The following is a 144,179-nucleotide window of genomic DNA, read 5'->3' on the forward strand; positions in this document are numbered from 1 at the left end:
TGTAACTGGACTGTATGGTCCCTGGGGTATGTTATACACACACACAGACACACACACACAAACACACATATACACACAAATGGACTCAAGCACGTACGCACACACACAGAAAAACACTCAGACACGTGCACGCACGTACGTAAGCACACACACACGCACCACACATGTCACACGCATGCGCACACACAAACACCGTCTGACCTGTAGGTTGGGTCCTTAAAAGCACATTACTGTAAGACTGGATTATTCAACTGTATGGACATTCCTGGAACCCAAGGTATCTTGGCTGTTTATATAGCCGTCATTCAGAGGAGAGAAAGAGGAGGAAAACAGAAACTAAAGAAAATAATCCTCCTCTATTCTCTCCGTCTCTCTGTCTTACAGTTTTTTACAATCACTTTGGCACTAATTTCAGAACCTTGACGTCATTTTTCAAAACTCTAGACACAAAACGGTCATCACTTGTAACACAGGCTGTCCAATGTTCAAAACTTTGCATTGTGCATTCATATCTTTAAAGAAATCTTGCACTTGCACAATCATTGGTTCAAAAAACAAATGTATTGTGAAATACCAATGAAACGTTAATTTACATCACCCACACACAAGCAACCGATAGTTTCACTGTGTCATTGTTCGTACAATCATTAAATATTGTAGTACAAAATAGGTGATACATGTTTCATTATAGTACTACATGTAAATACATCCCTGTAAAAGTACTGCAGTAGTAGAGAGAATACTACAGACACAGTGGAATCATTGAACAAAATCTGAAATATATTGATGAAAAACAATACAGTACTGTAAAACATCAAATGCAGTGTTCCTCAACTTGCTTGATTGTACTGTAAAAAGCAAAACATAGGAGTGATTACTGTACTTCTAAATTTTCATCAACTCTGTCTTGTAGATTTGGCCACAGGTTCTCATCTACATCACAATGGATGTTTTCATTAGCCAAACATCTTGGAAAAAACCTTCGGGCATGGCGAATCCAGGCCTGACACTGGTCTGCCGTGATGTCATTGCATGCATCATCCTTGGCCTGGAGAAGAGTGACTTGTTCATGAGGGCGCCTATCATAAACCTTCCATCTCCATGTGGAGAAAGATTCCTCAATCGGGTTAAGGAAAGGAGAGTATGGGAGTAAATACAGGGTGGTAAATTGTGCATGGGCCTGAAACCATGCTTGAACCATATGAGCATGGTGGAACCTGACATTATCCCACACAATGACATAGGTCACGCCATCAGCTCTACAGACCTGATCGAGCTCATCAAGGAAGGTTACAAGGAGAGCTGCATTATATGATCCAATACGAGGTCTGCGTCCCACCACACCATCTTCTGATATAGCCGCACACATGGTAATGTTGGCCCTACGTTGTCCAGGTACTTGGATGGTTGCCCGCTGGCCAATGAAATTCCGACCTCTCCTCCTTGTCTTGGCCAGGTTAAAGCCTACCTCATCCAAATATATGAATGTGTGATGGTTGTCATCAGCATCCAGCTCCATCACCCTCTAAAAATACATTTTGGAAAGAGATTTACTGATTACTGTACAATGTAGAATTACTAGGGAATTTTATTACAACAGCCATCTTGAAACTGAACATACCTGAACATACTCAGTCCTCATTTGCTTCACTCTGTCTGCATTTCTTTCAAAAGGCACATTGTATAGTTGTTTTAAAGACACCTGGTGCCTTTTCAGCATGCGTGCAATAGTCGGCAAACTTATGGATTCCACATTGTTAAACATGTCTTCATTGTCCAAGATATGCTGGCGAATTTCTGTAAGGCGAATATCATTTCTGGCCCGAACCAAATCGACCACAGCCTGCTCTTGTTGGTCAGTCAGAATTTTGCCTCTGCCTCCCCTATTTGGTCTAGTCTCAATTATACAGGGAACATTACAGTAAGAAGACACTTGGTCACATCACCTACTCTGTGATACACATTGGTATGCAGTCATTTGACAATTGAGAGTAGCATAATGTTTAGTGCATGCTGACGACTTACCGGTTCTCATTGCGGAAGGTTCTGATTATTGAGGCCACGGTTGACCTTCTGAGGTTTGGTTGTATCATTGTAGCCGCCTCAGGCATTGTCATGCCATGATTTATGACATGGTCTACAACTATTGCTCGGATTTCATTGGACACTCTTTGCTGTTGCTGCCGCTGTCTTGGTCCGTGGCCTTGTCCTCTACCACGTTCCCCCACTCCTCTCAAACGAGGCCCACGACCACCTCTCAGAAGGGGTGCTTGTCCCCTGCCATTCCTTTGACCAACACGTCTTCTTCTTCTTCCTCCCACCACTGCTTGACCTCTATTGTGACCTGGATCACCTGCCGGCTCTATTGTGACCGTATCGCTATGTTGTTGCAAGTGGATCCCAATCAATTCTTTATATGCTCGTTCCACAATGTGAACTCAATCATCAGTAACGAGTTGGCAGAATTGGACAAGCAATTATGTATGGCCTGCATCCAGTACTGTCAATACTGTAAATAGTCTGAAAAGGTGGTACATGGGACCATAGAAATGGTGTCTGATAAAGAATGATGATGAAATATTACATCCATAGATAATGTAGTCTAATTGGTTCATGCTCCATGCTAATTGGTGACAATGAATCTCGTTATCTTGAAACTTTCATGATCTAAACATGGAATATTGTTTGTCTGTTTCCATACAACTATGCATTAAGAGTAATGCAACAGTTACTTATCATTTTGAGCAGTTGTATCAATTGATAGTTGGATAATTGTAATGAAATGAATAGACACTCATCTGAAATGTAATGTGTGAATTGCCTTTTGAAATAGTAGTACTTTGATGTTAAGTTGTGTCATATAGAACAGGTGATTTTTGTTAAATGAACAAATGATCTTAGTTTTATGTGTATTGTATCCAAGCAATTGAAAAAAGTGTTAGAGTTTTGAAAAATGTGCATTTTCATCATTGGTTGTGAGTTTTGTGTCTAGAGTTTTGAAAAATGACGTCAAGGTTCTGAAATTAGTGCCAAAGTGATTGTAAAAAACTGTAATTCCAGGCACAGCTCCTCAGGCAGGTGGTCTGATGCCAGAGAATATCAAAGACTATCAATACAATTGGTCCAATCAGCAGATGCTCAGATCATCATCACTATTTAAAAAATTGGTTCATAAAGGGTTATTTAGCTGTCCCCATATAACCCTTTTCGATTCCAGATATAACTATTTTTTGTTCCAGTTAGAACCCTTTTGGATTCCATGTAGAACCCTATGTGGAACTTTTTAGGTTCTAGAAAGTACATTTTTTCCTGAGTGTATAGTGAGACTATTTTTACTAAGAGCCAGGTAGGACGTTACCATGTGTGATAGATGAGTGGTGGGTGGATGCACAGTAGCCTAATGTTTAGACACTGGCCCAGCCACTAGGCTTCTGATTATTCGAATGCTTCACTTTTAGAGCCCGCATTGTTTGACATTTCTCTTTCACTGAGTGAACTGTACAGTACTTCAGCAAATTACCCAAACAATCGTCCATAAAAATGACATCTCAATCTCAACTCATTTTATGCTCCAAATGACCCTCGACATGTACACGCACACACGCACACCTTTGGATAGCGGATCTATCAAATAATTGAATTAAAGGGGGATTTTGGGGCCCTGCTCTGTGTGTGTGTGTGTGTGTGTGTGTGTGTGTGTGTGTGTGTATGTGTGTGTGTGTGTGTTAATGAGAAGGAACAGAGAGGAAAGGGGCAGTAAATCTGAGTTGGAGGGCCTACCCGCCCGTGCAGTGAAAGTTACCACAGTGATATGTTGAGTGACACCCTTAAACACCAACCTCCCCACCGGCCTAAACAAAACAGGGCCTGTTCCTCCTACAGTACCTCTGCGTGAGTGAGCGAGACACACATCTCCACACACACATATTCACACACTCTCTCTCTCAAACACACACAATCCTACCTCTGCATAAGTCAAAGAGAAACACACACACTCACTCTCCTCGGCACGGTGCAGCCAAAAGTAACACTGGAGGCTGAAGGTAAATAAATCGTCCTGATCGCCTGACTCCCATAAAAACCTGCTGGTCTGCCCATCACTCCGGGACACTGAGGGACAACCACACAATACCACATTATTCCCACAGAATTCCATCTTTTTCAATTTATCCCAGCCTGGGAGGTTTGGGATTTCCCCTTGGTGTGTTTGGAGTGTGCCTCACCTCACCTAGCTCTGTTAATCACATGTCACACCCTCACTGACAGATTTGGAGGATGAGGGAGGGAGGGAGGGAGGGAGGGAGGGAGGGAGGGAGGGAGAAAGATAGATATGAAAGGGATGGAGAAAGTGAGACGAAAAGAGACGAAAGGAGAGGGACAAAGAGCAAGAAAAGTAAACAGATACTTTGAGATTCTGCCATCCATTGTGTTGAGTGACCTTAAAGGCCCGGTGCAGTCGAAAACTAGATTTTCCTGTGTTTTATATATACAGTATTTCTACACTATGAGGTTGGAATAATACTGTGAAAATGATGATAATGCCCTTTTAGTTTAAGAGCTGTTTGAAAAAGACTGTTTTGGTGGGATGGAGTTTTGGCCTGCCTTGTGACACCACCAGGCAGTAAATTAGTTAATAGACCAATAAGAAAGCAACATTATTGCTTTAGAAATAGCTTCTTAGCAAAGAGCAATTTTTTTTCTTCTTTTTGACCATTTTAATTGAAAACAATTACAGTAAGGTACTTAATTGTTACCCAGAAATGATTTGATATTGAGATTAAAAAATGGCTGTATTGGACCTTTAAAGAACACTAGAAGAAGCTCTTACAGTTACAACCAAAAGTGCTCCATAAACAATCTGCTAGTTCCCATGCTCTCTTCATCCATCTCGGGCCATGCTACCTCTCTCTGTCCCTCCCTCTCATGGCATTCTCTCAACCAGCTTCACCTGGAATGCTTTTCCAACAGTCTTCTTGGAGTTCCCACATATGCTGAGCACTTGTTGGCTGCTTTTCCTTCATGCTGCGGTCCAACTCATCCCAAACCCTCTCAATTGGGTTGAGGTCGGGTGATTGTGGAGGCCAGGTCATCTGATGCAGCACTCCATCACTCTCCTTCTTGGTCAAATAGCCATTACACAGCCTGGAGGTGTGTTGGGTCATTGTCCTGTTGAAAAACAAATTATAGTCCCATTAAGCGCAAACCAGATGGGATGGCGTAGCACTGCAGAATGCTGTGGTAGCCATGCTGGTTATGTGTGCCTTGAATTCTAAATAAATCACAGACAGTGTCCCCAGCAAAGCACCCCCACACCATCACACCTCCTCCTCCATGCTTCATGGTGGAAACCACACATGCGGAGATCATCCGTTCACCTACTCAGCATCTCACGAAGACACGACGGTTGGAACCAAAAATCTCATATTTGGACTCATCAGACCAAAGGACAGATTTCCACCGGTCTAATGTCCATTGCTGGTGTTTCTTGGCCTAAGCAAGTCTCTTCTTCTTATTGGTGTCCTTTAGTAGTGGTTTCGTTGCAGCAATTCGACCATGAAGGCCTGATTCACGCAGTCTCCTCTGAACAGATGATGTTGAGATGTGTCTGTTACTTGAACTCTGTGAAGCATTTATTTGGGCTGCAATTTCTGAGGCTGGTAACTCTAATGAACTTATCCTCTGCAGCAGAGGTAACTCTGAGTCTTCCTTTCCTGTGGCGGTCCTCATGTGAGCCAGTTTCATCGTAGTGCTTGATTGTTTTTGCAACTGCACTTGAAGAAACTTTCAAAGTTCTTGAAATGTTCAGTATTGACTGACCTTTATGTCTTAAAGTAATGATGGACTGTCGTTTCTCTTTGCTTATTTGAGCTGTTCTTGCCATAATATGGACATAGTCTTTTACCAAATAGGGCCATATTCTGTATACCACCCCTACAGATGTGTTTCAGTTTACCACATCCTAAACTCCTGAGTGGCGCAGTGGTCTAAGGCACTGCATCGTAGTGCTAACTGTGCCACTAGAGATCCTGGTTCGAATCCAGGCTCTGTCGCAGCCGGCCGCGACCGGGAGACTCATGGGCGGCGCACAATTGGCCCAGGGTAGGGGAGGGAATGGCCGGCAGGGATGTAGCTCAGTTGATAGAGCATGGCGTTTGCAACGCCAGGGTTGTGGGTTCGATTCCCACGGGGGGCCAGTATAAAAAAATAAATATATGTATTCACTAGCTGTAAGTTGCTCTGGATAAGAGTGTCTGCTAAATGACTAAAATGTACTTTGTCACAACACAACTGATTGGCTCAAACGCATTAAGAAGGAAAGGAATTCCACAAATTAACTTTTAACAAGGCACACCTGTTAATTGAAATGCATTCCAGGTGACTACCTCATGAAGCTGGTTGAGAATGCCAAGAGTGTGCAAAGCTGTCATCAAGGCAAAGGGTGGCTACTTCGAAGAATCTCAAATATAAAATATATTTTGATTTGTTTAACACTTTTTTGGTTACTACATGATTCCATATGTGTTATTTCATAGTTTTGATGTCTACACTATTATTCTACAACGTAGAAAATAGTAAAAATAAAGAAAAACCCTGGAATGAGTGGGTGTGTCCAAACCTTTGACTGTTACTGTATATATCACCACCACCTGCAGGTATGAGTGAAGAAGACAAAGTCAGGGGATCCCAGAGTGAAAATATACAGTACGTAGAACAGATTGATTCAGATTCCCTAGTAAGTGATTACTCATCCCCCCAATGCAGTAGTGGTGATATGGTGTAGTTATGTCACTGTTACATAATGTTTCCCCTACTCCTGGAAGCCCCTTATAGTAGCCCCAGTGTCTAACATGCCCCTAGGTAGGACTACATACAGTGAACTTCAAAAGTATTAGGTTAAAGTGCAGACTGTCAGCTTTAATTGGAGGGTATTTTCATCCATATCGGGTGAGCCGTTTAGAAATTACAGCACTTTTTGTACATAGTCCCCCCATTTTAGGGGACCAAAAGTATTGGGACAAATTCACTTATACAGTGCCTTCGGAAAGTATTCAGACCCCTTTACTTTTCCCACATTTTGTTACGTTACAGCTTTATTTTAAAATGGATTTTAAAAACTCAGCAATCTACACACAATATCCCATAATGACAAAGCGAAAACAGATTTTTAGACATTTTGCTAATGTATTACAAATAAAAAACAGAAATATCTTATTTACATAAGTATTCAGACCTTTTGCTATTAGACCTGAAATTTTGCTCAGGTGCATCCTGTTTACATTGATCATCCTTGAGATGTTTCTACAACTTGATTGGAGTCCACCTGTGGTAAATTCAATTGATTGGACATGATTTGGAAAGGTCCCACAGTTGACAATGCATGTCAGAGCAAAAACCAAGCCATGAGGTCGAAGGAATTGTCCGTAGAGCTCCGAGACAGGATTGTGTCGAGCCACAGATCTGGGGAAGGGTACCAAAACATTTCTGCAGCATTGAAGGTCCCCAAGAACACCGTGGCCTCCATCATTCTTAAATGGAAAAGTTTAGAACCACCAAGACTCTTCCTAGAGCTGGCCTCCTGGCCAAACTGAGCAACCGGGGGAGAAGGGCCTTGGTCAGGGAGGTGACCAAGAACCCGATGGTCACTCTGACAGAGCTCTAGAGTTCCTTTGTGGAGATGGGAGAGCCTTCCAGAAGGACAACCATCTCTGCAGCACTCCACCAATCAGGCGTTTATGGTAGAGTGGCCAGACAGAAGCCACTCCTCAGTAAAAGGCACATGACAGCCCGCTTGGAGTTTGCCAAAAGGCACCTAAAGACTCTCAGACCATGAGAAACAAGATTCTCTGGTCTGATGAAACCAAGATTGAACTATTTGGCCTGAATGCCAAGCGTCACGTCTGGAGGAAACCTGGCCCCATCCCTACGGTGAAGCATGATGGTGGCAGCATCATGCGTGGGGATGTTTTTCAGTGGCAGGGACTGGGAGACTAGTCAGGATCGAGGCAAAGATGAACGGAGCAAAGTACTGAGAGATCCTTCATGAAAACCTGCTCCAGAGCGCTCAGGACCTCAGATTGGGACAAAGGTTCACTTTCCAACAGGACAACAACCCTAAGCACACAGCCAAGACAACGCAGGAGTGGCTTCAGGACAAGTCTCTGAATGTCCTTGAGTGGCCCAGCCAGAGCCCGGACTTGAACCCAATCTAACATCTCTGGAGAGATCTGAAAACATAGAGATCTGAAAATAACTGTGCAGTGACGCTCCCCATCCAGTCTGACAGAGCTTGAGAGGATCTGCAGAAAAGAATGGGAGAAACTCCCCAAAAACAGGTGTGCCAAGCTTGTAGCGTCATACCTAAGAAGACTTGAGGCTGTAATCGCTGCTAAAGGTGCTTCAACAAAGTACTGAGTAAAGGGTCTGAATACTTATGTAAATGTGATATTTCAGTTGTTTATTTTTAATAAATTAGCAGAAATTTCAAGGGGTCTGAAATACTTTCCAAAGGCACTGTATGTGTTTAGTATTTGGTCCCATATTCCTAGCACGCAATGACTACATCAAGCTTGTAACTCTACAAACTTGTTGGATGCATTTGCTGTTTGTTTTGGTTGTTTCAGATTATTTTGTGCCCAATAGAAATGAATGGTAAATAATGTATTGTGTCATTTTGGAGTCACTTTTATTGTAAATAAAAATATAATTGTTTCTAAACACTTCTACATTAATGTGGATGCTACCATGATTACGGATAATCCTGAATTAATCGTGACTAATAGTGAGTGAGAAAGTTACAGAGGCATAAATATCAAATTCCTCATTGCATTCTGACCGATGTGCCATGATGGCAGCAGAAATCCTGAATCAGTCTGACCTCATCCTCATACAGTCCTTCCTTCGTTTTACAGTGTGTGTGCGTGCATGTGTGTGTGTGTGTTTTTCCATCACTCACTCACTCACTCACTCACTCACTCATGGGGGATCAGTGATTTTGTGGTGAGTGACTCTGGTTCTGTTCCAGATGTTTATCAGTTTATCACATCCTAAAGAACACAATCTCCCTGTAAGAACAGAACACAAATGTAGTACAGAACAAATACACACACACACACACACACACACACACACACACACACACACACACAAACACACACACACACACACACACACACACACACTTCAAGGCAGCTGCTGTGCTGGTTCCTGGTGTGTGACCTGCTGATATGAAATCACCTCGGGACCTGAGGCTGGTGCTGTACAGAGAATGAACAGGCCTCAAGTGACCATGAGAAGCTGAGAACATTTATCTAACACTCGAGAAACACTGACTATGGGGTACATTAAGTTACAGGAATTCACAATGTTTCACAATGGTCTCTCCGCAATTGCCCACACCCGCCATACGAAGTGTCCGACCACATTTTCGGATCAAGCATAAATTCGCTTTTACCTACTGCGTCCTGTCTGCGTTCTGTCACTCAGCAAAGCGTCATTTCAGGACCGCGATGTCACAGTCCAGAGGGCGCATCTGCCCGTTTCGAGAAACACCAAGGTAACACAGTATTCATCTATACAGTTGTCGGGGTTAGATTACCATAACATGTCCCTCAACTGCTCAACCAAAGAAGCACTGCCATTAGGCTCCTGATAACACTACTTTGTGTGCGCACACAAATGAGCTGTCTCTTCATTCAACAATTGGAATCAATCAATGTGAATATGTGACAATTTCTCTCTGGCGCAATGTAACCATCTTTATATGAAGAAACATTATCACATGGATTTACTATTGGAAATTAATATAAAAAATATATTTTTTGTACCATCTCAAAATTTGCTCTGTCGCTGGGTCATTAATAAAAAGTCATCCAAGAGGACCCATTGGCCCCGAACCGGGCTACAAGAAAACGATTATGCATTGAGGGGTGGTAACAGTATGCAACAGTAAACTTGCCGTTACACGTCCTCAAAGAGCCGTGTAGCCTACTAATTGTACACGTTGGTAATGTTGCGAAACTCTAGGCTACTCAATAGCGATCAGCACCACCAGAAGATAAGTTCGTTCAATAATAAGTTCTTACCGAGATACTGTCGGATGTCCAGTAGAATGTTGGGAGGTCCTCCGTTCAACTGGTAAAACAGAGACCCAAAACAGAAGAGGAATAGACTAGCCATGCAAAAACCATACCCTCGCAGGGAAAAACGTAACAGAACCGCCGAGAGAAAACCTAACTTTTTGTTGTTCCGATCTCTAATGTGGTTTGGAGTCTGGTTATTGTGAAGGGGACTGTTGCTGAAATTCTTCATCATCTCCTCCTCACAAAGTGCCGCCGAGAGTGATAGTCACCCATCCGCCTGTGGAAAGTGAAACTTCTCTCTTTTTTGATATTATTTGAAACCGACACCTATTAGGAAACGCAGGCACCCGCCGCCGCCACGAGTTATTTGCGCACACGGTTTTCGCCTCCGTTCGGTTCCTCTCGTCTGTTCTCGCCGGACTATTTCAGCGAATGAAGTTGCGGGTTCATCCCAAGGCTGAGATTTTTTGAGCCAGCGGCGGTGTCAGATTACTGAATGTGGAAGAAAATAATTCAGTGGATATTTTCAATGGGTTTAGGTGCAAAACAGCGTCACCGTGTGTACAACAACAGATCACATAGGTCATACTGGCCTTCTCTAGTTCTGTCAAGACCGGTTTTCATCTTACAGAGATTCATTCATAACAATTAGGACATGACATTAAAACACGTTAAGACGAGTTAGGACATATAGCCTACTCTACATAAAATAAGTAGTAGGAGCGCTGCAGGTAGTTTATTCCAAAACAACCACAGGTGCTCTTGTTGGGGAATATTACTGGAAATTCTAAAGGAAAAATTATAACCACAAATTGGTGCTAAGTGGCATAAGAAAATCAAAGTCAAGGCACTAGTGTGGGTTTGAAAGTTAAAAAGTCTTTGGTGTGTGATAAGTACTTATTAAAATACACCAACGCATATTGGCTAACAGCTTCAAGGTATATTCTACATAGTTGGCACAAACAGGCAACACTGACAGGTGTATTATGAAGTTGAATGTAAGGCAGCCTATGATAGAATGCAATACCTATGGTATAGGTACAAGTATAGGCTACATTATGTAAGTGAGGAAAGTGGATGCTATGTTGGCTACAATACAGCCTCAGTCACTTTCCATTGGGATGGTGATAGAAAGGACTACCTCAGCCATGCTCAGAGTCAGGATGGTGATTGAAAGGACTACCTCAGCCATGCTCAGAGTCAGGATGGTGATAGAAAGGACTACCTCAGCCATGCTCAGAGTCAGGATGGTGATTGAAAGGACTACCTCAGCCATGCTCAGAGTCAGGATGGTGATAGAAAGGACTACCTCAGCCATGCTCAGAGTCAGGATGGTCATTGAAAGGACTACCTCAGCCATGCTCACAGTCAGGATGGTCATTTGCTATGGTAAATAAGGAGTAAGTCACTTATTAGGCCTACATGTGAATTACCTAAGGGGATGCAAGCCCACTTTGTCAAAACAACTAGTGAGTGGACCTCCAACCTTCACCGGTCCAAGTGTAGGTGTGTGTGTGTGTGTGTTTGTGTGTGTGTTTGTGTAAACTTTCCCTTTCCAGTGTCTCTCTACTCCCTCTACCCCTCAGGCCTGCAGTAAGGAGACAGGAGGAATGTAAAGCCACAAAAACCTGTCGTAAATCTCTCCCGGTTCTCCGCTCATACAGGAGTAATAAAGGCCTAGTTCACAAATTTTGTGGAAACTTTTTTTGTTGTAATTTTTTATTTAAAAAAATATCCCTCAGCACCCCTAGCACCCTCAGCACCCCTACTTCCCGTGGCTATGGAAACGGGGGGGGGGGGGGGGGGGGGGGGGGGGGTTAAATGTGTTCTGGAACCTGTTTGCTTGGGACAGGCACAGTGTCATTCCAAGCCAGGCACAACTACATACAACAGAATGCATTATATTTCAAACCCCTGGTTGGGAGCTAAATGGGCAAACCTGCTGGATAGGGGATGAATGAATTATGCCAGGCAGACACTGATGGCAGGTGCGCACACGCACATGCACTCCCACCCCCCAAACACACACACACACACCCAAACACACACACATGCTACCCCGCCCCCCACAACACACTTCTGGAGAGGGCATGAACTCATTGCGCCAGGCAGACATCCATGCCAGGCAGCCTCGGGTCAAAAGTAAATAAGATTGTTCTTCCCTCTCCAAACCGCAGAGAAATGAAATCAGCCTCTGCTCTTATTCAGCAGACTGATCCCGTATTGGGATCCAGAGAGTTTTAATCAAATACAGTCTGGTAATGTAATGCCTGTTACTGTATACTGAGACTTGTTATCCGCACATAAAATGAAGTTTAATATAAGAAATTCAGCTATCACAGGATAACATGTGGTGCAGGTTTTAGGTGTTAGCCTCAGTAGTCAAACAGTCCAATAACTCTCACGCCCACACCTCGCATCAGACAGAAGTGGTGAGTTTGTGCGTCGTGTGTGTGCAAACACAAAGGATGGCGATAGCGTTTTTATTATATTTCAGAATGACAAATAGTTAGATGTAATTTTTTGTTTCAAAACACAATAATATCTTTATAGACCATCATTAGCTAGTTGAAACCAAATTAAATCATTTGTACACTTATATTTGACAATAAACACAGTAGCTTTTCACTGGCTAAAGCAATTTGTAGGAAGGTATTGCTATTTGTATAGTACAGCTAATAATTACAGTTGATATGAAAAGCCCCAAAATAAGTTATTTAAATACCAATTGCATATACAGAATGTGCAACTTTTGTTAACCATTTCATATATGTAATTACGTTTTCTGTAAGACTGCAAAAGTAAATTGGAAGTTAAGTCATTGGAACAGGTTAATTCATGAATGATTATTAATTACATTTGTACATTGACTTGGCATTGGGAACTCTACTAAGATAATTCAATACCAGTATAACCCATTCAATCAAACCCTTTACATTACCTGAAAACAAATGTCTGCTTACAGACTTAAAGAACATTTTGCCAATTTTGCTTAAACATTTTTTAATTTACTTTCTAAAGTGCATTTTATAGTGACAGTATTTTTTTACATCTTAACTTTTTTTTGTTTCTTTAAAAACTCCCCCTACAAGTGTCTCCCTAGCTAACCTAGGTCATCACTATCATTGAAGAGAAAAGGCATCAAACTTCTATCGAGTGTCCACTGCAAAAGCACTCCTGTGTTACACCACTCTGTCAAACTTTTATTTTGAAACCCGAGACAAGGGATAAGACTTGAATATTGTTTGCAATATGAAGTACTTCACATAAATAGAATGATATTACATAGGTGGATCCTCTCACACCGATCTTGGACTAGGAATCCACTGCTAGGGACTCACAGGTCTGGTCTGCTGGTCAGTGAATGGAGATTCAGTACATCCCTACAGAGGTGAGGTGACTGTCTCCCATTCTCATCTGTCCTCCCTGACTGTGTCTCTCTCTTCTTCTTCTTCTTCTTCTTCTTCTTCTTCTTCTTCTTCTTCTTCTTCTTCTTCTTCTTCTTCTTCTTCTTCCAAGAGAGGCTCAGACAGACATGATAAACCAGCTGTTAGCTGGGTCTCTGTGGAACAGCTGCAGCCCTCCTCTTTGCCCCTCCTTCTGAGTGGATCATCTACATCATGTCTCTGTGGTCTGCAGTACTGAGCTGGGCTATAGCTGGCTGTTGAACATGGGACACTGTGTTTAAATCAGACTTCATGTGGATCAACATCTGTGCTTAACAAGAAAAGCAAGGACACCAACTACAGAGCTATGTGGCTGCTAGCGTGTGTGTGTGCATGTGTGTGTGTCTTCTACTAACAATCACTGTCATTACAAGCACATTCAAAACATATTGGCCCGGTGAGGCTTTGAGGAATCAAGCCTTAGTCAAAGGGAATGTAGATGGGGGTTGAAATGCCTACTGTATTTATAATGCTGAGTACATGAATAGATATTCATCTAACTGTTTTTTTTTAAACATAATGGTAAGGCAACTTAAAATGAGCTTGGATAGATATATGGAGACGATATTGTCTGCAAAGAAAAGCTGATCTCCCATGGAAGATTATTAGAGCGCTACTGTGTAGATAGTCTTGTTGTAAGGACCTACATATTGGAGGATTACATGCAACCAAGATATGTTTTGAAATCTACAAGATAATCTGAAATACTGTATAAAAACATGTCGGCATCTGTCTGACTGTTTATACTTACAATGACTGACATTCAGACTTTGTCATTCCACAAAGCAGACAAACAATACTTATTGAACACACTTTAAAAACACCTTGAAATTAAAATATATGGTACAGTATATTACAAAAACCCTATAGCATGATAGAAAATAAGGATTTTAAATCTCAATATAACAGCATTGTTTGCCTATTTCATGTTTTGTGTTATTTTTTAGTTGATTAACTGCAATAAACCACATTCTCCAATCTGCTGTAGCATTTAGCAATGGGATTAACAACAAAGGTGAAATCTGCACATTGAAAGAAATTGCTTTGGCCAAGCTACATTCTCTTACTACTCTCCCAGTGCTTTTGTCTTGCACAAGAGTTAAAAATCAAGCACTTCTGAAACACAGAGAAAAACATCAATAAACAGTCTTTAAAAGGAGAGTAAAAAAAATAGTCTAAAAAAAGTGTGCTAATTTCCTCAAAGGCAGTTCTTCTCAGTCTTGTATTTTAAGACTGGGGGGATGTTTCAGAAGGAAACAGTCAGTTTTAAAGGCATCTGATAACTGTTCTCGGCAGTCGGAACAATCTCACCGTAAACATCTGAAAGAGAGGAATAGAAAGCGAGAGAGACAGATTGATAAAGACGGGGGAATAAGAACAGGTTTGCTGCTCATAAGTCTCAAGTGTTAGCTGGGCTGCAACTGCAAGCCACCCGCAATCCGCAGTCCAGTCAAAAGTCTCAATAGGTGCTGGAAGCTGTGCTGTGGTCACTTTCACAGTTATTCAGTTCTGCATTTATTTGCAACTGTGCTTTAGTTTCAACTGTGTCATCTGTGCCGTAGCCGTTCAACTGTCCCAGTTACACCTGCATGGGCTCCACTGTCAAGGTTATGACTGTCCGTCTCTGTGTGCGCTGACCAATCGGGCCTCGCTCACAAGTCTACGAACGTGCCTCTCGTCCCGCACCCCCGCTTCCCACACGCCGCTCTCCGTGAGAGAGGACACACGTCCCAACGTGTCATATCCTGCAGCTGCCATCGGTGAGGCGTACATGGGTAGGCCGATGGACACCAGCCAATCAGAGACGGTGCTCACGTGACCTGCGGAGAGAGGCTTCCTGCACATCTCTGTCAAACCTCCGAACGGGATCTGAGGAATACCGGGAAAAACATTTAGGAATTCTGTGTAATAATTGGAAGTAAAAAATAATTATACATATAACATAGCAATGACACCGTAGTAGCCCTTTCCTGCAGTCCAATGACCATCTCGCCCTCTACTGGCCTCATGGGTGGAATGCTATTAATATTTTTCATAATTTCATAATTGATAAATAAATAAAAAATAAACTCTAAAAATCTGGTGTTTCTATGTCAAACGGTTTTGTTATTTTTCAGTCTTCTGTGGTGTACAGTGCATTCGGAAAGTATTCAGACCACTTGACATTTTCCACATTTTGTTAAGTTACAGCCTTATTCTAATATGGATTAAATAGTCCCCCCCCTCCCCATCAATCTACACACAATACCCCATAATGACAAAGCAAAAACTGGCTTTTAGAATTTTTAGCAAATTTATATAAAAAAAGAAAAAACGGAAATATCACATTTACATAAGTATTCAGACCCTTTACTCAGTACTTTGTTGAAGCGCCTTTGGCAGCGATTACAGCATCGAGTCTTCTTGGGTATGACGCTACAAGCTTGGCAGACCTGTATTTGGGGAGTTTCTCCCATTCTTCTCTGCAGATCCTCTCAAGCTCTGTCAGGTTGGATGGGGAGCGTCGCTGCACAGCTATTTTCAGGTCTCTCCAGAGATGTTAGATCGGGTTCAAGTCCGGGCTCTGGCTGGGTCACTCAAGAACATTCAGAGACTTGTCCCAAAGCCACTCCTGCATTGTCTTGGCTGTGTGCTTAGGGTCGTTGTCCTGTTGGAAGGTGAACTCCAAGTGGGCTGTCATGTGCCTTTTACTGAGGAGTGGCTTCTGTCTGGCCACTACCATAAAGGCCTGATTGGTGGAGTGCTGCACAGATGGTTGTCCTTCTGGAAGGTTCTCCCATCTCCACAGAGGAACTCTGGAGCTCTGTCAGAGTGACCATCGGGTTCTTGGTCACCTCACTGACCAAGGCCCTTCTCCCCCGATTGCTCAGTTTGGCCGGGCGGCCAGCTCTAGGAAGAGTCTTGGTGGTTCTAAACTTCTTCAATTTAAGAATGATGGATGCCACTGTGTTCTTGGGGACTTTCAATGCTGCAGAAATGTTTTGGTACCCTTCCCCAGAGCTGTGCCAGACAATTCCTTCGACCTCATGGCTTGGTTTTTGCTCTGACATACACTGTCAACTGTAGGACCTTATATAGACAGGTGTGTGCCTTTCCAAATCATGTCCAATCAATTGAATTTACCACAGGTGGACTTCAATCAAGTTGTAGAAACATCTCAAGGATGAAAAATGTATGCACTCACTAACTGTAAGTCGCTCTGGATAAGAGCGTCTGCTAAATGACTAAAATGTAAAATGTAAAATGATCAATGTAAACAGGATGCACCTGAGCTCAATTTCGAGTCTCATAGCAAAGGGTCTGAATACTTATGTAAATAAGGTATTTCTGTTTTTTATTTGTAATAAATTAGCAACATTTCTAAAAACCTGTTTTCGCTTTGTCATTATGGGGTATTGTGTGTATATTGATGAGGATTTATATTTATTTAATCCATTTTAGAATAAGGCAAAATGTGGAAAAGGGGAAGGGGTCTGAATACTTTTCGAATGCACTGTATACAAAGTGTAATATTGGGACGCAAACTCAAAATTGAATACATTTAAATCTCTATATCTAATAATGTTTACATACTGTTTTACTCATTTCATATGTATATACTGTATTCTACTGTATTCTAGTCACTACGACATTATTTATATACTGTATGTCTTAATTCCATTATTTTACTTTTAGATTTGTGTGTATTTTTGTGAATTGTTAGATACTACTGCACTGTTGGAGCTAGGAACACAAGCATTTCGTTACACCCGCAATAACATCTGGCTTGCGAAAGTATTCACCCTCCTTAGCATTTTTCCTATTTTGTTGCCTTACAACCTGGAATTAAAATGGATTTTGGGGGGGTGTTTGTATCATTTGATTTACACAACATGCCTACCACTTTGAAGATGCAAAATATTTTTTATTGTTAAACAAACAAGAAATAAGACAAAAAAACAAAAAACTTGAGCGTGCATAACTATTCACCCCCCCCAAAGTCAATACTTGGTAGAGCCACATTTTGCAGCAATTACAGCTGCAAGTCTCTTGGGGTATGTCTCTATAAGCTTGGCACATCTAGCCACTGGGATTTTTTCCCATTCCTCAAGGCAAAACTGCTCCAGCTCCTTCAAGTTGGATGGGTTCCGCTGGTGTAGAGCAATCCACAGATTCTCAATTGGATTGAGGTCTGGGCTTTGACTAGGCCATTCCAAAGATATTTACATGTTTCCCCTTAAACCACTCGAGTGTTGCTTTAGCAGTATGCTTAGGGTCATTGTCCTGCTAGAAGGTGAACCTCCGTCCCAGTCTCAAATCTCTGGAAGACTGAAACAGGTTTCCCTCAAGAATTTCCCTGTATTTAGCACCATCCATCGTTCCTTCAATTCTGACAAATTTCCCAGTCCCTGCCGATGAAAAACATCCCCACAGCATGATGCTGCCACCACCATGCTTCACTGTGGGGATGGTGTTCTCGGGGTGATGAGAGGTGTTGGGTTTGCGCCAGACATTGCTTTTTCCTTGATGGCCAAAAAGCTCAATTTTTGTCTCATATGACCAGAGTACCTTCTTCCATATGTTTGGGGAGTCTCCCACATGCCTTTTGGCAAACACCAAATGTGTTTGCTTATTTCTTTCTTTAAGCAATGGATTTTTTCTGGCCACTCTTCCGTAAAGCCCAGCTCTGTGGAGTGTATGGCTTAAAGTGGTCCAATGGACAGATACTCCAATCTCCGCTGTGGAGCTTTGCAGCTCCTTCAGGGTTATCTTTGGTCTCTTTGTTGCCTCTCTGATGAATGCCCTCCTTGCCTGGTCCGTGAGTTTTGGTGGGCGGCCCTCTCTTGGCAGGTTTGTTGTGGTGCCATATTCTTTCCATTTTTAAATAATGGATTTAATGGTGCTCCGTGGGATTTTCAAAGTTTCTGATATTTTTTTATAACCCAACCCTGATCTTTACTTCTCCACAACTTTGTCCCTGACCTGTTTGGAGAGCTCCTTGGTCTTCATGGTGCCGCTTGCTTGGTGGTGCCCCATGCTTAGTGGTGTTGCAGACTCTGGGGCCTTTCAGAACAGGTGTATATATACTGAGATCATGTGAAACTTAGATTGCACACAGGTGGACTTTATTTAACTAATTATGTGACTTCTGAAGGTAATTGGTTGCACCAGATCTTATTTAGGGGCTTCATAGCAAAGGGGGTGAATACATATGCACGCACCACTTTTCGGTTATTAATTCTTTAGAATTTTTTGAAACAAGTTATTTTTTTCATTTCACTTCACCAATTTGCACTATTTTGTGTATGTCCATTACATGAAATCCAAATAAAAATCCATTTAAATTACAGGTTGTAATGCAACAAAATAGGAAAAACGCCAAGGGGGATGAATACTTTTGCAAGGCACTGTATGTGTATGCGACCAATAAAATGTAATTTGATTGGTACAGGTGTCTTCTTTTTTTTAAGACCATAACCATGTGTGTGAAGTGTAGACTTTTGTTTCAAAGTAGATTTGCTTAAGACTACCAAGAAACACTCTAATTTAGCTCACTGCAGTAAAATGATTTATTAAACGTATCATCATATGAAAATAACAGGTGCAAACTTTACCCTGGTGACCATGTAAATGCTTATTAAATCTGTCCCATAAAGTACTCACAGCCATGCGGTGCTGCTTGCGGAGCTGCTTGACGCGGACCTGGTCCATGTTGGATGCCACATCCTTCACTGGCTGCTCCAGGTCTTCACTGTAGCGCTGCACCAGGGGCTGGGGGATACCACACCGACCATGCTGGAGGGAAAGAGAAATGGAGAGCGAGAGACTGTGGATGAGTGGGGAGAGTAGGAGAGGGACACAGACACACGCATACACACTCGAAACATGTTGGCATGAGAACTCATGCACATTAGGAGAAGTGGTTTCCATTGAGAGATACCCTCTCCCTGGGGGCACAACAACTCAATACTGATACTAAAACCCCAAGCCATGAAAACCCTAAGTAACCATGACCTGAAGTAAATCCGGAATAAATCTGGGTTGCTAGGCAGAGAAAACTTAAGCCCATATTTCAAAGGGCCAGGGGAATTCACTCCCCCACAGCCTACGCCCAGATTAGACAAGCCAATCAGAAACCATAGTGACTTCTCTCTCTCTCCATTTAAATACAAATGTCTGTCGGCTCCAGTCAACACCATAAAGTCATAGATCTAAACACAAAATGCAGACTGTACCGTGCACTTTTATTGACTACGGTCACAGTGTTTTTCAACCTAAGCCTCTACAACACATATGTCAGAGTCAAGGCCCGCGGGCCACATCCGGCCCGCGAGAAGGTTTTTTACGGCCCCTGGGATGATCTTGATTTATTATTAGAACCGGCCCGCAGACCGCAGCAAGCCGGCAGCCCGCAGATCTTTTACACGCACCAATACTACATTTCCCACAATGCAACGGTGACGCACCGAGCAGTAGGCTGCTTCATTTCAATATTTATTGGCACAGCAGTCGTCAGCATCACAGTAAAATTAACTTTCAGATACCCATCAAAAATGGCAAAACGGAAGGTGGACACTGAGAACCGGGGGTTTCAAACAAGGTGGGAGTCGGAGTACGACATTATGAAACGTTATGAAACGAAACACGCGGACAAAAACAAGAATATGGACATGGAACAAAGGCTACAAAAGGCAGAGGAATTAAAACGAGGCCTCAAATCTCGACAGGCTCTGTTCAAAAAAGCCAAATCACAAGGCCAGGCTGCTGTCAAGGCCAGTTTTATTTTGGCAGAAGAGATCGCTAAATCAGCCCGGCCATTTACGGAGGGGGATTTCATCAAAAACTGCATGATTAAAGTTTGTGACGAAGTTTGCCCAGAAAAAAGGCAACTCTTTTTAAATGTGAGTCTGAGCAGAAACACCATTGCCGAGAGAGTAGACCAGTTGTCCATCAATCTAAAAGAGCAGCTTGTGAAAAAGGGAAAAGATTTCATTGCATATTCCTTGGCTGTGGATGAGAGCACCGACATTTCTGACATTGCCCAGTTGTCAATTTTCATCCGCGGAGTGGACTCCAGCCTAAGCGTGACAGAGGAGTTTTTGGCTTTACGTCCTATGCATGGCACAACTACGGGGCATGATTTGTATGAAGAGGTGTCAAGATGTGTAAATGAGATGGAGCTGCCTTGGGAAAAACTCGTGGGTTTGACAACCGACGGAGCACCTGCGATGTGTGGACACAGGAGCGGACTGGTGGCGAAGATACGGGAAAAGATGCAAGAGGAAAACGCGACAGGTGAGCTGACAGCTTATCATTGTATCATACACCAGGAAGCGTTGTGCGGTAAAGCCTTGAAAATGGAGCATGTAATGAGCATCATCACGCGCACAGTTAACTTTATCAGAGCCAAAGGTTTGAATCACCGCCAGTTCAAGGCATTTCTGACGGAGTTAGAAACGGAGCATGGTGATTTGCCTTATCACACAGAGGTGCGATGGCTAAGCCAGGGAAAGGTGCTTCAAAGATGTTTCGAGCTTCGTGAGGAGATTTGTCTGTTCTTGGACAGCAAAGGGAAAGACACAACACAACTCCGAGACGAAATGTTTCTGTGTGAAATGGCTTTTCTGTGTGACATTACGAGTCATCTGAATGCAATGAACTTGCAGCTGCAGGGTCGGGATCATGTCATCTCTGATATGTACAGTACAGTGAAGGCATTTAAAACCAAACTGACTCTGTGGGAGACGCAGATGCGGAAAGAAAATTTGAGCCACTTTCCCAGCTGCCAGACCATGAAAGAGAAGCTCTCTACCAGTGCGTTCCCGAGCGCACAGTTGGCTGATAAAATAGGTATGCTTGCCGCTGACTTTCGACGCCGATTTGCTGACTTTGAAGCACAAAAAAGCAGGTTGGAACTGCTCGGTAACCCATTTGCTGTTGACGTGGAAAGCTCACCACCAAACCTCCAAATGGAGTTGATTGACCTCCAATGCAATGATGCACTGAGGGCAAAATATGCGGCAGTGGGTGCTGCGGAGTTCGCCCGTTTCCTCCCCGACACAATGCCCCAGCTGCGCATCCAGGCTGCTCAAACGTTGTCTATGTTTGGCAGCACATACCTGTGTGAACAACTGTTTTCTTTGATGAACCTGAACAAAACATCACACAGAAGTCGACTTACTGCTGAACACCTCCACTCAATTCTGAGGATTTCCTCAGCTCAGAGCCTTACCCCGAACATTGATGAACTTGTGGAAAAGATGGGACACCACCAAGTATCACCCTCAACCTCAAACAAGTGAACATTACTGTGCAATCACATATTTAGAGTTTTTACTCAGTTCAAGTTTAAAAGTTAAAGTTTAATATTTGTTTTCACTGCATGTTACTTCTCCTTAAACAAAGTGTTGTTTTTGATTAATAGATTTTTGCACTTTATTTTATTGTATTTCAATCCAATTATATTTTAAAAATATTTCAGTTGAGTGGATGATAGAAAATTGCTATTATTGTTTTTTTCTTTGAAGTAAATTTAGCCCACTTTTGCTAAAATAGAAAATATAGGCTACTGATGGTGCCTTGAATACCGGTTTCTTTCATTTAATGTTCATGTTATGGGGATTTTTATATAAAGGAAATGTGTCTTTTGTGTCTGTTGAAAATTAAAGATTACTGACAGAGCCATAAGAAAATATTGCTTTATTTATCTGATCATATTGGAATATATTTGTTAGGTTTTCAGTAGGTTCAATTAGGTTCACTAGACTATATGCGTCATTTAAACATTTTTCAATGAACATTCGAACAGTCCGGCCCTCGGCTTGTAGCTAAATTTTTTATTTGGCCCTCCGTCCATTTGACTTTGACACCCCTGCTCTACAAGAACTGCAGGTTTTAGAACAGCACAGACACTAGGGGCTGACGTAGGAGCTAGCTCTCTCACTTTATTTGCTCATTTAAACATTATGAGTCTGGAGAGGCCCAGTTTCTGTCTGTTCATGAGGGAATGAAGCAGACTAATAATGTGAAATAACGAGTCAAAACACTGGCCAACTGATGAGCCCATTGGCTGGGAGATAAGCTCATAGAGACAGAGACAAGCAAACGACGCGGGAGATCCCATAACATGTCATAGGTGGACTAGACTAGCCAATGGTTGCCATGCATGAAGAGAGAATAAAAGGGAATTCAGTGGGGGAAAATGTTTAAAACATGCACACTCTCTCTCATGCACTCTCTCTCTCTCTCTCTCTCTCTCTCTCTCTCTCTCTCTCTCTCTCTCTCTCTCTCTCTCTCTCTCTCTCTCTCTCTCAAAAGCTCCAGACACCTGGAGTCATGGCCAGTCTCCAGCCAATCCAGGACAACCCAGCCAAACTGGACTGGAGGCCACTCAGGGTGAAGGAATAGAGAGATGGAGGGTGTATGTAGATGTATAGCCACAGCCAAGTGTCTGACCCTAACATAGCCCTACTCCCAACACTGCACTCCTAGTGACTGGACAGTGTCTCTGCACAGCAGCATTATTCCTCATTAATATAAACCCAGCAGTACAGTGCAGTGCTGTAGACTCCGTCTGTCTGTCCGTCTGTCCGTCCGTCCGTCCGTCCGTCCGTCCGTCCGTCCGTCCGTCCGTCCGTCCGTCCGTCCGTCCGTCCGTCTGTCTGTGTGTGTGTGTGTGTGTGTGTGTGTCCCACAGAAGATTTTCCCTTCATCGTCTAGCTCTCACTCGCTCTCTCTCTCTGCTCTTTCTCTCTCTCTCTCTCTCTCTCTGCTCTCTCTCTCTGCTCTCTCTCTGCTCTCTCTCTCTGCTCTTTCTCTCTCTCTCTCTCTCTGCTCTTTCTCTCTCTCTCTCTCTCTCTCTCTCTCTCTGCTCTCTCTGCTCTCTCTCTGCTCTCTCTCTGCTCTCTCTCTCTGCTCTTTCTCTCTCTCTCTCTCTCTCTCTCTCTCTCTCTCTCTCTCTCTTTCTGCTCTCTCTTTCTGCTCTCTCTCTGCTCTCTCTCTATTTCTGCTCTCTCCTTCTGTTCTCTCTTTCTGCTCTCTCTCTATTTCTGCTCTCTCTTTCTGTTCTCTCTCTCTCTCTCTCTCTCTCTGCTCTCTCTCTCTGCTCTCTCTCTCGCTCTCTCTGCTCTCTCTCCACCCTCTTTCTTTTTTTTCTATTTTTCTTTCTATCTTTCTTTCTTTCTTTCTGCTGTATGGATACCAAAGCAACCCACTGCTATTGTTGACAGGAAGCGAGAGCCATATGACAGGATACAGGATCCAGTCTTGTTTTGTCTGAGTGCAGTAATCAAAACGCCAAATCAAAAGGCCTTGACGGCCAGGAGACAAAAACACAACCTTCTAATAATGTATTTATTGACCTGGAGTGTGTCCTTTACTGGATTCCTATGCTGACTTCTAATGTACTCTCTCACAGAGTGGGCCAGTCCTCATCACTTGTGGTCCAATCTGCACTGTCTATTAAAGTGTTTCTTTAACTTCTTTAGTTGTGAGATGATCTTAATGAAGCACACCCACATCTATGTGGGTATTGTATAACCCCTAGCTGTGACAAACTGGCCTGTGTGAGTGAGGATGTGGTGGTTGTGTGTGTGTGTTCTACACAGTAATAACAGGTACATTACCATAGATGCAGGCTGTGGTGGTAACTGACCTTGTCTGAGTAGGGTTCCTCTGTGAGGTCGATGCTCTCGGCTTCCAGTCTCTGCTCCAGCACGCTGTGGAGATCGATGGCCATTTTAGCATAGGACACCTTCCTGGCCACCGCCATCTTGCCACCACCGCCCTGGATCTGAGCCTGAGGGCAGGCCGACTCGGGCAGGTCAGACAGCCAGGGAGGGGGCACGGCTGGGGGGGTGCCTGGTTCGTCTGGCTCTGGACTGCCGGTGGTGGAGGCAGGGGAGGCTGGAGAGGGGCTGGCTGGAGAGGGGGAGGCAGGGGTACTGGAGGCCTTACTGGGGAGGGCTGGAGCACTGGGGCTGCTGATGACAGGGCTGGGGGGATGAGAGTGGGTGGAGGTATATGAATGAGTGGGGGAGGAGAGGACAAGAGAGCGGTGGCGCATCCCATTGGCCAGGCGCTCCTTGGATTTCTTGACTGGAACGGGAGGGGGCACTGGGGGCTTTTTGGGGTGAGTCCGGATGCTCCTCTCCCCCAGCTGGGATTCAGGAGGGCTGGGGAGCAGGCTGGGGAGGGTCACCTGGGGCTGGGGAAGCGGGGCGGTGGGACAGGGGGGTCTGAGGGGCAGCTGGGAGGGCACAGGGGAATGGTCAGAACGCCCTTTAGGGCTCACAGCACTCTCTACATTCTGAGCCGGTGATGAACCCCCATTTCCATGACTTTGGAGGCCCTTCACCGTGCTGCTGTTGCCCGACTTGGAGACACCTTTAGCGGGCTTGAGCTCTAGGCTGTAGTCCTTCTTCTGTTCGAAGGCCTGCTCCCAGTGGAGGTCCCCCAGGGAGTGGGATCTCTTCCAGGCCTGGGGGCCGGTGGCCTCCGGTGGCCCGTCCAGGTCCTCACAGCTGCGGCTGGCCGGCATGGGGGTCCGGGTCCGGCGGTGGCCCTTCCTCAGCCCCAGCAGGCTGAAGCCCCTCAGGGTGGGCTTGAGGAAGAAGTGCTTTGTGAACTTCGCTGCGTGCTCTAGCTTGCTCTGCTGCAGGGCCTCAGTGGACTGGGTCATGGGCAGGGTGGGGTAGTCTGGGGACTGGAGGCCCGCAGAGGAGCGGTTGGAGCGAGATGTCTTCCTGCTCTTGCCTGAAACACAGTAAAACATATCCCTCTTCATTCTAGAGCTGGGAACGGTTGCATAAACATATCCCCAGACTTTGACTTAAAACAGATTTAGGATAGGGACATAACAAAACTGAGAACTGATATTGAGGTGTACTTACTGCATGTATTGGATGTAATGGGTTTCATGTCACTATGGGTTCTGTGCCGTTTGTACTGCAATTTGATTATAACTATCAGCTGTGAATGTGAACTTCCTCTAAGAGGACATGTGAATCTGAAACAACCCCGTTCACACACAGAGCTTTACAGCAGCTTTACAGCAGTGACACTGAAGTGTTCCTTTCTCTGTGGTTAAGCCTCTAACCCACTATGGCCTTTGATCAGATTGTTCATAATGATTAAGAGTACAGTTGGACACATGGTCATGGGTTACCTGTCAGTAGAAAGCATGAAAACATGCATGTTACAGTATAAATCCATGTCATATTGCATATTCTACTTACACCACATGTTTATGTGGGTATGACATAGATAAGACAAAACTAGACTGTGTAACGGTGAACTAGCCAGAGTAATAACAACAACAATAACATTTTATTTTTTGTGATTATAGCCATATCAGTGCAATACTGCCAAATGGGGAAGAGGTGGAGGACTAGAGCTGGGTGATTTGGACAAAAATCCATATCACGATTAAATTGACTGAAATAATATGATAACGATATATAGAATGATACGTTTATAACAATGTGCACCACAGTATTTATTTATATTACCATTAAAACCCTAAGACTTCCAGTCTTTGCGCTAAGCTAGTTAGCATTGGCTGGCGAAACTACCTCTTACTTCCTTCATACTGGACGCAGAGACATAAAAATGGTATCCACGAGTTCATCTGACTCTGGGGAAGTAGATCAAGTGCTTCATTGCCAAAACTCCTTAACTATCCCTTTAACAATCACCCATATTAGCAAACTTATTTCATTTCAAACTTCACATTTCATAACCCGGTAGGTTATTCATCGTTATGAACGATATCAGCAAAATGTCCATGATGGTCAGTGGTCAGTGTAGATCGTTTTCAGTCCCAGCTCTGTGGAGGACTATACTTTCTTATTCCAATCCAGATGTGCTATTATTATAATACGATTTCAGACGCAGAACATCCATATAGTACAATAACAGGAGGTTAGAAGCCAATTTACCATCATGGTTTATTGGAGCAACATGAACATGTGTGTGTAAAAGAGCACTAGATGCCATATGTCAAGCCTCATACAATAATGAATAGTGAAATTACATCATACACAATTTTCATCATACACATCATACACAAATCTGTCATTTATCTCTTTTAATTTGGAGAACATTAAAAGATTGATGCAGATTGAAGTCAGTCTGATGTGCTTGTTATTGCCAATTTCACCCACAAAGATGTCTGAAATTTGGCCCAGCTATCCCCTATATCAGGCTAGCTTCCAATCATTTGTTTAATAAAGATATTTAAGACTTGCTATCAGGGTATAATAAATAAATATTGACCCCAAAGTCAGATGTCTGCTTTTCAAAAGAAATAAATGTTCAAACACTCCAATACACAATACTATTACTCAAAAACAGACACTGAGTAATGCTGATTCTTTTTTAGTTTTTTCTAGGGTGTGGATCAGCTTTAATATTGCAGATAGATTGTAACATCCATCAAGGTAATTGTCTGCATCACTTCCAATCCCCATATGTTTTTTTTTCTTTCTCTCGCATATATATATATATATATATATATATATATATATATATATATATATATACACATACATACATATACACATATATATATATATATATATATATATACATATCCATTAAAAATATATATATTTCCCTTTTATTACTTTCCAACCCCACCATCCCTTCCCTAATTGGAGTAAACTAGTGAACAACAATGCTTAGGCCTCTACTTCATGCTTATACATACTATATACATTTTATGGACACAGTCAATAATTATATTTTGTTTGTTTTTACTCCTGAACATCCTCCGATCATTTTCATGATGTCCATCTGGTATGCTTCTATATGCCATATCTTTCTAACTGTGCTCTTTCACAAAAGCTCACAATATATAACCTATATACTTATTATGGACACAGCATGTCTTACACTAGTTATCGTGTTGTTATTAGTTGTTGTTATTAGTCCCATCCTTCAGCTCCATTCAACACCTCCCATATATCTCTTAACACCATCCATATTGGATTTCTATTTGCCATATATTTTTCAACTGTACTGTGATGTTTTACAAAAGTTCTGAACCTTTCTATTCTCATTGTTTCTACAATTTGTGAATTGAAAATAAACATTTTTTCTAAAAGTATTATTATATTATTGATCGATTGACTATGACTTTTCAGATCACTCAGTAGTGCTATCTGCAGGGTCAGCTCCATGCAAATATTGCAATCCTTCATCCATTCCCGGACCTGTGTCCAGAAACAAGCTACAAATGGACAGTACCAAAACAAATGATCTAATGATTCTGTCTCTTCACAGCCAAATCTGTAGAGCTGGGAAGATTGTATCCCCCATACAAATAACATTCTATTGGTAGTAAGAATTTTATATAATAATTTAAATTGAAAAATTCTAAGTTTTGAATCCGGCGTCGTTTTGCGTATCAGTTCATAAACACTATGCCATGGAATCGGTACGTCAAAAATCTCTTCCCAACTATTTTGCAATCTATATGGGACGGCTGTCAATCTTTTGGTCCTTAAATGAAACTGGTAAACTTTTTATTTATCACAATTTTCTTTAACCAATTATGTTCTTTAATGCAAGGCCGACAGACAGGTTCCTTACTTTTTCCTCCTTCGACTTTCCTCTTCCATTTTTGTGGTAATGCTGCAATTATTTGGTTGTAATTTTGGGTAGAGCAGACATTTCCATATGTTTTTGTTAGCTGCATGTGCGACATAACTCCACCATTCCTACCGATAATATCATTTATGAAGATTATACCTTTTTTTATCAATTAGTATATTTGAGTTTAACCACAATATTTGTTGCATTATTTCTTCTGTCATTTCTGGAGGATTAAATTGAAATTGCAACCAACATTCTATGGCTTGTTTTAGAAATAGTGATATCTGGGAGATGATTTCCTTTTCAAATACCTGAAAGTGAGGGGTTGTAAAAAGTCCCTTCTTGAACATTGGGTGAGACAATCTCACCAGTTTGCTAGAGAACCAGTTCGGATTTAAGTATAATTTTTGTATGACTGAAGCTTTTAGTGATAGGTCTAATGCTTTAATATTTAATAATTTCTGTCCTCAGAATTCATATTCATTATATAAATAGGCCCGTTTAATTTTGTCTGGCTTGCCGTTCCAAATAAAATGGAATATTTTTTTCTCATATAATTTAAAAAACTGTTTGCTAGGCGTAGGCAAGACCATAAGCAAATAGGTAAACTGGGATAATACTAAAGAGTTAATCAGGGTGATTTTTCCACAAATTGACAGGTATTTACCTTTCCATGGTAGCAAGATCTTATCTATTTTTGCTAACTTTCTATTAAAATGTATTGGAGTGAGATCATTTATTTCATTTGGGATATGTATTCCGAGTATATCCACATCACCATCAGACCATTTTATTGGTAAACTACAAGGTAATGTAAAAATTGTATTTTTTAGTGATCCAATACGTAATATAGTACATTTGTCATAATTTGGTTGTAATCCAGAGAGGTTAGAGAATGTATCTAGATCCTCTATGAGGCTGTGGAGGGATTCAAGTTGTGGATTTAAAAGAAAACATGAATCATCAGCATACAATGACACCTTTGTTTTTAAGCCCTGGATTTCTAATCCCTTGATATTATTGTTGGTGCATTTTCCCCCATATTCCATCCAGTTTGCTTTATTTTTAATAATATATTACACTTGATCTTTCTTGAATAAGTTTCTCCATTTCTTTTTGTTTTTCCTCTAATATTATTCTGAGCCTCTATGTTACAGTTTTTATTGCCATCTATCTGTTCTGTTAGATCTTCTATTTCCTTTGTTAGCGTGGACTCTTTTGACCTAAATTGCTTTTGTTTTCGAGATGAGTACTGAATTGCATGGCCTCTAAAGGCACATTTAAAGGTGTCCCATACAATAAGGGGATTTGCTGTACCTATGTTATGTCGTAAAAAATCAGTTATAAATTCCTCTGTCCTAGTTAAAAACAAGTTATTATCCAATAGGCTTGGATTACATGTCCAATATCCTCGCCCACGTGGAAATTCAGTAAGAGTAATGTATATGCCAATTATATGATGGTCCGACCGCATTCTGTCCCCTATCAACACTTTTTAAACTTTTGGTGCCAATGAGAATGACGTAAGAAAGAAGTCAAGACGACTAGCTTGATTGAGTCTCCGCCATGTATATCTCACTAGATCAGGATATTTAAGCCTCCATATATCTACTAGTTCTAATGTATCCATGACATTCACGATTTCCTTAAGAGCATGATGCAGTAATGCTGATTCTTTGTGATAGTGGTACATTTGTAGTTTTCTCTCTGTAGCTCATTGTAATGTCCAGAGAAACAAGTATGGCAATGCAAAGTGGATCACATTTATGTAACAGTTATGCTCTGAAGACCATGGCTATATATATATATCTATATCTATATCTATATCTATATATATATATATATATATATATATATATATATACAGTACCAGTCAAAAGTTTGGACACACCTACTCATTCAAGGGTTTTTCTTTTTTTTTTTTTTTACTATTTTCTACATTGTAGAAAATATATTTTGATTTGTTTAACACTTTTTTGGTTACCATATGATTCCATATGTGTTATTTCATAGTTTTGATGTCTTCACTATTATTCTACAATGTAGAAAATAGTAAAAATAAAGAAAAACCGTTGAATGAGTAGGTGTGTCCAAACTTTTGACTGGTAGTGTATATATATTGCAGGAACGTTTTCCTGGATTGAAGGACAGTTTTCCTGCAACAGGGTGATCAAATTAAGATTCTACATCTGTATGGAGGCAGAATAATGCAGATTGGTTTACCATAGCGAAAGAGTAAAGGCACAGTGAAAGAAGAGTTTATTAATTAAAACAAAACAGAATTAAAATGCAGAATGTACACTGAATGTTATGCAGCTAATGACGAGTGTTAACGACTGAGATGGAGAAAACAGAGACACAAAGAAAGAAGGAGACATGAAATGAAGCAAGCAGGACGGAGTAACTTCAATCACAGAAGTGGTTTATTCCACAACTCAAATCTCTACTGTGGCAGATTGCACATCTTTCAGAACTGTTATAACTCACACATAGGACAGAAGAGAGAGAAAACATAGACAGAGAAGTCAATGATTCAAGCAAAGGTTTATGAGTTATGATTGAACACAACTCAACTCAACTGTAGGCGGAAAGCAAAACACAGTCTTTTAAGGAGGAGTTTGAGTAGTCTCAACTATACACTAAACGTTCTCACAAATATAGATCTCAAATACACGTCCATAATTAGAAAAGCTGCTTTTTTTATATATCCACTATCATTTAAAAATATTTTAATCCAAGATTTTTTGAGGGTTGTTTAGGCACGTACGATCATTGTGTAACATGGTCACTATTACAAATAAACACACAAGAAGTTACAGAAATGTTTTCAAGTGACTTGAAATGGCAGGGAGAACAGAGATTGAGCCGGCATTAGGCTAATGGAACCATAGCTTTCCACTCCAGCACCACCTACAGAGCCATACTACAGTAAATTATTGGGCAGTGACTTCATTCTTTACACGATCTCCGCTTTTACAATAACACCTTTCAAAAGAAACACTCCCTCATCGTGTCATAATTGGTCTGGTCTCCCAGCAACCACTCAACCTCCTGGGGCGGAGGAGGAGGAGTAGGGGTTCTCTGTCCATTGTGAGATGGGAGGAACATGGGCACTGGGCTTGAGTTGAGCAGAGTAGTTGTGTGCATTTGAGATGTGGGGTGTTGTTCCCTTTGTACATAGGGCCCCACTAGCCATCTAGGCCTGGGGGTTAGGGCCTTGTCCCTTAGGATAGGGCTTCTGCAGTGAAGACAGAGACAGCCTGGAGATGGAGAGAGCAGTGGAAAGAGAGAGTGGAGTGACAATGAGAAAAAGAAAGGGGGAAAAAAGAGCGGGGGGGATGCATCTCTCCCCTCACTACGACACTACGCAGATAGGTGGGGCAGGGGTGAGTGGGGGTGTGAAGTGGGTGGAGCCAGGAGACAGACATGGCGGATAAAGAGTGGAGGTTTGATTGGCAGGCCTTGGTCCAATGGAGAGCGATGACGGATGGGTCAGGTTAGAATGCAGAAGCATAGCATGGCAGAGGAGGAGGAAGAGGAAGGGGAGGCCCAGAGTGGAAGAGTAATCATAGGAGCCACAGTCACTGTAGCGCTAGGCTAGGCCCAGGCTAGGCTAACACCAGGCTAATCCCATTAGCGGGAAGCTACGCTAGGCTAGTCATTACCATTCTCCAGGTTCTCATTGCTCTCGTAGCAGCCAGAGTCACGTGGTGAGTCACCCACCAGGATGTGGCCCTCTGATAGCAGCTTCTCCTGAGAGCCTGACAGGCCACTCCGCTCCGGGTCGCTGCTGCCTACAGACACACACAACACACAGAAACCATATAGTCAGATATACAGAAACTTACACAATGATGTAGTGTAGTAATCATAGAGACAATGTAGTCAAACAGACAGAGCGAAAGGTTTGTGCATGCGCACATGAGTTCACGTGTGTATGTACTCACTGTCATACTCCTGCAGTAGCTCCACAGCGGTGAGCAGCACAGCTCTGTGTTGAGGGTCTCTGATGTTGAGCTCATCTAGATCCTCCCCCTCCAGCAGCTTGAAGGTGTCCAGGTCCTCATAGCCGTTAAACAGGAAGGTAGGCATGTGCTCCTGGAGGAGAGGAGAAGAGAAAGAAGAAGAGAAGGGAGGAGACGAGAAGAGAGGAGAAGAGGAGAAGAGAGGAGAGGAGAGGAGATGGGAGGAGTAAGGAGAGAAGAGGCTCTGGTTATCTCATGTTCTGATTCCAGATCGTTTTCTGATTCCCATGCGTGACTAACTATTATTAGCTAAACAGCTAAACTGGCCTAGGACCAGTTTTCAAAGATAAGGGCAAAATGTTTATCTTGCAAAAACACATGCAATGAGGTAAACGAAATTGACCAATGTGGCCACAGAAAAGGAGGAAAGAGTTGGGAAGGGTGGGAAAGAGAGGGATGAAGTAGAGGAGATTCTCTACCACACCTTTCACCACAGCCAACAAGGAGGATACACACACAATTTAACAAGAGCACAAAACTAGTCATTACACCCTGTGGTGCTATCGCTTAGTGGGAGGACACCAGAAATCACCATCTAAAAATATCACAATACACCCTCTGTGTGTTTTGGAACAGGTTCAGTCTAAAGTTTTGTCCAACCCACACATCTAAAGGGTACAATACACACAGACTGCATGTCACCACTGTAACCACGAAGACTTCCGTCCTTAGCTAAAAGTGACTTTCAGCTCTATTTCTGCTAAGATAAAGACGAATGAGACAAAACCAAAGACCACTACTCTACACAACCTTCTCATATGAAAGATCTTGGTCTTTCATGTAACATCCTAGCATATTTGAAGATAAAAGCATGTTTGCTCCAAGATACCTCTACAATCAAGTTGAAATGGAAGATTTCAAAAGATAAAACAGATAAAAATATAGAGAAGATGGCAGATTCGAAGCGCACTCCACTTTGTAGTTGTGTTTTTAGGAACGCCCTGACCACAATGAGCTCTGTTTTATGTAAGATTAGTCAGCAAGGTTATTACGGAGTCTTACTCTTGCTACTTTTGTTACTCAGCTTTTTTTTTGTCACTTTAAGGAGTACATATTCTTGACTCAATCACCAGTAAACCTGCATTAGTAAATGTATCTGAACTCTCTAATTCTAACCAAATCTGGACAAAAAAAGAAACTTGGCCATAGTTCTCATTTAAAATAAACAAAAAAGAAATCTAAATAAATACTTGTCAAAAACACTCATTTATCCAGAGCGCGACATGAAACAGAAACAGAACAAAGGTGGAACACAGTCTCAGCATAATGTCTTTACATGGTCACCAGTTGTTAATGGTGGGTTTAGTCTGCTCTCCCACTCCCACGTATGTGACGACAGAGATGACAGAGTGTACCTTGATGCACATGTACTGTATATAGTAGGATAGCAGTAGACTCATGGGAGGTCTTCAAGCCTGTAATATAGTCTCTGCTCTGCCCTGGCATTGAACATGTACCGTTATGTTACTTATGTCCTTGAGTAGAGGAGAGCCATGGACATAGCCTGGTCTGTAATCTGTCATGTCAGAGCTTCATCAAGCTGGGCTCATTTAGAAACAGTCCACCTACGGTGCTCACTCCCTGGGGAGGCTGAGCTGGCTAGGCTGGGTGGTTGACAGAAGAGGCTGGGTGTTTTCTAGATGGCTGGGATATGAATATGACTGTAGGAGGGAAGTTGCAGGACTACTATTCACCTTGTACAGAACACCTTAGCATTGGTGTGTGAGGTTTGTATGGAGTTGTGTGTATGTGTGTGCAACGGAGAGTGGAAAAGTTGTGTGTGTGTGTTCTTGTGCAATGTACAGGTGTATGTGTGTGAGTGTGTTAAACAAGTTTGTGTGTGTATGTGCGCACGCGTGCATGTGTGTTAAGGTGTGTGTACCTTGAGGTTGATGCGTTCCAGCAGCTCTTCTACAGAGGTGGGTTTGGGAGGTCTGCCCTTCCTCCTCCTCCTGACAGGTCTCTTGGGCTTCTCCTCCTCCTCACTCAGCACGTCCACATATATGAACTTAAAGGTGCCCACCTTGTTGTTGAGCAGGCCCATCCACGTCCCCATGGGAGGCTTACTGATGATGTCGATCACATCCCCTTTCTGGAAGACACAAAACACATTCACATGAGAAAACGCTAAAACTATCAGCCATCAAGTGTGTGTGTGTGTGTGTGTGTGTGTGTGTGTGTGTGTGTGTGTGTGTGTGTGTTGTGTGTGTGTGTGTGTGGAAAGATGAAAACTTGTGAGTTGAGGGCGGTTATGAATTCAGGGTTGTGCATATGAGTCAATAAGTATCTGTGTGTTTCCCTTCATTTGAGAGAGTTAGTACCATAGGGACTGTGTGTTTCTAAGTGTGGAGGTGGAGGTGAGTAAGTGTGCGTTACCTTTAGTTTGAGGGAGTCTGAGTCGTAGGGGCTAGGGGTGAAGTCAGTGTGTACTCGCGCCCTGCCACAGAAGGGCCCTCTGTAGGGAGGCTCCTCGTCATCTCCATCCTCAGACTTCACACTCTCTCTGTTACTGGCAGACGAGTCTGTGGTGCTGACTGTCTGACCACCTGGAACACACATGGTCAAACCTTTCATATCATCCAAATAGATGTATTCAATTCAATGTTTTGAAACTGAGTAAGTGAACATCAATTTATTTTAAATGAGAGTTGGATAAAATGTACTCATCTATTCACACAAAGCCCGAGTATGTATGTGAATACTCATTAATAGCAGCCTTAAAATTTAATAATAACAGCCAAAATCTATCACTTGTAGCCAGTGTGTATAGAACGTGCTGCTGTCTTCCCATAGACGTCTCTCTGGATGTCTGATCTGTAATGATTAGTGTGGGAAGCAGAGAGAAAAGCCTTCCTATCTAATAATTAGCATGTGTCATAGCCCCTCCGGCTCTATGGGCCCAGGCCAACAACAGACTCTCTCTCACTAACTAACTAACAAACATCAACCCAGCCCTCACAGACCTTAGTCAAACTCTAACATCAAGACATGAGAGACAGATAGAAGAGTTGTCTGAACACATGCCAGGGTAAGATCATGGTCAGTCAATGTGGGAGAAGAAGCTCTCACCAGATAGGACCAGATGATGTCACATGTCATCTCTGAACCCTCCAATGGGAGTGGGTGTGATTGTGACATAGAGCTATAACATAGAGTTCAGATCATACAAATGATGATGTGATGTATACTAGCTGACACAGCAGGCTTGATAAAGGGTTAAGTCTGTGTAGAAGAATGTGTGAATGTTGCTAGGTAGATGTGATGGCAGTGCCCTCTTGTGTCGAGCTTTGTGCACTGCCTTAATGTGTACTGTACACACACACATACAAACACACACACACACACACACACACACACACACACACACACACACACACACACACACACAGGGTACTTACTCATGGAGCTTTGTCCACTGAGGGAGCTCCGGAGGCTCTCCACTGATCCTCCAGCCTTCAGCTTGGGTTTCTCCAGAGAGTCTGTGTCTGGCTGAGGGGACTGGGGGGAGCTGGGAGCCCCGTCTGGGCTCGACTAGAGGGAGGGAGGGAGGAGGTTGGATCAGAAAGGTAGAAGTGGAGAGGAGAGGGGTGAGAGAGAGAGATGAAGAAAGAGATGGAGAGGGAGACACAGATGTCAGTATTGGTGATAAGTAGTGGTCACTCATAGAATGTCCGTCAGTCAACGAGATACAGTATCAGTCACATGACAGCAGCTTTACTGAAGGAGAATTCACCACAGCCACTAGATGGCAGCGTTGCATGTAAAATAGCTTCACTAAAGTTGGAGCTCATCAAGTCTCCTGTCTGCTCTTTCCAAGCAACACATTCATGACTAATTCAACCTTTTTCTGGGTCAAAGGACTGACGTTCCAACTATCTCTTCTCTTTATCTCTGAAGGAACCTGTTTGCAGTGAGCATTCAATAGGTTGTGCCACACCCAAGGCTTACTGTACTGTACCCTCTCACAGCCTAGATACCAGGCCAAAACCCCTACTGTACTGTGATATGTGATAATGTGTATGCTCATATGATATGAATGCCAATAGCACACACACAGCACACACACACACACACACACACACACACACACACACACACACACACACACACACACACACACACACACACACACACACAGTCCCAGTGCCAAAGCCCCCTTTGTCTCAGAGCTCTTCTAGCCTGGCCTCTGGGACGCTTGCCTCACTGGATGAGCTCAGACCCTTCCATACACACCCTACCCTACACCCAGAGCCCTATCCTGGATCTGAGAAAGCTGAGACCAGAGTGTGGACAGCGCCAAGAGAGTCCCAGCTGTGTGTGTGTGACATCTGACTGTGTGTATGTGTGTGTGTGTGTCACACATCTGTTTGTGTTGAGAGAAGGTGTTTATTTGTAACCAACACAAACATGTCCACACACACACACACACACACACACACACACACATAAACACACGTAAAGCCCAGAATGATAGCTTGACAACATTGGGGAGCATTCAATCAACTAGAATCAAGCCTTTTTATTCTACTATGAAAGTTGGTATCTTAGCCTGAAACAAAAACGAAAATCTTTGTGAATTATAGGATTGAACGCCTGTATTTGTGTGTGTGTGTGTGTGTGTGTGTGTGTGTGTGTGTGTGTGTGTGTGTGTGTACCTGTTCAGACATTGAGCTGCTGTACTTCTTGGACATGCGTTTTCTCATGGTCTCTTTGACAGACTTCACCTTCTTCCCCAGAGAGATACGAGACGTGTTGGGAGACTTGACTACCTCCCGGTATATAGCCTCTGGATCCTTACTCTGAGAGAAGGAAGGAGGGAAGGAGGGAGAGAGAGAGAGATAGAGAGAGAGTGGAAAGAGAAAACATAGAGACAGAGAGAAGGTGTTTTGAGTCCACTTCTCTAAGCATTGCGCCCCCTCAACCCTGAGTCATCAGTAACATGATAGTACTTACATTGGGCTCTGAGCCTGCACTGACCACATGGAGCGACCGGTTGGACAGGTCAAACCCTCCAAAACTACATGTCCTCTGTTAAAGGGAGAGGAAGGAAAGAGTCAGACAGAGAGAGAGAGAGAGAGTCAGACAGAGAGAGAGAGAGTTAGAATCAATTAGAATCTATTCAAATTACATTAACTCTCATCTGTGCCCAGTAAGAGTCAAATCATAATGATTCATGCTTGGCGGAGTCACAATGGCAGCAGGTTGATTCAGGGCAGTATGTTATATATGGGTTTGCTGAGTGAGCGTTACCGTCCGTCTGTACATGTATGTCATGGTATGGCCTCATATGGGATGGGCAACAGAAGTGACGTGATGTGAAACTCATATGCATTTCTGTTTATTATATACTGTACATTAGTTTTTGGGTGATCAAATTTAAACGAGGTGTTCGATCATCCATGGAGAATTGAATGGGAGTCACTGTTATTCTGCAAGTTTGTTACTTTAATGGGACGCAAGCATAGAATGAAATTAAATGAAATCATTTGGTTAGATGTGGTCACGCTGAAATATAACATACTATGGCCCAACCCAACCATTCCCTTGGGTTTAATTACGAAGGTAGGGTCTCTGGAAACACACACATTGTTTAGAGATATTAATACTTTTACACTGGGTTAGGTTATAGAAAGTGGAGAGTGATAGGCCATTTTATAATTGAACTAGCTTTGACCTCCAGGCCTCTCTTTGGGTTAAAAATGTGCTAAGAAGCATGAGCATGGATGCATTCACACCCTATATATAGTATCTCAGGTAGAGTAGCGTTACTAATTAAATCTGCTCTTCCCGTTACAGGGCATTCCTAATTTACTCTACCAGCTTCCGACAGCAGTCCCAGGTCTCCTTTGATCCTTGAGATGATTTGTTTCATGGTGCGTGTGAGACCACCGTTTCTATCCTGTCCAAATCCGCAGTTCCAAAGTGTGGTGACGAGAAGCGATTGAGAAGGCGTCCAAAAAGAAGTCTGGAGATGGAGTGATGCTGTTGGATATATTCAATGGAATGGTCATGCACTCGGAAAACCATCTTCCACAGGACAGTAAAAAAAGAAAAGAGAGAAAGAAAATTCCACTACATCTGTAACCTTGCCGACGGAGGCACGATCAAAAAGATAAAACCAAAAAACGAGAACTGAATGGATGAATAAAAATGTCTATGGATGAAGAACCACGTCCAATGATTGACAAGTAAAAGCCAGTATTCAGGCTTCTTCAAGGCTGCAGAATAGCTCTGTTTAACTTCGCTGTGTTGATCTAAATTCTCTTTCAGTAGGATTCCTACCATCAACACTAAAACTTCCATGCTAGATTTGTATTGACTTGTGATCAAACTTTCACACACCGACCACACCTTATCATAACATCTGTCTCAATGACGTATGGAGGCTTGTTTGGCCTGGCCAACCCAGACCATCTAGCTGCGCTTATGGCCACTGTCACAGTCCCAGATCTCTCCTCCACCCAGACACACAGAGGTAAGGAGAAAGAACGAGAAGGAACGAATGAGAGGAGAGAGGGATAGAAAAGGAGGGAGAAAGCTAGAAAGAAGAGAGGAGCGAGAATGTGTCTGTCAAAGTGTGTCCGTCAGCTTCTGAGCAGTGACCCATCAGAACTGCGTCTCTGTCTCTTCCACTCAGTCTGTTCTGACTCAGCAGACTCCCTACAGGGTTTGGGCTGGGTGACATTTTTAAATGGCAGTTATAAATCCTCTGCTGTTACACTGGTAACCACTGTTAACTTCCTAAGTGGAACAGCAGATCCCATTACTATTTCATATCACATTAAAATGAACTATGATGCCAAAAGATTTCATATTTAAAGATTGTAGAATGTTCTGTTTCTCTATGGAGGTCTCCTCTGATTAACTACCCTTTCTAAATATTCTAGCTGGATTAAAGCAGAGAAGAAGGAAACATCATCAACCCTGTGTCTGTATCTAAGCCTGAGGGTTATTCTGCAGCCTTGGAGCTAGCCTTAGTCCTCCTGGCCCCCGCCCTGCTGTACAGTAGAACTCACAGACTTCTGCTGGATGCGAAAGAGCACACGCTTGGTGCAGCGGTCCACGCTGGCTGCCCACTTCCTGTCCGCCTCCCTGTCCTCCTCCAACAGGCAGCGGCGCTCGGCACGGCTGAGGGTGACGGGCCGGACTAGCTGGGCCCAGTTGAGGTGGCCGTAGAGGCTGCGCTCCACCACGTACGTGATGTTCAGCTCGCTCACCGCCGTACGGCCGCGGAGCCTGCGAGGGGGGAATGCCCAGCCCCCACACCCTCCTCCACCCAGCGTACCACCCTTAGCCTTGGCCAGGTCACAGCGGGCGGGGGGTGAGGGGGAGGAACAGGAGGAGGGCACCCCTGGTGGTTTGGCGTAGTTCCGGGAGCGCTGGTAGAGCAGGTGTTTGGTGGAGTAGGCGTAATTGGGGTCAGGCTTCCTGAGCCAGCTGGTGTGGTGACGAGCGGGTTTGGGGCTACCCTGGGAGACGTCGTCAAGGGCGACGAGGAGGCGGGGCTGGGGGTGTGGTTTGGGGCGTGGCCGGGTGAGGCCATAGAAACCGTAGAGTGTGTCATTACTTACCCCATGGGAGAGAGAGGTCAGGGCTTTCCGCATCTCGCCCTCCGTCATGGAGTGCGACACCTTCTCTTCGGCCTCTGCACCACAGCCGTCCAGCTCCGAGAAGGAGGATCCACTACCTCCCACCCCGACGGCTCCCAGACCCTCAGACCCAGCAGGGACTCTCCTGGGGGGCCGGATGAGGCCGTGGGTGCTGCTGGACTTAGAGAAGGCCTTGACCAGCTTGTGTCCGGACCAGGTGGTGTCCAGGCTGCTGGAGGAAGGGGAGGTGGTCAGGCTGTCTGTGTCCCCGTCCAGAGAGAGCTGGTCCTGGGTCAGGGAGGACATGGAGGCATCCTGGGGCAGGCTGGACTTCTTCAGGACCCCTGTGTACAGGGCTGTGTTGTCCTCACATGTAGGAGATGCCTCCAGGCTCAGAGAATCTTCAGGGAGGAGAGGAACATCACATCATTTATCCATTACAGAGAGTAACCTCAAAAAGAGCAAAACCAGTTCTACCCCATTCACATTTCCACTGAAGTGTTACGGGATTACGTAATTTCTGTTACGAGATTTCTTAATACACAGTTTGAGTTAGTATGGAGTCCATACTAACTCAAACTGTGTATTCAGAAATCCCTTTGAAATCCCTACGGACATGTGCCGTACCTTCGGAGCCGTGTTTCTTGCCCTCTTCCACCTTGATTAGTTTCTTCCTGACGCGGCGGGTAGAGTTGACCAGCTTGTGGAGCCGCTTGAACTTCATTGAGTCCTCTGTCTGCTCATCATCAGACTGCTCCCGAGACTGAGAGGGAGAGAGGGGACGTCACAGGGGGTCCAAGACACACTGTTGTACAGGGACCCCCAGAACCCTAGCATTAACCCAGTGACCCATATCCACACAAAAGAGGGGTACTAGCCTACAAATCTATTAAGTGTTAAGCTGCTCTTTTCCAACCTTTATGAAACAACATTGTGGTGTAGATGTCATTCACTCAAGTCTTGGGGAAACTCACAACACCATTAATTCACACATGTAAAGCACACCGTTTTGGATGTAGGGTCACGTGTTGGCGGTTGGTGACAGTTTAGGATGATCAAGTTAGTGATATGAGAGTATGAGGCATAGTTGGGGGGTTGGGGGAACATATATAGCATTGTTGCACACATTGTAGGACACATTGTAGTACATTAGCATTGCAGGACATTTCATATTAAAAACATATTCAGGTCACATGAAAAAAACGAGCCAAAGCAACAAAAACACTGAACCAGAGAGGACAATGAGGATATGCCAAAGATATTCACCACAGATATTCACCACAGATATTCACCACAGATATTCAGGGAGCTTGGTATTTGTGGTGTGTGCTGCCTGTTGGAATGAGCCTGGAGCTGTTTACTACCCAATAGACACTAAATGGAGAGCACCGTGGCATTGTGCTGAGGCACACAGAGCTCCATTATGAGGGAGTATGTGAGTGTGTGTGTGTGTGTGGATTGTGGAGAGAGGAGGGTAGTTCAATTGGGCATTAAGACGGCAGTGGAGCAGAAACAGAGGGGAACAATGATGTCACAAAAAGCTTAATTAACTCTCACACAAACACACGTACGCACACACAGAAAACCATCAGAAACTATTCTGACCATCGTATGTGAGCAGGCGTCGTATGGGCACCATGTGATATGAGATGAGTTTGTCACAGAGCTAGTTTGGCAGAGCTGCAGTCATTCTGGGGAAAAATTCCTAATTTGTTGCTTTCTCCTCTGGTTTCCACAGCAACACTGGGTCTGGTCACAGACAGCTGGTCCACTGTTAGAGCCACAGCACACACGCGCACACACACACAAAATCACCCAACATGTGAGAGAGCTTGTGTTAGTGCTAAGGAGAGTCTGACTGGGCTGTGTATAGTAGGCCTGGAGAAACACTTTCACCTCCTCTCCAGCCTCCCCATGTCAAACATTGTGGCCTTGTTTTACATCTGTAACCTAACAAGATGGGAGCTGCTGGCTTAGACCACAGCTTGAGTCTAGGGACACACACACACACACTCACACACACATACACACACATACACACACAGCAGAGGTTAACAGCTAAGGGAGGGATGGCTTTAACAGCTGACTTCTCAGTCAGAATGATGGCTTTCTGCACCATGGGAGCTCCGTGACCTGCGCATTACCCATAAATCACTCTGGCGTCCCATCAGACCCCTCTTCCCACCACTAGTCTCAGGGGTGTGTGCTCCACACTCCATTCCTCTGTCAACAGCAGAACCAGACGACGAGGCCGGGGTTGAACCCTCTCATTTTGTTTTTGACAACCTCTCAGCTTGTAAACCGCAGAATGCCTCCCCCTCACCCCTGCACCCCTTAACCCCACTGTTCTCCCTCTACTCTAACCACACACATCTGGCTGGAATACTATTCTGCTAGTTTCCACCGCTCCAGAGGACATTACAGAGTTGTGTATTCAGAGACTGTGCTGTAATAGCAGGTCTCTCTGTGTTTGTGTGTGTGTGCAGTTTGGAACCAGACCTGACTGAATCCTCCTACAACAAGGCTTATTACTGAGGTACGTATAGAACATTACAGGAGTATGTACGTTATTATACTGAGTTATTCATTATTGCGGTGGGTGTTGGTATTGTTGCAGAGTCATAGTGAGCCATTCATAGGCAAGACAGTCCCGGAGGACAGCAGGGGGCGAAAGCGAGGCAGCATAGATTTGATCATACAGAAGAGAAAGCAGTGCTTCAAAGAGTGGTCAAGGAAGACAGTTGAATGAAATGCATAATGTTGTGTTGTTAGTTTGTATTATAATCTCTGCAGTCGTGCGCCTATGCATATAGGGGAAACGCCGCTCTGGTAGAGTAGGGTCGTTAAGAAGAACGCAAGAGGAGGGAAGACAAAGAAAGACACCGCTACAGCCTGGGGGGGAGGTGAGGAGGAGGGGCTGACAATGACATAGTCCCCTAGACGCATCCCTGAGGGCCACCAATGTCTGGGACACGGCGCAATCCTAACTCAACCAGTGGTGAAAAGCTGCTGCAGTCAGCGACCGCTCAGTGGAACAATGTCAACACACACACACACACCATGCACACACACAGCTATGAGTCTTGCTGCAGAAATCATGGTATGGTCGAGCATACATTGTGCACGTTACAAACTAAACTAGATCTAAAACGGACAGTAAAATCCTTGAAAACTGGTGCAAACCTAGAGTGAATCTCACCTAGAGTGAATCTCACCATTTCTGCAAACACACCAGCGTTTCCCTGCCTCACAAAAATACAGAAAAAACACTGAAATCTAATAGAGCATGCTAAGCAGTTGAGTGTGACTTGTTACTCACCGCTTTAGGCATTTAGGACAGCAAACTTGTGCTCTTTCCATTCCCAGGTCAGCATCAAGAAGCATGCATCACTATGCATCAGGCTTGCCCTGTCCCATCTACTCCCAGGTTAGTCACACTGCACACAGCATAACCAGAGAGAGACACGCACAGTCACACAACATACACACTCACAGCATTGACACACACTCACTCTCACACACTCCCTGCAGCCCGTTGGCAAAGGCAGCTCTGCAGAATCAAAGCGATGGGAGAGTGAGAGCGAGCAGTCTGCCGGTGCCACTGAGCAGCAGAGAGAGAGAAGGCGTGCTGTGCCTGGAGGAGAGAGGAGAACAATCCCAGCGTTTGAGCCCCTCTGACCCTGCCTTGGCCCCCACATCTCTAATGGCCAGCCCTGGAATGTGGGCGCTCTCTCTCTCTCTGCTCTGGGGGGGGGGGATGAGAGAGAAGGAGAGAGAGAGTGAGAGAACAATTGGAGAGGGAGCAGGGCAAGAGGAGGACGGATATTTGGACAGAGTGACCACAGAGCTACACAGACGCACACAGCCATTAGCCATTCGGAAGCTGGGGGGTGACCTAATTCCATTTGAAGGTGGGGGACATTACCCCCGGCACACACCCCCAGGCCCAAAAGAGGGAAGATATTTCCTAAACGGGTCCATTTTAAACTGGTGTTTTATCAAGCAGAGCCCCCCTCCTCCTCCTCCTCCTCCTCCTCCTCCTCCTCCTCCTGCTGTGTTTCAGGGGCCTGAGGGGAGTGAGAGCTCTTTGTCCTCCCTCACTTCCTCTCTTCCTCCCTCCCTCCGGCGGCGCGTACAAACAACCCTGAAGACAGGCCGAGTGTTCCTCCGAACAATACACATCCAGTCATCCACCTATCCTCTCTCCCTCCGTGTATCGGACATCCCATCCATCAATCCAGTTGGACAGGAAGCAGGCCCGTGGCAGCCGAGGGCATGGAGAGGGTTAACAGGGAGATTAGCCTGCTAGGGCCCTGTCCGTCTGCAGCTCCACATCAAAGAGCAGGCAGAGCCAGACTGTACAGCAGACCAGGCCAGACTCAGAGCTGGGGCTGCACAATGCCTTACAACAGGCCTTTCTCATTGAAGGAATCCATTGATTACTAGAAAGGAAAAGTTTCAAGGAAAACTTTGCTTGCATGTGAAAGCTGTTTGAAAGCATGACATGATCTTGTCCAGAATGTTCACAGATCCACATCACAAAGCCAGACTGTAGACTGCAGGCAGCTTGGTGTAGAGGTCTTCACGGATCTACCCGAACCTGATCACCCTTGGATCCCGCTCGGTGGCCACGGGCATCGGATCTGTGTGACTATATGTGAAATACCGACCGGATTTGAAGAGTCTAGTTCCTAAACAACATAAACGCACATTTCACACATTTACATTTTATTATCTTAAATTATTGTCAGGGGGTCGGTCGCCTTTCATCAAACCAAATGTGTCAATATCCTTTTGTGACAAAATGGCATATTCTCTTTATGGAAACCAGCCACTGCACACTGCACGACACATGATGCGGGGTGAAATAGGCTATAGGCCTACCTGTTGTGGGAGAGGAAGAGGACGCAGCGGAAACAAATGATAGCCTAGGCCAGGGTAATTTATTTGTTTCGGTTTGGCCTATTTAGAAGGGTATTTTGCTATTTTATTAACAGTTAACTTATGTTGAATCACTCAAGTCAAGTGTGATCCAGTATTTGTCAGCATAAAGATGAGTGACTCATTCATGCTCTAGTTTCGTGGCTTTTGTTCAAAATAAATAAGTTATACTGCAGAGTTACCGACACATTCTTTCTGATCGTCTTTATTAATTAATAGCCTAACATTTTTGACCAAGTTAATCTGCTCATGTTGTGTGTGTATGTGCGTGTATGGTAGACTGATAGCCATAAGCTTGTCTGCAGAAAATATTGTAGCCTAATGTTCAATCAATCAATTTTATTTTATATAGCCCTTCTTACATCAGCTAATATCTCGAAGTGCTGTACAGAAACCCAGCCTAAAACCCCAAACAGCTAGTAATGCAGGTGTAGAAGCACGGTGGCTAGGAAAAACTCCCTAGAAAGGCGAAAACCTAGGAAGAAACCTAGAGAGGAACCAGGCTATGAGGGGTGGCCAGTCCTCTTCTGGCTGTGCCGGGTGGAGATTATAACAGAACCATGCCAAGATGTTCAAAAATGTTCATAAGTGACAAGCATGGTCAAATAATAATCAGGAATAAATCTCAGTTGGCTTTTCATAGCCGATCATTAAGAGTTTGAAAACAGCAGGTCTGGGACAGGTAGGGGTTCCATAACCGCAGGCAGAACAGTTTAAACTGGAATAGCAGCAAGGCCAGGCGGACTGGGGACAGCAAGGAGTCACCACGGCCGGTAGTCCCGACGTATGGTCCTAGGGCTCAGGTCTCTCAGTTGGCTTTTCATAGCCGATCATTAAGAGTTGAAAACAGCAGGTCTGGGACAGGTAGGGGTTTCGTAGCCGCAGGCAGAACAGTTGAAACTGGAATAGCAGCAAGGCCAGGCGGACTGGGGACAGCAAGGTGTCATCATGCCCGGTAGTCCTGACGTATGGTCCTTGAAAGGCTGCTGATGTATTGATTGTGTAATGCATGGATGGGTATAAGAAATATCAGGACATCTTCTCTCTTCAATCATGAATCTTTAATTAACTCTCTGGACGGTAGTCCTTCACAGCTGTGGCGTGGATTACTTTTTTATCAAACCCGCATCCAAACCAATCTCAGGCTGTATAGGCTAATTCTGTAGGCCTAAAGGATATATCTACATTTTATTTTGAACAAAAAATATTAGCCTATTATAATGACTTAGACCTGAGTTATAGAAATAGCCTACCAAAATATGTCTAACACTGTCTAACACACAGCACTTGCTGACTATTTAGCGTCCTAAAATCACCACATAAAAATCTAAAAAATGTGGTCAACAGAAACAAAATGAACAGACCTCTGAAAACCTACAAATATTCTAAATCCAAGTATAGTGTTGTCAAAGCGGGAATACTAAGCTAGACCTACAAATCCCAATTGTAGGAAATTACAAGGGAATGCAGATGGGAGACTCCATCCTTCTGTAGCCTATGCAAAATGCATTTAGAATTTGAATCTTGCTGGTCAAACAGGCTATAGCCTACCTTTAGTCTAAATCAATGTTTATCAAAACAGTGAAATAGGCTGGATTGTAATGTTGGAAAAGTGAACTATTCGCTGCTCTCTGTCTGGCACGCGATGATCATCCACAAACAATCCTCCTACTCAAATATTTGGTCAACAGAAATAAGGAAAACATTGAGGAAAACCTCATAATGTTCTCCATCTAACTATAAGGATGTCATTATGAAAATACTAACCTGTACACCACAAATTAATAATTTCGTTTTTAACTTTTGGATCCATTTGGGTTGGATACAGACCCGACCCAATTTTGAATCTGATTCTCTCTCAACTCGGACATGTTTTGGGTCAGATCTGGTTTACCTCAGATCCGGATCGGATATTGATTTTCAAGCAAAATGACCGGATCCTGTCGGGGTCGGGTAGGAATTTCACGGATCCAATTCGGTTCAGATCTCAATTTCGGGATCCGAGAAGACCTCTAGCTTGGTGTCAAGGCTGTGGGTCAAACATGCTAGAGCAGACGTCTTCAGACGGTCAGCTTATTAATATGGAATAGGAAGTGTAGCCTGCTAGACAGTACAGTACAGATGTCAAGGCTGCCGATCATTCTGAAGGAAGGGAGCGTTGAGCCCAAGCTATTAGCAGCTGGGTTTCCACGGCAACACATATGTGCATAGAAATATTTGAGCATTCAGTTGGTGTATGTCCACACACACACACACACACACACACACACACACACACACACACACACACACACACACACACACACACAGTCCTCCATTCAGCCTGTCAGCCCACAAAGCTAAACCCAAGATGAAAACAGAGCTTGCTTTGACCCAGCAGGACAGAAGCGTTTGATTTGAACCATCATCAGTACAGTACGACTGGTCCCCATCCAAAAGAACCACTCACATCTGTCCTGAGGATCCATGCAACAACATGCAGTATCCTCCCAGTGAGGCTGTGTTATGTGACCTGTCGCTAAGACACACTAAACCCCATGGTCTGGAAGGACACTACAGGACTGGGAGGTCCAGGGCCTGATCTCTACTGACCCCAGCTGGTCATCTGGACAGATACTTTCAGCACTGACTTAAGGGGAAATGTTACTCAAAAACTATTGTTTGGTATTTTTTTCATTAGTCCACTGTTCATTCAGTCCCAAAATGTTTTGCATGTCAGCAGTCAAGTTGTCAAGATATTGGACTTTTAGAAGAAAAGTGTCTCCAGCCACTTCATCATGATGATGTGGCTGGAGACACTTTTCTTCTTACAATTTTTGCCCATTGCTTACACACTAAAACCGAATGCTTAGACCAAAGCCTCAATACCTAAACGTCTTGTAGCATACCTTAAACACAGTGTAACCATAGCTTAAACACAATGTCAACTTTGCACTTTGTTTGCAATTCTGTAACACACTTATTGCGAAACACTACACACGTTTTCTTACATTAGACACTTTGTTCAAAAACGAAATCACCTGTTATCATTGGGAAAACACTCTGTTCAAAATGCAAAACTCATCTGGCAATTGTATGCACTTACATACACACCTGAAAACACTTGCACAGAAAACAGAACACCAATCAGTCTGAGCCTTAGCACTACAAATAGGCCTCAGGTAAGCCATTTTTAGAACTTTGCAAGCATGGAGGCAATGAGAGTCAGAGTAAGAGGAGGACAAAGAGAGAGAGGAGTCGGATGTGGAAGAGGACGTGGAAGAGGACGAGGACCAGTGCGGAGACGTATATCAGATGACATCAGGGCTACTCTGGTGGACCATGTGATAAATCATGGCATGTCCATGAGGGAGGCTGGGCAAAGAGTCCACCCTAACCTCAGTCGCTACACAGTAGCATCGATAATAAGGACATTCCGACTGGAGAACAGGTAGATCTTCAAGTTTCTACTCCAGACTGTACCTACTGTATGTGTCACATGATTCTGTATCATATTACAGTATTACTGTACTAACTATACTATACAAAAATGGGTAGTGCTGTTAAGTACTGTATATGTAAAGGAATACCATTGTGATGTTGCAGTACTGTGTACAGTTTGAAAGTACAGTATGTGAAAAATAACCTAACCAATGACATCTTGTGGTGGCATTTTCTACAGAATGGTTGGACGACCTCCTCAAGGTGGAAGGGAATGGCTCTTCACTCAACAACAAGAGCTTGCCATCATTGAAATGGTGCGAGAAAATAATGCAATCTGACTTTGTGAGTTGCAACAACGCATAATTGCAAATGGAAATGAATTCAACAATATCAACAGGATCAGCATTTCTACACTAAGTCGCATCCTACAGAAACATACCTTCAGAATGAAGCAGCTGTACAGGGTGCCATTTGAGAGGAACAGTGTCAGGGTCAAGGATCTGCGCCATGATTATGTGCAGGTATGTGTCACTTTACTTTACATACTATATATTGTGATGTGGGAATGAGGTTTTATGCTGCCACCTGCCCTGCCTGTAGCTTGTAATTTTTGTCTATACTCACCCAACCCAGCCCCTACTTGTGTGAAAATATAGACATTGTAGTTACTGTATGTGTTTTCAGTAACACTATTCAATATTTTATGTTACAGACAGTTCTGGAGTTTGATGCCGCCGAACTGCCGCATGAGTTCATCTACGTGGATGAGGCAGGCTTCAATCTGGCCAAAACCAGGTGTCGGGGCCGTAACGTAGTTGGACAAAGGGCTGTTGTAAATGTCCCTGGGCAGCGTGGGGGAAATATCACCTTGTGTGCTGCAATTAGTTTCCAAGGAGTCCTGCATCATCATGCCACTCTAGGTCCCTACAATACAGGACAGATCATTGCATTTCCAGATGCACTACATGCAGTTGTGCAGGACAGACCACAGCAGCCCAGGTTTGTTGTCATCTGGGATAATGTTAGTTTCCACCGGGCTGCTCTGGTCCGAGATTGGTTCAACAAGCATAATCATTTCACAGTTTTATACCTGTCCCCTTACAGCCCCTTTCTAAATGCAATCGAGGAATTCTTTTGCGGGCATGTGGTTGCCGAAAGTATATGATCGGCAACCACATGCCCGCATGACTCTTCTGCAAGCAATGGAAGAGGCATGTTGAGACATTGAGGTGGGATCAATCCAAGGGTGGATTCGGCACACAAGGCGATATTTTCCCCGATGCCTAGCCCGCGAGGACATCGCCTGTGATGTTGACGAGGTCTTGTGGCCAGATCCGAACAGAAGGCGTGATCCATAAGCCCCACCGCCCCCCACCACACACTCGCACACACACACACGCACACGCACACACACACAAAACAAGTATATGTTTTTTCTCCCAATAGCAATTTATCCAGTACATTTTTTTTTTTTTTTACTTTTGTTTTGTTGCTAAATTTGATGTTAAGAATTTCTGTAAGCATGTTTTTTTTTTTTTTTTTTTTTTGTAAATATTGTTTGATTACTGCAGAAATTCTACTTTTGAGTTTTACAGAAGACAATGACAATAAAATGACAATAAAAATAGAAACACAAAGACTGCAGTGTTTTATATAAAGCCCATCAGTGTGTTGCTGCTGATATGAAAGAGTCATTCAAATGTTGCTTGTGTGTATGGTTTTGTTGTAAGAATTTCATTTTTAGAAAGGAGTGTTAAGTTTTGATTGCAGTGTTTCATTTTGGCATAAATGTGAGTTGTTAATCTCCAAGTGCTATGTCTGATTGGCTTGTGTGTTGAGTTTTGACATAATGAGCCAAATTCAGCAAAAACTGTGTAAGCAATAGGCAAAAACTGTAAAAGTCCAATATCTTGACTGCTGACATGCAAAACACCAAATACCAAAATATAGTTTTTTAGTGATATTCCCCTTTAAGATGGAAGAAGGGGGGAAAGTTACAGGGTAAACTTGTGTTTTGTGTGCATGGTGGTATCAGGGCGGGGTTGGATGGAAATCAGTTCTTTGTTCAGAGTTCATCTTTAAGGACTACATTTTAGCTTACTATAACATTAATTATTCATTTCTCCTCTTCACTGCAGAATCTGATAGTTACAACTTACATTCATTATTCTCTCCAAAGTAGCTGAAATAATTAAGTCAGTGGGGGATAGGCACAGTAGAAGGCAGCACCATTCCTCCTTATGAGTGACAATACAACTGCCTGGGAACACCAGGGACCCCACATATGACCACTTCTCCTAGCCAGGAAAGAGTGCCTCAGCCTGGGCAGGCTATAGGAAGATGGGAGGGAGGGAGAGAGAGAGGGGGGGGCATGGAAGGGATGCATGCATGGGCGGCCCTGATCCCCTAATCCCAGCCATACAGGCTTACAGTCTGCACAACAACAGAGTTAGGCGTCAACACACGCAGGATGCTGGGGTATGTCTGGCACACGCGGGATGCTGGGGTATGTCTAGGGTATGCCATCAGTTAATATCCAGGTTAGTTAGGGAAGGGACGTCACTGCCAATGATCTCATACATGTGTTCTCACACACACAAATACCCACTCCAAGGTAACACACACACACAGACATAATTCCAATATGAAACAAAACAAAGACGGCTGCTCGTCTGTGGGGCTTTGATCCTGAGGTGTTTGGGGTCACGGGGTGAGAGGTGAAAGGTCAGTCAAAGGTCAGAAGTACTTACTTTGCAGTTTGAGGACTGGTTTAGATTGGGAGTGGATCCATCAGTCCACTCTGCAGTGTCAGTACTGCTGGACTGTCTGCTATGGTTCTCATACTCCTTCAGCTATAGGAGAACAAGAGTTTAGAGAGAGGGCAGGGCAGGGCAGGGGATAATGGCCCACTCTAACTATAGAAAACAGCTACCCCTCCACACACACACCCAAACCAACACCAAGACACAATGTAGATACAAACGTAGAACACACACACACACACACACACACACAGGTCACAGGCCAACATAAATGAGGTCCACCGAAACAAACACAAGACAACACAAATGTCCACAAAGGCTGCTCATTGATTCCAGAGTCTGATTGGTTTGTTTGAATGTCAATCACAGAGGAGGAGAGTAAAAGTCAGACCAGCACCCAATAATACACCAGAGATACAGGAAGAGGTGGAGGAGAATCAATGTCTGACTTGTGTAGAGAGACCTACAGTAGTTCTACAGGACTGCAATCACCCAAGTCATTCTCTCCTTTAGAGTTACCATAGAGAGGGAGAGGTAGGATGAGAGGAGAGGAGGAAGAAGAGAACAGTGAACAGGACAGCAAACGAGCAGGAAAGACAGGAAGAGATGAGAAAAAGTGAAGAAGAATTTGACAAACAACCAGATGAACATAGATAGAGAGAGGAGAGAAGAGGAGACAAGAGGGACCACTGAATGACACTCCAGCCACCACATCCACCCAGAGAACAAATCCAGAATGCATCTCTCTAACCACCCACCGGTGGGGGGGGAGGGGCTACTGTGCTAACATGTCCAGCTACCCCTACAGCATGAACAGGACCACACACACACACACACACACCCCAGGTGGAAGGCGCCCTCGGCCAGGATCTGGAGTGTGTTTGTGTGTAAAAAAGGGCAATGCAGGGTTATTATAAAAGCCCAATGAATTATTAGTAAGAGTAAGTCGTTTTAGTAAAAGCTGGATATGGAGCTTGGTGGATGAAGCAGGAGAGAGGGCAGGTTTGGAGCCTGGCGAGCCCACGATGCAGTGAGGAAGCTGGGGCTTGGGGTCAGGTTGTGGGTGGGGTGGAAGTCCTCTCCAGGGCCTGGGTGGGGGTCTGTCTGTCTGTCTGCCCCAGGAGCAGCCTGGAGAGGAGAGGGAGTGTGGGGGTAGGGGGTACAGGGGATAGGGTGGGTAAGGGGGTTCCTACCCGAGCTAAAGCCTCTTCCACAGTGATCATTTTCTCCTTCACCATCATCATCAGCTGGATGCGCTCTTCATCACTCATGGTGATCTCACTGGCCACATAGCCTATGTCCTCTCCTAGACAAAGGTCAGAGAAAGGTCATTGGTCAGGGCAAAAGTCAGAGAATGATAAAACAGCTGGAGCATGACATAGAGTATTATGGAATAATATGAAAAATGGGCCAAAATAAGTAATTACCAGATAATAAATATGATATTAGAATTTAACAAAGTCATTTCCATTAAAATAACACACTGTATAGCAAAGTGTAATAATGCCATACCTTTTGACGTCTGCCGCATGACTCCCTTCTGAGACGTCTTGCGGAAATTCTGCCAGAATGATTTGTTCTTCTTCTTATTGTCCCATTTACCTAGGAGGAACAGAGAGATAGAGATTCAGTCAGACAACACTACAACACACACTCACAGACACCCAGACACACACTTGAATGATCCAGTGTTTAAGAGACAGCATTATCTGGTGTGTAAATAAGGAAATGTTTAGAATAAAATTGTCCTTGATTTATTCACTACTGGTAATTCAAATAGAATTGACCCCAACCCTGCTGGATAGCTAGAAACAGTAACAGAAAACATACGTCTTTTTTGTTAAAGTTTGATTGCTACTAACCTCCAGAGCCGTCTTCAGAGCTGGACTTGTGCAGAGACATCCTGGAAAGAACAATGGAGACAGAGAGAAGAGAGAGAGAGAGGGTTAACATCAGAATAATAGATCCTCGGCTCTTCTTAGCATCACACACCATCACTTCTCTAGCACATAGAAGTCTAAACACTGGGGACTTCCAGTCAACCCTGTCCCTCTGAGATAGAACATATGCTGTTGTTTTGACGCGATGCTGCTGATGTCTCTGTGTGTCTGGGTTTTTACTCTGGTTGCTGTTCTGTGTCTTCACCACTAGAGGACAGTGGTGGAGCTCTACAGACACACCCAGGCTGGCTCCTGAGGAGTGCAGGGCAGAGATACACTTAGAGGAGAGGAATGGGGGGATGCGAGGAGGAGTGGAGGGATGAGAGGAGAAGTGAGGGGATGAGAGGAGAAGAGGATAGGGGTTGTAAGAGAGGAGAAGAAGGAGGACAGGGCTGATGGGAAGATGGGGAAAGAGTGGATGAAGAAGGGAAAGGGAGGGGGAAGGAGATGGTAGAAGAGGAAAGGGAGGGGGAAGGAGATGGTAGAAGAGGAAAGGGAGGGGGAAGGAGATGGTAGAAGAGGAAAGGGAGGGGGAAGGAGATGGTAGAAGAGGAAAGGGAGGGGGGAAGGAGGTGGTAGAAGAGGAAAGGGAGGGGGAAGGAGATGGTAGAAGAGGAAAGGGAGGGGGAAGGAGATGGAGATGGTAGAAGAGGAAAGGGAGGGGAAGGAGATGGTAGAAGAGGAAAGGGAGGGGGGAAGGAGATGGTAGAAGAGGAAAGGGAGGGGGAAGGAGATGGTAGAAGAGGAAAGGGAGGGGGAAGGAGATGGTAGAAGAGGAAAGGGAGGGGGAAGGAGATGGTAGAAGAGGAAAGGGAGGGGGAAGGAGATGGTAGAAGAGGAAAGGGAGGGGGGAAGGAGATGGTAGAAGAGGAAAGGGAGGGGGAAGGAGATGGTAGAAGAGGAAAGGGAGGGGGAAGGAGATGGTAGAAGAGGAAAGGGAGGGGGGAAGGAGATGGTAGAAGAGGAAAGGGAGGGGGGAAGGAGATGGTAGAAGAGGAAAGGGAGGGGGGAAGGAGATGGTAGAAAAGGAAAGGGAGGGGGAAGGAGATGGTAGAAGAGGAAAGGGAGGGGGAAGGAGATGGAGATGGTAGAAGAGGAAAGGGAGGGGGAAGGAGATGGTAGAAGAGGAAAGGGAGGGGGAAGGAGATGGTAGAAGAGGAAAGGGAGGGGGAAGGAGATGGTAGAAGAGGAAAGGGAGGGGGGAAGGAGATGGTAGAAGAGGAAAGGGAGGGGGGAAGGAGATGGTAGAAGAGGAAAGGGAGGGGGAAGGAGATGGTAGAAGAGGAAAGGGAGGGGGGAAGGAGATGGTAGAAGAGGAAAGGGAGGGGGAAGGAGATGGTAGAAGAGGAAAGGGAGGGGGAAGGAGATGGTAGAAGAGGAAAGGGAGGGGGGAAGGAGATGGTAGAAGAGGAAAGGGAGGGGGAAGGAGATAGAAGAGGAAAGGGAGGGGGGGAAGGAGATGGTAGAAGATGAAAGGGAAAAATAGGGAAGACGAGAAGAGCAGACAGAGAGAAAACTACAGGGTAGACTGTTTCCACTTCCCTCCTCAGGATAGACAGAGGAGAGAGGAGAGGAGAGAGAGAGAGAGAGAGAGAGAGAGAGAGAGAGAGAGAGAGAGAGAGAGAGAGAGAGAGAGAGAGAGAGAGAGATGGGGAAGAGTGTTAAGAGAGCATGGAAAGTTACTGGAGTGAGGAGGAGTAAGGATGCGAGAGTCTCAAAAGATTCTCACTGCCCTCAAAAGCAAGAACTGACAATGTTGAATAAGAAGACCGGAAAAGCTTCTTTAGATTTCTATGAAACCATATAAATGTTACAGTTCTATACACAAAAATACCTAACGGACACATTGACATATGTTATCCCAAGTAGTTCCAGTCTTGGCCTGATGTTTGAGTCCTGTTTTCTCCTATCCTCTGTTTATCCTCTTCCACCCCCTATTACAGGACAGTGCCCAACACAGAACACATGTTCACTGTGGCTAACTCTTTCTCTTGTTATGGAAGAAAGGGAAACCACATGAATGGCTCTATTTCAGTCTGTTTTCCACAGAGGACTAGGACATGATTAAATCCATTTGTTCTCTTCAGAGCCCAGGAAAAAACAGAGATGTTTGAGAGAGTGTGATTGGTACCATTGAAATGTATTAGTGGTATACTGATAGTATTAAATGTTTATTAAAGTATTTTGTGTTCACCAGTATATGTGTCTATGGCGTAGTGTGTCTATGGCATTGGACAGTCTGTGGCAGTACGTTGTCTGTCAGTGCTCCCTGCTCTGTTGGACGTATGGTTTAAAACATGAATCATGCAGGGGGAGTCAGAGAGGACAGGTTGTCCAGTAGTAGAGGCCCACAGAGACACATGAAGTCTGTCTTCATCAGGCATCCAGTGGCCCAAACACACCCCTCCTGAGAGAGATAACCCCAGGCCCTGGCCTCCATGCTAAACACATCACACACACACACACACACACACACACACACACTCGCTGATGCATGCAGAGAGGTAGAGACAGGTGGTTGTCAGTTCATTGAGGGTGGAGGCATTGTGAGGCTGTGTGTGTGTGTGTGTGTGTGTGTGTGTGTGTGTGTGTGTGTGTGTGTGTGTGTGTGTGTGTGTGTGTGTGTGTGTGTGTGTGTGTGTGTGTGTGTGTGTGTGTGTGTGTGAGTGTGTATATAGTGGACGTGGTGGCCTTCTGGGCTCTATGGGAAAGTTTAGGGCCGTTTAAAGCCTGGCTGCCACGGCAACATAATGAGATGCTAATGGAGGCCTGTATGCTTGCCCCCTCCTCTCCTTCCCTCATCAATCTCTCTATCCCCCTCTTTCTCTTCCTCTCTCTATTCTCTCTATCTCCGGGTTAGACCCCAGTGGGCCCTAACTAATGCTAATAGAACTCACTCAATAGAAGCTCTTTCCCCTGTAGCCTAGCCCCCTGCTCCATGCTCTATCAATGATTACACACAGACCACACGTACGTGCACACACACACACACACACACACACAAACACAAACACACACACACACACACACACACACACAGACACACACAGACACACACACACACACAGACACACACAGACACACTCCAATGTTTCTAGAGTCTGTCAGTCACAGCATTGTGTGGTGTAGCTAAATCTCTGCCTGCTTCTCTATTTCCTACATTTCTCTGCTTGGTTGCACTTTCTTTTCTGCTTTAGCCAACTTTATTGTTGTAAGTTAGTACAGGGAGGCAGACCTGCTGTAGCCCTTTCCTGCAGTCAATGACCAAAAGTGCCCTCTTTAACCTCATGGGTGGAATGTTATTAATATTTTTCATCATTTCATCATTAATAAAGACGTTTTTATTTTTTTTTACGACGAAAATCCAGTGTTTGTATGTCAAACTGTTTTTGTATATTTCTGTGTAATATTGGGATGCAAACTCAAAATTGAATACAACTCTATATCTGACATGGTACAGGTGTCTTCTTCTTTTTAAGCCCATAACCATCTGTGTGAGGTGTATACTTCTGTTTCAAAGTAGATTTGTTTAAGACTACCAAGAATCACTCTGTGTGACCCTGATTTAGCCCACTGCAGTAAAAGGTTAAAACCATTTAGTTTGGTTCCAAACTTCCCATTGTAACTAAACATAAAGCAATGCACTACTGAGAGTGAGTCTATGACAGAAGCATGCATGTTGTGTGAATGAGCATATGCAACAGTCAGTAAGCAGTGCCTTTTACTCCCCTTGTGGGGTGGAGAGTTTTAGTCATGGTCTAATGAGAGTAGGGAGTGTTATAATATATAAAGACAGTTCTGGCTCTGTGTCTCTCTGTGGGTGTGTGTACTATGCCTCGCCATCGCAGTGAGGAAATACTCTGGGGAAATCAGACTGAGATGACTTGGCCTGAAAGCTGGTGTTTTAGTTAGTATTTTCAGAGTTCTATGTGGAGATTATATGAGGACAAATTGTACAGTGCTATGCCAGTACTAAGCTTCTCTATGTCCACACACACACACCACTATGAGAGGCGTGAGGCGGTCAGAGAGAAACACACCCACGCACGCACATGCATAAAACACACACACACACACCTCTAAGAGGGTAATGAAGCAGTCTGAGACAGGGCCTGAAAGCTCGCAGCAGGTAGAGCTCAGTCCACTGGCTACAGTACTACACACACACACACACACACACACACACACACACACACACACACACACACACACACACACACAGACCGATCATCCCTCTCAAGCTCACAGCATGGCGTCCACTCTAACAATGGGAGTCCTTACAAGGAGCCAAAAGTGCGGTGAATCACTAGAGGCCAGAGAATGTCAATGGAGAGACAGGAGAGAGAGGATGTAGCAGCTCTCTAGGAGAAAATATGACCTAATAATAATATAACTCCAGTGTCATGTGATGTGTCTATTATATATCTGTGTCTCCCTCACTGAAAATGTCAACAGCTGGTGGCTCACTGCACTACACCAGCTCTGTGGTGAGAGTTCTGACGAGGAAAAAAGACACATAGCTAGCCCACAGAGCTCCTGGCATCTGGCAGTGTGTGTATGTGTGTGTGTGTGTATTTGCATTCAGCATGCAAGTGTACTTGTACTCAGTGTGTGTGTGTGTGTGTGTGTGTGTGTGTGTGTGTGTGTGTGTGTTTACGACCTAACCACCTGGTGTGAGGGGGTCCCAGTGACCCGGGAGGGACAATGAGAACAGCTAACCCTGGGGAGCGGAGACATATCCTGCAGGAAGACCAGTAGGGTGACCCCTGTAGAGGTCAGAAGTCACAGGGATATCCTCTATGCAACAAGATCTCATAGTTTCCCTTCTAAATTTGACGTAGTATGGATGAACATCTATTTTTGATGCATTAAATCCTCGTGATTACAGGTTTAATTCCACGTGATTACAGGGTTAATTCTGCGAGGTTACAGGGTTAATTCTGCGAGGTTACAGGGTTAATTCTGCGAGGTTACAGGGTTAAAACAGAAACAACATAATATTACGCGCTATTACCATCAAGTACCATCAAGTATTCTCACAGCTTGCTAGGGCATTGTGAACTGCCGTAGCGCAGTGGTCTGAGCAGCGCGCTTCGGCTCCGAGCATCACGAGTTCGTGCCCAGTCCTGGGCAATCTTTTTTCAATTTTTTTGTGAGTGCAGAGGAAGACATATATCAATGTTCTCAGGACCTTTTCAAACATCTGAAATCAAAGTGTATTTTTAGTGATCAGGCTGCCTCTATGAGTGGGACACTGAGGACAGTCATATGACAGGACACACACACACGCATACACAGTCACACACACACAGTCACACAAACACACAGCTCAGCGTGCAGTGTTCTGACTAACACTAAGTCAAAGCTCCATGCAGGCCACAACATCGCCTCATGCAATCAATGTTATGCTGACTCTTTTCTGATTTTCCAATATGACACCGTTGCCAAAACAAGACATTCTCATGGTATGGGTGCTGTTTCAAACCTCTCTGGTCTTTAAGAAACTATATTTATTGATCTTCAAGTGAAGAGGGGATGACATTTTTGAACCCATCCACAAAGGTAGCCTATGCTTTTGTGTTATTGACAGCACTCACACAATGTGCAGACTACCTCAACTCTGGCCCTTTGAAACCATATCAAAGTTATTCACTGCTCTGTTGGCCAACCAAGCATTATCCCTGGCTGTCCATCAAAGACTAGTAACCTCTGTTGCCCTTCCCTAAAGATAGGCCTGTCTCTCTCCACAGCCAACATCGTGTGGTGATCAATCAATCAGAAGAGGAAGGTCCCTATTTGGCCCCTCCAAGCGTTTGTGTTAGTTTGTGTGTGCTTTCGTGTCCTGATCAACTCGCTCCGAGCTCCTGTGTGCTGTGCATTGTGGGAGCTGTACCCACTTCCTGCCAATGGGGGGATGGAACAGGCAGGGTGGCATGCCCAGAGGAAGTCTGGGTAATCTCCTGTTGGCCATTGTCCCAAGGGGAGAGGTGATGCTATTTTTTTGTTTGTTTTGTATTTAACTAGGCAAGTCAGTTAAGAACAAATTCTTATTTACAATGACGGCCTACACCGGCCAAACCCGGACGACGCTGGGCCAATTGCGCGCCACCCTATGGGACTCCCAATCATGGCCGGTTGTGATACAGCCTGGAATCGAACCAGGGGGTCTGTAGTGACGCCTCAAGCACTGAGATGCAGTGCCTTAGACCACTGCGCCACTCGGGAGCCCATAATGACGGGACCAGAGCAGGACAGGAATATGTTTGAAAAGAGGGGGAAAGAGATCGAGCGAGGGAAGAAAGCGTGTCTGTCTGTGGGGAGACAGGGCGGCACTCTTTCTTCAGAAATGATTTTTTTTATTTTTATGACAGTCATATTGACCATGACTGTCAGTGATTAACAACACAGTGACTGTCATAGTGATTAACAACACAGTGATTGTGACTGTCATAGTGATTAACAACACAGTGTCTGTGATTGTCATAGTGATTATCAACACAGTGACTGTGACTGTCATAGTGATTAACAACACAGTGACTGTGACTGTCATAATGATTAACAACACAGCGACTGTGACTGTCATAGTGATTACCAACACAGTGACCGTGACTATCATAGTGATTAACAACACAGTGACTGTGACTGCCATAATGATTAACAACACAGTGACTGTGACTGTCAAAATGATTAACAACACAGTCACTGTGACTGTCAAAATGATTAACAACACAGTGACTATGACTGTCATAGTGATTAACAACACAGGACTTGTTGTGTTTGATGACTGGCTCATGAAGTCCTGGGAGGTGGCAGGTCATAGCAAGTAAGAAATACGAGCGTGTGTATGCAAACACACACATTCACACGCATGGACGCACACACGGACACACCCACGCAGGCACACACACACACGCTTGCACACACACGCACACACACGTAGGGGGAACAGGAACCTGTGAGGAATACACCCTTAGAAAAAAGGGTTTCAAAAGGGGTCTTCGGCTGTCCGCATAGGAGAACCCTTTTTGGTTCCAGGTAGAACCCTTTTGGGTTCCTTGTAGAACCCACTGTAAAAATAGTTCTACATGGAACCAAAAAGGGTTCTCCTATGGGGACAGCCGAAGAACCATTTAAGGTTCTTGATAGAACCTTTTTTTCTAAGAGTGTAGTACCCCACCCATTCCCCATCCTGTCCTGTCCTGCTCTCTAGCATGTTGTAATCGGTTCATCTCCCCCCTCCTCTCTCCCCATGTCTCCCCTACTCTCTCCCCCTGTCTCCCCTCCCCTCCTCCAGCTGACACAATGGGAGGAAGGAAGCCTGGAGGGCAGTAGAATGGTGCCTGAGGAGAGGCCATAGGGAGGAAACAGAGAGCAGAGCTGGGCTGGCCTTCCGTAAGTCACAGAGGGACGTGACAGAGAGGAGGGAGTTAGACTTGAGTCACTCTGTGTTACTCAAATAATGGTGTTTGTGTGTGTGCTAGTGATTGTGTCTGTCACCATAGGCAGTGACTGGGCCGTAGGCTGACTGTAATAAGGTCTCCTCCACTGTCCCTAACTCCTATGCATAACTCCAGTGTAAGAGTCCAGTCAGTCATGTTGTCACAAGCAACTATCTGGAGATGCTTATCCTTCACCCTCATACCATCATTAGCTCTGGACATGATGCAAGGATCAACATGTGTAATGGGACATTATTTGATACATTTTTCCCTGTATTTGATTTACTGTGGATATGGATTGATATATAATAAACATGATTGTATGTGCAGGAAGACACAGACAGATGCATTCCCTTGGGGGAAGGGAAACAGGAGTCAACAATGTATGTTTAAAGGGAAATGTCAAACAATTTCAACTTCAGCACCACCCCAACACTATCAACATATGTGAAAATTGTGCGTTTCTATGTTTTGTAGTAAAAGAGATAGAGAAAGATACACTACTGTTCAAAAGTTTGGGGTCACTTAGAAATGTCCTTGTTTTCGAAAGGAAACCAATTTTTTTGTCCATAAAAAAACATCAAATTGATCAGAAATACAGTGTAGACATTGTTAATGTTGTAAATGGCTATTGTATCTGGAAACGGCTGATTTTTAATGTAATATCTAAATAGGTGTACAGAGGCCCATTATCATCAACCATCAGTCCAGTGTTCCAATGGCACGTTGTGTTTGCTAATCCAAGTTTATCATTTTAAAAGGCTAATTGATCATTAGAAAACCCTTTTGCAATTATGTTAGCACAGCTGAAAACTGTTGTGCTGATTAAAGAATCAATTAAACTGGCCTTCTTGAGACTAGTTTAGTATCTGGAGCATCAGCAATTGTGGGTTCGATTACAGGATCTGAAACTCGTCAGTCTATTCTTGTTCTGAGAAAAGAAGGCTATTCCATGCGAGAAATTGCCAAGAAATGTCAACGTCAACACTGAAGAGGTGACTCCAGGATGCTGACTAGGCAGAGTTGCAAAGAAATGGTCCAGTGTCTGTGTTCTTTTGCCCATCTTAATCTTTTATTTTTATTGGCCAGTCTGAGATATGGTTTTTTCTTTGCAACTCTGCCTAGGTCAGCATCCCGGTGTCGCCTCTTCACTGTTTATGTTGAGACTGGTGTTTTGTGGGTACTATTTACTGAAGCTGCCAGTTGAGGACCTGTGAGCCATCTGTTCCTCAAACTAGACACTCTAATGTATTTGTCCTCTTGCTCAGTTGTGCACCGGGGCCTCCCACTCCTCTTTCTATTTTGGTTAGAGCCAGTTTGCGCTGTTCTGTGAAAGGAGTAGTACACAGCGTTGTACGAGATCTTCAGTTTCTTGGCAATTTCTCGCATGGAATAGCCTTCATTTCTCAGAACAAGAATAGACGGACGAGTTTCAGATCCTGTAATCGAACCCATAATTGCTGATGCTCCAGATACTCAACTAGTCTCAAGAAGGCCAGTTGTATTGATTCTTTAATCAGCACAACAGTTTTCAGCTGTGCTAACATAATTGCAAAAGGGTTTTCTAATGATCAATTAGCCTTTTAAAATGATAAAGTTGGATTAGCAAACACAACGTGCCATTGGAACACAGGACTGATGGTTGCTGATAATGGGCCTCTGTACGCCTATGTAAAATCAGCCGTTTCCAGCTACAATAGCCAGTTACAACATTAACAATGTCTACACTGTATTTCTGATCAATTTGATGTTATTTTAATGGACAAAAAAATTGATTTTCTTTCGAAAACAAGGCAATTTCTAAGTAACCCCAAACTTTTGAACGGTAGTTTAAGTGTTTCCATTGACATCATCAACCAATTAGTAGACAATTAGTAGGCAATGCTTACTCGTAATTGTTCAAAATCACACGATGCACACCGATGATGTCATTGGAAACACTTATCTTCCTCTATCTTTTTTACAACAAAACCATTTTCATATAATGTATGTTGATGTTGGGGTGGTGCTGGAGATGATGAATTCATGTTTAATTAAGTAGTTACTCTACATTGAGTGTACAAAACATTAGGAGCATGTGCTCTTTCAATGACAGACTGAAAAGGTGAATCCAGGTGAAAGCTATGATCCCTTATTGATATCACCTGTTAAATCCACTTCAATCAGTGTAGATGAAGGGGAGGAGACAGGTTAAATAATTTTTAAGTTGAGACAAGGATTGTGTATGTGTGTCATTCAGAGGGTGAATGGGCAAGACAAAAGATTAGGGTTAGGGGTATGGTAGTAAGTGCCAGGCACACCGGTTTGAGATAAAAAGTTATCCTTTTTAGATAAAACTATACTGAATATATTCACATCACCAAATAATTGATTCAAACACAGTGTTTTGCAATTAAGGTCTACAGTAGCCTCAACAGCACTCTGTAGGGTAGCACCATGGTGTAGCGGAGGATAGCTAGTTTCTGTCCTCCTCTAGGTACCCTCTGGGTACCAAATTGACGTCAATACAAAACCTAGGAGGCTCATGTTTCTCACTCCCTTCCATAGACTTACACAGTAATTATGACAACATCCGGAGGACGTCCTCCAACCTATCAGAGCTCTTGCAGCATGAACTGACATGTTGTCCACCCAATCAATGGATCAGAGAATGAATCTAGTATAGAATGTGTAATTGCTAAACTGCTTGCTGCCTGTACACTGTACTGCATGATTGTAGCGGGTTTACTAACATGTTAGTTGTAGTAGCTATGTTGACTATGACGTTACTAACGTCGTTAGCTAATATGTTGACAACGATGTAGGCTCTGTGTAGTGGTTAGCGGTTATGATATGAAGGTTTGGCTTGGAAAGGTTTTTTCGCCTGGTCACAGATAGCTGATGTGTTGTGCACTGAAATCCACAAGCAAAGGGAAAAGGTGAGAGGAGGAGAGCGCGTAGATGTGAGAAGGAATTATACAACGAGCAACATTTTCATGCTGTTTGTATGTGACTACTATGAAAGTGAACTGTGTTTGTGTGTGATCAGGGGGGTATTCATTCTGCCAATTCTGTTCAAAAACATTTCTTAAACGGAAGCAAAACAGAACGAAACAGGGATACCTGAATTTGTCCAATAGAAACTCTCGTTTGCAACTGTTGGACTAATGATTACACCCTAGATCAGCTAGATGCAGGCAAGCGTGTGCAAGGTGGTATTGAATGTGTCACTGTCTGTCACCTTGGTTACTCAAATTTTTCTCTCAACCTGTGCACCTGCGTTCTAAACTTTAATTAATAGGCTACGTTGTAGCAACCTCATGATGGGTATAGGGAAAAATTTAGTATCACGTAGTAGCCTAAACCTATCAATGTTACACTGAGCTTGGTGAATGTAATATGAATGACAGTCATCCAATATTCTGTAATAGAAGTAAGGCCATGTTCATAAAAAAAATAATAGTCCTCCCTCATCTTAAACTGCCACTGCAGTGTATAATTAATTATCTGTTGTGACTAAGTACTGATGTTGTTACCTTTGACCTGTTTAACTGCCAGTATCAAATGTCTGCCAGTGTTGAATGTTTTGGTTAAAGTTTGACGCCAGACTAGATTTGAGGACACACTGATAATGTATCTGTGACATGGTGTAATTCTGTAGCAGCTGATGTTGAGACTTCCTACAAGCCTCTCAGGCTGGTGTCTCAGGGTGGAAGGTAGCATAGCGGTTAGAGTGTTGGGCCAGTAACCGAATGGTCTTCGAATCCTGAGCCGACAAGGTGAAAAATCTGTCGATGTGCCCTTGAGCAAGGCACTTAACCCTAATTGCTCCAGGGTTGCCGTTGATAATGGCAGACCCTGGCCGTGACCCAACTCTTCGAGGGTGTCTCAGGGATATGCAAAAATCACACTTCCAATTCACACATGCGTATTAATACACACTTGTACATGTGTGAAATAGGACAAATATAAGCACACTCCAAATTATTATTATTATTTACAGAACATACGGTGCTGTGTGATTAATATATTCTCAGAGAAGACCAGTTAGACATTTTCTATGCTTCTGTTCTGGAGGTGTCTCCCTGAATTCTTCTATTAAACTGGATTGATCTTTGATTGATATTATCAACGACTGCTCTCCTTTTGGTTCACCTGGAAATTCCCATTACAACTTGATTCGTGACCCACACATGTGTGTGTGTGCGCGTGTATGTATGTGTGTGTCCATGTGTGTGTGTGTGTTGATGATATAACCCAGATTCACTGCACTGCACATTCATCACACATGTAGGGAGAAGTGGGGTTGAACTGTCTTCTTACTTTCTCTCTGTCTCTGGAGTGGACACCTCACTGCTGAAACCAAGGGACTCCTGTGGACAGAAGAGGTACTGTGTTTAGCCTGGTATGCAGCCATGTAACATTGGTATAACATTCAGGTAATGTTACGCAACGTCTAATAGTTCAAATAACATTGATGTAAAAATTAATGTAACTCTGATGTAAGCTAGCTAACTCACATATTAGGCTATATAATGTCATGCTGATGTAATGATATGTAAATGTAACCAGGTATAAATGTTGCGTGACCAAGGCAAGAGGAGTTTTGGCTTACCTGGATCTCCGAGCGAAGCTGCAGAGAGGTGGGGCTTGTGTCAACTTTCTCCTGTGAGAGAGAGGAAGAGAAATAAAGAGAGAGAAAGAGAGAGAGAGATCAGAGTTAGAGCAAGGTTATCATTATTGGCCAGTGAAGGGAGGGGCGGTGTAACATATGAAACCATATGAACATGAGTTGCTCAGGTAGAGAAAAAAGAATGACGTATCATATCAAGGATGGTGTATCAACAATCACATACATTGACTGTGACATTGAACTCATACAGACCCTGGCCGGATAAAAGAGTGAGAAGAAAGAAGGAGAGAACAGAGCAGTGTTGTGTTTGTATTTATTAGGGATCCCCATTAGCTACTCTTCCTGGGGTCCAAACAGATAAAGGCACTTACATTACACATAAAACAAAATATAAAACAGTACATCATATAACATTATTACACTACTACATATTTACAATACAAAATGTATAATACCACCATACAACGTTATTTCAATGTACGTGTGTGTAGAGTGCTAGCGTTTGTGTGTGTATGTGTGCGTCTGTACCTGTGAGTGTGTCTCTTCACAGTACTGCTTGCATCAGTTACCTGATGTGGAATAGAGTTCCATGTAGTCATGGCTCTATGTAATACTGTGTACCTCTCATAGTCTGTTCTGGACTTGGGAACTGTGAAGAGACCTCTGGTGGCATGTCTTGTGGGGTATGCATGGGTGTCCGAGCTTTGTGCTAGTAGTTTAAACAGACAGCTCGGTGCATTCAGCTTGTCAACACTTCTTACAAAAACAAGTAGTGATGAAGTCAATCTCTCCTCCACTTTGAGCCAAGAGAGATTGACATGCATATAATTAATGTTAGCTCCCCGCGTACATTTAAGGGCCAGCCGTGCTGCCCTGTTCTGAGCCAATTGCAATTTTCCTAAGTCCCTCTTAGTTGCACCTGACCACACGACTGAACAGTAGTCCAGGTGCGACAAAACTAGGGCCAGTAGGACCTGCCTTGTTGATAGTGTTGTTAAGAAGGCAGAGCAGCGCTTTATTATGGACAGACTTCTCCCCATCTTAGCTACTGTTGTATCAACATGTTTTGAGCATGACAGTTTACAATCCAGGGTTACTCCAAGCAGTTTAGTCACCTCAACTTGGTCAATTTCCACATTATTCATTACAAGATTTAGATGAGGTTTAGGGTTTAGTGAATGGTTTGTCCCAAATACAATGCTTTAAGTTTTTGAAATATTTAGAACTAACATATTCCTTGCCACCCATTATGAAACTAACTGCATCTCTTTGTTAAGTGTTGCTGTCATTTCAGTCGCTGTGGTAGCTGACGTGTATAGTGTTGAGTGTTGATTCTACCTGGATTATGTTGGAGAGGATTCCATTAAAGAAAACACTCTGTGTTCTGTTAGACAGGTAACGCTTTATCCATAATATAGCAGGGGGTGTAAAGCCATAACAAACACACTACTGGTCAAAAGTTTTAGAACACCTACTCATTAAAGGGTTTTTCTTTATTTTTACTATTTTCTACATTATAGAATAATAGTGAAGACATCAAAACTATGAAATAACACATATGGAATCATGTAGTAACCAAAAAAGTGATAAACAAATCAAAATATATTGTATATTTGAGATTCTTCAAATAGCCACCATTTGCCTTGACGACAGCTTTGCACACTCTTGGCATTCTCTCAACCAGCTTCACCTGGAATGCTTTTCCAACAGTCTTGAAGGAGTTCCTACACATGCTGAGCACTTGTTGGCTGCTTTTCCTTCACTCTGCAGTCCGACGCATCCCAAACCATCTTAATTTGGTTGAGGTCGGGGGATTGTGGAGGCCAGGTCATTTGATGCAGCACTCCTTCACTCTCCTTCTTGGTAAAATAGCCCTTACACAGCCTGGAGGTGTGTTGGGTCATTGTCTTGTTGAAAAACAAATGATAGTCCCACTAAGCCCAAACCAGATGGGATGGTGTATCACTGCAGAATGCTGTGGTAGCCATGCTGGTTAAGTGTGCCTTGAATTCTAAATAAATCACACAGTGATTTACAGTGTCACCAGCAAAGCATCCCCACACCATAACACCTCCTCCTCCATGCTTTACGGTGGGAAATACACATGCGGAGATCATCCATTCACCCACACCGCGTCTCACAAAGACACAGCGGTTGAAACCAAAAATCTCTAATTTGGACTCCAGACCAAAGGACGCATTTCCACCGGTCTAATGTCCATTGCTCGTGTTTCTTGGCCCAAGCAAGTCTCTTCTTCTTATTGGTGTCCTTTAGTAGTGGTTTCTTTGCAGCAATTCAACCATGAAGGCCTGATTCACACAGTCTCCTCTGAACAGTTGATGTTGAGATGTGTCTGTTACTTGAACTCTGTGAAGCATTTATTTGGGCTGCAATTTCTGAGGCTGGTCACTCAAATGAACTTATCCTCTGCAGCAGAGGTAACTCTGGGTCTTCCTTTCCTGTGGCGGTCCTCATGAGAGCCAGTTTCATCGTAGCGCTTGATTGTTTTTGTGACTGCACTTGAAGAAACGTTCAAAGTTCTTGAAATGTTCCGTATTGACTGACCTTCATATCTTAAAGTAATGATGGACTGTCGTTTCTCTTTGCTTATTTGAGCTGTTCTTGCCATAATATGGACTTGGTCTTTTACCAAATCTTCTATCTACCTTGTCACAACACAACTGATTGGCTCAAACGCATTAAGAAGGAAATAAATTCCACAAATTAACTTTTAAGAAGGCACACCTGTTAATTGAAATGCATTCCAGGTGACTGCATCAAATGACCTGGCCTCCACAATCCCCCGACCTTAACCAAATTAAGATGGTTTGGGATGCGTCAGACTGCAGATTGAAGGAAAAGCAGCCAACAAGTGCTGATTTGTTTAACACTTTTTTGGTTACTACATGATTCCATATGTGTTATTTCGTAGTTTTGATGTTTATTTATGACTATTATTTGACAATGTAGAAAATAGTGAAAATAAAGAAAAACCCTTGAATGAGTAGGTGTTCTAAAACTTTTTACTGGTAGTGTACGTTTTTCCAGCAGCAGACTATGATCGATAATGTCAAAAGCCGCACTGAAGTCTAACAAGACAGCCCCCACAATCTTCTTATCATCAATTTCTCTCAGCCAATCATCAGTCATTTGTGTAAGTGCTGTGCTTGATACGTTTTTCCAGCAGCAGACTATGATCGACAATGTCAAAAGCCGCACTGAAGTCTAACAAGACAGCCCCCACAATCTTCTTATCATAGATTTCTCTCAGCCAATCATCAGTCATTTGTGTAAGTGCTGTGCTTGTTGAATGTCCTTCCCTATAAGCATGCTGAAAGTATGTTGTCAATTTGTTTACTGTAAAATAGCATTGTATCTGGTCAAACACAATTTTTTCCAAAAGTTTACTAAGGGTTGGTAACATGCTGATTGGTCAGCTATTTGAGCCAGTAAAGGGGGCTTTACTATTCTTAGGTAGCGGAATGACTTTTGCTTCCCTCCAAGCCTGAGGGCACATACATTCTAGTAGGCTTAAATTTAAGATATGGCAAATAGGAGTGGGAATATCGTCCGCTATTATCCTCAGTAATTTTCCATCCAAGTTGTCAGACCCCGGTGGCTTGTCATTGTTGATAGACAACAATACTTTTTTCACCTCTTCCACACTCACTTTACGGAATTAAAAATTACAACGCTTGTCTTTCATAATTTGGCCAGATATACTTGGATGTGTAGTGTCAGTGTTTGTTGCTGGCATGTCATGCCTAAGTTTGCTAAACTTGCCAATGAAAAACTAATTAAAGTAGTTGGCAATATCAGTGTTTTTTTTTTATGAATGAGCCATCTGATTCAATGAATGATAGAGCCGAGTTTGTTTTCTTGCCCAAAATTTCATTTAAGGTGTTCCAAAGCTTGTTACTATCATTCTTTATATAATTTATCTTTGTTTCATAGTGTAGTTTCTTCTTCTTTATATTCAGTTTAGTCACATGATTTCTCCATTTGCAGTTCGTTTGCCAATCGGTTGTGCTGCCAGACTTATTTGCCATACCTTTTCCCTCATCCCTCTCAACCATACATTTTTTTGCAGTCATTTTCTTAATGGATGCATGCTTATTAGTAACTGGAATAAGCAATTTCATAAATGTGTCAAGTGCAGCGTCTGGTTGCTCCTCATTACACACCACAGACCAGCAAATATGATTTACATCATCAACATAAGAATCACTACAAAACGTATAGTATTACCTCTTATACGCTATATTAGGCCCAGCCTTTGGAGCTTTGGTTTTCCTAGATATGGCTACTATATTGTGATCACTACATCCGATGGATTTGGATACTGCTTTAAAGCACATTTCTGCAGCATTAGTAAAGTTGTGATCAATACATCTTGATGATTTCATTCCTGTGCTGTTTGTAACTACCCTGGTAGGTTGACTGATAACCTGAACAAGGTTGCAGGCACTGGTTACAGTTTGAAGCTTTTTATTGAGTGGGCAGCTTGATGAAAGCCAGTCAATATTTAAATCACCCAGAAAATATACCTCTCTGTTGATATCACATACATTATCAAGCATTTCACACATATTATGCAGATACTGACTGTTACAATAGACAACTTGAATAACTGACTTGACTGTGCAAATACCAGAATGACAACATATAACAACACCCTAACTCAACCCTCGTATGATACGTATATAACTCAGGGAACACCGCATGTTTATGAACACTCTTGAAGTGTTTTGAAGACGTATTCAGAGGCGTATGCAAGAATGAATATGGGTCAATGGACCATCCAAACTACAGTGAAAACAGTGGAAAAACCCTGACAGATCTGTGTCACAGTCACCTCTTTGGACCCATAACATGTGGTGAGCTGCTCTGCCTGACGTGTGTGGGTTGGAGCAATTATCTTTCAGAGAGGTAGAGTGAAGTAGCTTATGGCTAAAGCAGCTGTTGTTGTTGTTATGGCAGAGAGAGAGAGAGAGAGATCATTGTGCAAGACTGGGTTTCTACTGTTAGCCTATACACGAACAGTACAACCAAGACATCAGGAACTGAGCGCACTTTAATTTTTTTCTTAAATACAGTATATGTATATCTAATCAAGCAAAGATTAAACTCTTTAAACAAGGTCATTTTCGAAGCAGTGGTTTCTAAGAAGCTTAGAGTAGATCTGAATGTTGCCTGCTTGGTAACTTGTAGCAGGTCATGTGTCTGCTTATTACAGAGTCAGTGTTCTGTAACTTTGGTGCCTTTCTTAATTGACTCGCCTGGATAAATAAAGGTACAAATAAATAATAATAAAATATCCCTTACACAGCCTGGAGGTGTGTTGGGTCATTGTCCTGTTGAAAAACAAATGATAGTCCCACTAAGCCCAACCCAGATGGTATGGCGTATCGCTGCAGAATGCTGTGGTAGCCAGGCTGGTTAAGTGTGCCTTGAATTCTAAATAAATCACAGACAGTGTCACCAGCAAAGCATCCCCACACCTTAAGACCTCCTCCTCCATGCTTTACGGTGGGAAATACACATGCAGAGATAATCCGTTCACCCACACTGCGTCTCACAAAGACAGCAGTTGGAACCAAAAATCTCCAATTTGGACTCAAGACCAAAGGACACATTTCCACCGGTCTAATGTCCATTGCTCGTGTTTCTTGGCCCAAGCAAGTCTCTTCTTCTTATTGGTGTCCTTTAGTAGTGGTTTCTTTGCAGCAATTCAACCATGAAGGCCTGATTCACACAGTCTCCTCTGAACAGTTGATGTTGACATTTGTCTGTTACTTGAACTCTGTGAAGCATTTATTTGGGCTGCAATTTCTGAGGCTGGTAACTCAAATGAACTTATCCTCTGCAGCAGAGGTAACTCTGGATCTTTCATTCCTGTGGCAGTCCTCATGAGAACCAGTTTCATCATAGTGCTTGATGGTTTTTACGACTGCACTTGAAGAAACTTTCAAAGTTCTTGAAATGTTCTGTATTGACTGACCTACATGTCTCAAAGTAATGATGGACTGTCGTTTCTCTTTGCTTATTTGAGCTGTTCTTGCCATAATATGGACTTGGTCTTTTCCCAAATAGGGCTATCTTCTGTATACCCCCCTACCTTGTCACAACACAACTGATTGGCTCAAATGCATTAAGAAGGAAATCAATTCCACAAATTAACATTTAAGAAGGCACATCTCATAAGAGAAAGAGAGAAAGAGAAAGAGAGAGAAAGAGAAAGAGAAAGAGAGAGAGAGAGAGAGAGAGAGAGAGAGAGAGAGAGAGAGAGAGAGAGAGAGAGAGAGAGAGAGAGAGAGAGAGAGAGAGCCCTCAACCACCAGGTTCCTGTTCTGATTATTTGTATCACTGTATTTTGGTCAGGAGGACTTCCTTTAATCCTTTTTTTTATTTGTTATTTTTACCCCTTTTTCGTGATATCCAATTGGTAGTTACAGTCTTGTCCCATCGTACGGACTTGGGAGAGGCGAAGGTCAAGGTCCAAAGAGGTGACTGTGACACAGATTTGTCAGGGTTTTTCCACTGTTTTCACTGTAGTTTGGATGGTCCATTGACCCATATTCATTCTTGCATACGCCTCTGAATACGTCTTCAAAACACTTCAAGAGTGTTCATAAACATGCGGTGTTCCCTGAGTTATATACGTATCATACGAGGGTTGAGTTAGGGTGTTGTTATATGTTGTCATTCTGGTATTTGCACAGTCGGGTCAGTTATTCAAGTTGTCTATTGTTTATTTGGATAGGATTCCTATGGCACCTCACTGAACTCTATTGTCACTGAACTGCGTCTCTTGACTCAGTTAAAACAGGTCTGGCAGGTTTATGGTATGGTCTTTGTTTTCAGCTGGCAGCAATAGCGTGTGAATGGATAGGAGGCTTGTACATGTACGCGCGTGTGGTGGTATACATGTAAACCCATTCTGGTGGGAAGCTGCTATAGACCACCAAGTGCTAACAGTCAGTATCTGCATAAAATGCTTGATAATGTATGTGATATCAACAGAGAGGTATATTTTCTGGGTGATTTAAATATTGGCTGGCTTTCATCAAGCTGCCCACTCAATAAAAAGCTTCAAACTGTAACCAGTGCCTGCAACCTTGTTCAGGTTATCAGTCAACCTACCAGGGTAGATACAAACAGCACAGGAATGAAATCATCAACATGTATTGATCACAACTTTACTAATGCTGCAGAAATGTGCTTTAAAGCAGTATCCAAATCCATCGGATGTAGTGATCACAATATAGTAGCCATATCTAGGAAAACCAAAGCTCCAAAGGCTGGGCCTAATATAGTGTATAAGAGGTAATACAATACGTTTTGTAGTGATTCTTATGTTGATGATGTAAATAATATTTGCTGGTCTGTGGTGTGTAATGAGGAGCAACCAGACGCTGCACTTGACACATTTATGAAATTGCTTATTCCAGTTACTAATAAGCATGCATCCATTAAGAAAATGACTGTAAAAAACACTCCAGTACGGACTCGGGAGAGGCGAAGGTCGAGAGCCATGTGTCCTCCGAAACACGACCCTGCCAAGCCACGCTGCTTCTTGACACACTGCTTGCTTAACCCGGAAGCCAGCCGCACCAACGTGTCGGAGGAAACGCTGTATAACTGGTGACCGAAGTCAACTTGCAGTCTCTAGAGCGCAATGGAACAAGCCCTCCCCCAACTCGAACGACGCTGAGCCAATTGTGCGCCACCTCATGGGTCTCCCGGTCACGGCTGGCTGTGATACAGCCTGGGATTGAACCTGGGGCTGTAGTGACGCTTCAAGCACGGCGATGCAGTGCCACTCTGGAGGCAGTAGGACCTCTTTGATGACAATTCTGGAATGACTGAGGCGGTCTGATAATTTCGGTTCCTTCTTTTAGTATCTTCTTTCAAATTCCCTGATGGCTTTTCCTGAAGGTAAAACCATCAGCATTAGCTGTTAGCGCTGGGATGTTAGTCGACAATGTGCACCCAATGATTGAGCTAGTGACTCAATCCCTCTCCTCCTCTCCATAGGACTCTAATAGGGTATGACACTGTGGAGTTCTGCCTTCAGTGTTGTGCTGAGCCGTGATTACTCTTACTGGGGTTTGGATACGTATTTTTTTTCTTTTTTTGTGAATCCCAGAAGGGTTAGTGTTTCTTTTAATGACTAAAGGACTGATGATCGACAGTAAGTAGTGAGTACTGTGCTGTGGCATATGTGAGTAGGACTGGGAGGTCAAATGCATCCACAAACGTGAAATGTGAAATGTTCAGTGGCAGCCAATCAGAGGTTAAGCTCAGGGCTGATTCGTCATTTCCACCAATGAGATAACGAGAGGACAGGAAGTAAGACTCACACTTCCTCCAGGGAGGAGGATACAGGAAATAAAGGGGGATTCTGCCCTGAGCTTAACCTCTTCCTGATCAGTCATAGATGAACAGGCCTAGGACAGGGGCTGAGGGAAACTGTTCCTAGATCAGTACATTATCATTTCCAAGATCTCTTCATAGAGGATATGACATCAGGAGAACTGACTGTGTTGTTCTGTCTGTCCACCAATTTCCTTTTCCTCTACTGAATGGAGAGATGATAATTGAAGGAAATGTGACATAGGAAGAACTGTCTGTCTTTCTGTCTCTGTGGGTCCTTTTCCTTTCAATTTCCCAAATACATGTAAAGTGTCTGTGTTAAAGAGAGTTAGTCATAGGTGATATAAACCCTCCTAGCCTGATGGCAGTGTAAGTACAGCTGAAGTGCTATGAAAGCAAATAGCTTAGCTTATGGACCCTACACTTACTGTATATCACTATGGTTATCTCAACAGGGGCCAGCCAGCCAGGCTTTCTTCTAGCACACAATTTCCCTGCATGCCCCCTAGCCTGCCTGCCTTCCTGTCTGTCCTCTTGCCTGCTTGTCTTTCCATCTGAGATTGATTATGGCTGAGCCATAATCAACACTACTTGTAGCACCAGAACAGAGATCACTGTCATAACACTCAGAACCAGAACATACCCTATGACTGTGAGCTGCCCTGTCTGTCTGCAGAGCCGTCCATCCCTCCTCTCCTCAGGTCTGCTACTGCAGCGCTACAGCATCTCTGTCTGTCTGACTCTCTGTCTGCCTGTCCCCTAGGCTGCCTGTCTGCCTGCCTGACCCCTAGCCTGAGTATCTGCCTGTCTGTCCCCTAGCCTGTCTCTCTGACTGCCTGTCTCCTAGGCTGCTTCTGCCCCCTAGCCTGCCTGTCTGTCCACTAGCCTGTCTGTCTGTCCCCTAGCCTGTATGTCTGCCTGCCTGTCCCTTAGCCTGCCTGTCCCCTAGCCTGTCTGCCTGCCTGTCCCTTAGCCTGCCTGTCCCCTAGCCTGTCTGTCTGCCTGTCTGTCCCCTAGCCTGTCTCTCTGACTGCCTGTCTCCTAGGCTGCCTCTGCCCCCTAGCCTGCCTGTCTGTCCCCTAGCCTGCCTGTCTGTCCCCTAGCCTGTCTGTCTGTCTCCTAGCCGGTCTGTCTGCCTGCCTGTCCCTTAGCCTTCCTGTCCCCAAGCCTGTCTGCCTGCCTGTCCCCTAGCCTGTCTGCCTGTCCCCTAGCCTGTATGTCTGCCTGCCTGTCCCCTAGCCTGTCTGCCTGTCCCCTAGCCTGTATGTCTGCCTGCCTGTCCCCTAGCCTGTCTGCCTGTCCCCTAGCCTGTCTGTGTGTCCCCTAGCCTGTCTATCGCTCAGTCTGGTAGAGTGCTCAGGAAAGCTGTGGTATGGTAGTTGTCCGGAAGTTTCTCCCTCTGTAAATCAAGGAGTTGGGAAGAGCTGTTGAACAGAGTGAACAGAATGTCCATCCAAGGGAATAGAGGGATTCCCATAAGTTAGGGAGCGCCAAGCCAAGGACAAAAAACTCTATGTACACTGAGTTAGAGGGACATGTAAGCCTTTTGTTCCTGTGAATAGAGAGGATCATATCTGTGAGGCTGGATCGATGTCTATAGCAAGCAAAACCTTGGCAGTATGTAGTTACAGACACAGGTACAGACGCACACTTGATTTATGAAGGTGGTGTCTGAAGTTTTTTTGCAATCTGATTGTCTATGATACCCACTCCACTGTGACGAGGGTGTCGGGTGATATGCCTGTTTCTGCAGCATTGGTGTATCTCTATGGGCGCTGTGCACACACAGATGTATAGCTTAGCGCCATCTCAGCACCTGCCTGCCTGGCACAAGCACAAACACACACACACACACACAGCCTCCGCTTCCAGCTCTGCTCCAAAACACAGATAGAGCCCCACAGAGACAGGAGCACAAAGCAACCCTCTGTTTCACCTCCTCCTACTCCTCCGAGATGCAGACACATACAGGGAAAGAGAGAGAGTTAAGGATGGAGAGAAGAAGGGAGAGCGAGAAGGAGGGAGAGAGGGGGAGGATTCAATCAAAAACAAGCAAACAAACCCACATCCCCTCTCACTTTCAACACCAAGCCGTGATGTGAATTTCTGATGCTCCAGAAATGTAAAGCTAACTCTTGGAAAAGGCACATAAGTCAACAAACTTTCCTCTTGCCTTGTACATATCAAATACGCAGCCTGATCACTAGAAATAGACTTTGATTTCAGACATTTGAAAAGGCCCTGAGAACTTCGATATATGCCTTCCTCGGTGCTCAAAAAAAAGAAGAAAAAAGACTGCCCAGCACTGGGCGCGAACTCATGATGCTGAGAGCCGGAGTGCGCTGTTTATAGCACTGTGCCACCGCAGTTCACAATGGTCTAGCAAGCCGTGAGAATACTTGATAATACTTGATGCTAATAGCGCATCGTGTTTAATTATTTTGTTTTAAGCCTTCCCCAAACCATAGCCCTAACTAACATTAACCACTCAGAATTAATGCCTAAACTAACCTTTGAGTTGTTTCTGTTTTTACCCTGTAATCACGCGGAATTAATGCCTCAAAAATAGACATCCATAATACGTCGAATTTCGAAGGGAAACTATGAGATCTTGTTGCAAATATGAGTAGTAGTGGAGTACAGTACAGTGCCTTCAGAAAGTATTCACACCTATTGACTTTTGTTGTGTTACAGCCTGAATTTAAAATTGATTAAATTGAGATTTTGTGTCACTGGCATACATAATGTCAAAGTAGAATTGTGTTTTTAGGAAGTTTTACAAATTAATAAAAAATGAAAAGCTGAAATGTCTTGAATCAACAAGTATTCAACACCTTTGTTATGGAAAGCCTAAATAAGTAAAAATGGAAATGGACATGTTTTTAGGCTCCTTGGCACCCATGGGGAATGGAGAACGGTGGTTCGACGTGATGAGAGAGCAGTAGAGAGCTTCACATACTGTTCAACAGGCCTAAATATCCAATAAATAACTGAATAGCCTAAATGTTGAAGAAAAACTTAATTGTTCAATAAATGTTCAAGAGAAAAAAAGGGAACTGTAAAAGCGCATTTTCTATATTTGCGGGTTAGGGTTGGGTGTGGGTCTCCGATTTGAACTTTATCACATTTAGTCGGGCGGTTGTGGACAGGTTTTTAGCAATTGCGGGTGGCCGCGGGTGAACAAACAGCTGACCCACACAACACGAGTGTGTGTGTGTGTCTCTCAAGATATAATAATAATATGCCATTTAGCAGAAGCTTTTATCCAAAGCGACTTACAGTCATGCATGCATACATTTTTGTGTATGGGTGGTCCCGGGGATCGAACCCACTACCTTAGCGTTACAAGCGCCGTGCTCTACCAGCTGAGCTACAGAGGACCACAAGATGGGTGTGAGACTGTGTGTACCTGATTGTGAGGCAGTATAATTGCTTGTGTGTATATGTAAATGGAAGATGAATGAATGGATGTGTGTGTGTATTTACCTGATTGCTTATGCGTGACTGTATTGAATGAAAGAGAGTGGGAGAGAGGGAGAGAGAGAGAGAGAGAGTTAAGAGAGAGAGAGGGGGGGGAAGAGAGTTAAGAGAGAGAGAGAGGGGGAAAGAGAGTTGAGAGAGAGAGAGAGAGAGAGAGAGAGAGAGAGAGAGAGAGAGAGAGAGAGAGAGAGAGAGAGCGAGAGAGAGAGAGAGAGAGAGAGAGAGACAGACAGGGGGAAGAGAGTTAAGAGAGAGAGAGAGGGGGAAGAGAGTTAAGAGAGAGAGAGAGAGAGAGAGAGAGAGAGAGAGAGAGAGAGAGAGAGAGAGAGAGAGAGAGAGAGAGAGAGATGTGGGAAGAGAGTTAAGAGAGCGTGGAAAGTTACTGGAGTGAGGAGGAGAGGAGACAGTAGCTAATGAGGATCATGATGTCAGGAGCCTGAATATCTGACCAGACTAAACCTGGAACCAACACTAGTGCAGGCCCACACTTCTCAACGAGGGCCAGCAGCCTTCAAAGACAGCGCAAAACAAATACAACTTTTCAAAGGGCTACCTTAGTCCCAAATAAGTCAGAACAAGAGGAGAGGGAGTGGAGAGCGGTGAAAATGAGACAGAAGAGCTATGTTCTGTCCACAATACTCCCACGCTCCAGAGCATGCAAACCAACTAAGAAAAGCCCAGCACATGGAAGACCATTCGTAAGAGCCACCGCAGCCTGCTTTGGAAACACACTGAGGCCTACTATGTGGGTAGTCAGACCAGGTCAGACCAGGTGGCCCAGGGCAGGGCTGAGGGTGAGAGAGGTGGCTGTATGTCCACACCTGGAGGAAGGCGTAGGAGCACCGGGGCCAGCTGGGGAGCCTGGCACCAGCCCAGCCCCAGTCGAGAGAGACAGTTAGTGGATAAACAAGACTGTGGAGAGACAGGCCTGCTGAACCAGCTGATCCTGAAGACATCACTGATAAGCACATGCATGTGTGGTCATGGGCACACACACACACACACACATACACACACACACACACACACACACACACACACACACACACTTAATCGCAGACATTGCAAAAACACACAAGGAAACAGGAAATCCAGGTCTATGGCAGGCATGCTGAACCCACAGCCTGAGTGTTTGCGTGTGTGTGTGTGTGTGTATGTGTGTGTGTATGTGTGTGTGTGTGTGTGTTGTGTGTGTGTGTGTGTGTGTGTGTGTGTGTGTGTGTGTGTGTGTGTGCAGCCATTGTCATAATCAAAAACGGACTAATACAGTTAAATACACACTTCATCAATCTATACATATTTCACTAGCAGAGCAGCTAAGCCAAGGGTCTAAGAACACAGCCACACCAAACATCTATAGACAAACTGCTGATAGCTACACTGTCAAGTTTCAACCACTTTTATTGGCAGTGACACTACCTGGGAATTATGGCCTTCAACACACATACAAAACATCAATGTGTTTACTTTCCTTTTGGGTGCTTATTGTGCCTGAAAGATAATAGGCTAAGTAATAAATAACGTTTAGGAAGTGGAATAGCTGGAGCAAACCCAGAGTCAGGTTGTCTCCTACTGTAGCACGTCTAACTGTGTTGAACTGACCCCCTTTCAGAGGAATGAGGTGAATTATTTTCACCCAGGTCTTAGCCCATAACTACAGGCATCAGCTTACATAATAGAGCAGCACAACACAGACAGGCCTGAGCTTGAGTCCTGAACCCCAGCCAACCGAGGCTCACACACACATCTCTAATTTAGAAACCATTATAGAGAACATGAGGCCCTACAGATGTAGGATCTTAATTTGATCACTCGTTTGATGCTGAGAATGTTCCTGCAAAGCAGGAAATGCAAACTTGTAGTATATTTGAGTTTTAAAAAGGCTTCTAACGATTGTAATTTTCACTTTGAAATTTAAGACGAAAAATTTATCAACCCCTACAAAAATGTCCATAAATTATAATCCACATAATCATTCACATTTCCTGTTGCTGCAGGATTCTTTTCTTGCTGTAGCAAACTGGCTCAAATTAAGATCTTACAACTGTAAGGATTCTCTCACAACAACACCTGACATGTCACTGACTGGGGTTCTCTGGTGTTTCAGTGTTTACTGAATGTCTTACCTGGGATCCTGATGTTGGTGGAGGAGAGAAGGCTTTGCATTTTACTAACCACTAACCTAGGGACATTTAGTCAACCTTGACAAATGGTTAGGGTTAGAGAGTTTGTTATGATGAAATACCACATGCTTTTTGTGCTCATTATTGTCCTCCATAGCTGATTCAATCAGAGAGATACAATTGTCTCCAGTGAGGTGGCACCAGCCAGTCCATGCATGTCTGCCCCTACAGGGTTCCAGTATCTACAGTCCTGCCCTGCCCTCAGTGTCTCTCTGATCACAGAGAGACAGAAAGACAGACAGCATAAAACATCATCGGTCATCCAGCACTCAGGGGACCTAAGACTTGATTCTTCCCGCAACAAGCCATTGTTTACAGACAGATCTCTCGTTCCGGAAGCTTCCATAGCCTGGTGTCCTTGATCAACCAAATCTAAACTATTCGGTTTCACCAAAATAAAGTTTTAACGTTACAGAGGCATATCCAATATCTCTAGGAATATTACCTACGATTCGTTGGGTTGAATGTGTCCTTCGCTATCAAATAAGTATTTAAAACACGTTTCCAGGGTCTCCCATTTTCCGCCTGTGGGCTGCCATTGTAGTCCATTCCAGACCACGCAGTCACGCAAGACTAGGCTACCACGTAATCTCTCACTTCTACAGGCGGAAAATGGGAGACGGAAGCTTCCTCAATGAGCCATCTGTCTGTAAACAATGGCTTGTTGCGGGACGAAAGACAGACCAACGTACTGCTGTAGCCATCCAGCACCGATTACATGGCTAGGGTTGATGTACATAGACTGGGCTGTAGAAAGGTTCCAAAGCCTTCGACAGAAGTGGCTTTTCTATATAATGGTTTGCTTACAACAAGTAGATACGTCTGTTAAATGCTCACTCTTGTTAGAATGGTACCTGTTAGAATCACCAGTGGGGTTTAACTGTTCTCGACCAAACCAATCAAGCTTAATCAAGCCTGAAGAGAAAGTAGCACAGTCAGTGGATCTATACGGCAGCTTGGCGTGATCGAGATAATCCATAGCCCTCATTCTCCTAGAGGGATGTTTGCCTAACATTTTGTGTTCTGGCTGCTTATAAAACTAACATGAAGACAGGGGGACTAGCTAAACAGAGGTCAGACAGGAAGAGGGTACACTGATAGTCATTACAGAGACAGAGAGCCTCCATCAACAGCTATGGAGCTGAGTTCAAGAGCCCCACTTCTAAAATACAAACAATACCACACTGTGATGTCATCAGGTCATCAGGACAGGCCCGAGGTTGGGGGAAGTGTTTCACAAATCAAATTAACAAGGGGTTTTGTTTGGTTTGTTGATAGATTAATTTGTATTTTAAGAATAATGACTAAAGGATTTCACCCCAAATACAGTATAAATGTGTGAACGGTGTTAGAGTTATAATGTAGTGGCAACCCACTAACAGAGGGGGGCGGGACTAAACATTCCAGGGTGAAGGGGACTGAGAAAACGGGTTAAAAACAGCCTCCTAAAGGTGGGCGGAGCAAAGTGCCTTTGTGTGTCAGGGGGTATAAAGCTGTATGTATGTTTTTTGGCGCCAGAGCTCTCCATGATTAAAAATACAGATCATTCTTGCTGGTTGTGGACCTTGAATCATGTATGATTAAAACCAGAGCCTTACAACCCCTGGTAATGATTCAAGCTTAGGTTGAATTAGAGATATAAATTCTCATGACATTTGTGCAACACTTTTCCCCCCGAAAAGTTTGATGTGTTGCAAGATGTCTGGAGGAGAAGTGAGTGAAAACAAGAAAGCAAATTGGATCTTTATCAAGTATGTGATACTTGGACTTTGTGACCTCGTTATGAGGCTAATATGAAGCTGCTATGGTTTTGCTTTGTCGACAAATTCTTGACCACAGCTGTAAGGGGATTCCAAAGGGTTTTTCAAGGGGCAACTTCAGCTCTGTGGTCTCAGTCAGTAGTATGTAGAACACTACAGCCTGCGGTGGTCCAAAGACTAAGAGACAGACCTCCCAGACTACCCTAGGGAAGTGGTCCTCATCCTGGTCCTGTAGACCCACAGCAAATTAAGGACCTTAATTAGTTGAATTTGGTCAGGTGTGCTGGTACTGGACTGGAACGAAAGCATGTACACCTTGTGGGTCTCCAGGACCAGGATTGAAGAACATTGCCCTATGGCCTTTCTCACTACAGAGGAACGGTCTTCCAATGTCCACTGTCAAGCTTCTTCTAGCCAAAGTGTGAGGTTCAGGTAAGTTAACAGCTGCAGTGACCTTTGACACAGGGTCACATGCTTCAGGGTTGGCCTGAGGTGACTGGGGAGTGACTAAAGGCTGGTCCAGACCGGACAGGGAGAGCTCTTTGTGTTGCAGCAGGAGGGTGAAGAAGGAAGGGGAGGCCACATCAGAACAGCAAAAAGGAAAGAGGAGAGATTACAATGGGGCCAGTAGAGAGGATAGCCAGGATATGAGAGAATGGAGGAGAGGAGAAGGTTTTGAAGGAGTTGGGTGGACAAGTCCTCTGAGAGCCACCACCCTCGTACCCTGTGACAGACAACCCCTCCCTGAAAGGCCATGTCCCAGCGGGGACGTCTAAATGCCAGCCCATTTACTGTCCGTCTCTGCCTTTTAACATAATGACTTTATCTAACTCATTCCTATTGCTCCTCAGAGAGATCCTAGATGGGACTGGCTGGCAGCCACTGTCTGGACACACTTCAAATGGCACAATAGTAATTCTCTCTCTCCCTCTTTCTCTTGCTCGCTTTCTCTACCCTATCTCCCTCTCTCTTTCTTTCTCTCTCTCTCTCTCTCTCTCTCTCTCTCTGCCCCTTCTCCCTCCCTTGTTCCAGTTTTGAGACAGTCTGAGAAGGTGTCCAGTCCAGACGCATAACACCAGCCAAAGGGAGAGTGGAGCAACGGCAGCTGGCAACAACACTATCCTGAAAACACTAAATACTGACTGGAGAATGTCTGCTATGTGCTTCTGTTCCAATACTGGCAAAGATGTAATACTGTCTTCAACAGTTAGTTGTGCCATTGGTAAAACTATGAAATAGCATCGGAATGCATATGATGCATCATGTCAGTATGTTCTCATATAAAATGGAATATGGTGTTATTAAATATACAGTGAGCTCCAAAAGTATTGGGACAGTGACACATTTTTTGTTGTTTTGGATCTGTACTCAAGTACTTTGGATTGAAATTATACAATGATTTTGAGATTAATACCCTCAAATTAAAGCTGACAGTCTGTACTCATAGTCATTGTATCATTTCAAATCCAAAGTGCTGGAGTACAGAACCAAAACAACAAAGAATGTGTCACTGTCCCAATACTTTTGAAGCTCACTGTAGCTATAATGATATATAGTCCTTTCTACAGCTGGCTTCTGCTGAGTGTGTGAATAAACAGCCTTCTGATCCCATATCCTCCCTCCGTATAAACAGCCTTCTGACCCCATATCCTCCCTCCATTCTCTCTGTCCCTCCTCTTTCGTTTACTCTCTCTTGCCAAGTTGTGCAGGGGGGACAGACAGCTGCAGGCTCTCATGTGCTCCTCCTCCTCCTCCTCCTCCTCCTCCTCCTCCTCTAGCTCTGTTAAAGATGCTCTGTTGACCTCCCTCCCCAACTCCAGGCCCCCCGGCCCCCCAGGACCCCGTCTTGTCCCATACCAGCCAACTCTTCTCTTCTCTCCTCCAGGCAGGACAGACAGGCAGTAAATCCAGGCTTCCTCTTCCCTTGTTTTATCTCTCCAGGATGGAACATTCTCAACCTTCCCAATACATACAGAGAGGTGACCCACTTCACTCATCCTTTCACACACTCGTAAACACACACATGCAGACACACACATAAACAGGGGCACACACACATGCAGAAAGACACATACACTGAGTGTACAAAACATTAGGAACATCTTCCTACTATTGAGTTGCACCCCCTTTTGCCCTCAGAACAGACTCAGTTCGTCGGGGCATGGACTCTACAAGGCTGGCCCATGTTGACTCCAATGCTTCCCACCGTTGTGTCAAGTTGGCTGGATATCCTTTGGGTGGTGGACTATTCTTGATACACTCGGGAAACTGTTGAGTGTGAAAAACCCAGCAGCGTTGCAGTTCTTGACACAAACCAGTGCGCTGGCACCTACCACCATACCCTGTTCAAGTCACTTAAATATTTTGTCTTGCCCATTCATCCTATGAAACGGCAAACATACACAATCCATGTCTCAATTGTCTCAAGGCTTTACAATCCTTCTTTAACCTGTCTCCTCCCCTTCATCTACACTGATTGAAGTGGATTTAACAAATGCCATCAATAAGGGATCATAGCTTTCACCTGGATTCACCTGGTCAGTCTATGTCATGGAAAGAGAAGGTGTTCTTAATGTTTTGTAGACTCAGTGTACACAGTATGCACACACACACACACACAGAAAACTGTGGAGAGAATCTCTCAAACGACAGACCCTAACTCCTCAATGATGGATGTGAGATTGCTTCACTGGAGAACTCTGAGAGCAGAGCAGACAGAATCTTTGGCCCACATCAATCAGGACAGCTGAGCCCTCCATAACTCACCCATACCATCCTTCACTGAGACCCACCTCTCAAATCAACCAAAACCACATGGCTGCTGAAAGCCTGGGGGAGTTCTTATGTGTCTCTCTTTTTCGAATCAATATCTAGCTCAACTTCCATTATGCCTATTACTGGATAGTACTTTATGATAGAGCTGAGGAGATTAATGGGGAAAATTTGTCAATGAAATAGGAGTCCTACAGATATGTCTCTAGCGTAAGTATGGTCACTCTCTTCCCACTTAATTGAATTATCTGTTGGTGTGCTCAACCCAAAATGTGTCCCTGTGACTTCTGTTACGGAATAAAACAAAATAAATACAAGTTACTATATTTGTGAGTGCTGGATTTGTTTGAGCTTAATTTGTTTAAATCGGCTCACTTCTTTTTATGTTTATGTATGAGTAGAATGTTTACGATGAGTAGAATAAACTGAGGTCAGTCTAGGGAAGATGTACCCAGTTTACTGCTCGGAGTTCTGGAAATGCGAATTCAGAACTGAACTGATGCTGTCTGTTTTCAAGGGTTCTAAACAGATCCAAATCCCTTTGAATAGTGTTATCATAGCGTGTTAATAAAGCTATCATATGAACACTAACCCCCCTATCGCTCTCTGTGTTGTGTGTGTATGGAGCATAGACCCCAGGGGTACTCAGAGCAGCACAGAGGCAGAGCAGCACTCGCTGCCAGGACCAGCTGCATTTTTCAATACCTCCCCCAGTAACTTGGCAACGCAGAGGTACCATGCCCCACTACCCTACATCCACGTGAATGAGAACCCCTAGAAGCCCCAAAACACAACCAAGCACTTTCAGGCATCAGGAGGCAGGAGAGCAAACTAACTGCTTTAGAAAAGAGTCACAAACACAAACACTCACTGGATTGCTCACTCTCTAAACTTCACTCCCCCAACTCATGGTCTGGCTCCCAGGCTGTTGGCAGCACATTGGGATATAACACTCTGTAAAGATATCAAACTGATCGAAGAACAAGGTGTTTGAGGATATTATGAATTTAAAAAAGGAGATCTGAGAAAATGAACATTTTCCTCAAGCATTTTAGCTCTCACTTCACAACAGTAAAATCAGCATAGTTGTAGTCTATGTAAGCTCAATAACAAATTGTAGAGCCATAAAGAAGCAGGTTAGTGCAGCTCTTTAGCTGATATTGTATTGATGTAAGCTGGTGGGTTGCCTGTTTTGATAGGACTCGGTTATACTCTACTGCAGTAGTAGGTGATGGTTTGTGGGGACTCAGTTCCATTGTATCACAGCAGGATTGATGGCCTTGAGTTTGTGGGGACATGCAACAGTATGATTGGTGTTTGTAGGGACTCGGTATGTGATGTGATGAGTGTGTTTGTGGGGACGTACCATGTCGAGGTCCTGGGACACACGTCTCTTACGTAGCTCCTCCATGCGGTCGCTGACGTCACTGAAGCAGGTGTTGTAGTACTCAGAATACTCCTGGGCCAGGTCATCAATGTTCCCCAGAGAACCATCCTACACAAAACACACAGAGAGAGAGAGGTTAGTCATTGAGAATGAGAGAGAGATTCCGAGGGAGAAAATAGAAGCAGCTCGTATGTTCGAACATGGTAGAATGGAGGAAAGATGTAGGTTATCGAGACATTTTCTGGTACACTCATTACTCAATCTGAGGACCCAAAATGGCACCAAAGCCTTCGTCTGGATTAATAACATTGGCTGAGTCAACCCCTTCAGTAAGCTCCACACTCCCCTAACTGCTTTCACCTCCACAGTACAGTACTCCAGGCAAGAGAAAGGGGAGTTAGATCAAATAAACTGACTGACTAACAACCTCAGCTCCCCATCTGTCTCTCACTCTGCGTGAAGCACAGCTTAATAAAACCCCTTCACATACGCTTGTAATTAGGTGCGCGTGAGAGGCACCAACTAGCAGGCAGGTGGTGCAGTGTGGAGGGCAGCAGGCAGGGGCACACAAATCGAATCACCCACACACCACTTCTTCCTCTGGTTGCCAATCTGGACTACGGTTATTAGCTAACTGGCTAACACAGTGGTGCTACTGAGGGAGGGGGTTAGAGGTTACAGCTCCTTTAGCCTTTAGCTTTGTGGCCTATACTAGCTATGGACTGTTGTGAAAGGAGAAAGGGTAGGAGAAGGAAAGGAAATCATTGTGATTTGTGGAAGACAAATACCTATAAACAAGCTCCAGTTGAGATTAAGACTGTCTGGGACGGTGTGTTTGTGTCTCTGCTAGAGGGGAGGTGTGCGGCCAACCAGGAGTGTTTCCTGGGATTGGTCAGTTAACACACACACACAGATCAGAGATGCCCTTTAAACCCCGGCTATGACATTCTCCCAACCCCAAACACCCTCTTCCTTCCAGGGGGGGTTCACCTCTCTGCTGGGTTCCTGTCTTTGTGTGGAAGACGGGTGTTTGGGTAGAAGGAGGAAGTATGGTCCAGTCACTCATACACTCTAAATAAGAAAGACCTTACTCAACAGAATAAACTAGCCCCAAAACACATTGTTGGAGATGGGCCTTCAAGGAACATTGAAAGAGAAACTTTAGAGTCAATACTAAAGAAGTAGAACCTGCTAGTGCATTGCTATACATGGAAACCAGAGGAGTATGGGGTGTGTTTCCACTCCAAGGTTATGAGTGAGAGTCATAGCAATCGACCCTTCACTAAGCCCCGCCCCCTTGGTTAATGTTGCAACCTCTGACAACATTTTCCCAGGAAACTCCATTCCCCATTCAAACTACTGGACAAAACCCCTAGCAACGATTTCAAATGGTGTTTTTAATACAATAAAATTAAACACAGACTACCCCTTGCTAATCAGGAGACTATTGGGTATGTTGTGGTGGACTGTCATTAGTGTGGCTAGGCACTAGATGGCTCTGAATGGACTGTCATGCAGTAAAAGCTACTACTAACCATTTTTGGAGTTAACTAGTTCTCTCAAGTCGCATCCTGATGTCGACAGCAGATAATAGTTGTATTCATAATATAGATAACTTAGCTAGCTAACATACGTTTTGAGAAAACAAGTTATATTAACTGGCTAGCTAGCTAGCGTTAGCAACGTTTGGTGGTCAGTGAGACTGAGCGCTAGCTAACCAGCTGAGCTAGCAAACAATGTAACAAAAGTATAATTTTGATTAACATAATACAGGTTCTACATTTCAGGAATCACAGTAGCAAGTAAACCTAGTGCACTGTAATTTAGCCATTTAAACAATTTAGCTACTTTTTGACGAAAACTCATTGTCTTTCATGCGTTTGAAACGTAAGCTTGTCTGAGGTGTCAGACTCGACGACAGTTGCTATCCATTGGCGCGCTGCGATTGGTTGCCCAATATTCTGTGGCTGGGCTTAGCGAAGGGTCAATTGTACTACTAACTGATTGGGGTTGGAGAGCAACTGAAACACCTTTCTCTGAGAAGATCTGAGAAGCGTCTCTCTATGGTGTTTGGACTCATAACTACTCAGGCTGTGTACGGTGACAGCCATAGCAGTGATGACCAATCGTTCAATATTCATCAGTGTTGATCTAGTCAGTGCCTGGTTTGGTGAGTGGTCAGCATGCATTGAGTCACTCTGTGAGGAGTGAACGGTCTCTGTCAGTCTCAGTCTGTCTACGTCTCTCTCTGTGGTCCTCTAAACAGGACCCAGTATCTCTGTGCCAACATGGGATGAATGGAGCACTGTGGAGGCAGTGTGCCACACACACACACACCCCCGGGAGGCAGAGAGAGTGGCTTCTTCTGAGAGGGCTTTCCAAAACAACATTGAGGACGAAAACAACAAACTAGACCTAACCACACTGTGGAAAAACACAAACCTGAAGTGAATTCAACCATCACCCATCGGTAATGCATTACACATTAACAACAGTGTATTCAAATACATTATAGACAGACAGAGGCCCTGTGTCAAAAGTCCAGATTGTTCTGCTTTATTTTCCTCCACTCACTCCACCTCCCACCATAGAATATTTCTTAGTAACTTCAGCTACGTCCAGGCTGTGACATATGGTTAGAGATGGCTGAGATTCCCTATGGAGGCACGCTCTCACTCTCCGGGCAGAGGGCAGACACATGCATCTCCCTACATTCCTCACTCAGCGAGAGAAGCACACTCTTATTAGAGACTAGCTACAGTACTGCCTAATCCCCATAAACATGGCACAACTGATCCAGAGCTCAGACTATCTACCATGTCCAAGAGGGAGACAGCGACAGACAGACCCAGATATTATAGTTACAGTCAGTGTATCTGTACATGCAGAACACCTGATTACAACTCACCCAGATATTCAGTGACAGTTCATTACCTTTCTGGGTCTATAAAACAAGCTGTCCATGTCTGTATAAGCATATTTGTCACAACTCCAGTTTGTGTATTGAAGTTTGTGTATTACATTTACAGATGCTTAGCAGGCTGTCTGTGTTAAATGCCTAGAATACTGTATAGGCAGGCATGGATTCCATCTCACCTGTCAGCACTGCTTGTCTGTAATACTTCAACTCTCCAAGCTCCAGACCCATAGGTAAAGCAAATGGTCTATGCTGTAGTTCAACGTTACGATGTGCTGTTGTTACAGTGTTGTTAGAGTATTGTTACAGTGCTGTTACAGTATTGTTACAGTGCTGTTACAGTGTTGTTACATTGTTGTTACAGTGCTGTTACAGTGTTGTTAAAGTGTGCTAGGTCTTTCCTTACTGCAGTGTTCCTCTGAGGGAAGCCAGTGTGTGTGTTAGCATACCTGGGATTCCTCTCCCGCCATGAGCTCATGCAGCCCCTCATCCAGCCTCTACACAGCTGGGAGCCTCACTGGGAGCCTGAATGGGAGCCTGACTGGGAGCCTGACTGGGAGCCCGACTGGGAGAATGACTTGGAGAATGACTGGGAGCCTGAATGGGAGCCTGACTGGGAGCCTGACTGGGAGAATGACTGGGAGCCTGAATGGGAGCCTGACTGGGAGCCTGACTGGGAGCCTGAATGGGAGCCTGACTGGGAGAATGACTGGGAGCCTGATTGGGAGCCTGAATGGGAGTCTGACTGGGAGCCTGACTGGGAGAATGACTGGGAGCCTGAATGGGAGCCTGACTGGGAGAATGAATGGGAGCCTGAATGGTAGTCTGACTGGGAGCCTGAATGGGAGCCTGACTGGGAGAATGAATGGGAGCCTGACTGGGAGAATGACTGGGAGCCTGACTGGGAGCATGACTGGGAGCATGACTGGGAGAATGACTGGGAGCCTGACTGGGAGCATGACTGGGAGCCTGAATGGGAGCCTGAATGGGAGCCTGACTGGGAGAATGACTGGGAGCCTGACTGGGGGCCCACTTCATAACACACAGCTTGTGTGCACATGAGACAATGACAAGATGGAAGTGATTGAGTATGTGTCTGTTTATTGTAAGTGAGAGTGAGAGTGAGAGTGAGAGTGAGAGTGAGAGTGAGAGTGCGTTTTTTTATTTATTTAACCTTTATTTAACCAGGTAAGCCAGTTGAGAACAAGTTCTCATTTACAACTGCAACCTGGCCAAGATAAAGCAAAGCAGTGCGATAAAAACAACACAGAGTTACATATGGGGTAAACATGTTTGTGTGTGTGTGTGTGTGTGGGGGGGGGGGGGGGGGGTGAAGGAATGTGATTACAATATATGGCAGTGTGAGGGGGGTACTGAGGGGGTATGGGGCCAGTGGACAGGGGTGATTTGTGAGGAGGTATTGACTGGGGAGGCTGGGGGCTTGGAGGGGGTAAAACATCTGGAGGTTGGGGAGACAGCCTTTATCTAACACAGAGCCTATGGAGAAGACTTTACATCTCTTTGCTTTATCTGAACACCCGGCCAAACATAGACACACAACCTAGAACTGAAACATAGAAATAGACTAACTAGAACGTAAACATAGAATATATAACATAGAAACTCACGCCCTGACCAAACCAACTAAAGACAACAGGCCTCTCACGGCCAGGGCATGACAGAACAACAACAACCCTGGGGTCTGTGTCTGTTATGCTATCAGGCTAAACCACCCGTTGAAAATCTGAGTGTTAATGTGTGTGTATTGAATTAAAACAAAATGGAAGGAATAACAACAACAACGGTTTTATGGAGTTGAAAAAAACTACAATGTTTGGCTCCCACCCTGTGCATACAAGAGTGCACCACCCTGCCTTGAGTCAAGTTCAATAGTCATGTTCACAGTCAGAACAGGCTATAAAAGACAACACCCAGGGTGTAAGAGAGAGAGAGAGAGAGTGAGAGAGAGAGAGAGAGAGAGAGAGAGAGAGAGAGAGAGAGAGAGAGAGAGAGAGAGAGAGAGAGAGAGAGAGAGAGAGAGAGAGAGAGAGAGAGAGAGAGAGAGAGAGAGAGAGAGAGAGAGAGAGAGAGAGAGAGAGACTTTACGCAACAATGATTTTACCAACGGTTTGGAGGGAATGCTGCAAGGTTTTCCAGTAAAAAACTATTGAGGCTGGAGTTTGTTATTCTAAACCACTAGTGGGAGGACTGACCTGACTTGTCTCATGGTTTACTGTCTCTAAGCTTACAGGGACTGTTTATATGAATAATTCTGTGAAATACATGACTGACTAACAGCCATAGGTTTAGAGGTTTCAGGCCATGATTCCACATGAGAATATGCTCCCTTTTTCATTGACAGAGAGAGGTATAGGAGAGAGTGTTCAAACTGGAATCTTGCCCCATGGGTGGGTAACATATAAGGACATGAGGAGACATAGGGGGTGACATGGGGTCCTGCTGATCTCTGCTCAGCTAATCAATTAACCATAGCATTCCTGTCATTCTCAATGTGACCACCCTGGGAGGGTAGGGGGTGTTGGTGCAACAGTATTATCCATGACATCTGGAGAGGCATCCATGGGCCACTGGTGAACAGTAATGCATGGCAATTCTCTACAGATCATAGGCATACCATACAAACCAAAGCCTTATCTGTTAATGTTACAAGGTCATGCCACATGATGATCCAGAAACACTTTCCTTATCAGGCAGCTGTAGGTACCTATGTGGCGATGCAACCGTCCACTCAAAATGGCCATTACACAAACACAAGGAAAGTTTTCATCAACTTCACTCTGTAACTCAACAGCCAATTGACTATGTATGCCCTGAGAAAAGTCTGCTCAAACGCAACTAAAAAGGCATGCTCACTCAGTGCCCTTCAATCCGATCTAAACAGCCATGATGACACAGGCCTCCTGTAGCTCAGTTGGTAGAGCATGGCGCTTGCAACGGCAGGGTTGTGGGTTCGATTCCCACGGGGGGCCAGTATGAAAAATGTATGTCGCGCTCACTAACTGTAAGTCGCTCTGGATAAGAGCGTCTGCTAAATGACTAAAAATGTAAAATGATGAAACGTTAACTCCGTGCTCTCATTGTGTCGGAGCTGCAACCCTTTACTGATAAATTCTTTGGATTGAAATCTAGGGGAATGTTTCCTGAGTGTTGCAATTCAACACTTCTGGATGCATTCAAGGTCCTGATTTCCCAGAGCGCTCAATGGTAGTCTATGAGGACAAATACCTCATGAGCAAGCAAGCTGTTCTTTCTGTGCTTTCTGAAGCAAAGAAAACAACTAAAGTAGTAAGAATGTGTCACTCCTCAGCTGAATTAACTTCCCCATTGTAACTAGCACACCAAGACCCTTCTGTCAGTTATTAAAAAATTCCATAACCAGCATGTAGGGCTGACCTCTTGGGTCCTCTCGCATGCTCAGAACTAACTGCCAAGTTAGCTACAGTACTAATCTCTAAATTGAGTTTATTTTAATTGATGTTCAAATCAAATCAAATTGTATTTGTCACATGCGCCGAATACAACAGGTATAGACATTACTGTGAAATGCTTACTTATAAGGAAATAGTAACACAATAAAATAACAATAACGAGGCTATATACAAGGAGTACCGGTACCAAGTCAATGTGCAGGGGTACGAGGTAGTTGAGGTAATTGAGGTAATATGTACATGTAGGTAGGGGTAAAAGTGACTAGGCAATCAGGATAGATAATAAACAGAGTAGCAGCAGCGTATGTGAAGATTGTGAAATTGTGTCTATGTGTGAGTGTGTTTGTGTGTGTGGCGTCAATATGCATGTGTGTGTGTTTAGTGTGTGTGCGCGTATGTAGTGTGTGTGTGTGTGTGTGTGTGTATTTGTGTGTTGGAGTGTCAATGTAGTATGTGTGAGTGTGTGGGCAGAGTCCAGTGAGTGTGCATAGAGCCAGTGCAAGAGAGTCAGTGCAAAAAAAGGGGGTCAATGCCATTAGTCCGGGTAGCCATTTGATTAACTGTTCAGCAGTCTTATGGCTTGGGGGTAGAAGCTGTTCAGGAGCCTTTTGGTCTTTGACCATTTTTAGAGCCTTCCTCTGACACCGCCTGGTATTGAGGTCCTGGATGGCAGGGAGCTCGGCCCCGGTGATGTACTGGGCCGTACGCACTACCCTCGGTAACACCTTACGGTTGGATGCCAAGCAGTTGCCATACCAAGTGGTGATGCAGCCACTCAAGATGCTCTCAATGGTGCAGCTGTAGAACTTTTTGAGAATCTGAGGACCCATGCCAAATCTTTTCAGCCTCCTGAGGGGGAAGAGGCATTGTAGTGCCCTCTTCACAACTGTGTTGGTTTGTATGTTAGGACCATGATTGGTCAATCACTGGCTGACAACATTTGATGACCGCCACAGCCCTAGTTTGGACCATGATAGGTCCTTAGTGATATGGACACCGAGGAAGCTCTCAACCTGCTCCACTACAGCTCTGTTGATATGAATGGGGGCTTGCTCGGCCCTCCCTATAGGCTGTCTCGTCGTCGTCAGTGATCAGGCCTACCACTGTCGTGTCTCTGCAAACTTAATGATGTTTGGAGTCGTGAGCAGTGTTGAAGTCGTGCGCAGCCACGCAGTCGTGGATGAACAGGGAGTACAGGAGGGGACTAAACATGCACCTCTTTTGTCCAGGTGGGAAAGGGCAGTTTGGCGTGCAATAGAGATTGCGTCATCTATGGATCTGTTGGAGCGGTATGCGAATTGGAGTGGGTCCATGGTGTCTGGGATGATGGTGTTGATGTGAGCCATGACAAGCCTTTCAAAGCATTTCACTGCTACAGATGTTGTCCACCTTCGCATGCAAGATCATTTGGTGCTCTCTCTCTCTTTCTCCCTCCCTCAAAGCCAGTGCTTGTTATTTGTCATGTCAGAAGGCATTACAGAGGTATCTAAACCATGCGCTCTAGCTAACGTGTTTGTTCTGCTCCTAGCTTTAGGTACACATTCCAGACAGTGCTGTTTTCATACTTAGGCCGGTTACATGCATATTGAGTTATGTTGTTCTGTTCTCGCTGTGCACAAGGCTTTTGTCAGTGTCAGGACTAGCCTTGTGACAAGCTAGCCATCCTCTAGGGGAGTGCATAGTGACAGATGACAATGGCCATCACGTATCTGATGTAATGCTAGAACGACAGTGATACGATCAGTTACACTTGTTACCAGTTCAGAACACTAGGGTGGCAGTTAAAGAAACGGTCCCACTCACTTCTATCATTTTCACGATTCATTTCAAGCAGGAGTAAGTGAATTAGCGCCTCGCTCATGTTTCCTCCTAAATCACACATCGGCTCCAACCCCAACCCCAAGAGACTGACCAGGCTGGCGGTGCCCAAACATCCCTCGCTCCAATCCTCCCTCGCTCCACTCCTCCCTAGCTCCACTCCTCCCTCCAGGCTTTAGCTGTGGGGGAGAATGGCCTCCACACCTGCTAATACCCCTGTCCCACCCTTACACTAGCATCCCAGCCCAGGCTGGAGGAAGGCCAGGGCAGAGTCGAGGCCCACACCCTCCAGAGGAGCTTCCTGAGGATATCCTCGACAGCACTGAGAGAAACACCTGCCAGCCCTGCCTGGCCCCTGACTGGGAGGGGGAGATCTGAGCTGAGCTGGCCATGCTAGGCTCAAATGTGGCAAACGTAGGTTGAACCAGGCTTGATGTGGCTTTACTAAGGCTGGGCTAGGACAGAGGGGGGCTGAGACTGAGGCAGACAGCTCAGCAACTACACAATGCTATATTGGAGGAGACACTCTTTGAACAAATGGAGGTTTCTTTTAAGTTGACCATATGTTGTCACAGACACAGACAAGAGTTTCAAAATACATTTGGGCTGAATGGGCTCACTAATAAAACATATCAAAGGCTGAGTAACAGGAAAGTATGAACAAGCCCTTGAAATGGGAGACAGAACCCACTCATACTATATGGAGGTCTGAAAACCTTTACATTTCTAACATATACTCTTTTCTCAACTCTAACAAAATGTCTTCTTGATGCTTAACTTTGAGGCAAACATCCATGCAGATTGGGATGAGAGAGCGCTTTGAGACTAGCTGCCAGGGAATACAGAGGAGGACTGTCGGCTGTCCAGATTTGTGATCAAATTAGAGCACGTGTCAGACTCATTCCACGGAGGGCCGAGTGTCTGCGGGTTTTCGTACTTGATTGATGAGGTCACTAATTAGTAAGGAACTGCCCTCACCTGCTTGTCTAGGTCTTTATTGAAAAAAAAACAGCAGACACTAGGCCCTCCATGGAATGAGTTTGACACCCCTGGATTAGAGGCTGACGCAGACTAGAGCAAAATCACTGTTTGAACTAACTGCTATGCCAGCTAAAACGACATGGTTTGAACTCAGACACCGTTTGCAGAGGGAGGTACTAAAGTTGTGTACTGTGTGTATGCTGTTGAGGACTGGTACTTCCACATATCCACCCATACACACCTGCATCCATACACACTAACATTGTGGAAATGTTATACATGGCATGCTGCCTTTAATATCATTTATGGAAAGCTAGATACAAGAATAACAACATGCACATCCTACAAAAAAATGTCAGATCTGATTTGAGGACTTGCTGAAACCTCATTTCTTCAGAGAATTAGAGTTGGGTCGGTTCCAGTCTACTAACCCTGTTCAAACAGCATAAATGCTAATGTACCCATAATGCAACAGCTATTCATCTCTTAACAGCCCCAGATTATTAATTGGCTTAGGTCTATGTTTACCCTGTTGTAACCACAAATAAATGACTGGTTGACTAAGGTATTCTCATTAAACACATTCCTAGCAGTGGTTTAACCTCAGGCAGAGGGGCTCCTAGCAATAACACTACAGGCATGACACAGGACCACAGCCCTCCAAGCTTGAGTTAACTATGATGAACGATGAATCACCTAGTCACTACACGGTCATTAATAGGTTTAGGATAAATTATCATTAAATTCATTCATTCTTGAACTGGAATTTCAATTCACTCCCTGGTAATTACCTACTGTAGCGAGTGAAAAATCAACAGTAGAGTGGTGGACTACAGATGTTGGATCTTAATTTGATTACCCCGTTGCAGGAGAACTTTCCTGCAATGCAGGAAATATAAAACTTGTAGTGCTGGGGTGTCAAACTCATTCCATGGAGGGCCGAGTGTCTGTGGGTTTTAAGACCTATACAACCAGGTGAGGGGAGTTCCTTAATAATTAGTGACCTTAATTCATCAATCAAGTACAAGGGTGGAGCGAAAACCCGCAGACACTTGGCCCTCCGTGGAATGAGTTTGACACGTGTTGTAGTGTATTTGATGTTTAAAAAGGCTTCTGAAGTTTGTAATTTCCACTTTGAAATTTCAGACTTGATTTTCCCTTACAAAAAAATGTATCAACCCCTACAACAATGTCCATTAATTATAATCCACATAATAATTCACATTTCCTGTTGCTGCAGGATTATTTTCCTGCTGTAGCAAACTGACTCAAATAAAGATCCTACATCATCTGTAGTCACACAACCAAATTAGCTAGATTAGATGTGTATCAGAAAAAACATGCTATGTAGACTTCACATTCATTGGTTACTGAGAAGCTGCACCCCAAATGGCTTTACTAATCTGTAACAGTAGTGTTCAGATCTTTCAATAGGCTCAGGCACAGGCTTAATCAAAAGGGCATTCTCATGTACGGCCCCAGAGACAAAGGCCATAGAAAAGCATTACGTACTGAGAACAAACTAAATATAGCACGGCCATTTTGCTGCCAAACATATAGGGAATCCATTGTGCTGATGCCTTTGAACTGTACAGGTTTCATAAACATTGGGGCTTGGACAATGAACATATTGTTCGCCCTGTGATTTACTGACTGAAACAGCACAGATATCAGGTGGAGTGTTGGCAGCTGTGCTACAATAATCAAACCATTTCCAGTCACTTACAGCCTGTACTTCTAAAGGAAATGACATAACATGTGGTTTCTGGGATTTAGCACAGTCATTACTTTATATTTCAACAAGGCAAAGAGAAATCTGCTAAATAAACTAAAGGAAAAACAGTAACACAATAGAAATAACAGTAACGAGGCTATATACAAGGGGTGCCGGTACCGAGTCAATATGCAGGGGTATGAGGTAGTTGAGGTAATTGAGGTAATATGTACATGTAGGTTGGGGTAAAGTGACTAGGCATAGATAATAATCTAGTAGCAGCAGTGTGTGTGAAGAGTGTGAAGGAATGTGAATGTGTGTGTTTGGGTGTGTGGCATCAATATGCATGTGTGTGTGTTTTGTGTGTGTCTGTGTGTGTGTCTGTGTCTGTGTGTGTGTCTGTGTGTGTGTGTGTGTGTGTGTGTGTGTGTGTGTGTGTGTGTGTGTGTGTGTGTGTGTGTGTGTGTGTGTGTGTGTGTGTGTGTGTGTGTGTGTGTGTGTGTGTGTGTGTGTGTGTGTTGGAGTGTCAGTGTAGTATGTGTGGGTGTGTGGTTAGAGTCCAGTACGGCTGTCCCCGACAAAATCTTGGTCGACGAGAGTCGTCTGTTCGGTCAACATTTTATATTTTTTCATATAAAATCAACTATATGTAAGCTTTAAGCATCATAAAGGCACACTAATTACTAAAGCGGGCACCAGAGATCAATATAGCCAAACCAAAAGAAAAAAAACTGTTCCGACCCTCCTCCTCCCGCTGTCCGCTGCTGCTGGCCTTCACAGATTCTGCCATTACGCTCCTGAGGTTGCCGGTAATAGGCTACACCAGCGGTCAGCAACCTTTTCTATTTGGAGTGCCAAGTTATCCTACTATTTCTATTGATCTGCGTACCAGTTATAATTTTCATATGTACATTTTCGTGGAACAGTTTAATTTAATTTATAATAGTCTTCATATCTCAAAATCAATGTCATGTGGTTAATCAAAATTCTAAATGAAAATGACACTTTTAGATTTGTAACTTCTATTGCCCTTGCCAATATGTAAAAATAGCCTATATAAAGCCAACAAATAAAAACATTGCAGCCTGCAGGTAGAAAATATCCTGATGAAAATAAATATCCTGTAAATCACATTGGCTACACATTGCCTGTCTGCAAGGAACTTGAAACATTGTATCAACTATTAACTTGGGTCAGGCTGGAAGCTTATATTCTGGGTCCTCAGAGTTTCCCACACCAGTGAGCTCCGGACAGACAGTCACAGCTGTAGGCTATTTTGTGCAAGGGATAAGAAGTAATCAGGTAGGCCTATTTTATAACGTTTCCACCAGTTCAGAGCATGACATTTTTTTCATGCTGAGTGGTAATCGAAAGGGAAAGAGCTGTAAAGAAAATAGGCTACGTTGAGGATTTATTGTCATTCTCAATAGATGTAAAAACAGACTTTGTTTAAGTGCTGTTTGAGGCGAAGAAAAAATTACTTTGAGAAGCTCCACAGTGATGGTGAGTTAAGACAATCAGAAATAGTATCAGATCCCCAAATGGGCTCACGAATAGGCCTACATTTGCGCGCAGGCCAGGTAGACAAGTCCTACTTCTATATGCGTAATCAGGTGCGTGTCCTTACTCATGATTGACAGGAGTGCTCCAAACAAAAGACAATGAACATATTGATAACACGTAAATGGAATGAAATAAACGAAAACCTTTTTCTCACAAGTGTAGCCTAGGTTGTGTACTCTGCAAACAACATATCCACTCCTACAATGACAACGGTAAGACTGTAAGAATAATATACTGAATGCATTAACATGAATTACTGTAACCAAACAAACATTGTAGATTAGAAATTATGGGAATTAACAGTAAATGTACTACTGGTGATACTGGTGTGCCACCCCCGCGGCCTCCGCAATGGATTAGTCCACTCAGACAGGCATGAATCAGACATGTCTCATGTGCCATAATTTTTTAAAATATATTTGCCACTGCTCAACTAAAATAATCTTGGTTGACCAACAGCCTATTGACCAAACAATCGACCAGTCGACTAAATGGGGTAAGCCCTAGAGTCCAGTGAGTGTACATCATGCCTGTGCAAGAGAGTCAATAATTTTATTTTTATTTTTAAGGACTAAGAAGAAAAATAGGGTGTAATGCAAATAGTCTGGGTAGCCATTTTATTAACTGTTCAGCAGACTTATGGCTTGGGGGTAGAAGCTGTTAAGGAGCCTTTTGGTCCCAGACTTGGTGCTCCAGTACTGCTTGCCGTGTGGTAGCAGAGAGAACAGTCTATGACTTGGTTGGAGTCTTAGACAATTTTTAGGGCCTTCCTCTGACACCGCCTGGTATAGAGGTCCTGGATGGCAGGGATCTCGGCCCCAGTGATGTACTGGGCCGTACGCTCTACCCTCTGTAGCACCTTGCGGTCAGATGCTGAGCAGTTGCCATACCAAACGGTGATGAAACCAGTCAGGATGCTCTCGATGGTGCAGCTGTAAAACTTTTTGAGGATCTGAGGACCCATGCCAAATCTTTTCAGCCTCCTGAGGGGGAATAGGCATCGTTGTTCCCTCCTCACGACTGTGTTGGTGTGTTTGGACCATGATAGGTCCTTAGTAAAGTATACACCAAGGAACTTGACACTCTCAACCTTCACTACTACAACCCCGTCAATGTGAATGGGGGTGTGCTCGGTCCTCCTTTTCCTGTAGTCCACGATCAGCTCCTTTGTCTTGCTCATGTTGAGGGAGAGGTTGTTGTCCTGGCACCACACTGCCAGGACTCTGACCTCCTCCCTATAGGCTGTCTCATCGTCATCGGTGATCAGGCCTCCCACCGTCGTGTCATCGGCAAACTTAATGATGGTGTTGTAGTCGTGCGCAGCCACGCAGTCGTGGGTGATCAGGGAGTACAGGAGGGGACTAAGCACACACCTCTGAGGGGCCCCCGTGTTGAGGGTCAGCATGGCGGATGTGTTGTTGCCTACCCTCACCACCTGGGGGCGGCCCGTTAGGAAGTCCAGGATCCAGTTACAGAGGGAGGTGTTCAGTCTCAGGGTTCTTTGCTTAGTGATGAGCTTGGAGGGCACTATGGTGTTGAATGCTGAGCTGTAGTCAATGAGCAGCATTCTCACGTAGGTGCTCCTTTGTCCAGGTTGGAAAGGGCAGTGTGGAGTGCAGTAGAGACTGCTTCGTCTGTGGATCTTTTATTTTTTATTTAACCTTTATTTAACTAGGCAAGTCAGTTAAGATCAAATTCTTATTTACAATGACGGCCTACCAAAAGGCAAAAGGCCTCCTGCGGTGACGTGGGATTAAAAATAAATAAATAAAATAAATAAATTATAGGACAAAACACACATCATGACAAGAGACACCACAACATTACATAAAGAGAGACCTAAGACAACCACACAGCATGGTAGCAACACAACATGACAACAACGTGGTAGCAACACAACATGGCAGCAACACAACATTGTAGCAGCACAAAACATGGTACAAACATTATTGGGCACAGACAACAGCACAAAGGGCAAGAAGGTAGAGACAACATTACATCACGCGAAGCAGCCACAACTGTCAGTAAGAGTGTCCATGATTGAGTCTTTGAATGAAGAGATGGAGATAAAACTGTGCAGTTTGAGTGCTTTTTGCAGCTCGTTCCAGTCGCTATCTGCCGCGAACTGAAAAGAGGAGCGACCCATGGATGTGTGTGCTTTGGGGACCTTTAACAGAATGTGACTGACAGAACGGGTGTTGTATGTGGAGGATGAGGGCTGCAGTAGGTATCTCAGATACGGGGGAGTGAGGCCTAAGAGGGTTTTATAAATAAGCTTCAACCAGTGGGTCTTATGACAGGTATACAGAGATGACCAGTTTACAGAGGAGTATAGAGTGCAGTGATGTGTCCTATAAGGAGCATTGGTGGCAAATCTGATGGCCGAATGGTAAAGAACATCTAGCCGTTCGAGAGCACCCTTACCTGCTGATCTATAAATTACGTCTCCGTAATATAGCATTGGTAGGATGGTCATCTGAATCAGGGTTAGTTTGGCAGCTGGGGTGAAAGAGGAGCGATTACGATAGAGGAAACCAAGTCTAGATTTAACCTTAGCCTGCAGCTTTGATATGTGCTGAGAGAAGGACAGTGTACCCGTCTAGCCATACTCCCAAGTAATTGTATGAGGTGACTACCTCAAGCTCTAAACCCTCAGAGGTAGTAATCATACCGGTGGGGAGAGGGGCATTCTTCTTACCAAACCACATGGCCTTTGTTTTGGAGGTGTTCAGAACAAGGTTAAGGGCAGAGAAAGCTTGTTGGACACTAAGAAAGCTTTGTTGTAGAGTGTTTAACACAAAATCCAGGGAGGGGCCAGCTGAGTATAAGACTGTATCATCTGCATATAAATGGATGAGAGCGCTTCCTACTGCCTGAGCTATGTTGTTGATGTAAATTGAGAAGAGCGTGGGGCCTAGGATCAAGCCTTGGGGTACTCCCTTGGTGGCAGGCAGTGGCTGAGACAGCAGATGTTCTGACTTTATACACTACACTCTTTGAGAGAGGTAGTTAGCAAACCAGGCCAAAGACCCCTCAGAGACACCAATACTCCTTAGCCGGCCCACAAGAATGGAATGGTCTAACGTATCAAAAGTTTTGGCCAAGTCAATAAAAATAGCAGCCCAACATTGCTTAGAATCAAGGGCAATGGTGACATAATTTAGGACCTTTAAGGTTGCAGTGACACATCCATAACCTGAGCGGGAACCAGATTGTATACCAGAGAGAATACTATAGACATCAAGAAAGCCAGTCAGTTGATTATTGACACGTTTTTCCAACACTTTTGATAAACAGGGCAAAATAGAAATTGGCCTATAACAGTTAGGATCAGCTTGATCTCCCCCTTTAAATAAAGGACACACCATGGCTGCCTTCCAAGCAATGGGAACCTCCCCAGAGAGGAGAGACAGGTTAAACATATCAGAGGTAGGCTTGGCGATGATAGGGGCAGCAACCTTAAAGAAGAAAGGGTCTAAACCATCTGACCCAGATGTTTTTTGGGGTCAAGTTTAAGGAGCTCCTTTAGCACCTCAGACTCAGTGACCGCCTGCAGGGAGAAACTTTGTAGCGGGGCAGGAGAAAAAGAGGGAGGAGCATCAGGGCTAGTCGCATTAGAAGGGGTGGGAGATGAGGAAATGTTGGACGGGCAAGGAGGCATGGCTGAGTCAAATAGGAATCCTGACTTAATGAAGTGGTGATTAAAGAGGTCAGCCATGTGCTCCTTGTCAGTAACAACCACATCATCAACATTAAGGGACATGGGCAGCTGTGAGGAGGAGGAGGGTTTATTCTCCAGGTCTTTAACAGTTTTCTATAACTTCTTGGGGTTAGACGCACAGAGAGAGAACTGCTCCTTAAAGTAACTAACTTTGGCCTTCCGGATAGCCTGAGTGCACTTATTTCTCATTTGCCTGAACGAGAGCCAGTCAGCCTGAGAATGCGTATGCTGAGCCTTTCGCCAAATTGAATTCTTGAGGTGGAGTAACTCTGCCAGATTACGGTCGAACCAGGGGCTGAACCTGTTTTTATTCTCATTCTCTTTATGGGGGCGTGTTTGTTAACAATACCACTAAAAATATAAAAAAATAAGGTCCAAGCGTCTTCGACAGAGGGGATCAAGCTGATTCTATGCCAATGTACAGAGGCCAGGTCATGAAGGAAGGCTTGCTCATTAAAGTTTTTTAGCAAGCGTCTATGACAAATCAAGACAGGTCGTTTCACTGAGCAGCCATTACGAACACATGCTGTAAAACAGTGATCACTAAGGTCATTACAGAAAACACCAGACTGATACCTATCAGGATTATTTGTGAGGATAACATCAAGGAGAGTAGCCTTTTCTGGGTGTTTGGAATCATACCTTGTGGGATTGGTAATAATCTGAGAAAGATTTAGGGAGTCCCATTGCTTTAGGACTTGGTCAGGTGGTTTAAGCATGTCCCAGTTTAAGTCACCTAGCAGGACAAATTCAGACTTAGTGTAAGGGGCCAGGAGAGAGCTTAGGGCATTTAGGGTACAGGCCGGTGCTGATGGTGGACGATAACACCCAGCAACAGTCAACAAAGAGCTATTTGAAAGTTTAATGCTTAAAACCAGCAAATCAAATTGTTTGGGGAAAGACTTGGTGGAGACAACCGAGCACTGAAGGTGTTCCTTGGTAAAGATTGCCACTCCACCACCTTCGGAAGATCTGTCTTGCCGAAAAAGGTTATAACCAGAAAGGTTAACATCAGTGTTCAAAACACTCTTTCTTAACCACATCTCAGTAATGACCAACAAATTTTTTTTAACCTTTATTTAACTAGGCAAGTCAGTTAAGAACAAATTCTTATTTACAATGACGGCCTACACCGGCCAAACCCGGACGACGCTGGGCCAATTGTGCGCCGCCCTATATGACTCCCAATCACGGCCGGTTGTGATACAGCCTGGAATCAAACCAGAGGGTCTGTAGTGATGCCTCAAGCACTGAGATGCAGTGCCTTAGACCACTGCGCCACTCGGGAGCTGTGAACCCAAACTTCAATTAATCAATTTTAGGTAATAAGCTTCTAGTGTTAACGTGCAGAAAACCCAGGTTTTTACGAGAGCAGAAATCAGTGAAGCAGATATAAGAGCACAAGTCAGAATTGGGGCTAGCAACAGTAGATGGGCCAGGGTGTACACGCACATTTCCAGATATCATCAGCATTAATACAATCAGGGCACGGAAGAGGACAGGGAGAGCTCTGCAGTGCTGATTTTTTATGGCATTTGAATGTGCATCAAATGGCAACAAGATCATATTGTACAGCAATTTCATCAGGTAACATGAATACAAAGCCGGCGATAGGTGGTTAGAATAAGATTGGAGGTCAAGAGTCTGTGTAACCAATAGAGAGTCAGAGTCCAGAGTGTGGGAACAAACATAGTCTGTCCCACGGTCGGGTAAACATGCAAGTTCATAGTCATGAGGAAAATAGCATACAGCGCAAGAAAAATATATAACGACTTGGGGCTAGCCATTGTTCAGAGTCACTCGCCCAACAGTGTGTGTGTGCTGGAGGCGAGCAAAAGTTCGGGAGAGAGGGGGGAGTGTGGCAGGGGTACCTGTACCAGACAGGGGGAGACAGGCCAGCGCAGACGGTGAACAGATCGCCAGGTGGAATCCAAGAAGCAGTGCAGCAGGCAATGGGAGTAGGTGTCACACCCACTTGGGAGAAGCTTTTTTCAGGAGGCAGATTCCTTGTAGAAAATACCAGCTAACTAGCTAACGTAACTAGCAAGTCTCTGTCCACCATTTTTTTTCACGTGGAAAAGGAGGTTGTTAGCTAGCTATATCTCTTCAGTTTCAGCAAATGGTCCTTTACGACGTCCAAACAATGTTGTCCTGTGGCTGTTGTATTTTGGAGATTGCGAGGAGGATATCTTCTGATGTGATCAAAGCAACAATATTGTTTATTATTGCACAGATGGAGGGCCGGTATGTGATTTGGAGTGGGTCCAGGGTTTCTGGGATGATGGTGTTGATGTGAGCCATGACCAGCCTTTTAAAGCATTTCATGGCTACAGATGTGAGTGCCACGGGGCGGTAGTATGGCATGTTGTTGCGATTTAAACCCATAAGCTCAAGCCTAGTGGAAGGAAATGGTCGCTTCCATTAAAACTTTGGTCCAAATTCTGTTTACCTGACTTAGAAACCTGAGTAGTGACCACATGGCAGTGTGAGGGACATTAAATCAGAGTCGTGTCTATGTCCTGTGACATCATAATGATATTACTGGTGACATCCATCAAAAGACCAAAAGACCCAGTCTCAGGTATCTGTGATGGAGGAGGATGTGTGAAAGGCTGAGGCTTGCAGTCACCTATGAAGGAGGTGTGACTCTCGTCTCGTGTGTGTGTGTTCCAGCAGCAGAGGAAAGACGTCAAAGATGAGAGCACTGACAGACATTTGCATCCAGTGTAATAAATCTGGTTCAATCGCCTGGCTGGAGTCCCAGGTCTCCCACCCAGAGTCAAAGGCCAGGACACTCATCTCTGTTTCTCACACACACACAGGCCCATGCGCACACACACACACACACACGAGCACACACCTCTGTCTCTATCCTCAGTGTTAGGCCCGTTCACACTCCATTCATCTACTGAGCCAGTCCAGACCATATTAACACGTTGATCTTCAAACGACCCACCATTCACACGGGAAAAGACCACAAGACATTAAGCTCTATTGATCACTCAGATCAGATGGCCCACACACATCTGTATAATCAAGATGGCCGTGTCACCCTGGCCCCTAACAAAGAACAAGAGGCAAAGGTGATTATGTTGATCAGTGTAACCTTTTCCATTTCTTAATTGCAAGATTTGCCATGCACCTTGGGAAGAGGTGGATTGGTATAGGCCTATGTGGTTTGAGGACTGGCAAGATTTCATTTTGGCACACAATATTCAAAGCTTCCCATGGGACCCATAGGCCTTGGCTACAACTACAATTGCTAGATATCAAAGTGATATTGTTGTCAAACCAGTGCCAATTTTGTTCAACGTGCTTGAAGGTGTGCACTGATAAGGGACTAACAAGCTAAACTTAAAGGTTGGGAAAAAATGACCGGGAGAACAAAATGTAGCCACACATTGACACAACATCACATTTCAGGACTTACAATATTTCAATCAATGCAATTTGCAACAATTTTTTCCATCATAACCTTCCCAAAGTAACACTCCATCACAGTAACAAAACACAACTACAAGTGTTTTGGCATGGGGCCCTCGTAGAACACACAGGAGCTCAACTCTCCTAAAACAACATGAACAGTTACAATGTTGTAACAATGTAACAACACGGCAATGAAGTTTAATGGAGGCTACTTGTTACCACTGCCTGAAACAACTGACAAGCACAGTTCCACTTCGCAGCTCAAGTGCACCAGACTTGGATGATAGCACACAAACAGTTCATTTTTTAACTCAAGCGCGACATACCATTTGCACTGGATTCCAGGCTGCTTTGAAATCCGATCACTTCAAATACAGAAAAGCTCCTCGTGAACAAGTTGAAGAAGGGAAATGACCCGAATGCCAAACCCATATGTTGGGCACCGAGGATGGAAAGTAAACTTTGAGAAATAGACCAGCTTCCCTTGCGTTGTTTGTTTTGGGACGTGATTTACATGTTAACAAGTATCAATACACAAACACTAAATGAGCAATGAGGGTCCCCCTATAAGGGACACAGTTGAAAAGCTTTTCTTTTCAGTTGGTTGTTACCTTCCTGCCTCCCCTCCCCCAAAGCAAACTGGCCCACAAACTTACCAGCATCCCCATCACGTCTGTCCAGAGTTGGGAGAAACTGTCAGACACTGCGCCGTCCGCCTCGGGTTCAAGTTGGGAGAAACTGTTAGACACCGCGCCGTCCGCCTCGGGTTTTACCGAGGCGGCTGCCTGGTCGCCGTGGCCCTCCATAATGTCTATGGTTATGAAGTATTGCCTTTGACGCAAAGTTTTATTCCGTGACCATACGCAATTGTCTGACTACCTCTTCTTGAGAAAGTTGTCCCCGTCTCAGCCTTGAAATCATTCAGCATTCCTTGGCACAAAAGATACTGCAGGAGTGAACACTCTCCAAATATCTCCAGACATGCTTGGGAAGTGCAACAAGTGCTCTAAAACTCCGAGGCAAGTTGAATATGTTCCCTTTATGCGAATAGAATACATTCAATACATATTGCAATAACACGAATAAATCGCAGATAACACAACTGAAGCCTGTAGTTACAGTGCAGGGATTTTATCTGAAAAGTCCATTGGTTGAGCTCTCCGCAGCTCGTTACCCGTGCGCTGCTGGCATAAACCAAAACTTACAGCGGGGGAGAATTCGCACGAAAAGAGCCACCTAATTCGACACATTTTCTCTGTATAAGAAAATAACAAAGCCAAAACAATACGAATAAAAATTCAGTTGCGAACTTTGAGAAATACTTCCATTAACAACAAAGGAGGAGAAACGCCCAAAGCGCCGTCCTTGTCTGTAATTATCCACGCTCCCCCCTCCAACAGCAGTGAGTACCCCCCTCTAGTTCACTCCTCCCAGCAAAAACATTTAGACAACAAAAAGTCCTCTGGTCTGGTTGGTGTCTGTCATCTCTGCACTAACCAAAGGAAATCTTACACCAATATAGTCTGATAGTCTGTTTCTTAAACTTTGGTAAATGTTGTGGAAAGTTGCCAGACGGACAAATAAACCCGTTATTAGGCTACTACGCGCGTATCCTGTTGCTTTTCCACCAATACTTTCTCCACCGGGTTGAATAGGTTTAGGAGAACAAAGCGATTCTCCACACAATCGTTTCAAAAACAAAAGCGCATGGGAAAAATATTTTTAGGAGGGGTGACGTACACCGTGACCTATGCGTGTTACTGATAATCCGCAGGAATAGTCTCCAATTAGCAAACAAGGAAAAAATCATATAAAATAGAATAGACTAAACATTGTGTATAATATATGGGGTCCCTCTGCACCATAGCAATAACAGTGGAAAAAACTACAAACCTGTCCACTACATTATAATATCTGTGTAACTACATGTCATTATAAAATACGTTTACATTGTTTTATATAGGATAGTGTAATTATGAAAAGAAAATACAATTGATCTGTATACTGCTTATTTAGTTATCAATATGGGTAAAAACTATAGAGTAAGACTTCATAGAGTTACAAATGAAACCCAATTATGTTGCATACAATTATAATTTCTACAAAAAGAATGTTGCAGCTGGCATACATCTATGGATTCTACATAGTGTTGAATGGATGATTAGGTGTTTGTTTTGCTCTACCAGGCAACTACTGTAATGAAGAAGTCTTGACTTTGTCTCAGTGTGTGTCTGTGCTGCCAGAAGCACATTCTCAGAGAGAGCAGCGTGTCTGGTGAACAGCAACAGCTGCCTGTAGTCTCGTGACAGATTCCAGAACAGCCCGAGAGAGAGAGAGATCGAGAGAGAGAGAGAGAGAGAGAGAGAGAGAGAGAGAGTGAAAGAAGAGAAAGACAGCGATAGCAATCAAGCAAATTGAAAATTGAATTGAAATTGAAAGAGAGAGAAAGAAGAAAGAGAGAGGGTGAGGAAGGGAGGAAGGAGACGCTACAATCTAAAACCCTGATACACTGTGCCATACCTGCCTTGTGTAATACACTGACACAACCACCTGAGGCTGTAAGAGAAGAGAGAGGACGAGTCATGACTTCTCCATTATGTGGAATGGACAATGACATCCTATCTGCAACATTCCAACACTAGGAAGAGCCCCTGGGCTAAGTAACTCCCAACTCTATGTAATGAAATGTGATCAGAGGCTCATTGAGGTTTACAGGTGCGGTGTATTATTCCTGTAGGTGGTGGTCATTCCTCCATTCCTCAATTCCCTCATTCTCTCCATCATACACACAAATCAGCCTAATCCGCACAGACCACAGAGGCTAGGCTGTGGAGGGAGAATGTCTTTCACAAGCCTGGGACAAGCAGCAGCTGCTCAACAGTATCCTGCTTACAGTGTAAACACATAAAACAAGGCCAGCACAACCCCAGCTTTGTTCCCCTCCACCCAGGGGATCATTCACCACTGACCCAGCCCCTAAACCCCGGGCTGGGTCCTGGCCCTGGGCTAACCTGCATGGCTGAAGCTGTGGAATGATGGAACTGGGAGGGATTGAGATGGTGTGTGTGTGTTTGTGCCTACCCTCACATTATTTCCCTAAAACATCAGCTCGTGTTGGAGGAACCATGATTGTCTCTAGAAGCACCACCACCACCCTTCCCTTGCTGAGGTGTTGTGTCACTAATGGCACCCCCTCTCACTTCCCTGTTCCACCCTACCCTTCCCCCACTACAGGACAGGACACCCCTCACTGTGCACCACCTGTAATGTCCCAAACAGAGGGGTCAGCGTGCTAATGAGAAGAGGAGGCACAGCCTGTTGACTCAGAGCACACTCATTGTATACAGCCTCTGCTAATGCGCAACAGTGTGTCTATCTCTCTCTGTGTGTGTGTGTGTGTGTGTGTGTGAGGACCCTGCGGTGTAATCTTGTTCCTTTTCCATCACCTCCAGATAATAGGTGTCATGTTGCCAGACAAAACACTTTTCCTTTATTGAGACAGTCAATACTGTACTTACTGCTTCCTTTACCAGAGCCCTCAAACTCAACTCCCAACCCTGAAGCCAGTTCCACTGAGTTTTTTCATTGTTCCCCTCTAATCAGGGACTGATTTAGGGTGGGTCCAATTAATTATCAGGTAGAACAGAAAACCAGAAGGCTCCGGACCTCGTAGGGTAAGAGTTGAATACCCCTGGTATAGAGTATCCAAGATTGAATCTACTCTACAATAGAAGAGCTAGGAGCCAAAAGAACATACCATGTCATCAGCAGTACAAGAATGAGGGCAAAGAGAAAACTGTGTAACACATAAACACAGAACAACATACACCTGCTACCAATTGAAAACTCCTATACATTTGTATAACTCTAAAAGTGGGAGGAGAGAGATAAATACAAGATTTCATGGCCATTAAATATATAGAGAGCATTTTGTGAAAAGTAATGATGTCATGACTATCAATCACTCCAAGAATGTAAAAAGTTCAGTATACCCTAGAAACCTATATAACTCAAGACAAGCTTCATATGTGAGTCCAGCATGCTAGTTTGTCTATGCCGGCCCTCTCTGCTCTCGCTCTCTCTTTGTGCTCTCTCTCCCTCCTTCTCTCTCTCTCTCTCTCTCTCTCTCTCTCGATCTTTCTCTCTCTCTCTCTCTCCTTCTCTCTCTGCACCTGTGGTATTAATGGCTGGTAGTGTTGTGTGTTGTGAGTGGGTACACACAGCCGTCCTATCCTGAGCTGCATTGATATTCCACTGATCAGATGGGTCAGTCTCCGCTCTCACTTAGGGTGCCCAGTACTCTCCAAGCCAGATTGGAAACAATCACACACACACACACACACACACACACACACACACACACACACACACACACACACACACACACACACACACACACACACACACACACACACACACACACACACACACACACACACACACACACACACACACACACACACACACACACACACACACACACACACACACACACACACACACTACTCACAGCCATTAAAAGACAGGCCTAGCTCGTAATCTGTCCCACCTGCAGAGTAAAGGCTTAAGGTTACTACAAGCTCCACTCCATTGATCTACGTGTGTGCGTGCACGTGGGTGGAGTGGGATTTTTGGAATAGCGGACACCTTTTGTTAACATGATATCCTCGCCGGTCCCACTCCCATTCACAAGGGGGCGATGCCAAAGTATTTTCTTTTTGTCTTTTCTTTTGTGAAAACAAGGAAGAGTCGCCTTCCCTTGCTAGTAGTAGTCAGCCAGTAGCTAGCTGGCAGCCTGGCTAAAAACAAAGCAAGCTAGCTAGCTTTTTTAGCTTCCCACATCTCCATGTGAAATAATCAGATTCATAATAAAACAAATATGCCCTGGCAAATATTGTTATACTTGCAGGTGTAACCTACAATATTCCAGTTTGATATGCTCGCTTGTGTGTTCATTCCCATATCAGCTAAAAATAGAATGTCATAATTTGTAGTCATGGAGAAAAAAAAGCACATGGCTATCTATTTTAGCACAGAATAACGGTATCACTTCCAAACAAAATACATTTTTGGGGGGATTCTATAAGGCTACATTGTCTTACCATAGCTTGGTCTATGGAGTAACCTACCTAGTTAGTTTTGCAATGCCCATTGCATGCATTGTGAGGTAGCTTGCTAGCAGTGTGACAGTTTCCCAAAGTTTGGCGTTGGCTTTGATCCTGCTTTGAACCAATTTGTGGAAGAATGTAGCTATGATATATTATCAACATTGAGTTGTGGTACAGTCTTATTGGGGTAACATTGGCTACCTATCTAGCCAGTTTGGTAGTAAACATGAGCAATGCGTTAGCTAGCTACGTTAGCTAGCTATGTTTTGTGTAAGAAAGTATGATATATTGTGGTGCATGAACGGGTCATACGCATTAGCTAACGTTATAGTCTTATGTTGGCTAACGTTACCTAGTTAACGTTAATAGCAGCCAAGAACGTTCACTAGCTTATTTGTGCATATTTGTTTGTGCTCTGATTGAACGCAAGTGTCTAGGTCAGCAGTTTACACATGATGACTTCAGCCTTATATTATTTCCCTAATTTTTATGCACATACCACCCTCCACCAATTGCAAGCACACACACAAACCTATGCACATGTACTCATACGCAAACACACACTCACAAGCACACATTGAAATGTACATTTGTGTGTACACACATGCACAGTCATCCATATGTGTGCATCTCTGTGTGTGTTTTGATTGTGTGTGTGTGTGTGTACAGTGGGGAAAAAAAGTATTTAGTCAGCCACCAATTGTGCAAGTTCTCCCACTTAAAAAGATGAGAGAGGCCTGTAATTTTCATCATAGGTACACGTCAACTATGACAGACAAATTGAGAAAAAGAATCCCAGAAAATCACATTGTAGGATTTTTAATGAATTTATTTGCAAATTATGGTGGAAAATAAGTATTTGGTCACCTACAAACAAGCAAGATTTCTGGCTCTCACAGACCTGTAACAACTTCTTTAAGAGGCTCCTCTGTCCTCCACTCGTTACCTGTATTAATGGTACCTGTTTGAACTTGTTATCAGTATAAAAGACACCTGTCCACAACCTCAAACAGTCACACTCCAAACTCCACTATGGCCAAGACCAAAGAGCTGTCAAAGGACACCAGAAACAAAATTGTAGACCTGCACCAGGCTGGGAAGACTGAATCTGCAATAGGTAAGCAGCTTGGTTTGAAGAAATCAACTGTGGGAGCAATTATTAGGAAATGGAAGACATACAAGTCCACTGATAATCTCCCTCGATCTGGGGCTCCACGCAAGATCTCACCCCGTGGGGTCAAAATGATCACAAGAACGGTGAGCAAAAATCCCAGAACCACACGGGGGGACCTAGTGAATGACCTGCAGAGAGCTGGGACCAAAGTAACAAAGCCTACCATCAGTAACACACTACGCCGCCAGGGACTCAAATCCTGCAGTGCCAGACGTGTCCCCCTGCTTAAGCCAGTACATGTCCAGGCCCGTCTGAAGTTTGCTAGAGTGCATTTGGATGATCCAGAAGAGGATTGGGAGAATGTCATACGGTCAGATGAAACCAAAATATAACTTTTTGGTAAAAACTCAACTCGTCGTGTTTGGAGGACAAAGAATGCTGAGTTGCATCCAAAGAACACCATACCTACTGTGAAGCATGGGGGTGGAAACATCATGCTTTGGGGCTGTTTTTCTGCAAAGGGACCAGGACGACTGATCCGTGTAAAGGAAAGAATGAATGGGGCCATGTATCGTGAGATTTTGAGTGAAAACCTCCTTCCATCAGCAAGGGCATTGAAGATGAAACGTGGCTGGTTCTTTCAGCATGACAATGATCCCAAGCACACCGCCCGGGCAACGAAGGAGTGGCTTCGTAAGAAGCATTTCAAGGTCCTGGAGTGGCCTAGCCAGTCTCCAGATCTCAACCCCATAGAAAATATTTGGAGGGAGTTGAAAGTCCATGTTGCCCAGCGACAGCCCCAAAACATCACTGCTCTAGAGGAGATCTGCATGGAGGAATGGGCCAAAATACCAGCAACAGTGTGTGAAAACCTTGTGAAGACTTACAGAAAACGTTTGACCTGTGTCATTGCCAACAAAGGGTATATAACAAAGTATTGAGAAACTTTTGTTATTGACCAGATACTTATTTTCCACCATAATTTGCAAATAAATTCATTAAAAATCCTACAATGTGATTTTTGGAGAAAAAAAATCTAATTTTGTCTGTCATAGTTGACGTGTACCTATGATGAAAATTACAGGCCTCTCTCATCTTTTTAAGTGGGAGAACTTGCACAATTGGTGGCTGACTAAATACTTTTTTTCAACACTGTATATGTTTTGAGTGTGTGTGTATGTATGTGTGTGTAAGTGTGTTTTGAGTGTGTGTGTCCTTTCTATTTTTCTCAGTATTTGAAAGGCAGAAGTGCAACCTGACTGTTAGTCACACAGAGGCCAGAGCAGTGCAGGGATCAGACACAATTCTACAGCTGAGGTAACAGCAGAACTTGAGTAGAAGTTACACTTTTAACACACATAATAATATAAAATAATAATACATTTCATTTGTATAGCACTTTTCATTACACCGTTATCTCAAAGCTCTACATAGGCAAAAATTAAAATAATGATAATAAAATTTAAAATACAACAAAATTACATCATACATTTAGAATCAAGGCAGGAAATAGCAATAGTAGGCTAGGTGCTAAAATGACTTTCCAGAGGGAGGACTATAGAAAGTCTGTAGAAATGTGTTTTAAGGCCCGTTTTAAAAGTTTCGATTGATGGAGCAGCTCTCAGATGGTCAGGGAGAGAATTCCATAGGTGAGTTGCAAGGGAGCAGAAAGCTCGGTCCCCCATAGTATGGAGATGTCACTTGTGGACTTAAAGTAGTCATTCGTTTCTAGAGCGGAGAGTGCGAGGTGGCTCATTGATAGAAATGAGGTCGCTGATGTAGGTGGGACTCAACCCATTCAAGGCTGTAAACACTAGCAGGAGGATTTTAAAGTCAACGCTATAGTTTACTGGTAGCCAGTGGAGTTCAGCAAGGATGCGGGTGATGTGGGCAGCTGACTTCTTGGTGCTGGTCAGGACTGGCAGCACTATTCTGGAGAAGTTGTAGCCTCTGGTGATTTGGCTGGAAGGCCCCATAACAGAGCGTTGCCGTAGGCATCTGGCTGGGAGAGCGATGGTTTGAGCTGGGCAATGTTTTATCAGATGGAAAAATTATGTTTTGCAGATATGTTTTATATGGGCATCAAAGGACAGAGAAGGATCAAACTTGACTCCCAGGTTGAAGATGACAGAGGACAGATGGACGGCATGACTGTCAATTGTAAGGCAGATGTTTCCAGCACTGGTGACCTGCTTGGGTGTCCCAAAAAGCATAGCTTCAGTCTTGCTGCTTTTCAGCTGGAGGAAGTTCTTTTTCATCCGCACCCTGATGTCATCTAGGCAGCTGCCAAGTTTAGCTAGGGCTGAGATGGTGTCCGGTTTGGTGTTAATATACTGTATACTTGGGTATCATCAACGAAGCAGTGGAAGTTGATGTTATAGTCTCTGAGGATTTGAACATGAATAATGAGGAATTTAACATGAATAAGTTATTACGTTATCAGGTGAGTAACAATTTTCTTTATGAATAACTTAAACCGATCATGTAATAACATACCAAGATCAATGTTATTATGTATTATTTCTCTCATTTTAATGCACATACCACCCTCCACACACACAAACCTATGCACATGTACTCATACACAAACACAGGCTCACAAGCACACATTGAAATGTATACACATGCACAGTCATATTACTGCTGTTCAGTTTATGGATGTTTGAGGGTCAATCAGTCACATATGCAAGCACGCACACACGCATGCACACAAGCACTCACTCACTCACTCACTCACGCACACACACACACACACACACACACACACACACACACACACACACACACACACACACACACACACACACACACACACACACACACACACACACACACACACACACACACACACACACACACACACACAGACACACACACACACACACACACACACAATGCATCAAATTGAGGGAAGTAATACTCACCTGATAATGTAATAACCACCGGATAATGTAATAACGTATTACATTAAGTGGAAAAAGTTTTTATGTTAACCGTTCAACATTTTATTACGTTATCTAGCAAGTTATTACATTAACCGGTTTTATTACATTAAACATCTAAAAGGGTCTGGGCAGGGGTGATGTTGTGGATGTTTGTGTGTGTCTGCATGTTGTCATTTGTATGTGTATGTTTTGTATTGGTTAAAAAAAGTATTATAATAATCGTACAAAAAACTAAACAAAACCTATAGGAGCCAATCAGATCGCTTTTGATTTCCAATCTGGAAGAAAAAAGTAGTCCAATAGGACTCCAATAGGATTCTGATAGAGGTGACACAAAATCCTTTAGGATTGTGAGAATCCTATACGATTCTATTGGAGAAATCAATAATCCATTAGGATATTTTGACTAGGGCGACTTGAAACAAAATGCAACAATCCAAAATGTAGCAGGCTGTCTTCTACAAGTTGTCCTCTAACCATTGACTCCATTTTTTTGTTTTTAGTAAGGTTAGTTTGAACAGGACGTGCAACTCGACTACCCCCTCTCATTCTATTGATTTCAACGTGATATCAATATGAGTGATTGACAAATAAGTGTTGCGCTTCTCTTTCCGTTTTGGTGACCCCCTAATCAGAATGAATCACTCCAAAATGTAACTGGTTGTCTTCAGAAGGTTGTCCTCTAATGAATGATGTAAACAATATTTACAGATTCCATGTGGTTTTTGAGTTGTTTAAAGCCCTATTTGGACAGGATACGTTTTACTGAGGGAGCTCAGGTAATGTAATTATGTGCACGAGCACAAATCACCACATCTGCAATTTTAGTCCCGTCCGAATCTGCCATGTGAGTAATTTTGACTAGGCAGGCAGGTTAATATCCCAGCCTTAAAAACCTACTGTTTTTCGGCAAACTCCCAGGTCCTCTGATAATACTTATCTCCTGAGAATCGTCATCCCTGTGAAGAGCCTCCAGGCTTCCGTCAGAGAGGTCCATTTTGTTTTTATACAGGGCAGTTTGGTAAAACTAATCCCGTCCGAATCATCAACTGGAAAAACGGACATGCTGGGGTAATAATTACATAACCGATGTTCTATAGTAATACTAGTCCCGTGTGAATAGGGCTTTAGTTTCAACAGTGCATACAACCAAATTTGAGAGTTTTGCTTCCAACCGCTGTGTCTTTGTGAGACGCAGAGTAGGTGAACGGATGATCTCCGCATGTGTGGTTCGCACCGTGAAGCATGGAGGAGGAGGTGTGATGGTGTGGGGGTGCTTTGCTGGTGACGCTGTCGGTGATTTATTAAGAAGTCAAGGCACACTTAACCAGCATGGCTACCACAGCATTCTGCAGCGATACACCATCCCATCTGGTTTGCGCTTAGTGGGACTATCATTTGTTTTCCCTCCAGGCTGTGTAAGGGCTATTTGACCATGAAGGAGAGGGATGGAGTGCTGTATCAGATGACCTGGCCTCCACAATCACCCGACCTCAACCCAATTGAGATGGTTTAGGATGAGTTGGACCGCAGAGTGAAGGAAAAGCAGCCAACAATTGCTCAGCATATGTGGGAACTCCTTCAAGACTGTTGGAAAAGCATTCCAGGTGAAGCTGGTTGAGAGAATGCCAAGAGTGTTCAAAGCTTTAATCAAGGCAAAGGGTGGCTACATTGAAGAATCTAAAATATACTATATATTTTGATTTGTTTAACACTTTTTTGGTTACTACATGATTCCATATGTGTTATTTCATCGTTTTGATGTCTTCACTATTATTCTACAATGTAGAAAATAGTAAAAATAAAGAAAAACCCTTGAATGAGTAGGTGTGTCCAACCTTTTCACTGGTACTGTACATGGTTAGTGCAGACAAAGTATAGACAGCATAAAGTGTCTCTCCTCAGTTAACATTAGTGTCAGCTTTCCTACTTGTTGCTACAAGTGGACATGCCCTCACATTTCAACCCAAACAAGCTATTTCATCCTTATCCCATCTATGTTTGCGCAAAGAATGCAATTGTGTTATCATAAAACATTCCTCTGGCAAACTGTAGCTTTCGAAAGCCATTTCAGTGTGAATAAGTTATCACTTTGCATTCCTATCCAGAGTTAACCAGATCTACCCGGCCATCTATAACAACTCCATGTTCAGATTATTTATGTTGACATACCATGTGTGCGGTGTTAAGTGTTGTCATACCGACTGCTGTGTGCAGTGTTTAGTATTGTTATACCGAATGCTGTGTGCAGTGTTTAGTGTTGTCATACCGACCGCTGTGTGCAGTGTTTAGTGTTGTCATACCGACAGCTGTGTGCAGTGTTTAGTATTGTCATACCGACCGCTGGTGCTGTGTTTAGTGTTGTCATACCGACCGCTGTGTGCAGTGTTTAGTATTGTCATACCGAACGCTGTGTGCAGTGTTTAGTATTGTCATACCGACTGCTGTGTGCAGTGTTTAGTATTGTCATACCGAACGCTGTGTGCAGTGTTTAGTGTTGTCATACCGACCGCTGTGTGCAGTGTTTAGTATTGTCATACCGAACGCTGTGTGCAGTGTTTAGTGTTGTCATACCGACCGCTGTGTGCAGTGTTTAGTGTTGTCATACCGACTGCTGTGTGCAGTGTGTAGTATTGTCATACCGAACGCTGTGTGGAGTGTTTAGTGTTGACATACCGACCGCTGTGTGTAGTGTTTAGTGTTGTCATACCGACCGCTGTGTGCAGTGTTTAGTATTGTCATACCGACCGCTGTGTGTAGTGTTTAGTGTTGTCATACCGACTGCTGTGTGCAGTGTTTAGTGTTGTCATACCGACTGCTGTGTGTAGTGTTTAGTGTTGTCATACCGACTGCTGTGTGTAGTGTTTAGTATTGTCATACCGACCGCTGTGTGCAGTGTTTAGTGTTGTCATACCGACTGCTGTGTGTTGTGCTCCACGCAGCTGGTATGACACATTTTCCCCTATCTCTCTTTATTTCTCTCTCTCTCTTTCTCTCCCTCTATCTTTATGTTGCTCTCTCTCGCTCTCTCTCTCTGTCTCTCTGTCTCCCTCCCTCTCCACCTCTCTCTCCCTCACCCTCAGGTCAAATCCCTCTGTCTTTGTTTCAAGTTAGCTTTGGCTCGTACCTTCAAAAGCCTCATGGATTATTTTTGACCGACCCCAGACAAATAATACCTAGAAAACACAAACAACCAACACCCAGCCATTTATTTATTCTCCCTGAAATCCTTTATTCATAGTTTACAGAACAATGTGTTGACATTTAATTAAATGAGTACGTTAGTGGCAGGCTAACTGATTATGGTAATTAGGTGTTTGGGTAATTGGGGTTCTGTGATAAACTCCCAATCACAGGAGTCAGTGGTGTGTGAAGCACCCAGGCCCAAACATGAATGCCTACACACACACACACCACATCACACACGGCTGTTCAAACAGGACGCCTGGGGATGCAATGATCTTTGACCCCTCAGAGTTGCATTAATAACTGAGAACATGATCCCACATTATCCTGTGAAAGAATGAGGATATGAGAAACACAGGGCTTTATTAGAATAGCTACAACACAGAGATGACTGGGAGAAAGAATGCCCTAAATACAAATCAAATGAAACTTCTTTGTATTTATCTTCCCTGGAGACCCCAGAGAAATATAAAGCAGCCTGGTTATGATACATTTCATTTGCGGTGCATTTCACCCTGGTGCCACAACAGTTTTCACATTGATTTGTTTTTAAAATGAAAATGAAAAGATAATGAAATCGGAATACATATTTTCACTTAACACATTTTCAATATACTATACAGATCTTTAGTTGTTACACAATAGTAGTCACCATAGAAGTATGTAACTAGTAACAGTCTCTATGGCACTACCCACGTATCTCTGTTGTCCTAGCACCCTGTGGTGCTGTAATAAAACCGAGGTCTTCCTGTTTGTATGGTTGTGACTGTTCCGCTACCAGGTTGGTTATCAGTCCTGCCAGGAAAGTTTGCCCTAGTCAAAAAATCCTATAGTAATAGTGATTTTTCCAATACAATCCTATAGGATTCTCACAATCTTATAGGATTTTGTGTCCTATTGGAATCCTATTGGACTACTTTTTTCCTATTGAGAATCAAAAGTAATCCTATTGGCCCCTGTATGATTCTCGCAATCCTATAGGATTTTGTATCACCTCTATCAGAATCCTATTGGAATCCTATTGGACTACTTTTTTTCCTATTGGAAATCAAAAGTAATCTGATTGGATCCTATAGGTTTTTGATAAGTCTTGTAGGATTTTGTCACCCCAATCAGAATCCTATTAGAACTGTTTTTCTTAATTGAATCCATGAAATTATAGTTTGTTGTCATTAGTTCCAGTACAATACAACAACATTAATTACAAAATTTTTGTTGATCGGAAACAACAGTTATCTTCACCTGTAAGAAAGCCTGTCCCTTTAAGAGTGACTGATGACGTTACAGCTTACCTAACTCCCAAGTTTACCTTGCAAGTTGTGGCTGTGCAAAGAATCTCCAGTTTTGGGTGCGTTCGTAAATTCACTCTGGCCATCTACTCCGATTTCAGAGCACTCTCGTACCAGGGCGTCCAGTGTGCGCTCTGAACGCTCCGAGGGCGAAACACTGAATTTACGAACGGACAATCTGACAACGCTCTGAATTTACGAACGCCCAGAGCGCACTCTGAGCGCACTCTGGCACTCTGGCACTCCAGATTGACATCTAACATTATTCTTGCAGTTTTATCCTTTACTGTACGTGAATGCAAGAACTGTGAGCACAGTATTTGTTTCCTTGTTTCCTGAAGAAATTGTCAATGTCCTATTTTCGTCACTCCTGTTGTGGTCCTCATGAGAGCCAGTTTTGTCATAGCACTTGATGGGTTTTGCGACTGCACTTGAAGAAACTTTCAGAGTTCTTGACATTTTCCAGATTGACTGACCTTCATGTTTTAAATTAATGATGGACTGTCGTTTCTCTTTGCTTATTTGAGCTGTTCTTGCCATAATATGGACTTGGTCTTTTACCAAGTAGGGCTATATTCTGTATACCACCCCTACCTTGTCACAACACAACTGATCGGCTCAAACGCATTAAGAAGGAAAGAAATAACACAAATTAACTTTTAACAATGCACACCTGTTAATTGAAATTCATTAATAATAATAAAATAATAATATGCCATTTAGCAGACGCTTTTATCCAAAGCGACTTACAGTCATTACAGGTGATTGCCTCATGAAGCTGGTTGAGAGAATGCCAAGAGTGTGCAAAGCTGTCATCGAGGCAAAGGGTGTCTACTTTGAAGAATCTCAAATATAAAATATATTTTTTTGGCTACTACATGATTCCATATGTGTTATTTCATAGTTTTGATGTCTTCACTATTATTCTACAGGTAGAAAATAGTAAAAATAAAGAAAAACCCTTGAATGAGTAGGTGTTCAAACTTTTGACTGGTACTCTATATGATCAAGTATATGTGTATTAGATAGTGTGCATAAATTCATGTTCACACACACACACACACACATACACACACACACACACACACACACACACACACACACCGACAGGGAAGATGTTTTTTTAGAATAAAGCTCCCAAAGGTAAGGACTGCACTGTGTAAAAAGGAAGGGTCCCTACAAATACAAAGGGTGTGTGTGTTTGTGTGTGTGCGTGTGTGTGTGAGAGAGTGAGTGAGTGAGTGAGTGAATGAGTGAATGAGTGAGTGAGTGAGTGAGTGAGTGAATGAGAGAGAGACAGAGAGAGTGAGAGAGAGAGAGAGAGAGAGAGAGAGAGAGAGAGAGAGAGAGAGAGAGAGAGAGAGAGAGAGAGAGAGAGAGAGGGGGGGGGGAGACAGAGCCCACAGGTGCAGCTAGCTGAGAGTAGATCACACAGTGTCTGGGGCAATAAGGAAGCTGGCAGCTGTGTTGGCATGACATAAGCAGTACCAGAGAGAGACAGTTAAAGTCCAGCGTAAGATTGTTTATTAGAATGAGCAGCTAGTCTGTAGAGCTGTGTGAACCAGAATATTCTGGTTCCTCAATCCAGTACAAACTAGACTGTGCACAGTGATCACCTCTTTCTATGTCATGCACGGCATGCATGCACGCACGACACACACATACATACTACACACACACACTTTCCCCCACAGAGTTGATCAGAGTTTAGCGCTATGAAAACAGGGCTGTCTGTGACAGATGGTCCAGTCAGTGTGACATTCAGCCAGCAGTGGTGACACACAGCACAGAGCAGGTGTCCATAGTGCTGGTGGCATTACCCCAGGGCAGGCTGGCACTCTACTCACTGACCTGTTCTACAACACCATATGGACCACTATACAACAGAGTCTGATCTAACTGGGTTGAGGTTAGGAAAACACACTAGGTGAAGCCCCTGCTGTTGACTAAGCGAGAAATAAAGTGTGTTTTGTCATTCCCAAGTCTGTAGGCGTATACTCCAACTTTAGCTCAAGGTCAAGCTGACAAATGTAGGTAGCATTTGAGCAAAAACACCAAATGTTATTTAAATGTATTATCTGTATGTTTCCCATGGGGACATCGAGTAATGTCTCCCTCCCTCCTCTGTATGTCTGACTGTCTCTCTCTCCCTCCCTCTTCTGTATGTCTGACTGTCTCTCTCTCCCTCCCTCTCTCCTCTGTATGTCTGACTGTCTCTCTCTCCCTCCCTCCTCTGTATGTCTGACTGTCTCTCTCTCCCTCCCTCCTCTGTATGTCTGACTGTCTCTCTCTCCCTCCCTCCTCTGTATGTCTGACTGTCTCTCTCTCCCTCCCTCCTCTGTATGTCTGACTGTCTCTCTCTCCCTCCCTCCTCTGTATGTCTGACTGTCTCTCTCTCCCTTCCTCTTCTGTATGTCTGACTGTCTCTCTCTCCCTCCCTCCCTCCTCTGTATGTCTGACTGTCTCTCTCTCCCTCCCTCCCTCCTCTGTATGTCTGACTGTCTCTCTCTCCCTCTCTTTATACCTTTCCTCTCTCATTACAGTAGCAGAGCTATGTAGCACCCTCTTCTGTTGGCCCTTATAAAGTCATGCCACGGCACAAACTACAGCTCTACTCCATAGAGATAGATAGAGGACTCATCTTTATATCTGTGCCATTATAGTGTCTGTGACAGAATGGGCAGCACCATTGAGACTACAACCCATAGGATTCCTCACCCATTTGACTATTTTGACTGCTTTAAAATGGCGGAAACATGGTGGAAGTGCTCAATGGCTCTGCCCATGCTAAAATGGCCACTAGGGGTCTCTATCATTCTCTTTGCTTTTCCCCTATCTCCTCCAAGCACATACCTGTATCCTGCTGTATGTACTCCAGCCAAGACTCTCTGTTTGGGTAAAGACGGGTTACCTCATAGGGTTAATGGCCATGTGTGCCACATACCACTACACTACTGTGTATAATTATCATCTGCAGTTTCATTCAAGGTGAGTTTTACTGTCCCTGGGTCTGTTTTATGGGCCTCGCAATTCTCAAACATATACGTGTGTGTTCTTTTTTGTGTGTGTGTACGTGTGTGTTTATCCAGCAGAGGAGGCTGGTGGAAGAAGCTATAGGTGGAAAGGCTCATTGTAATATTTTGGAATGAAGTAAATGGAACAGAATAAAACACATCAAACATGGAAACCAAATGTTTGACTCCGTTCCATAAGTCCATTCCAGCCCTTACAATAAGCTTGTCCTCCTATAGCTCCTCCCACCAGCCTCCTCAGTGCGTTTTAATGGCTTACTGTACTGTACAGTTAGGGGTTTGGCCAGACAGTAGCCAGTGGGGCATGGTAAATGTTTGTTTTATAGGTCTCTCTCTGGTCTGTGTCATCCTCGCTAACCACTCTCCCCTGCTCTCCTGATGACTAGCCTACAATAGGGCATCTTAGAGGAAAGATCTGACTCAACATGAGATGATCTTTATTGTAAATCATACACTATCATTCTCATTTTAGGGCAAGTCGTCCTTTTAGTCAGCAGCTCAGTCCAAGATCTGTATAAAGGTACCATTGTTTATTAGTTTATAATAATTCATTTTAGGTTTCTTGGGTGAAGAGAAACTAAAAATGTCCCCAAAGTACTACAACCTTTCTGTCTCAGGGCCTGTGCGCTCCCTAATCCTTCCCAGTGGAAACTCTGACACGCTGACTTGTGTTCCCATGTGAAGTAGAAAGCAGGTCTAAGTAGGAATGCATCTGGAAACAAAGACTATGGTAAGCAGAGGAGAGGATATCAGCTCACTGGGAAGAGATGCCCTATGTCCATCTCTGGGGCTTCTTAAACTTGTGTTGTTTTGTGGAGCAATTCATTCATAAAATAGCATTATAAATCCTTGATAAGAATTTACTGTACATGAAATGGGTTTCACACAATCACCAGCACTGTCATAAATATTTCCTGTTCCAATCTGCCTGTGTGTGACAGGTCAGGTCCAACGTAGATTTATTTCCCTAGCAGCAGCAGCAGCCGGCTGCAGACATGGTGGATGTTTGGTTATATATTAGACATTATAATAACTTGTTGCACGGCCAGCCCCGGCCTGCTCTGCTGTAATTACTGTCAGCATTTACACAAAGAAACATACCGGTCATACTGAATATCTCATACACACCACAGGAGGTTGGTGGCTCCTTAATTGGGGAGGACAGGGCTCATGGTAATGGCTGAAGTGGAATGGGGGGAAAGGTATCAAATACATCAAACACATGGTTTCCATTGCCATTTCATTCGCACCGTTCCGGCCATTATTATGAGCTGTTCTCTCCATCTCATCCTTCCAAACAAACAGAGAAACACTCTGGTTGCTACAGTGTGTGTGTGTGTGTGTGTGTGTGTGTACAGTATCCATCCTTGTGAAAGAGACTCACACCAGAGGAGAAGGAGAGGAGGCATCTCCATCTATGTCTGTCTGTCTGTCTGTCTGTCTGCATAAAAACCCAAACTCCACCACACAACACACAAACATACTGCATAATCAGCTCAACAACCACTGACAGCTTTCACAGAAATTTGCCCCCATCACAAGCCAATGGATCCTGATTATAGAGGCCCAATCTGAGCCCAGCAGTGGTAGGCAGCATCAAACTAGAAACAAAACAAACAGTACAGTATATACTGAGGGAATTTCCATACTGACTTCTACAGGTTTGCATGGATGGAGACACAAGATCAGATGGAGACACAGGTCGCCGTTACAATGCCCTAATGCGTCTCCCATGGTGATGGTTCCCCCTGCCTGAAGAGGGTTCATTATGGGCTGGCGGGGAGCCCTGTCTGTCTGAGCATCACAGCAGCCTATTTAACACAGAGCCATCAGCTCCCACAACAGCCCTGTTTCACACTGTCTAGTCTCTCTTTCTTTCTCTCTCTCTCTCTATCTCTCTCTCTCTCTCTCTCTCTCTCTCTCTCTCTCTCTCTCTCTCTCTCTCTCCCTCTCTCTCTCTCTCTCTCTCTCTCTCTCACTCTCTCTCTCTCTCTCTCTCTCTCTCTCTCTCTCTCTCTCTCTCTCTCTCTCTCTCTCTCTCTCTCACTATCTCTCTCTCTCTCTTTTTGAAACTCACTCTTTATGTCCCTCTCTCTCCCCCTCTCAGCTCCTGCCTCTTTCACCAGCGCAGTTTTTGGCAGAGCAAACACATGCCCGCACTCACTGACCAGGCTAATTTGCTAAGGAGTCAAGCAGAACAGTGTAGTCAGTAGTGATTAGTGTTGAGGGTTTAATGAGAGAAGAGGCCGCAGGACCAGGGGATACGGTCCTGACCAAACCCCAGGTAATGAGGCTCCTCTCCCCCTACAGCTGCCCAGCTGCCCCCTAACCCTCTGGAGTTGCTCTGGAGTCCTGCCATCATGACTAAGGACAATTTCTCAGTCCATCAGATTCCAGTCCACATATTCGGTTTTTGGAATATCGAATGAATAAAACTGTATTAATTGATGCTGTATAGCAATTTGAGTTTATTTGTTGTTGGCAATTTCACTGGATAGCCATGGGCTACATCAAGCTGACTGCCAGCCAAATACAGGGAGAGAGGGAGGCTGAGATGATGGAGGAACGGCTAGAGGGATGTAGGGAGGGAGATTGAGTAAAGGAGGGATGGAGGAGAGATTAGAGGAACCACTGGAAGGGAGAGATAGAGAATGAGGAGGGAGGAATCCCTGGAGAGTGTTCTGTGTTGTGGCCTTTGGCGCACACACACACACACACACACACACACACACACACACACACACACACACACACACACACACACACACAGACAGACAGACACTATTTGTGGGCAGAGTTTTCCAACCTGGGGGCTGGAGCTGGGCACCCTGCTGACAGCTGAGAGATCCAGGTCCTATGACTAGGAGGAGCTGGCACCTGGCCCCGCTAAATGAACCATCTCTCTCCACCCTCTTTCCCTTCCACTCTCTACTGGTCCTCCCTTCCGCCGTCCCTCTGTTTCTCCCCTCTCCATCTCACTCTCTCCCCTCTTTCACTTTGCAGTGAGATGATAGGGGGTGTACTTTACTCCTGTATAGGACTATGAGGTTATTAACTCAGGGGCATTAGGTCAATGTAACACTGACTCATTAGACGCTAGTGACAAGAGTGAGAGGAACTTGACCTTGCTGGACCAGGGTTTCAATATGCCTCATCCTCTCTTTTCTTTCTGAGATGAGAAACTGAGAGATAAGCCTTCTTAGAAAAGTATGCAGCCAAATAGTCAAGTCTGTAGGATCTAGAGAAACAGCTGTTTCAAAGAAAGGTTTGAATTATCTCTTTGAATAGGAGACAAGAAAGGGACGTTAGGAGAGCATGGCTTGAAGGAGTGGAAGGAGAATAGATAGATTCAGGGGAAATTTGGAGTGTGTATGTGTGTGTTTAAATGGATGGGATGGATCCCTCTCTGGCACTGAGCCCTGAGGCTGATGGGGGACCGGCATAACTATGGCAACAGAAACAATAACATCTCCTCTGTTATGAACACTTGACATATGTTTATCATGAGTGGAAAAACTCTCAATCTCTGGGTCGTTCTACGAAATGGGTGCCTTTTGGACATGCAAACTATTAAGAAATGAACTTTAAAATATCTATTCTTTCAACATTAATTTGCATGTAGGATATGTTTAGCCTACGGAAAAACACTTTTTCCGATCTCAGGCATTAAAATCCTATGAACTAATAGCATTTTATCTGCATTTCAACCCTGTTACAGATAATTATGTAACTTCCTAACTACTTTTTAAACGAATGTTTGAGATAAATCCAACATTTTCTCATTGTTTAAGTATCCTTTGTACAAATAAACTCACATATAATATCAAACTGATAAAGTTAACCTCTAACAGGATTGACGAAAAAAGGGTTGAGGTTTTAGGTGAAGATCGGCCATTACTTCTCACGTGGTGAAGATCATGGGACCACATGGTGTTCATGAAATTAGGAATTATACACTTGTTCCACGCATAACGAACGTTTAGTCAAATTCAAGTTTTCCTAAGATTAATTGAGCAAACAGAGTTGACTTGTTGAGCTCGACCACCTCATTCAAAGATCGATAAAACAATGATAAATAGACCATTCTGTTCAAAAGACCCAAACGTTGTCACCTGCTGTGAATCATTTATCTTGGTGGAATGGTACATTATTTTAAAGGGGTAAATTGTTTGCATAACAGGGTTTACCTTAAAATGAGGGACAGATGTAAATACAACACTAATCACATGAATATAAATAGTAATCTTCAGAAATGACTTTGTCAAAGCAGCAAAATAACTGTCCTTTGAAATCATGTTGAAACTTGGACAAATTTTGGGATTAAGTGGGTTGAAATCTTCCTAGAAGTGACACAGGGTTGCACTTTGGCAAGCCTTTATTCATTTACTAAATTCTCCATTTGGTCTACATTAAAGCGCACTTCATTTATTATAACAGGCTTTTAAAATGCAATATTGGTGCATAATTTCTACTTAAAATATCAAAGGGCACCCATTTCGTGGAACGACCCCTCTACAGATCATTCTAATTCTAATGTCTCTTCACCTGATCTAATACAATGTTAAGTGACCCAATCCAATGAATCATAATAAATACAGGTTTGTATTTAGGTAATTGGGACAGACTACGCATACGCATGCATGTTCAGTGGGGAAAAAAAGTATTTAGTCAGCCACCAATTGTCCAAGTTCTCCCACTTAAAAAGATGAGAGAGGCCTGTAATTTTCATCATAGGTACACGTCAACTATGACAGACAAAATGAGGAAAAAAAATCCAGAAAATCACATTGTAGGATTTTTTATGAATTTATTTGCAAATTATGGTGGAAAATAAGTATTTGGTCACCTACAAACAAGCAAGATTTCTGGCTCCTTGGGTTTGGGTGAAACACTGTTGCAGTGCATGTGATTCTGTGTGTTTCTGACTGTCATTGAGACTATAGGCTGGTTTTGTGCAGTCGTACTGCAAGCCACATCATTGGGCATTAATATTCAGATCAGGCATCGTGCTGCAGGCAATAACATCTGCTAACCATGTGTATGTGACCAATACATTTGATTTTTTTTCGAGCTGAAAGACAATGGCCAGAGCTTACCCATGATGTTGCACTAAATTTAAGTAAATAAGTCATTGATTTAGTCAAAGTATGATATATTTGGCCTTGAAGTAACAAATCCAAACTGCACACTTCGTGCAAATCTGTGTGAATGCAGTGTATTTTCCTATGGTATGACATACAAATGATTTTCAGCCTACATTTAATTTCAATGCCAGGATGGCATTGTTTATTAATCAGAAACAGTTGCTAAGTTATTCCTCTTTGTGACTGAGATTAGCCTTGTGTCCACTTGGCCGCCTGATCCATGGAGAAAATTACAATAGGGGGTGTAAACTTATGTTTTTACATCTCCACTTTTGTTTTTCTTCAGAAAATTAGCATAAATCATTGAATAATCTGTACATTTTCATTTATCTTTTAGTTAGTCTTTATAAAAATAAATAAGCCTACCTACAAAAGATTGCACTGTATCCATTACAATGTAGAAAAATGCATATCAGCTGTCTTTCAATAGTTACCGGAGCTTCATCTTATTCGTTCGAACTATTTCAATGGCGGATACACGGCCGCAATTTATGGAAGATGCCAAAACTTTGGATATAACAATAAATGGCAAAGTCAAAGGTAGGCCTGTGGTTTCCATCTGTGATGAAGTCAAAGGTAGGCCTGTGGTTTCCATCTGTGATGAAGTCAAAGGTAGGCCTGTGGTTTCCATCTGTGATGAAGTCAAAGGTAGGCCTGTGGTTTCCATCTGTGATGAAGTCAAAGATAGGCCTGTGGTTTCCATCTGTGGTGAAGTCAAAGGTAGGCCTGTGGTTTCCATCTGTGGCGAAGTCAAAGATAGGCCTGTGGTTTCCATCTGTGGTGAAGTCAAAGATAGGCCTGTGGTTTCCATCTGTGGTGAAGTCAAAGATAGGCCTGTGGTTTCCATCTGTGGTGAAGTCAAAGGTAGGCCTGTGGTTTCCATCTGTGGCGAAGTCAAAGATAGGCCTGTGGTTTCCATCTGTGGTGAAGTCAAAGATAGGCCTGTGGTTTCCATCTGTGGTGAAGTCAAAGATTGGCCTGTGGTTTCCATCTGTGGCAAAGTTTTCCTTAAATCAATCCAGCTCCAGAACCAGCCATAAAGCCAGCTGGCTAATATTTTGAATGCGGTGTAGTAAAAAAAAAAAGCAACAAAAAATAACATTAGCTAGCTAGATTAGGTTAGCAAGAATATGTATAAGTAGCCTTCATCATTCTTCGGCGGTGGAACCTCCGGAGGGGTTCTTTAAATCAAAACTGCTACGCACACAAGTCTCAAGAGTAAGGCATCTCAGCCGGTCTAAACTAGACCTAAACCTTGTCCAGACCAATGCAGCCAAGCCTAAATCCAGCCCTGTTCCAGCCCTGCCCAGCCACACCCAGATCTTTATAGGCAGATTGAATGGCATGAGAGAGGGAGGGAGAAAGAGAGAGAGAGAGAGAGAGAGAGAGAGAGAGAGAGAGAGAGAGCGAGAGAGAGAGAAAGAAAGAGAGAGAGAGAGAAAGTGAGAGAGAGAGTGAGAGAGAGAAAGAGAGAGCATGTGATGGCATCATGTGTTGGGGCTGCTCTCTGAGGCCTGGGCTAACCGGAGGGAGGGAGGGAGGGGGACAGGTGTGTGTGTGGAGTCCAAGAGAAGCTTTCATGGATCCAGGATCATAAGTCAGAATAGGATAGGATGGGGTGGGAAGGGGCAGTCCTAGAGCAACAGCACCCTCTGGGGCTAGGGATAGGAAGTACAGAAACCAGTCACATAAGCATGAAGTGGAGTGGAGAATAGGGGAGAAGCAGAATACATTTACATTACATTTACATTTTAGTCATTTAGCAGACGCTCTTATCCAGAGCGACTTACAGTTAGTGCATACATAATTTTTTTTCATACCCCCTGTGGGAATCGAACCCACAACCCTGGCGTTGCAAACGCCATGCTCTATCAACTGAGCTACATCCCTGCCGGCCATTCCCTCCCCTACCCTGGACGACGCTGGGCCAATTGCGCGCCGCCCCATGGGTCTCCCGGTCGCGGCCGGCTACGACAGAGCCTGGATTCGAACCAGGATCTCTAGTGGCACAGCTACACACACACACACACACACACACACACACACACACACACACACACACACACACACACACACACACACACACACACACACACACACACACACACACACACACACACACACACACACACACACACACACACACACACTCTTAAATACATACTTTGCACTTCAGCACTTTTATGTGTTTATGGATTCATAGTTTAACAACAGCCATTAACCAGTACAGCCCAAGTGAGACGTTCACTGAAGAAACCAGAACATTTGTTGACTTATTCATTGTGGCCACTTGAGCCCCACCCACACACACACACACACACACACATTCTTGCTATGAAAGATGGCTCCATTAATGTTTCCATGGTTTGCAGCTGTCGTAGAAAAAGAGAACCATTAATTTGTGAAATGATCGTGTTTGGTTGAGTCAGAGGCTGGGGCTGAGGGCTGAGGGGAGGATGGCTGCACCCTGCTCCCTGGCAGAGCTCCATGGAGGCACTAAGGACCAGAGCCCTGTGACTATAACCTCCTCCACCCCCCCCCCCCCCCCCTTTCTATATAACATCAGCCTCCTCAACCTCCCCTCTCTTTCTATATACTGTAGGAGCTCGAAGGAGGATGACTTTTACTTGGTAGATATTACTGAACTGTCGGAACTAGAAGCACAAGCATTTCATTACACTCGCAATAACATCTGCTAACCATGTGTATGTGACCAATACATTTGATTTGATTTGATTTTGATTTGATATATAACATCAGCCTCTTCAACCTCCCCTCTCTTTCTATATAACATCAGCCTCTTCAACCTCCCCTCTCTTTCTATATAACATCAGCCTCTTCAACCTCCCCTCTCTTTCTATATAACATCAGCCTCTTCAACCTCCCCTCTCTTTCTATATAACATCAGCCTCTTCAACCTCCCCTCTCTTTCTATATAACATCAGCCTCTTCAACCTCCCCTCTCTTTCTATATAACATCAGCCTCTTCAACCTCCCCTCTCTTTCTATATAACATCAGCCTCTTCAACCTCCCCTCTCTTTCTATATAACATCAGCCTCTTCAACCTCCCCTCTCTTTCTATATAACATCAGCCTCTTCAACCTCCCCTCTCTTTCTATATAACATCAGCCTCTTCAACCTCCCCTCTCTTTCTATATAACATCAGCCTCTTCAACCTCCCCTCTCTTTCTATATAACATCAGCCTCTTCAACCTCCCCTCTCTTTCTATATAACATCAGCCTCTTCAACCTCCCCTCTCTTTCTATACAACATCAGCCTCTTCAACCTCCCCTCTCTTTCTATATAACATCAGCCTCTTCAACCTCCCCTCTCTTTCTATACAACATCAGCCTCTTCAACCTCCCCTCTCTTTCTATACAACATCAGCCTCTTCAACCTCCCCTCTCTTTCTATACAACATCAGCCTCTTCAACCTCCCCTCTCTTTCTATACAACATCAGCCTCTTCAACCTCCCCTCTCTTTCTATATAACATCAGCCTCTTCAAACCTCCCCTCTCTCTCTCATGGATGGATGCAGCTAGTCTTTAGTGTGTGCTGACCAGAGAGCCCAGGCCAATAGCGCCACCCATCTGCCAGTAGATCCTTCAAACAAACCATCAAGTCACTGTAAATTCTATAAAACCTGTATGCCAAATCATGCATCATTAAACACTTATATTGTCAATGTCTACAGGGAGAACGCTATCAGCTTCAGAATAGGTAGACTTCTTCAGAAACCAATACTGCAACCTTACTGAACCCCTCTATAATCAAACCCCTACTGAACCCCTCTATAATCAAACCCCTACTGAACCCCTCTATAATCAAACCTCTACTGAACCCCTCTATAATCAAACCTCTACTGAACCCCTCTATAATCAAACCCCTACTGAACCCCTCTATAATCAAACCTCTACTGAACCCCTCTATAATCAAACCTCTACTGAACCCCTCTATAATCAAACCTCTACTGAACCCCTCTATAATCAAACCCCTACTGAACCCCTCTATAATCAAACCTCTACTGAACCCCTCTATAATCAAACCCCTACTGAACCCCTCTATAATCAAACCCCTACTGAACCCCTCTATAATCAAACCTCTACTGAACCCCTCTATAATCAAACCCCTACTGAACCCCTCTATAATCAAACCCCTACTGAACCCCTCTATAATCAAACCTCTACTGAACCCCTCTATAATCAAACCCCTACTGAACCCCTCTATAATCAAACCTCTACTGAACCCCTCTATAATCAAACCTCTACTGAACCCCTCTATAATCAAACCCCTACTGAACCCCTCTATAATCAAACCCCTACTGAACCCCTCTATAATCAAACCCCTACTGAACCCCTCTATAATCAAACCCCTACGGAACCCCTCTATAATCAAACCTCTACTGAACCCCTCTATAATCAAACCCCTACTGAACCCCTCTATAATCAAACCCCTACTGAACCCCTCTATAATCAAAAATGTTCTTCTTTTGTCTAACTTTCTGTCACAGGGAGAGGTTTAGTCACGCTGTGTTGGCGATGTGATCCCCATGGAGGTGGTGGGGTTCAGCTCCGGAGCTCTAGCCAAGATAGGGAGCCCTAGGCCAGATACTGACTGTGAGAAAGTCCTGATGCTGAGAGCTGGCCCCCGCTGATATGGGTCCCCTGGGACCTGCCGGTGCTGAGGTCATCATCCCCCCCTCACTCACACAAGTCGTATATCACTGCATGACATCACCGCTGTAACACGCAGGCCCGTTGCCACGGGCAACACAAACAGGAAAAGCTTGTGTACTGCTGGGTCTGACTTAGGGTGGAGTGTGGATCTTCTGAGAGGAGATGAGACTGAGATCAGACAGTAGAGCTCCTATGTATCCCAACAAAACACGTAAACCCTGCTTGCTGTGAAAGGCTCTACTTTCCTTCTCCCTAGTTCCCTTATGAGGAATAAGGATGGACATAGGCCTATTATTTGTGGTTCTGCAGTGATGTGTCTCGTGTAGCTTAGTCCCGTGTAGCTCAATTGGTAGAGCTTGGCACTTGCAGTTCCAGGGTTGTGGGTTTGATTACGATGGGGGACTAGTATGAGAAAATGTATGCACTCACTACTGTAACTCGCTCTGGATAAGAGTGTCTGCTAAATCACTATGTATACACACACACACCAGTATAATCTGTCCTGGGCATTCCAGTATAATAGGGCGGCAGGTAGCTTAGTGGTTAAGAGCGTTGTACCAGTAACCGAAAGGTCGCTGGTTCTAATCCCCGAGCCGACTAGGTGAAAAATCTGTCGATGTGCCCTTGAGCAAGGCACTTAACCCTAATTGCTCCTGTAAGTCGCTCTGGATAAGAGCGTCTGCTAAATGACCAATTTATTTATTTATTTATTTATATAATCTGGAAGTGATATTCCTAACTGCCCAGGTAACATCACTAATCCCCTCATCTCAACGTGATCTCTGACCCGCTAATATGACACAATTTAATTCCACGGCAGCTGCCTTTTGTAGGCCTACCTGCCCTCTGACATGTTTAAATATCAATGTTATGAGCATTTAATTTCAGCCTCTACACAAACCACACAAATCCAGCATAAAATGGCTTCAGAGCTGTTATCAAAATGAAGAGCCATAGGATGTGTGGTGGTAGTGTTGGGAGAGGGGAAGGTAAACAGCTAGGTTTAATTGGATACATCACACACAAACACTTGCACACAGGGCACAGGGAGCACAGGGAGCACAGGGAGCACAGGGAGCACAGGGAGCACAGGGAGCACAGGGAGCACAGGGAGCACAGGGAACCTACCTACCTACATGCATTTCCTCCTCACTTTCATCCTTGACTTTCATCCCTGATCAGAACGAAGGATGAAAAAAAGAATGGAAAATGTTCTAAAGGAAAACAGACTGATTGGTCTGGTCAGGATGGGTTTGGTTTGGTTTGGTTTGTATAATCAATGTTATGGGGGTTTAAATGGTGAAATGACCATGACATCTGACCATTAAATCTCTATGACTGGGCAGAGTGTGAAGAAGGACGTTGTGGCAACGTTGTGGCAACGTGATAGTTCTAACAAAGGCCCAGACAGGATGGGTTGTTACTGCAGATACATTTACACTAACAAAGACATCATGGAAGCCAATTCATTTTAGTATGCTCACGCAATCCAAACGAACCTAGAGGAAAATGACTTTCCCCCGTGCTTCTGTGTTACACATTGGGCAATTCAATTCCCTACTCTCCCTCATAACATGCATGACTGCATCTCTCACAAAAGAGCATATAAATTGTACATAAACCATTATAAAGATGATTTGTGTGCATGTTGAAAGATGTTAATGGAGATACGTGCTTTGTGTCCAGATATTCAACAACTTATACTGTATTCTGATTTATTTTACATACATGTACACATACACTGGCAGTTTACATGAAACTGAGAAACTGTGAAACTGATTTACAATGTAATTACATACAAGGAAGGGAAAAACACTTAATTCCGCTCTGAGAGGAGTGAGGCTGTATACTGTACAGTATGTTCTTCAGTAGTATCCTTTATGATGACAGGTGAAATGTGCTGGATCCTACAGAACACCTAAAGTGAATGTATAACAGCCCAGCAAATCGGGAACATTCCCAGAACATTAGCTAAGATTCATTCCCATTATGGTAGGAGTTATGTCGCACATGCAACTAACAAAAACATATGGAAATGTCTGCTCTACCCAAAATTACAACCAAATAATTGCAGCATTACCGCAAAAATGGAAGAGGAAAGTGGAAGGGGGAAAAAGTAAGGAACTTGTCTGTCGGCCTTGCATTAAAGACCATAATTGGTTAAAGAAAATTGTGATAAATAAAAAAGTATACCAGTTTCATTTAAGGACCAAAGGATTGACAGCCGTCCCATATAGATTGCAAAATAGTTGGGAAGAGATTTTTGACGTACCGATTCCATGGCATAGTGTTTATGAACTGATACGCAAAATGACGCCGGATTCAAAACTTAGAATTTTACCATTTAAATTATTATACAAAATTCTTGCAACCAATAGAATGTTATTTATATGGGGGATACAATCTTCCCAGCTCTGCAGATTTTGCTGCGAAGAGACAGAATCATTAAATAATTTGTTTTGGTACTGTCCATTTGTAGCTTGTTTTTGGTCACAGGTCCAGGAATGGCTGAAGAATTTCAATATTTACCTGGAGCTAACCCTGCAGATAGCACTACTGGGTGATCTAAACAGTCATAGTCAATCGATGAATAATATAATAATACTTTTAGCAAAAATGTTTATTTTCAATTTACAATCTGTAGAAACAATGAGAATAGAAAGGTTCAGAACTTTTGTGAAACATTTTACATTACATTTTAGTCATTTAGCAGACGCTCTTATCCAGAGCGACTTACAGTTAGTGAATACATTTTTTTTATATATATTTTTTTATACTGGCCACCCGTGGGAATCGAACCCACAACCCTGGCGTTGCAAACGCCATGCTCTATCAACTGAGCTACATCCCTGCCAGCCATTCCCTCCCCTACCCTGGACGACGCTGGGCCAATTGTGCGCCGCCCATGAGTCTCCCGGTCGCGGCCAGCTGCGACAGAGCCTGGATTCGAACCAGGATCTCTAGTGGCACAGTTAGCACTGCGATGCAGTGCCTTAGACCACTGCGCCACTCAGTGAAACATCACAGAACAGTTGAAAAATATATGGCAAATAGAGATACAAACGTTATCTGAATGTCAGCACAACTGGACAGTTTTAGTGTTTTGGGAACCTATCTCTTGTCATATCTCCACAATGTTCCCACAACCTAAATAAATGTTTTTGGAACTTTTAAAGAACATAAAACATTTGTACTGGAAATGTTCTTGTAACATAGGGCACATGTTTTTAGCAACCTAATAGAAACACTGTAATAATCAGCACAACTGGACAGTTTTTGTGTTTTGGGAACATATCTCTTGTCATGTCCACACAATGTTCCCACAACCTAATGTAACATTTTGGAAACCTTTAAAGAACATACAAAATGTGTTCTGGGAACGTTCTTGTAACATCAGTTAAATGTTTTTTGCACCCTAAAAGAAACCTTGTAGAATCATCCGCACAACTGGACAGTTTTTGTGTTTTGGGAACATATATACACTACCGGTCAAAAGTTTTAGAACACCTACTCATTCAAGGGTTTTTCTTTATTTTAAATGTTTTCTACATTGTAGAATAATCGTGAAGACATAAAAACTATGAAATAACACATATGAAATAATGTAGTAACCACATTTTAAAAAAACAAATCTAAATATATTTTATATTTTATATTCTTCAAATAGCCACCCTTTGCCTTGATGGGCTATTTTACCAAGAAGGAGAGTGATGGAGTGCTGCATCAGATGACCTGGCCTCCACAATCCCCCGACCTCAACCAAATTGAGATGGTTTGGGATGAGTCGGACCACAGAGTTAAGGAAAAGCAGTCAACAAGTGCTCAGCATATGTGGGAACTCCTTCAAGACTGTTGGAAAAGCATTCCAGGTGAAGCTGGTTGAGAGAATACCAAGAGTGTGCAAAGCTGTCATCAAGGCAAAGGGTGGCTATTTGAAGAATCTAAAATCTAAAATATATTTTGATTTGTTGAACACTTTTTTGGTTACTACATCATTCCATATGTGTTATTTCATAGTTTTGATGTCTTCACATAAAGAAAAACCCTTGAATGAGTAGGTGTTCTAAAACTTTTGACCGGTAGTGTACAGTCGTGGTCAAAAGTTTTGAGAATTACACAAATATACATTTTCACAAAGTCTGCTGCCTCAGTTTTTATGATGGCAATTTGCATATACTCTATAGCGTTATGAAGAGTGATCAGATGAATTGCAATTAATTGCAAAGTCCCTCTTTGCCATGAAAATGAACTTAATCCCCCAAAAACATTTCCACCTCATTTCAGCCCTGCCACAAAAGGACCAGCTGACATCATGTCAGTGATTCTCTCGTTAACACAGGTGAGAGTGTTGACGAGGACAAGGCTGGAGATCACTCTGTCATGCTGACTGAGTTAGAATAACAGACTGGAAGCTTTAAAAGGAGGGTGGTGCTTGAAATCATTGTTCTTCTTCTGTTAAGCATGGTTACCTGCAAGGAAACACGTGCCGTCATCATTGATTTGCACAAAAAGGGCTTCACAGGCAAGGATATTGCAGCTAGTAAGATTGCACCTAAATCAACCATTTATCGGATCATCAAGAACTTCAAGGAGAGAGGTTCAATTGTTGTGAAGAAGGCTTAAGGGTGCCCAAGAAAGTCCAGCAAGTGCCAGGACCGTCTCCTAAAGTTGATTCAGCTGTGGGATCGGGGCACCACCAGTGCAGAGCTTGCTCAGGAATGGCAGCAGGCAGGTGTGAGTGCATCATGTCCTAATCCAGGCACTTGTCATCACCCGTCTGGATTACTGCAACTTGCTGTTGGCTGGGCTCCCTGCCTGTGCCATTAAACCCCTACAACTTATCCAGAACGCTGCAGCCCGTCTGGTGTTCAACCTTCCCAAGTTCTCTCATGTCACCCCGCTCCTCCGCACACTCCACTGGCTTCCAGTTGAAGCTCGCATCTACTACAAAACCATGGTGCTTGCCTACGGAACTGTGAGGGGAATGGCACCTCCTTACCTTCAGGCTCTGATCAGACCCTACACCAAAACGAGGGCACTACGTTCATCCACCTCTGGCCTGCTAGCCCCCCTACCTCTACGGAAGCACAGTTCCCCCTCAGCCCAATCAAAACGATTCGCTGCTCTGGCACCCCAATGGTGGAACAAGCTCCCCCACGACGCCAGGACAGCGGAGTCACTGACCACCTTCCGGAGACACTTGAAACCCTACCTCTTTAAGGAATACCTGGAATAGTATAAAAGTAATCCTTCTACCTCCCCCCCAGTAAACAAATAAAAATAGGGTGGTTGTCCCACTGGCTATCATAAGTTGAATGCACCAATTTGTAAGTCGCTCTGGATAAGAGCGTCTGCTAAGTGACTTAAATGTAAAAAAATGTAATCTGCACGCACAGTGAGGTGAAGACTTTTGGAGGATGGCCTGGTGTCAAGAAGGTCAGCGAGGAAGCCACTTCTCTCCAGGAAAAACATCAGGGACAGACTGATATTCTGCAAAAGGTACAGGGATTGGACTGCTGAGGACTGGGGTAAAGTCATTTTCTCTGATGAATCCCCTTTGCGATTGTTTGGGGCATCCGGAAAAAAGCTTGTCCGGAGAAGACAAGGTGAGCGCTACCATCAGTCCTGTGTCATGCCAACAGTAAAGCATCCTGAGACCATTCATGTGTGGGGTTGCTTCTCAGCCAAGGGAGTGGGCTCACTCACAATTTTGCCTAAGAACACAGCCATGAATAAAGAATGGTACCAACACATCCTCCGAGAGCAACTTCTCCCAACCATCCAAGAACAGTTTGGTGACGAACAATGCCTTTTCCAGCATGATGGAGCACCTTGCCATAAGGCAAAAGTGATAACTAAGTGGCTCGGGGAACAAAACATCCACATTTTGGGTCCATGGCCAGGAAACTCTCAGACCTTAATCCCATTGAGAACTTGTGGTCAATCCTCAAGAGGCGGGTGGACAAACAAAAACCCACAAATTCTGACAAACTACAAGCATTGATTATGCAAGAATGGCCTGCCATCAGTCAGGATGTGGCCCAGAAGTTAATTTACAGCATGCCAGGGCGGATTGCAGAGGTCTTGAAAAAGAAGGGTCAACACCGCAAATATTGACTCTTTGCATAAACTTAATGTAATTGTCAATAAAAGCCTTTGACACTTATTGAATGCTTGTAATTATACTTCAGTATACCATAGTAACATCTGACAAAAATATCTAAAAACACTGAAGCAGCGAACTTTGTGAAGACCAATACTTGTGTCATTCTCAAAACTTGTTCCCACAACCTAATGAAACATTCTGGGAACCCTTTAAAGAACAGATTAAATGTGTTCTAGGAACGTTCTTGCAACATCAGGCAAATGTTTTATACAAATATTCTATAATCATCACCCTGACTGGACAGTTTTGTGTTATGAGAACATTTGCTGCGACCTAACAAATGTTCTGTGAACAATCACAGAATCAATTTTGGCTTGCTGGGAGTCCTCTGACCCCCACCATATGGCTTGGCAATAGCCTGGACTGGAATGTCATTACCTAATTGGAACCAAGTGCAGCTCCGAGCAGAGCGGTCATAACTTCTATTGCCAAGCTCACAAAAGCCTCACGGTAACATGCTTCATAAGCCCACAGTGGGACACTCAGCAAACACACTGGTGTTTTCTACAGACATGCTAGACAGCTGGTGTTGACAGAGACCTCAGCAGAGTGTTTGAGAGTCAACACACTCTCAGAAGTGAGTATGAGGGAGTGTCACACACACATGAATGTGTGGCCCCTCTGGGCAAGACTTGGGGAGTTGAAACCCGGAGAGGGACATTGACAGAGTTACTGATCGGCACAGGCTTTGGCTATCGCCTTGATGACGGATGACAGTCTTGACTAGCTTGAAGTGTTGATGAGAGAAGTGACGTAGGTTAAAGCTTCTATTGAACAACACAGATGTGATGCTGATGACAGAAGATATGCCCTGACTAAGTGCTTTAGAGACAGAGCGAGCGAGAGAGAGAGCGAGCGAGAGCATGTCTGTGCAAGAGAGCTAGGGAGATAAAAACACAGGTCAGAGATAAAAACATGAATCAGATTTTAGATGCTATGCTGAAGACATGACATATCTGCCCTATAATAAGAAAGGATGGATGGAGGAGAGGAGAATGGATGGAGAGATAGAGAAAAAACTCCTATGTGATCCCCATATAATTAATTAAGTCCTCTGTTCTCTCAGTTTTTTGCTCTGCTTAGAAGACTAAAGGGCTTTCTTTTGAATAAACTTGTCCCTGTCCAACGTGTTCACCCATCCTTTTTGCATAACGTCAGTAGAATTCATAGACACCTTAAACTTGGCTGTATTTTCGAAGATGCCCTTGAGAGATGTAGCCTTCCTAATAACAATGAAAAGTAGTTTACGGTATTTATGTTTTAGATACAGTACATTTGCCTGTGTATATAGGATGTTTTTATTTTCCTTCAAGTTTCAAGTTGTAATGTCAACTGCACAAGTACAGTGAAATGCCTTTCTTGCAAACTCTAAAGCCAACAATTCAGTAATCAATATCAATGTAGTTCTAAAAATAACAAGGTAGAACAAAAACACACGAGAAATAAAAATAAGAAATAAGAAGAACACGAGAAGTACAGTTGAAGTCAGAAGTTTACATACACTTACAGTAGGTTGGAGTCATTAAAACTAGTTTTTCAACCACTCCACACATTTCTTGTTAACAAACTATAGTTTTGGCAAGTCGGTTAGGACTTCTACTTTGTGCATGACACAAGTAATTTTCCAACAGTTGTTTACAGACAGATTACTTCACTGTATCACAATTCCAGTGGGTCAGAAGTTTACATACACTAAGTTGACTGTGCCATTAAACAGCTTGGAAATGTCAGAAAATTATGTCATGGCTTTAGAAGCTTCTGATAGGCTAACTGACATAATTTTAGTCAATTGGAGGTGTACCTGTGGATGTATTTCAAGGCCTACATTCAAACTTAGTGCCTCTTTCCTTGACATCATGGGAAAATCAAAAGAAATCAGCCAAGACTTCAGAAAAACATTTGTAGACCTCCACAAGTCTGGTTCATCCTTTGGAGCAATTTCCAAACGCCTGAAGGTACCACATTCATCTGTACAAACAATAGTACACAAGTATAAACACCATGGGACCACGCAGCCGTCATACCACTCAGGAAGGAGACGCGTTCTGTCTCCTAGAGATGAACGTACTTTGGTGCGAAAAGTGCAAATCAATCCCAGAACAACAGCAAAGGACCTTGTGAAGATGCTGGAGGAAACAGGTACAAAAGTATCTATATCCACAGTAAAACTAGTCCTATATCGACATAACCTGAAAGGCCGCTCAGCAATGAAGAAGCTACTGTTCCAAAACCGCCATAAAAAAGCCGGACTACAGTTTGCAACTGCACATGGGGACAAAGATCGTACTTTTTGGAGAAATGTCCTCTGGTCTGATGAAACAAAAATATAACTGTTTGCTCATAATGACTATCGTTATGTTTGGAGGAAAAAGGGGGCTACTTGAAAGCCGAAGAACACCATCCCAACTGTGAAGCACAGGGGTGGCAGCATCATGCTGTGGGGGTGCTTTGCTGCAGGAGGGACTGGTGCACTTCACAAAATAGATGGCATCATGAGGAAGGAAAATTATGTGAATATATTGAAGCAACATCTCAAGACATCAGTCAGGAAGTTAAAGCTTGGTAGCAAATGGGTCTTCCAAATGGACAATGACCCCAAGCATACTTCCAAAGTTGTGGCAAAATGGCTTAAGGACAACAAAGTCAAGGTATTGGAGTGGTCATCACAAAGCCCTGACCTCAATTCTATAGAAAATTTGTGGGCAGAGCTGAAAAAGAGTGTGCGAGCAAGGAGGCCTACAAACCTGACTCAGATACACCAGCTCTGTCAGGAGGAATGGGCCAAAATTCACCCGACTTATTGTGGGAAGCATGTGGAAGGCTACCCGAAACGTTTGACCCAAGATAAACAATTTAAAGGCAATGCTACCAAATACTAATTGTGTGTATGTACACTTCTGACCCACTGGGAATGTGATGAAAGAAATAAAAGCTGAAATAAATCATTCTCTCTACTATTATTCTGACATTTCACAATCTTAAAATAAAGTGGTGATCCTAAGTGACCTAAGACAGGGAATGTTTACTAGGATTAAATGTCAGGAATTGTGAAAAACTGAGTTTAAATGTATTTGGCTAGGTGTATGTAAATTCCGACTTCAACTGTAAGTAAACTAAAGTATACAGTGGCTTGCGAAAGTATTCACCCCCTTGGCATTTTTCCTATTTTGTTGCCTTACAACCTGGAATTAGAATGGATTTTTGGGGGGTTTGTATCATTTGATTTACACTACATGCCTACCACTTTGAAGGTGCAAAATATTTGTTATTGTTAAACAAACAAGAAATAAGACAAAAAAACAGAAAACTTGAGCGTGCATAACTATTCACCCCCCCCCCCAAAGTCAATACTTTGTAGAGCCACCTTTTGCAGCAATTACAGCTGCAAGTTTCTTGGGGTATGTCTCTATAAGCTTGGCACATCTAGCCACTGGGATTTTTTCCCATTCTTCAAGGCAAAACTGCTCCAGCTCCTTCAAGTTGGATGGGTTCCGCTAGTGTACAGCAATCTTTAAATCATACGACAGATTCTCAATTGGATTGAGGTCTGGGCTTTGACTAGGCCATTCCAAGACATTTAAATGTTTCCCCTTAAACCACTCGAGTGTTGCTTTAGCAGTATGCTTAGGGTCATTGTCCTGCTGGAAACAGGTTTCCCTCAATAATTTCCCTGTATTTAGCGCCATCCATCATTCCTTCAATTCTGACCAGTTTCCCAGTCCCTGCCGATGAAAAACATCCCCACAGCATGATGCTGCCATCACCATGTTCTCGGGGTGATGAGAGGTGTTGGGTTTGCGCCAGACATAGCTTTTTCCTTGATGGCTAGAAATCTCAATTGTAGTCTCATCTGACCAGAGCACCTTCTTCCATATGTTTGGGGAGTCTCCCACATGCCATTTGGCGAACACCAAACGTGTTTGCTTATTTTTTTCTTTAAGCAATGGCTTTTTTTCTGGACACTCTTCTGTAACGCCCAGCTCTGTGGAGTGTACGGCTTAAAGTGGTCCTATGGACAGATACTCCAATCTCCGCTGTAGAGCTTTGCAGCTCCTTCAGGGTTATTTTTGGTCTCTTTGTTGCCTCTCTGGTCCGTGAGTTTTGGTGGGCTGCCCTCTCTTGGCAGGTTTGTTGTGGTGCCATATTCGTTCCATTTTTAAATAACGAATTTAATGGTGCTCCGTGGGATGTTCAAAGTTTCAGATATTTTTTTATAACCCAACCCTGATCTGTACTTCTCCACAACTTTGTCCCTGACCTGTTTGGAGAGCTCCTTGGTCTTCATGGTGCCGCTTGCTTGGTGGTGCACCTTGCTTAGTGGCGTTGCAGACTTTCAGAACAGGTGTATATATACTGAGATCCTGTGACACTTAGATTGCACACAGGTGGACTTTATTTAACTAATTATGTGACTTCTGAAGGAAATTGGTTGTACCAGATCTTATTTAGGGGCTTCATAGCAAAGGGGGTGAATACATATGCACGCACCACTTTTCCGTTATTTATTTTTTGGTATTTTTTGAAACAAGTTCTTTTTTTCATTTCACTTCACCAATTTCAACTATTTTGTGTATGTCCATTACATGAAATCCAAATAAAATCCATTTAAATTACAGGTTGTAATGCAATAAAATAGGAAAAACGCCAAGGGGGATGAATACTTTTGCAAGGCACTGTACAGGGTCAGTTCCAATACCATATTTACAATGTGCAGGGACACTGGAGTGGTAGGGGTAGATATGTATAACGGTAAGGTTACTAGGCATCAGGATATATGATAAACAGAGTAGCAGCAGCGTATATGATGATTGTATGTGAGTGTGTGTGTGTGAGTCAGTATAAATGTGTGTGCACGTTATGTGTGTGTGAGCAAATGAAATGAGTGTGTGTGTGTGTGTGTGTTGGTGTGTCAGTGTGCGTGAGTGTGTACAGTGGGGAGAACAAGTATTTGATACACTGCCGATTTTGCAGGTTTTCACAAATCCAGAAAATCACATTGTAATCACAAGTAATTAATTTGCATTTTATTGCATGACATAAGTATTTGATCACCTACCAACCAGTAAGAATTCCGGCTCTCACAGACCTGTTAGTTTTTCTTTAAGAACCCCTCCTGTTCTCCACTCATTACCTGTATTAACTGCACCTGTTTGAACTCATTACCTGTATAAAAGACACCTATCCACACACTCAATCAAACAGACTCCAACCTCTTCACAATGGCCAAGACCAGAGAGCTGTGTAAGGACATCAGGGATAAAATTGTAGACCCGCACAAGGCTGGGATGGGCTACAGGACAATAGGCAAGCAGCTTGGTGAGAAGGCAACAACTGTTGGCGCAATTATTAGAAAATGGAAGAAGTTCAAGATGACGGTCAATCACCCTCGGTCTGGGGCTCCATGCAAGATCTCACCTCGTGGGGCATCAATGATCATGAGGAAGGTGAGGGATCAGCCCAGAACTACACGGCAGGACCTGGTCAATGACCTGAAGAGAGCTGGGACCACAGTCTCATAGAAAACCATTAGTAACACACTACGCCGTCATGGATTAAAATCCTGCAGCGCACGCAAGGTCCCCCTGCTCAAGCCAGCGCATGTCCAGGCCCATCTGAAGTTTGCCAATGACCATCTGGATGATCCAGAGGAGGAATTGGAGAAGGTCATGTGGTCTGATGAGACAAAAATAGAGCTTTTTGGTCTAAACTCCACTCGCCGTGTTTGGAGGAAGAAGAAGGATGAGTACAACCCCAAGAACACCATCCCAACCGTGAAGCATGGAGGTGGAAACATCATTATTTGGGGATGCTTTTCTGCAAAGGGGACAGGACCACTGCACCTTATTGAGGGGAGGATGGATGGGGCCATGTATCGCGAGATCTTGGCCAACAACCTCCTTCCCTCAGTAAGAGCATTGAAGATGGGTCGTGGCTGGGTCTTCCAGCATGACAACGACCCGAAACACACAGCCAGGGCAACTAAGGAGTGGCTCCGTAAGAAGCATCTCAAGGTCCTGGAGTGGCCTAGCCAGTCTCCAGACCTGAACCCAATAGAAAATCTTTGGAGGGAGCTGAAAGTCCGTATTGCCCAGCGACAGCCCCGAAACCTGAAGGATCTGGAGAAGGTCTGTATGGAGGAGTGGGCCAAAATCCCTGCTGCAGTGTGTGCAAACCTGGTCAAGACCTACAGGAAACGTATGATCTCTGTAATTGCAAACAAAGGTTTCTGTACCAAATATTAAGTTCTGCTTTTCTGATGTATCAAATACTTATGTCATGCAATAAAATGCAAATTAATTACTTAAAAATCATACAATGTTATTTTCTAGACCTCTACATGCTTTGTAAGTAGGAAAACCTGCAAAATCGGCAGTGTATCAAATACTTGTTCTCCCCACTGTAGAGTCCTGTGAGTATGCATAGAGAAAAATAAAATATAAGGGTCAACTCAGATCTGTGTAGCCATTTTGTTAGCTATTCAGCAGTCTTATGGCTTGGCTTGTGGATAGAAGCTGTTCAGGAGCCTGTTAGTGTCAGACTTGATGCACCGGTACCGCTTGCTGTGCGGAAGCAGGAGAACAGTCTATGGCTTGGGTGGCTGGAGTCTTTAATGATTTTACGGCTATATTATTTTAATTATTTAAAGGCTATAGCCTACAAAGAAATACATTGTGAAGCATTTGCGAGTGCGACACAATAGGCTGGTAGGGACATAAAGGGCTCAGCATTTAAACACCATTTCATTGTATTAAATCATTACAGTCTATAAATGGCGCATATAGGCTATAAATTGTGCATAAAGGAAAATTGACTAATTAGTGCCATCGAATTCATTTTTAGAAACACGAGATTGGCCAGTCTGTGGCTTCAGGCTCATGCGATGGTGCCTGGAGAGCCGGCCAGCAGCGGAGAATATCCTCTCTACACTTGCAGTGCCACTGGGGATGCTACCCCCTTTTGGCCGCTCTTGCCAGGGTGGGCAGAGATGCACAGTTGTTTTTTAAAATCTTTCTATAGGTAGGCCTAAAGGTTTTAGGCAAAATAACCCAATCAAAACAGAAAGCTCCTTGAATGTGAGAATATGCCAGGCCTATTGAGCCAAATCAAGTTTGGCCTATTGTATAGATAATAGAACAAAA

The 144,179-nt window shown here is 43.8% G+C and overlaps 1 protein-coding gene across 1 annotated transcript; it reads right to left on the reverse strand.

Moving 5' to 3' along the window:
* Positions 1-13,160: 13,160 nt before the first annotated feature.
* Positions 13,161-105,709, reverse strand: LOC311106973 (SAM and SH3 domain-containing protein 1-like). The gene is made up of 20 exons (XM_084149390.1): positions 105,034-105,709; positions 84,768-84,896; positions 64,813-64,863; positions 64,521-64,570; positions 52,702-52,742; positions 52,352-52,441; positions 52,033-52,145; positions 50,828-50,929; positions 40,341-40,476; positions 39,696-40,114; positions 37,078-37,152; positions 36,780-36,923; positions 35,523-35,655; positions 34,501-34,670; positions 34,007-34,216; positions 32,047-32,197; positions 31,765-31,893; positions 24,159-25,258; positions 19,169-19,300; positions 13,161-15,394 (listed from the first exon to the last, which is right to left on the reverse strand). The coding sequence occupies exons 1-20, from the start codon at positions 105,181-105,183 to the stop codon at positions 15,134-15,136; spliced, it is 3,786 nt and encodes a 1,261-aa protein (XP_084005516.1). The 5' UTR covers positions 105,184-105,709; the 3' UTR covers positions 13,161-15,133.
* Positions 105,710-144,179: the final 38,470 nt, after the last annotated feature.

This window comes from Coregonus lavaretus, assembly GCF_964263955.1.
Source record: "Coregonus lavaretus genome assembly, chromosome: 31".
Lineage (NCBI taxonomy): Eukaryota > Metazoa > Chordata > Actinopteri > Salmoniformes > Salmonidae > Coregonus > Coregonus lavaretus.

Excerpts from the sequence above, each read along its gene's own strand:
- LOC311106973 (XM_084149390.1), bottom strand. The coding sequence starts at position 105,183 with ATGGAGGGCCACGGCGACCAGGCAGCCGCCTCGGTAAAACCCGAGGCG. Across the intron at positions 52,146-52,351 it reads CATGCGGCAGACGTCAAAAG|GAGAGGACATAGGCTATGTG; the intron begins GTATGGCATTAT and ends ACCTTTGTCTAG. Across the intron at positions 37,153-39,695 it reads TGACCTCTCTCTCCCATGGG|AGGACATGTAGTTTTGGAGG; the intron begins GTAAGTAATGAC and ends TCCCTTTAACAG.